The 144,179-nt window shown below is 48.1% G+C and overlaps 2 protein-coding genes across 2 annotated transcripts in view; both read left to right on the top strand.

Moving 5' to 3' along the window:
• The window catches only part of LOC119462856 (uncharacterized), a 170,436-nt gene extending 168,683 nt beyond the window's left edge, over positions 1-1,753 (top strand). Inside the window, exon 6 of the mRNA XM_037724068.2 lies at positions 1,690-1,753. Within this exon, the coding sequence (XP_037579996.2) occupies positions 1,690-1,700 (11 nt within the window). The 3' untranslated portion in view covers positions 1,701-1,753. The remainder of the gene's footprint in view (positions 1-1,689) is intronic.
• A 55,323-nt stretch (positions 1,754-57,076) lies between these two features.
• LOC125947394 (glutathione S-transferase Mu 2-like) lies at positions 57,077-125,297 on the top strand. The gene is made up of 5 exons (XM_049672042.1): positions 57,077-57,623; positions 97,660-97,873; positions 103,169-103,352; positions 106,248-106,255; positions 124,974-125,297. The coding sequence occupies exons 1-5, from the start codon at positions 57,526-57,528 to the stop codon at positions 125,163-125,165; spliced, it is 696 nt and encodes a 231-aa protein (XP_049527999.1). The 5' UTR covers positions 57,077-57,525; the 3' UTR covers positions 125,166-125,297.
• Positions 125,298-144,179: the final 18,882 nt, after the last annotated feature.

Below are 144,179 nucleotides of genomic sequence, written 5' to 3'. Positions count from 1 at the left end.
TTGCAGACCAAACAGAAACGCTAATTGATGCATCAATTGATGCACCAAATTAAAAATAAATATTGTAGTACTACTTACGTACAACGTAGTCTATGGACTGCAGTTATTACACGCATTATCCTACATAATAATTTATGTTGCATGCGCATCTTGCGTTTGCCATATTTCACTGAACAATTCATTGACGTATACTATTCATCGCTAAATGTACCAGCAGTAAAGCCGCCTGATCTAGATCGCCACTTAGTGCTGTCTATTCTCAATTGCGGCTGCAGTATGCAGTAATGGAAATTATGCAATAAAATAAAGCAATATTAAAAAGGACACTTCTTCCTGTTTGGACATTCTTTTTCACGTATATATTTGTACACAATATATTAAAGCACCGCTGCTTTAGTGTAGACTGTATTGCACTGCTGAGAAGCGAGGTCGCGAGTTCGCTCCCGCAGCGACAGCCAAATTCCCATAGAGAAGGAAAGAAAGAACGCTCGTCTGTAGCGCATTCGTTATTAAATAAATGCTGCGGCTTTACGTGCCAAGACCACAATTTGATTCCGTATTGGGGTTGTCTGGACCAGTTTTGACCACCCTGGTTCTTAAAACGTACGCCTAAATATAAGTAAACGAGCGCAAGTGCATCGCCCCTCGTACGTCCCCATAAAAATGCGACCCCTGTGGCCGGTGTCGGAAGGGCGACCTCGAGCTGAGAAGCATAATGCCATATAGCCACAGGTGTCGCGGCTGGTATTATCAATTGGATGCACTACAGAGAACGCCAAATGGCCAAAATTACTTCATCAGATAACCAGCCACAGTGTTTTGCGACGTTAAATGCCTCAAGTTTATTTTTAACGCGAAAGCCTTAGGTTTCTATGCTGGCGGTGCCCTTGGGGGTGACCTTGGCGAAACTGCGCCGCGACGAAAAATGGCCGATGTCACAAAAAAGGCTCGGATTGGCATGACATTTCTCAGGGAGGTTCCTCTAAACAATGTAAGTTAGTGGTTTTGAAACGAAAATGTGGTACATTTCGGTCTCGTTAGGAATCGAACCCGAACCTGAGGCGTGCGATACGAGAACGGCTCCCTGAAGCCACAGCTGCTCCACGGTTCTGGCTTACTAAAGGTGTGCCTAGTGCGTGCGTAATTGCCCACGTCACGTCGGAGCCATCTCGCTGACTAAAGGTGTGGGCTAGTGCGTTCACTAACGCGCTGCACCTTCGGTACTACGTTAAGGGCTTATATATGGGCGCTCAGGAGGTCGCCTCAGTGTCACACGTGTACTTCCCATTGCAGCTTGTTATGTCTTGCAAGAAGTCTAGCCCCGATTGTATAATCGGGGCTAGACTGTTAATGTCAATATGTCAATATGATTGTATAACCTAATGTCAATATGTCTTACAAGGAAGTCTAACCCCGATTGTGTAACTTCATGTATTACCAAAGATGCAGCAGGATATCGCCTCGTTGGATTACAGGAGTGTAACACCTGCCGAACTTTATTATGTCGCCGCTAGTTTTCGGTGCCAAGTAAACTTGGTGCCATCAGTGCATTCACTCATCGCTGAATTTTCTGTTTGCATGCAGAGTGCATCTTGTGGGTGGACGAAGCAATAAAGGACAACTACCCGAAGAAATGCGCTCAAGGGTACAAGGCAGCATGCCCTGAAGGAGTTTTGCTGTCACAAGAAGGTTGCGTGTGACGCACTCAACGCATCTTGAGGAGAAAGAGAATAATAAAAGGATTCAATGCGTACGCGTCTGTTTCGACAAGAAGTGTGCGGTAGTTGCTCAGTAGCCATCCATAGTAGCAATTAGTTCAAGCATGTGGGCGCTATTGTGTCTACGTGTATGCATGCAGTCATAGAAGATTTAAAGCTCTCACATGAAAAGAAAGAAATTTTTGCTTCTTCATGCTTTTCTTTATGCTGTTACACCCGGTTTATGCACTTTTATTTAACGGGTGTTCTTGTCTTCAGAATAACAGATAAGACGCCGGAAATCAATCAGCTAAGTTGGTAAAAGAAATGCGGCGAACCCAGCTCACTACAGAGCAAATTCTTCACATATTTGCGAGACCAATGCCGCTTCCTATGGCGCTGAACTGTGTGTGTCAGAAATATTTTAGTATTTAAAAGCAATTTGCCGGTATGAAATTCTTCCCTATGTGGTATAAAACCAAAGCCAGAAAATGAACGATATAGCTTATCATCCTGAGTTAACTGTTCACGTCCTATATGACCAGCACTTGCTTCCGACGTATTATATGTACACTCGTGTACTCGTGTACACAGAAAGCTTTATTTTTTAAAAAGAGACAACTGATTCTATATTGAACACCAATATGAGGCCTTGATGTTTTTTTGAAGTACAGTGCCGTTGACGTAACATGCTCATTAGGGTCAAGGGTACTTGAAAGTACGCTGCTACACGTTACCTTGTAGATGGCCTATGGAGAATCTGTTTTGCCGGAAGGATAGAAACTTTTGTATCTAAATTTGGGGTAACATTTAATGGTTGGCTGGGATGCCAAGCGCAGTGAATGTGAGTTCATTGCTGCTGTGTTGCTCTTCGTGCCACTAGGACTACCGGTTATGTGAAACTGTGCTTGTCCTACTGTTTATGTGCCGCTGGGTATGTGCTGCACGGGATGTGCCGTTTTTCAATGAACCTCTTTGATGAGAAATTCACTCAATGGGCGTACAACATCATGTGCTGTGCTTTTAATCAGTTCGGAACACGGCACAAACGCATTAGCCGTTCGATGCAGAAGATGTGTATGTTTCATAAGTAGTAGTAGTAGAAAACTTTATTTGATGTTTTAAAAAAAAGTCCCAGAGGGTGGAGCCCTCAGTCCAGGGCCCGATTTGCTGCTATCCGGCTGGCCCGGTCGATCAGGCATCGCTGGTCGTCGAAGGCTGTGCTGGAAAGAGCGGCTTCCCACTGGGATGGGGAGGGGTTGGGTATTCTAGGTAAGCCGGGTGGTTTGGAGCATTCCCACGTAGAATGGTAGAGGTTTGGGTGACCACCACAGAAAGGACATTTGTCGGGGTACTGGCTAGGGTAAAAAGTGTGGCGGAGAGCAAGGCTGGGGAACGTATTAGTTTGGAGCTGGCGCCAAGCGACTGCATCTGTACGGTTTAGCTTCACGTGTGGTGGAGGGAATGTTCTACGGGATAGTCTGTGGTGTTGTAGTATATGCGTGTATGTAAGCGGTATCGTTTCCACCTTGTCTGGGTTGGACTGGTCTTCCACCGGTGCCTGGAGGGTTAGGCCTCGGGCTGCCGCATGAACGCGCTCATCGCCAGGGAGAGAGGCATGCCCAGGTGTCCAGACTAGGTGAACTAGTGGAATGTTTTGCTTCTTGTGTAGAATTTTATGAGCGATCGGTGAAATCCGTCCTTGTGCGTAGTTTCGACATGCTTGCTGGGAATCTGTAAGAATATGTATGATCTTATCTGGGGGTTGAGTGCTGATGGCGAGGGCTATGGCACACTCTTCGGCTTCCGTGCAGTTGTCAGTGCATATTGTGGCTGATAATAGTGCTTCGCCCCTCCAGTCGGCCACCGCTACCACTTTGGCTGTAATGTCGGGGTAGCACGCGGCGTCAGTATAGAAGGTGTCGAGGTCGTGGCCGTATGCTCGGTGTAGTGCCATTGCACGTGCAGTGCGCCTGCCTTTATGTTGTTCGGGGTGCATATTCCGAAGTATGGGGGCCACTGTAATGTTTTCATGGATGTTTGGGGCGATTTACAGGGGCTCTCGTGGGGCAAACTCTGATGTTGGGTAACGTAATTATCTGAGTACGTGCCTTCCTGTCGATGTACGTATGTGTGTTTCATAAAAACCATTCTTTACCACATGGTGAATGCGGAGTCTGCGGAGTACAATCAACCTCTCTATATGGCTTTCATAGATTATGAAAAGGTATTCGATTCAGTAGAGATATCAGCAGTCATAGAGGCATTGCGTAATCAAGGAGTGGAGGAGGCATACGTGAATATCTTGGCAAATATCTACAAGGATTCCACAGCTACCTTGGTTCTCCACAAGAAAAGTAGAAAGATACCTATCAAGAAAGGGGTCAGGCAAGGAGACACAATCTCTCCAATGCTATTCACTGCATGCTTAGAAGAAGTATTCAAGCTCTTAGAATGGGAAGGATTAGGAGTGAGGATCGATGGCGAATATCTCAGCAACCTCCGGTTTGCAGATGACATTGTCCTATTGAGCAACAAGGGAGAGGAATTACAACAAATGATTGAGGACCTTCATCGAGAAAGTGCAAGAATTGGGTTGAAGATGAATATGCAGAAGACAAAGATAGTGTTCAATAGCCTGGCAAGGGAACAAGAATTCAGGATCGCCAGTCAGCCTCTAGAATCTGTAAAGGAATATGTTTATCTAGGTCAATTACTCACAGGGGACCCTGATCATGAGAAAGAGATTTACAGAAGAATAAAATTAGGTTGGAGTGCATACGGCAGGCATTGCGAAATCCTGACTGGGAGCTTACCACTGTCGTTGAAAAGAAAAGTCTACAATCATTGCATTCTACCGGTGCTAACATATAGGGCAGAAACTTGGAGGTTAACAAAGAAGCTCGAGAACAAGTTAAGGACCGCACAAAGAGCAATGGAACGAAAAATCTTAGGAGTAACGTTAAGAGACAGGAAGAGAGCGGTGTGGATCAGAGAACAAACGGGGGTAGAGGATATTCTAGCTGACATTAAGCGGAAGAAATGGAGCTGGGCAGGCCATGTAATGCGTAGGATGGATAATCGGTGGACCATTAGGGTTACAGAATGGATACCAAGAGAAGGGAAGTGCAGTCGAGGACGGCAGAAAGTCAGGTGGGATGATGAGGTTAGGAAATTCGCAGGCGCAAGTTGGAATACGCTAGCGCAAGACAGGTTTCGCATCGTGCAGATGTCTACTCGGGTTGAATCTGCTGCATGTTTTTCATTCGCCTCATTCGCCGCTTCTGCAGATGATGTAACGGGACGCATCATGCACTCGCAATTGAGCTATTGTTCGCTTGGCACAGGCCACGGGGGGAGGGGGGTGCGGGCTGCTGTCTCTTTTATAAAACCCAGAAGGCTGTAGTTTGGCCACCGCTGTGTTCTACTTACTTTTGTCTCATTTTGTACATTGGGACAACTGTATGCAGTAACGTGGTTTAGCAGGCAGAAAGATCGCAAATATCTCGGCCGCTCTCGGTGCCTCCATATTGCATCCTCCCGGTAGGGGCGTCTGCGTCACGCTGCAGACGCTAACGTCGTATTGATGCTACCACATAACGTCGTATTTGATGCTACCAAGCCAATGAAGGCAGAGAGTCCACGGTCGACTGCCGTTACAAGCTGTCAACTTGACGAGACCTTTAATTTGCAGACTTTTCGTTCTTGGATCGTCGGTTCCAACGAGACATCCTATATCAGAGGCATCTTCGACGGAGGCAGTCAACGCACGTTCATTAAGGAAGACCTGGTGGCGCGATTGGGACTAAAAATCATTAGAGAAACATGCATAGCGGTGAACACGTTTGCGTCAGACGCTCCTTCTCGTGTGAGAAAATGCAATGTCGTCGAAGTTCGTCTACGTAGTCAATTTGATGATAGCGAGTACATCATTGAAGCGATAACCATGCCAGTAATTTGCCACGACATCTCTGCCACGGCTATGGAGTGTTCATTCGCAGCCAAATTACGCGAGCAAAGTTACCGCCTGGCGGACGATCAAACTGTGCCTCGAGGATGTGGCGAGAAAGGCATTAGCGTACTCATAGGATCTGATCAGCTTTGGAACATCTTGAGCGGCGACATCATACGCAGCACGGAAGTGCAAGGATTGGTCGCGGTCAAGACTAATCTCGGCTGGACACTACAAGGTCCTACCATGAAAACGAGCTTCATAAACGGAACATCCGAAGTGATGATCTGCGTCCTCCGAGTGCAAGCTGGAGAAGTTAAAGGATCAGACCGAAGCACACTGGAGTCCTTTTGGTCGTTGGATGCTATGGGAATTGCGCCAAACGAAGCAACTCATGGGCACGCAGACACGTTGTCTGTTTTCCAACGTAAACTTGTAAAGATTGGAAAGCGGTACCAAGTAGCCGTGCCGTGTAAAGAACCGGATATTGAGCTACTACAAGACAATTACAGCGTCGCACTCAACCGTTTACGAAATCTGGTTAAGCGCATCTCGAAGCCCGAAGGATTGCTTGAGAGATACGATACGGCGATTCGTCAGTACATTGTTTCCAGCCATGCTGAAGTTGTACTTGACAAGGAATCGATAGATGGCCCTGCGTACTACATGCCACACGGGGAAGGTATTCGTGAGGACTCGCTCACAACCAAGCTCCGCGTGGTTTTTGATGCGTCCTCTCACGCCAAAGGGGAGAGATCTTTCAACAGTTGCCTCGAAACTGGCCCGAACCTAAACCCGGACTTACTGCAGGTTCTCCTTCGCTTCAGATGGTACCTAGTGCCTATGACAGAAGACATCGAGAAGGCGTTCCTGCAAGTGGAGATACGAAAAGAGGACCGTGACCTGTTCAGATTCCTGTGGTTTGACAAAAGTCCTGCTGTTCCTTTCACGGAAGAAGCGGTAGAGGTTTGGCGTAGGACCAGAGTACCCTTTGGATCTACAGCAAGTTCATTCATGCTTATGGCTGCGATACAGCATCACTTGAAGACACAAGTTCATCCCGAGAAAAGAGCCGTAGCGCAGCTACTTCTGAAATCCTTCTACGTTGATGACCTCTTATTTGGAGCGAATGACTTAGAAGCAGCGGTGACTCTTTACAAGTGCACCAAAGAACTGATGGATGATGCTGGCATGCCTTTAAGGAAATGGAGCTCAAGCTGTAGGCAACTAGAACGACTGTTCGACTCCAATGATACTCTTACCCCTCTAGCCTATGCGAAAGTTGGACATCAAGAGAGAGTGCTAGGGATGGGTTGGTCCAAAGCAACAGACGCCTTCGTCTACAACCCGGAGAACATCTTTACTTTCTTGGAGAAGGCAAAGGACACTAAGCGTTTTGTCCTCCAGACAGTGTCGAGGATCTACGACCCATTAGGATTTCTCGCACCCTACGTAGTGCGAGGACAAATGCTGTTTCAGCAGTTATGGGTTTCGAAGGTTGACTGGGACGAAGATCTTCCTGATCACATTGCGGAAAAATGGCACGGCTGGAAAAACGAATTGATTCATTTGTCAAAAGTCAATGTTCGCCGTCACCTCATGAGTGGAGTTACAGAACCGCGAGACCTTCAACTACACGTTTTCGTCGACGCAAGCACAAAAGCGTACGGAGCTTGTGCATACCTTCGTGTAGAAGATGTGAATGGGAGCGTGGCTAGCACTCTGATTGCGGCCAACTCAAGGATCGCCCCACTGAAAGCTCTATCCTTGCCGCGACTAGAGCTAATGGGTGCGTTAACAGCAAGCAGGCTGTTAAAATATATAGTGGAAAGCTGCGGAGATCTCATACCAAGAGCGCAATGTTTTCTTTGGACTGACGCAACCATACTGCTTGGCTGGTTACAGCGAGCGCCTTCGACTTTAGATGTCTTTGTTAAGAACCCAATCACAGAAATTCTGTCTATTACTTCGGAATGTAGCTGGCCGCATTGTCCAGGAGAAACCAATCCTGCTGATAGACTGACCCGAGGTGTTTCCTTAAACGCCCGTAGACTGGTGGCAAGGACCAGCTTGCCTGAGTAAGGACTCAGAAAAATGGCCAGCTGTGAAGCATTCAGAGCCCCAAATCAACGACATCCTAGGGATAACAGCGACAAATCCAACGACGCTTCACTCTACAGGAAACACATTGCAGTTAACCCCACTTCTAGATGCCACGAAGTTTAGTTCACTGCACAAGCTTCTCCGTGTCACAGCATGGGTGCAGCGCTTTGTCTCGAACGTTAAGTGCAAGATTAAAAAAGCTGGAGTCATCTCTGCTGAAGAAATATTGGCTGCTGAGAGATATTGGATCCGGCAAGTTCAAGCTGAATCGTTTCCTGAAGAGAGGAGTTGGTTGCTGGAAAGGCAAGATCCGCCCAGTAAATCATGGGTAGCACAACTACACCCATTTCTCGACGAGAACGGGCTTCTGCGCGTCGGAGGAAGACTACAGAACCTCGCAGACAGCCGAGACGTGAAGCATCCATTGCTACTTCCAAGTCGACATGGTTTCACCGAGCTGGTATTTGCGGATGCCCATCGTCGAGTCATGCATGGAGGAGTAACGGCGATAATACACAACGTACGCGAACGATTCTGGGTCCCAAGAGCACGACAAGCGGCAAAGAAAGCAATCAACCGATGCTTTCTATGCGTCCGCTTTCGCACGAAACCCACTGCGACGCCGTACCCGCCGCTTCCAGTCTGCCGGGTCGAAAAGACTAAACCTTTCAACACTACAGGACTTGATTTTGCCGGACCATTGTATGCGAAGTCATCCGAGAGCTCCGACAGGAAAATGTACATCGTACTTTTCACATGTGCAGTAACAAGAGCATTGCATTTGGAACTGGTCTCGGATATGTCTTCACCGGCGTTCCTGTTGGCATTCCGGCGTTTCATTGCAAGAAGGGGACTCCCAAGTACCATTTACTCCGACAATGTCTTAACCTTTAAGAGAACGTCGCGGGAGCTACAAAAATATGGAAAGTACTACGACAAGACGACTTCCAGGCTTACATTGCAAACCAAATAATTCAGTGGAAGTTGCTCGTAGAAGCGGCCCCATGGTGGGGAGGCTGGTGGGAACGGTTGGTCGGAACCGTAAAAATGGCACTCCGCATAGTTTTAGGTCGAAGTTGTCTGTGCGCAGAAGAACTTTCAACTATTATTACTGAGGTTGAAGCGGTGCTCAATTCACGACCTCTAACATATTCTGATAATCAGGCAGGCGAGCCTGTAGCCCTCACGCCAGCGCGTTTCTTAGTTGGCCAGCAACTTACGACTTTACCAGAAGAAAAGACATTGTCAGACCAAGTAACCCGCTACGATGGCAACGACTATCGGCGACGCTTTCAACATCGACAAAAAAAATCATGAATGACTTCTGGAAGCGATGGAAACATGAATATTTGCTGCGACTACCATCGGCTCATCGCTCACCCACGCATCACTCAAGAAATTTAAAGGTCGGCGACATCGTAACAGTCGACATTCCCAACACGCCCAAGTTATTCTGGCCGCTAGCCCGGGTTCAAGAGGTGTACCTAGGTACCGACGGATTTGTGCGCGCCTGTTTAATTGTTTAATTCGATTACAGGGAGGCAAAGTCTTCAAGAGGCCAGTGCAGAAGCTACATCGTCTAGAACTAGATGTTACTACATTTGACGCCCCGGAGGATGTCGGAGATTAGCAGCAGACAACGAAGAAAGAGAATGGAACGTGGGCTGCTGCCTCCGCGCCTGGCGCCAAGAATGGCGCGCACCGCTATCATCATCATAAAACCTTTTGTGTTCGTATCTCGCCATTAAAGGCTTCGTTGAGTGTATCGCGGCTCTGTCTTTTCTGGCGACGTGAACGAGTTGCCGGCGTTCCATGGGCGATGCTCCGCATCAGCCCATGGTTCCCCTCGGGAAGATGGTGTAATTTTTTTTTCAGCCCTGCATCACCTGTATCATTTCGCAGCTATCTCCCATCTCCTTGCAGAATAGAACGTAGCGGGATACTCTCATATTGGTAAACTGTCTTTAAATACTAAAATATTTCTTTCTGACAAGCGCACAGTTCTATACAAAAAGAAGCCACATCGGTGTCACAAATATATTAACGATTTTATTGCGATAGCAATTATATGGACACTCCAAAGCGGATTTCTGCCGTAGCCGTCACCGTGGATTATGGCACTGTAGTATATCACTCTATGACGTCAACGGCGATGAAATCGTCGCCGCGCGCCGTATGCTGTATGGGCGAGTGAAAGGGCGTGAGGGACGCGGGCTTTCACGGGGAGTGAACGCACGGCGGAGAGCAAACGCGCGTTCTGTGCTGTGCTCCATGAAGGGCTGCAGAATTAGGAGTCTCTGTCCTTCTTTGAAATCGCCATATATATAGAGCAAAGGCGCCTTCTGCCGTCGCGCCAAAGGCCGTGGGGGGACGGGAAGGAGGGAGGGGAGGCGACGCTTAGCTGCGGCACCAAATGCCTGTTTTTTAACGCGATAGCGTTTTGGGGTCCCTTGTCACAGAAGATCCCGCGTCGGTAACCGGCGTGTGATCACGGGTGGTGGAGAAAATAATCCAACCACATCGACCACGCAGACCAAAAGTCCAATTTAATTTCTCACAGTGAAATCTGTCAGGATAATGGTACAATACGACTTTACGCTTCGGCGTCGGATTCTCCGTCGCATTGTTTACCAATCGGCGTCGAATTGTAATTTGAATGTACCAGAAAACCTAATTCTGCTACGAGGAAACTCAAACACTTCTACCCGAGCTGCGCGCGTCGGGGCAATAGCAAACAATTAATAAAATAATGAAAAAAGGTGCTAGGGCCTTCGCATTTTATTATAAGACCTCTTATATTGCCCCTGAAAAAAGTATTTCAAGCAATGCATTTCAGTTTAAAAGTCAAGTCGACTTTAAGGCGATCGGTGTAAGCTTGGTCTTTGTAAGCTGGCTTTCCCACGTTCAGTGTGCAAGACGACGCTGACGTTTGGCCTGAACATCACGCTCCCGCAACTTGGGGTCGGCGCCTCTTCGCTGACGCTTGTCTTCAACATCGCGTTCCCTCAACTCGGGGTCCGCGGCTCTTCGCTGACGTTTCGCCTGGGCTTCGGAAGCCCTCACGCTAAAATCGGTACGTCGACGACGAGCCCTTTCCCGAGCGAGTTCGCGGCGCCGTTGTTCAAACACAGCCTCCTCTTCGGCGGAACGCACCACGCGCGGCCTTCCCATCCGTCCGCCAAGACTGATCTGAGGCGATGGAAGCCCGGCCGAGCGCACGCCAACCCCATTTTCATCCCTCTCCCTCCCCGAGACATTCAAAACGACCCTGATTGTCCGCGCACGTTACCTGATCCGGCGCCGGCGCAGCTGGAACAGCTGCTCCATTCTGGGAGCAGCCGGCTTTCTTGCGGGACCACGACAACGTGCCAAAACATGTGAGCCAATAGAAGCCTCGATTGAAAAATAACCAGAAAGCTCGCAGTTGCGCATAGCGTTCGCCGTAAGCCATTCCCTGTTAACATTGCGGTTCCATAAGCTGCAGTTGCTGGGAAGCGGCAATCGTGTGGCAGGTCTATATATAGCGCCACGGCGTCGCGGCTCTGCCAGTCTGTGCGGTGATCGGTGCGAGGCCTCCATATATTTGGAAATGAAAACACGTACAGATAGTGACGTAATCGTCCGTGATTTTATATTGCGATAGCAATTATATGGACACTTCAACCGGATTTCTGCCGTCGGCGTCGCCGTCGCCGTGAGGTTCCGTATAGATAAAATCTTCGCCGCGCGCCGTATGCCCCAGCGGAAGCGTGCGGGGACGCGCGCTATCACGGAGAGCGAACGCACTCAATCTCCCACGCGCAAGCAAGGAAGCGGAAAGCCAGCGCGGGAGGGAGCAGGGGGGGGGGGGGGGGCACTTCTCTGCCAACAACCGCGCTCGTCGCTCGTCCGCACAGTCTCTTATCTCTCCCACGCGCAAGCAAGGAAGCGGTAAGCCAGCGCCGGAGGGAGCGAGGGGGGGGGGGGGCGCACTTCTACGCTGCCAACAACCGCGATCGTCGCTCGCTCGCACCGTCTCTTATCTCCACACGGCTCTGACCTTTATGCGCTCAGTTTCCGTTGAAGCGATAGACCGCCCGTACGTTCGCCGCTGCGGCGTATCCGCTTGCTGCCAGAGTTTTGACGGTCGTTGTCTGCAGTCATTCAGTGTGAGCTATTCATGTTTGTTTGTGCGCGCTCACACCACGCTTGTTCATTCAGTTAGTATAATAGTCGGGCCACATTTTCCAACGCACGCTACACATGCAATGCTGCCCGGATCGGCAGTGCAGCGCTACAGATATTTCCGCTGATCGCTTTTCACCAGCTAACAAAATAATTTTAAAAGTTTTCTTCTTTCTTCTTTCTGGGATTTTACGTGCCGAAACCAGTTCTGATTATGAGGCACGCCGTAGTGGAGGGCTCCGGATTAATTTTGACCCCCTGGGGTTCTAACGTGCACTACAACGCAAGCACACGGGCGTTTTTGCATTTCGCCTCCATCGAAATGCAGCCGCCGCGGCCGGGATTCTATCCCGCGACCTCGTGCTCAGCAGCGCAACGCCTTAGCTGACTGAGCCACCGCGGCGGGTATTTTTAGTCAATTTTAAAAGTTATCGCTCGGCGCAGGACGAACCTGCATGTATTAAAGTCCCTATATAAGAAAAGTACCGCCATCCTTTGATAAACGCCGCTTCTCTCTCTTCTGTATCTCCGATTGGACGATGATAGCGCGCACTTTTCACTTCTTTATATTTTCTTTTTTTCCGCCTCAGAGCCATGTTGAAAGTCCTCTGCGCAGCCGCAGTCGCCGGCGGCGGCGGCGGCGCGCGCCCTGCCTGAGAGCTTCAACGTGGACTTTCTAGGTGCGCCCCCGTCGACTTGGCTTTCGCAAGCAAAAAGTAAAGAAAAAAGCAAGCGCTTAATTTTAGGTGAGGAGGCAGCGGAGGAAAGAGTAGATGGCGGTACTCTTCTTATATAGGGACTTTAGCATGTATAGGATTTTATCGAAGGTTATCGATGGTTCTATCCGTTGTCTGTTGTTGCCGAACCTTGTGTAATCTGATTGCATGAGCGAAGCGGATTGTGTAGAACTTTCTTAAAAGCACACGGCCACCAGCGATTACGCTGGAAACTTCGGCGAGTCACGTATAAAAATTGACGAGCTTGACTCGCTGTTCTACGATAGCCGACTGCGGTCGCCGCTGTCGTCTTTCGAGTGTCACTTCCTTTTCTGGGCACCGATTTGCCCATTCAGAAGTTAGTTTCATTATTTACAGTCTGGCTGCTGTGTACTTCACCGCCGCTACAATGCGACAATATCAAGCGTAAGATCGGTGCCGTACGTGTACGTCAAAAACAATGCGGTATGGATCAGCGGCGCCTTTACAGGTACGGCAGAAAACCCTCAAAGAGTTATTTGTTCAATTATTTCTCCAATGCGAGGTACAATATGGAGATGGGTGACTAAGAAAGCATTGCTTTTTTTGTGTCAGTGCCCGCCACTATACACTTCGCTTAGTACACCTTGTTTTCTTCCGCCCTCTGGTTCTAATATTGGAAGACTTCGGTAAACATATTACAACCACTTCCTATATGTTTGTATCATTTCAGATATGATCACTTCGGATCTCATTGATACAAAGAAGGGCCAAAATGCAATAATGCATTCTCAGGTACATTGAGGAAATGCGGTCTCAAAGTTATTTTAGGAAATTCTTTATCGATTCGCAATAAGCCTGAGACATGCAGCAATGCTCATACTTACCGTCGGAAACCCTGCAATGTTTGAATGATGTGGCAAATGAGCATGCCACACGCCTAAGTTTTTCTGCTTTCTCACATGACCCCTAACAGTCAACGAGTATTCCAGCTAAGATGTCGGAACATAAACGTGACGCACTTGGCTTAGATATCGTGACTCAGAAATCTTGATTTCACGCGTCCTAGTCCCAAACAAAGCTCATGAAGTTTCACGCATGTACCATATGTCAAAATATACCAAATATATTGTCATCATCAGCCTATTATATGCCCAAGGCAGGCCACAGGCTCAACCCAGCGGTCATGAATCACGCGTGTCAGTTAACGAGCAACTCCTTGCTAACCCTATAACGTCCCATTTCACTACACCACCTAGTCACATGCCATTGTCTAATAGATTGGTTTCGTAATAGTTGAGGTCGAGAGGGTGGAGCCCATTGCAAGTAATTTATTGTCAACTTGTATGTCTGCTTGTAACACTGATCGTTTGAACATTATTTGAATTATTGGACATACAAGCACAATAATATTGAATTATTAGAAAACGTGTAAGTTTTCCTTTTTAGTTAATTTGTTTAACAAAAAGTCGCAGTTTTGCCCGAAAGGCGAAGGATCAATTGCGATAGCAAATCGGTAAATAGCTATACAGAGTAAGGATAGTTGTTTTTTCGGCTGCATAAACTTGGACACATTCGCTTACTAACTGAATTACCAAGCGTGGTGTCAGTGCGCACGAGCAACCATGAATAGATCACACTCGATGACCGCAGACAACCACTGCCAAAACGTTGGCGTGAGCAATCGCGGCAACCGCAGGCAGCTAGGTTCGTGGGGTCTATCACTTCAACAAAAACTGAGCGGCGAAAACACAACGCATACAAAGGCAAGATCCGTGGGGAGATCGTTTTTTTTTTTCAAGATATGGTGCGCGCCACAGCCCGGAGCCGCGCGAAGTACAAGTACGCTGTTGCTAGCGGAGTAGAAGCCGCACCCGATGCGTCATGCGCTAACACCTGCAAAGTCTATACGGATGCTGCTATTCTCCCGGACGGCGGGAGGACATCATTACTTAGTACTACGCATACTTTAATCAGTGGCCACCAGCGCCATTTATCTACGGAATCCAGCGCTCCAGTAATGGAACTTCAAGCCATCCACGACGCTGTGCAAGATGCGACATCTAAGCTGCCTACCATCAAACAACTAGATATCTTCACTGATTCTTTAGCGGCTATTCAGGAACTGAAGAAGGTTGACAAGGCGATGGAAATCGGCGAGATAATACACACTATGAATAGAAAAACACCTACTTGCGTCAAGGTACACTGGATTCAAGGCCATGCAGCGAACCCTCACAAGATTGCTGCTGACCAGCAGGCACATTGCCCACCTAATCCAGACCTTCCGTCTATTCCCCTCCCACCTCAACCCCTTAACTCGCTCCGAGCCCGTAAAAATTTTCTCCCGCAAGACACACGCGCTCTTATCCCCCCGTGTGTCTGCTCCCTCCCCCTTCACCTTAATAGGGCGGAGGAAGTTGTGCTTAGGAGGCTTCGGGCCGGGTTGGCCATTACACCGGCTGTGATCTCAAGATGAAACTGGTCGCATTTACCACGGGGTGCTAAGTGTACATACTGCTCCGTCCCTGTGATGGACGCAGATGCATATCATCTAATACGGACATGTACTGGTTTACAATCGGAACGCTCGCGTCTCCTACTACAAGCCGGCCTCCGCTACAGTGTGACAACCAGCTATGACCGCTGGATACATGATAACAGATTCCACAAAACACTGCTTCAATTAATACACAACACACGCCTCACAGCACACATACAATAAACACACACACACACACACATATATATATATATATATATATATATATATATATATATATATATATCAAGAATTATGCCTCGACGGCAAGTCTCTATCGCAATTAAAAAAAGAAGCCGCACCCGCTCCCTCCCGCGCTGCCTTCCCGCTTTCCTTTTTTCGCGTGAGACATTGAGTCGCTAGTCCCCCTTGCGCCCGCTCGCAGGACACGCATTTGGTGCCGCGGCTAAACGTCGCCTCACCTCCCTCCTTCCCATTCCCCCACGAACCGCTGCTCAAGAAGCGAATCATAGAGCTACGCGCGCGGCTGCAACCAGGCAGCATGGGGCTCAGCTGACCACTGTGCAGAGATCATCACAAGTAGCCACACAAGCCGCAGCTCGTCGTCGACGCCGGGCGGACAGTTCAGATTGTTCTCATGAAAACGACACGAACAGACTTCGCCGTAATGACCCTGTAGTGCATGGTGCCGAAAATGGAGTTCCTGTGCAGCCGCTCCTCCAGCTTACACTCGAGAGCCTTTCAGCAGAGCTGCATGTCATGAAGTGTATTCCGTGCGAAAGCTTGCAGGTATTCAAGCGTGATATTAGCGAACATGCTTAGCCTGTTCAGACGCAAACGTGGCATGCAATACTTTATGGCCGCCTTTGTACAAACTAAGCCTGCCCACTTGCCTTTCAAGTAGACAAAGCAATTTAACCGCATATCAAACATAGGGATACGCCATCACAGAGCAGAATGATACGGCTCAAGATCACGTGTACCAGAATTTGTGTGTTCCAGCAGAGCTGGCAGTGCTTAAAAAAGGGGAATAATGTAAATCGAGAACTTAGGCGAGCTAAGGTAGGTAACTATGACAGGATATTGTCCCTTAGTAAAAAACAAAAAAATACGGTGAGCAGGGCCAGGCTATCGGCTCAGGCCCACAGCATCCTGGACTAGGGACGCCGCCCACCTCGGATGATTTCACCATCTGCTCATTTCTGTAATTAAAGTTTATTCCTCCTCCGGCAGAACCCATTTCACGATGCATGAGATTGTCATTTCGATTTCGAAATTGTTTTCGATCTGAGTGTTTATAAATGAACTTTTCTTTGCGGATCCTCCCATACTTGCCTCACCGTTGTTGTTGGGTGCTGCTGAGTGCTGCTGCTGTCTTGCTGAAGAGCTCATTCACAGAAGCAAAAAAATTGAAATACCTGCCCGATGGTTGCATTGAGCCTCTGTCCCCATCCCACCTGCCCGGTGCTCTAAACAATATCCTAAAATCGTATGTATGCACATATTGAGCCACAGATCGCCGCGTGTGTCACATTGCGGAGCTTTGTTCGCGTGAGCACATGCACGTAGTTCCCGTCAAACACGCAGGACTGAATTAACAAAATAATAGGGTTTGTTTACCCACTTCACGAAATCTTCGCTTTACGTAGACTCCAAGTGTTGCGCTGGGTCTGTATAATTGTTTTCCCCAAACATCGGAGAATCTGGGAATACATAGTACGCTACATGCTGGGTAATCCCGTCCATGGCGGTAATGACGCAAGATATATATTTTATTTTGGCGAACCCAACCATAGCAGGACATCAATGTACCACACTAGACAAATGACCACACAGAGTGATTTGTCAAAAGCCTTAGCGTGCATGGGGACGTTGAAGACGAAGTCATGGGACGCTGGCATCTTTATTTCACGGCCGCCTTGAAGACGGCACTACAAAAACATTACAGACAAAATTATATCAATATTTCACGCTGTGCTGTTGGGCAAAGAAAACACATTACATGGTTTGTTATTCTCATTTCATCGGACACTTTCACAGCTTCTTCTGTGATAAAATATTGTTAGCGACGCATATTTCGATGAACTAAAGTTACAGGTATGTCAATGATAGCGACATGCGTATTTGCTCGTAAATCACACTTAGTGCATCAGTTACAATTTTAGCTTGTGTGGTCGCAGTAACAACGTTTTGGAGAGCAATCAATCTGATATTAGTGAACATATCTTGATATACCGGAATGAAAAACACGACAAGTCAGTCGTTGTTTGCGCAGTTTTATGACTTGATTATTCTGTTTACAAGCTGTATGGAGCATGCTCAAAATAGGGCACATGTCATGAGCCTGTCGCTACATCATGTTAAAGCTGTTGGTCAAAATAACGTGTTGCTGGAGGCATTCCGCCATATGTAACCAATGTGCCAGGAAAAGAAACGTGAAAAAAATTTGCACTGCCCTTGCGAGAACGTTGTTAGGCTTTCAGAAATGTACGTCAGTTGTCAAAAGATAAAATCTCATTTACCTTGACTGGGCCAGCTGTTGGGATGTTTTTTGACGGTACAGTACCTTGCCTGAAAAAAAGAAAAAAAGGATCAGGAAGATTGAGGAAAAAAGTTCTCTCTCTGCGCAATTGGCAAACAGAGGAAATGCAAAGGCGCGACCGCAGTTATCCATGGTCGTACGCTCTGTCGCCCCTATTATTTTAACAAAGGCTACCTCTTGTAGTGACAGGTTCTGCGCTATCTCTGTTGGTGTGTTCTGATGACCTGTGTACGTACCACCGGTGCAACAGCTGTTCAAAGCTATTTTTTACTGAACGAATACTGGGTGGCTCTTTAGATCACTACACAAATTTCCGCATTGCCCGACTTTCCTAATTAAAAACCCCTCATTCCGTAACATGATTTGACATATGAGAAAATTTCATTTTTAAATGATCCTATATGTTTATTATCGAATTGTTGGACATGGGATCTATGCGGCTTGCGAGTGCTTTCAATAGGGTCTTCCAACTTGCAAATGAAAGTACTGGTCTGGAAAAAAATCGCATGACACGAGGGATGTGCGCTGGAAGTAGATTTTCTTGATAGTGACATGCATACTTGTTTATCCGGTGACCGCATTTCACGGGCTAACAAACGTTAAACTTTAACGTTCAGCGCAAGACGCGCCATTCTGCAACGCAAGTTTCTCGAATATTATCGATGGTTCTATGTGTTGGCTATGTAGTCGCAGAGCCTCGTGTAATTAAGTTCAGTGCGTGACGGGAATACTGGTGTGCATTCTAAACTTAAGCGAGCACCAGCAATTGTGCTGGATGGTCTATTGAGCAGTGTTGCCAGGTTTGGCTATTTATAGCCAAATTGGGCTACAGGAGAAAATTTTTCGCGTCGACTTGGACGAGTTGGCTATGTGGCTATATTTGGGCCACTGGAAATCCGCGACTTGGCTTTGATTGGGCTGTAAGTGGCGCCCTAATCCACGCTTCACATATGGCTCTGATCGGGTAGAAGCAAATCTCGAAGGCTATGTTTTAGCTGGCTGAGCCGGCCACGTGGCTGTGCGTGTGTGCGTGCGTGAAATGACCCCCCTCCCCCTTCCCTTCCCTCTCTGCGCCGTTGTCTGAGCCGGTGGCTTTGATCTTTGATGCGCTTAAACTTACACCCCGCTTGAAGTCCAAACAACATGAGAGCGATTTTGTGCGTGTCGGCGACGAGCGACGGCTTCAAGCGACGAAAGGGTCGTCGCGCGAACAGATCGCTCGTTCTCGTCGCTCGATCGCTCGGTTCAGGAAATCTAGAATTCGTCGCTCGTCGCGCGGAAGTGCCATGAGCGACTAGCCAATAGCGCGAAGCCGGAACAGCGTGAACGTCAGTCGAGTACTACCGATTGTGGCACAGAATGAGCACATGACTTAATTTTGATACGTGCAAGGATAAGAACCTAGTGCAAGACATTCAGAAATATTTATGCTGCTCGTTACAGTAAAACACATAAATTTGAATTAACAAAGCCCGCGTCATGCCAGTTTCGGTGCGTATTTGCTGCCCTCATACCGGCAACACCGGGGAGACGTCTCTTAAGGTCGTCGCTCGCATGCGGTACGACTTGTAGGCGACGAGCGAACGCTACAGCCATCTCCATCGCGTCGTTCGTCGCTGTCGCGCGCAATATCGCGTGCATGCCGTTTATACTTGACCGTTTTGCAGCCGATCCCCGGGCATCGGGATGAAGCTGGGAGTAGTGGGTTTTTCACAGTACCTGTACTAACATCGCTATGCTCAGGAAGGGAGAGCAATAACATAGGGTCGGGGCGATCGTGGCGCCGACATGAAAGAAGGGAAGCACGGGTGGATGACGCACCCTATAGTGTGTTCATGGCCATGTCTTAATTTTGGGTGAAGTATCACGCCGGGCACAGCTTTCGACCTACTCCACGTATCTCGCATGGAGCTTTACTGCCTTCTGCTGCTAGATGAATTTTTGTTCGTGCTTAGATTCGAGATTCATTTCGATAGGTTGGACGTAAGATCAGATCCTCCTCAGAGAAGAGAATCCAAGCATGGGGAAGTGGGCCAAGTATGTGAGAACGTATAAAAAAGAATGGGAGCAAGACCCCGAGCCAAAGGTGGGTTCTGGTGCTTTTACGTCTAGATGGTTTGCCCGTAACGTCACGTATGCAGATACTCATTCTGCTAATATCGAAACATGTTTGCCACCATGACATCAGTACACCACGTGACATGAACTTCACCCAACGTGTTAGCTTGTGAGGTGTCGCCCTGCTGGTTCGAGGACGCGGGTTTGATTCCCGGCACCGACGGTCGCATTTCGATCAATGTGGAATGCAGGAACACACGTGTACTTAGATTTAGGTGTACGTTAAAGAACCCGAGGTGGCCAAAATTAATTCGGAGTCCCCCACTACGCCATGCCTCCCAATCATATCGTGGTTTTGGCACGTAAAACCCCAAGAGAGTTTTAGAATAGGGGCCTCAAACGTTTTGGGGCGCCAAAGAAATAGCGTCGAAGCCACTGCGCATGGGCAAGACGCGCACTATGTTTAGATTTCATCGATTTAGCGGGAGCCCCAAAAGCTGCTCCAAATTCTTTTGTCAACAAACATAGCGGCGCCGATCGAAGCGATGGCTCTAACCTAGCAACCAAACTGGGCTCGATTCGTGGTAACGCGTGAAGTTCGTAAGCTAGGAGAAGTGATTGCAGTTATCGCTTTCGCTCAGCTAACTTGTGTAATGAAGATTGATTCATTAGACGCCGCTGATTCCGAGTTCATGGCTCGTAGGCCTAACACGGATTGACTTGGCCGGGTGAAGGTACGTAAAGCTGGTTACTCAAAACTAAACGCAACAAGTTGTCTGCTGCTAGGAGAATAAATTCTAAATTGTAATTAGCACAAAAATATAAATTACTCTTCTGATCATAAAATTGTATATTGTATTTTAATATTTATGTCCCAACGCTAACGCCCGCAAAGCTCTTCGGGGGCCCCTATTGTAAAACTTTATTAGCACATCAACATGGTTTGCTTTTGGACAGTACCCGGTTTTCACAGCATAACCACTGTTATCAATTTGTTGTTTACCTTTGCTCTTTGTGCGCCGTTGCGGCTTTTACCATTTTGAACGAGTTACGTTCGGGACGTGCTCGTCGCCGAAAACGATTGCGCGCTTCTTACACTGGTGTGCCGTTTTGCGTAGTAATATGTTAAAGCTTCGCTTACACCGATTCAGACAGCGAGTGGCATCTGCTGTTTGACACTTTATTTTAACACATGTTCTTGCCGTGCTAGAGACCTTAGATGCTGGCCAGGTTGATGTAAATGGACAGTATATAGAGCATGTACCAGCTAATTCGTGCCAAGCTAATTGAAAAAAAAACGAGAAAACAAGATAGGACGATGAAACAAATAACACGAGATCTCATAGCGCAAAAGGCTTGTTTTAGCTGATAAAAAAAGAAGCCGTGAGCACGTCGCAGATCGCTGGACAGCTGAACTTCCAGCCATAGGCAGAGATGACGTGACAGATCGATGATGCTAAACATTATTTTGCGTTCACGACAGCTAAAAAGCAGTTTGTCGTTATATTACTGTAAACAACTAAAATGACATCTTAGTGCTATGTGTCATAAAATAAAAGCACTGATTTCGCCCTCTTCAGTGATTCGCTGGAACTTAAGAGCTTCCGGGCCCAACCAAAAAGTGTTTTGTGCAAGCATGACGTCACTGTCATGGCGGCACGGACATTTTGTTACGACGGGTTGTGCAAAAAATTATTGCCGTAGTCAAATGTGCAAATGTATACACAAAAAACTGCAAATAAAAATGGCTATATTTGGCAACGAATTTTTTATTTCAGTTTTTTTTTCTGTTTGGCTACATTTGGGCTACAACTTCTCTAGCTTTTGGCTACGCCACCTCGTCGGACCTGGCAACACTGCCATTGAGCCATGTGTAAATATCCGACTCGGCTGATCCGCAGGTCAGATTTTCGACAATCGCCGACTTTGTTCGCCGCTATCGTTGTGCTCGAGTGTTACATGTTTTGACAGGCCCAAGTTAGCCTGATAAAGAGTAACTTGTAAATTAAAAACTTGTAACTTGTAAAAGAGTAACTTGTAACTTGTAAAAGAGTAAATTTGTAACTCTCAGTTTTGACACTGCGTCGTTCTTCGCCATTGCTACAATGTGACAATATTTGTCTATGAAGAGCAAGAAAGATCTCGCTGCAAAAAAGAGTAGTCGTCATCAGGGAGTACTTTGCTTATACTTCGAATACGACGGTGACAATGTTAGCAATCTGGGCAAAATGGTACTAGTTCAGCTTTGAAAGTGAGTCTAACACGAGGGACGACACTACTATTTCAGAGCGCGTAAAGGCGCGTTTATAGTCCGACGTTCTCGACGCGCAGACGAGCGTCGCGTGCGGCCGTTCACCTCACGCCGCTTGGGCTGGGCCAGCCGAAATGCCGTCACCTCTATTTGCCCCGAGAGCTTTGAGCGGCGCCCTCTCGCGTGCGACTCCGCTACCGCGCCGCGCGCGTGCTCGCTACGTTAACGTAAACAGAAGCTGTCGGCCGTCCTGCTCTGCGCGAGTTTTTGAAAAGCGAGTCTGCAGATTATGCGACCAGTATGCGCGGAATATCTCAGCACACTATTCCCTGAGAATTCGAGCCGAGTAATCGTCACCACGCTTAGTGTGGACTGCTCATGGTGTCGTCGGCTAGTCATCAGTGTGTATACTACGTGCGTGTACGGCGTTGGCTTCTCGCCATTGCTGTTCCGTTTTCATGGCGTACTCACAATAATTTTTGGGCCCTTTTTGAAAATGAACTGCGGCATTTGATCTTCAGCTAGGGTGTCTGCGCTGTAACAGTCTGCTTGTCTGTTCAGCGCGTGCTGCGTGTTCGGTCACCCACTCCGTTTGCCACTGACATTACGATTTTGTAGCTTCCCAACACGTTAAGCGTATCACGAAAGAAGTTTGATGCCATTCTGAAGAAACTAGGTGGCCACTGCGGTACGTTAATGCAAGCACTGCTTTAGCGGCATTGCAGCAAAATGCGGTCTGGAACCTCTGATAAAGGGCGAACAATATTTGTGGGTAAAGCAATTGAAGTTACGTAGTCTTGTGCTGCAGTACTGACTTTGCTACCCTCGCAGGGGCGTCTGCGCAAGTAGGCGTTTGGTGAGTTGCGCCACCACGTACCCGAGCACACGAGGGTTGGACCCTCCCGCGTGTAGCCGTGCGCGGCTTAGCCGTGTCCGGGGAAAAGAGGATCCTGGGGGTTGAGCCAATGCCGGGTGTTTGGACCTTTATGGCTTCCCGGCTGAGGCAACACACCTCTTTGGCCTCGGCTTCACGTAGACGGCACCCCCGGACTGACCCACCCGGGGGAAATCGGTAGTTGCCTTTTCCTGTCTCCCTCTCCAATCTTCGTCTTTCTCTCTCGCCTTTTCATCTTTCCTGTCGTCTACTCTCTTCTATATTACTTCCGACGTTCTTGGCAGCGAGGCTTAACCTTGTGCATTATATCCTGCCTTGGGTATATGTATTTGGTTATAGTGGGGATGTACCGTTGGCGTGCATAGAACTGAATAGTTTCCGTCCTGTGTCGTCCCCTGGTTGGGCTCCATGGTGGGCGGCGGCCATCCCTGCCGAATATTGCAATATTATTTATGGCATCTGATTTCCCTTCACTCCCTGATCGCTCCCTCAAGAGGGGGCGCACCGATGAAACCTTTAATTTCTTAATGCAGCCGAAAGAAACCTTCCCGAAGTACCATGTAATACACAGTCAGCACGAAACCAAGACAGTTCGCACAATATCTCCTTTTGTTGTGTCAAAATCTCTGACAGAATCACTCGGCCCAGGCTATAAAGTAACTAAAATGGGAAGCGGCGACCTTCTTCTTGAAGTTCGTGACAAGACCCAGTATACCAAATTAACAAAACTCATTGCTTTTGGAGATATTCCTGTATCAGTGGGCCCACACAGATCATTGAACACCGTCCGCGGTGTCATCTCTGAAGATGACCTAATCGAGCTCAGTGAGAGCGAGCTACTCGAGGGGTGGCAAGATCAGAATGTAGTCAAAGTACATATAGAATAACTATCAGGCGCGATGACAAGCAAATCCCGACGAAACACATAATCATTACCTTTGGAACAAGTAACCTACCAGACTCAATAGAAACTGGATACTGCAAACTCCGTGTCCGGCCATACATCCCGAACCCGCGCCGATGCTTCAAGTGCCAGCGGTTCGGGCACGGTTCGCAAAGTTGCCGAGGGCGCACCACTTGTGCAAAATGCGCATCCAATGAGCACTCATCTGACACCTGCACTTTCACCACCCACTGTGCTAACTGTGATGGAGATCACCCAGCGTACTCCCGTTCGTGTCCATCGTGGAAAAAAAATGTGGTTGATCCCTCTTATATAGGAATCGGTATAGAACACGAAAGTGAAACGTGTCTTCACAGAAGTAGTGTAATGTTTATTGCACATTGATATATAATGTCTATTAGTGTTTTGTGGCTAAAGCGCCCTTAGGCGTTGATGCACCCACGCTGACGCCTGGTGGCACGTCTCCTCCATCACGACTACCAACGTCGATGACCATGAGCAACCGTCGTGCATATGGAAGCTGCACTACGCTGCACACGCTAGAACAACGCGAATGACGAAGCACGTAACTGACACACTAATACAACGCGCAAGACAAAGCACGTAACTGAATCGTCACCGAGTCAAATCAGCGCGTACAGCGCGTCGTAATTGCAGCCTCCGCGATCAACTTCAGAAACATTTTCAGAGCTAATTGCGGAGGCCACGCTCCGCTGTGCTGAGTACGGTGAACGCCACCTAGGTGGCGTTGGTAGTGCTTCTTGATGCCAGCGTCCCTTCGAATGCTGGCATCGAGGCGTCGTAGTGCTGAGACCACCGAAGCGTTCACTGTCGGTGCGCGTTAGTGTCATAATGCAGTACTTCTCTTTTCTGCTCGTAGGCGGCGGCACCGCCCCGAGCAAGAGCGCGGGTACAAGGAGGAGTGTTAGATATATAAGGCGCGTCTGTGTAGCTCTCTGCAAATGCGTTTGTGGCGCAATGGGTTAAACGCTCGGCGATCTATCGTCGCGTACCGAGAGGTCGTGGGTTCGATTTCCAAATTTTGCATGTTTGTGGAACTTTTTCTTCTGGTTTCTTTCTTTGTATTATGTTCGTGTATGTTCGTGTGACGTATTTCCGTGACGGAAATACGTCAGTGAAGTCTTGGTGGACCCCGGCATAAAACACTTTCGTGTTAAAAAAAAAAGCAAATCATCGAACTCAAAATCAAATTTAACCTATCATTCCAAGAGGCACGCAAGCGTTTCTCACTCCACAGTCAGTCCAGTCCTACATACACCGAAGTGGCGCGTCGGGGGGCAGTGCCACATCATTCGGCGGCTGCCCAAGTCACACGGAGTGTGACGGCGGTCACGCCATCAGCCCCCCCCCCCCCCCCCCGGCTGGAGCAGCAAGCGCTGTTCCGCCCCCTGCAAAGGAGGGCCAGCAGACCCGCGGGACTGCCGGACCCAGGGCCACTGCCCGTGCAGATAGGCCCGAAACCCGCGCAAACGTGCCCGCTGAGCGGGCACTATCCGCCGCCTCAGAAGAGGTGATGGATACAACAATCAAAACACCGGCGTCTCAGACGCCCAAAGAACGGCGCAGCTCTCTCGAGCGCGCCGGGAAGAAAGGGAAAACCCCCATCACGGGGCCTGGAAAGGCCTCGTGAGCTAGCTTAATCTATCTCTCTTAGACACACAGCACAAAACACCCATAAAATGGATACACAGATACTACAGTGGAATGTTAGGGGCTTACTCCACAATCTAGACGACATTAAGGAACTCCTAAATAAGTACAATCCAAGGGTGCTGTGTGTCCAAGAAACACATCTTAATTCTTCTCATATGAACTTTCTCCGGCAGTATGCCATTTACCGGAAAGACCGCAACGACGCCCATGCCTCGTCGGGCGGTGTGGCCATAGCAGTAAATAAAGGTGTTGCTTGCCGGCAAATACAACTTAAAACGCCTCTAGAGGCAGTTGCTGTCCGTGCAGTACTCTTTAATAAGATGGTAACAATTGCTTCACTATACATCCCCCCGAACTACAACCAATCAAAAACAGAATTTCACAGCTTCATCTATGAACGGCCCGAACCTTATATTGTCGTTGGAGATTTCAATGCACACAACACCCTTTGGGGAGATGGTCGCCGTGATGCTAGAGGGCGCTTAGTAGAAAACTTCCTCCTCTCTACAGATGCATGCTTACTAAATAAGAAAGAGCCTACATTTTACAGCGTGGCAAACAAAACATATTCATCTATTGACTTAAGCATTGTGTCTAGTACACTCGTGCCATACCTAGAGTGGAACGTTATTAAAAATCCTTATGGTAGTGACCATTTTCCTATTGTCCTAAAATTAACAACAGCTGATGAGTGCTCTCCATGCGTCCCCCATTGGAAAGTCGAGTCAGCCGACTGGAAGCGGTACGAAGAACTCACGTGCATAAACTGGGAAGACATCTCTACGCTTCCTATAGATGATGCAGTGGCATATCTGACGGCGTTTGTTGTTGATACGGCGTCAATATGTATCCCCGAAACAAATGGCGCGCCTTCCAAACGACGTGTTCCCTGGTGGAACGATGAATGTAGGGAAGCGCGAAAGAAGCAAAATAAGGCTTGGAATCGCCTCCGCGACTCTCCGACTACAGAGAATCTTATCAGCTTCAAGAAAATAAAGTCTGAAGGAAGAAGAACAGGCCGCCGTGCCAAAAGGGAAAGCTGGCAGAGATACATCTCTAGCATAAATTCTTATACAGATGAAAGAAAAGCTTGGACAAGGGTAAACAAGATAAAAGGCCGTGAAACTCACCCTCTACCATTAGTGAATGCACAAGGAGACACTCTTGAGGCCCAAGCTAATTCTCTAGGAGAACATTTTGAGTACATTTCCAGTTCATCCCATTATTCAGATACATTCCTGAGACACAAGCGACAAGCAGAGCGACTGCCTCTGGATCGGAAAGGAGAAAGAAATGAACCTTACAACCGTCCGTTTAACATGGCAGAATTTCAGGCTGCACTAAATTGTTCTAATAAATCGGCCCCCGGAAACGATCGAATAGTTTACGAGATGATAAAACACTTACACCCCGAAGCACACAAAACACTCCTATCGCTTTTCAACGCCATTTTCTCTGCCAGCTATATTCCGTCCGCCTGGAAGGAAGCAATCATAATACCTATTCTTAAAGAAGGCAAGGACCCGTGTTCGGCCAGCAGCTATAGGCCTATAGCCCTGACAAGCTGCTTATGCAAACTCTTTGAGAAAATGGTAAATCGACGCCTGATCCATTATCTTGAAATCAACAAAATAATAGACCCCTTGCAGTGCGGTTTTAGGGAGGGTAGATCCACAACTGATCACCTTGTCCTCATCGAGGCGAATATCCGAGATGCCTTCGTGCACAAACAGTTTTTATTATCGGTATTTTTAGATATGGAGAAGGCATATGACACAACTTGGCGTTTTGGAATTCTCCTTGATCTGGCTGGAATGGGAGTCCGAGGCAACCTGTTGAACGTGATTCAAAGCTATCTATCTAACCGCACGTTCCGTGTTAGCGTTGGCAATATCATATCTCGTCCATTTACTCAAGAAACAGGTGTACCTCAAGCTGGTGTGCTGAGCTGTACTCCCTTCGTTGTGAAAATGAACTCGCTCCACACTGTCGTACCTCGTACAATGTTTTATTCTGTGTATGTGGATGACGTGCAAATTGGTTTTAGATCATGTAACATTTCTATCTGCGAGCGACATGTACAGCTTGGGTTAAACAAAGTATGTAAATGGGCTGACGAGAATGGATTTAAACTGAACCCTCAAAAAAGCACTTGCGTTCTTTTCTCGAACAAGAGAGGTATACTACCTGACCCCTGTATTCATCTTAATGGACAGCGGCTATCTGTGAGCCATCAACATAAATTTTTAGGCCTCATTTTGGATTCTAAATTAACATTTATCCCCCATTTGAAATATCTGAAAGCGAAGTGTTTGAAGACAATGAATCTACTGAAGCTATTGTCCCGGACATCATGGGGAAGCGACAGGAGATGCCTTTTGAGCCTCTACAAAAGTCTCATAAGGTCGCGCCTCGACTACGGAGCTATAGTATATAATTCCGCTGCACCCAGTGCTTTGAAGATGCTAGATTCCGTTCACCACTTAGGCATCCGTCTTGCTACAGGTGCCTTCAGGACTAGTCCTGTAGAAAGCCTGTACGTTGAATCAAACGAGTGGTCACTACATCTCCAAAGGACTTACTTAAGTTTTGCCTACGCCCTGAAGGTTGAATCAGATAGCCAGCATCCATGTCATTCTACCATTCGCGACTTGTCCACGGCCAGGCTGTTCCGTAACCGCCCGGCCACTAGGCCTCCTCTGTCACACCGGTTGGAAGCACTTTCAGAAGAAACAGGTGTCCCTCTTCTAAAGAATGTCCTAATGGCTCCTACTAGGCTTCCACCACCTTGGGAGTGGCAGACCATCCAGCATGATATCTCTTTCGTAGAAATATCAAAATGGGCACCTGAAGCACACATACATTCGCATTTTCTTGAACTTCGGGAGAAGTATTCTTGCAGTGAATTTTATACGGACGCCTCCAAATCGTTTACTGGTGTTGCTTACGCAGCTTTGGGACCGTCTCTTTCAGTGTCCGGGGCACTAAATCCACATACAAGTATTTTTACAGCGGAAGCATACGCAATCCTTTCAGCAGTCAAACACATAAAACAAATGAATATTACAAAAGCAATTGTGTTCACAGACTCATTGAGCGTCGTTAGAGCTCTAATGAGTCTACGAAAACACAAGAATTCAGTTTATAACGAACTGTACCGCCTTATATGCTCAGCTTACAAGGACAACCAAGTAATCATAATATGCTGGGTACCTGGCCATAGAGGCATTAAAGGCAACGTAGCTGCCGACGAAAGTGCCACTTCAGTAGTTTTTGAACATACGAACAGAAACATAGCCATCCCTTCCACTGACCTAAAGCCTTTCTTGCGCCATGAATTACGAAAATATTGGCAAAGGCAGTGGGATAATCAAGTGCAAAATAAGCTACATGTAATCAAGCCAAGTATTGGGAAATGGATATCTCAGAAAACATCAAGACACAAGGAAGTGCTTCTTTGCAGGTTAAGGATAGGACACACCTATGGAACACACTCGTATCTCCTTACAGGAAGTGATCCTCCGACATGTGATAGGTGTGGCGACATACTTACAGTTCTCCATGTTCTTATCCAGTGCCCAGAAATAGAAGCTCAGCGTAAAAAGTACTTTTATCCCGTGTATCGTGAGCATATCCCTCTTCCCCCAGCATTCTTTCTTAGCCATGAGCCGCTTTTTGATTTTAATGCCGTCTTAAAGTTTTTAGCAGATGTAAACACGTTACAAGTCATCTGGCCAGGGTATCTGTAGCGCAGCCTTGACTTGCAGGCTGCAGCTGCAGTGCAAAAACATTTTACAGCACGTGCCTCTCAGTCCTTGATTTCAAGGACCTCTTGAGGCAATAGTGCTATTGCATATACTTTATTATGTCACCGCTTTGTAACGAAACCTTTACGCTCATAGCTCACATCATTAGTCTTTGTCATTATTTTCACACTCATATATTTTAGGCAATTTATAGCGATTTGTTTTAGGCCTCTTTACAGCCACCTTTTATGTACCATTTGCATCCTACTGTCCACTCCATCCATAATACATTCAGAACCCATCACCATGTGTCATGGCGCTCTTTGGCATAGCTGGCCCTTGCGCCATTAAACACTACACATCATCACTGACTTTGCCACAGTTTCTAATTAAAATTGAGTACTTTCACCGTTGCACAGCTTGCCCCTGCATGTTAGTCGGCTCAGCGTAAACCTTTGCTTCCTTGCTCCTACCGTGGGTAGCGTGCACATTCCCCGAGCTAGATTCATGCAGCGATGATAATTAGAGCTATCGCGTAACAAAAACATGTGACAACCTTTTCTTAGATTACCGTTTCCAATATATTTTACTCTGTAAGCGGTTCATACCTATGCGAAACACGCCAAGGTATGAACTCGCCATTCATACCTCGCCTCTGCCTCGCCGCTCTCCGTCTCCTTCTTACTCTCGCCGCTCCCCGGAAAAGTAATGGGCGCAGCTCCGAGCCTGCCTGGACGACCCGACCCGAAATTCCTCTGCTTACACTACCTGGCCATCATAACCTCACCAACGTGGACGTGGACGGTATACCTGTAACAGCACTTATTGACAGAGAAGCACACATACTGGCTATGAACTCGACCCTCCGTACGCGCCTAAAGAAAGTTCTAACTCCTGCCCCGCTCGCGTTGTTCCCGTAGCCGACGGTGGAACTCCAGCTGTTACTGGGATGTGTGCCACCCGTGTCACTGTAGCCGGACACCATACGTCTATTTTGTTTTATGTCTTGGAGCAGTGCCCACACGACATCATCTAGGCCTTGATTTTCTGTCGGCACATTCGGCCATTATTGACTGCTCTGCGGGTGTTGTCCAACTCGCCCTACCGTATGCCGTTGACCCTCTTGCTCCTACAACAGTCGACTATGTTCCACGATTACGTTGGCCCACCTCGCCGAGCGGTGACATATATTGCTATTTCACACGATCCACCTGTCGCCGACGGGGATTACGTCATGTCGCCCAAAGCCACCATCCTCCTGTCGCAGAACGTCGCACTTCCCCACACGAGTGTCCGCATAAAAGGCAATGCCACCTCTCTTCCTGTAAGGAATTTCGGCCTCTGTCCTTAAGTGTTATCTCAGGGCATATCTCTTACAATCTTGGCCCTGGCTTCAGACTACCATATTTCTGCCTTATGTGGTGATACTGCGCCGTCTACCTTTGCTGGTTCGGGCCCTGCAACCCGGGTTTTAGAACCTTTCGCGACAATGACCGCTCCTAACCTTCCGGCCCACCATGCGGATGCACTTCAATGCCTTCTCGCCTCGTACCGGGACATTTTCGATCTCTATGACCGGCCACTGGCTCAAACGTCCGTTGTGAAACATCGGAAACACACCGGCGACGCTAGCCCGATACATCGACGGCCCTACCGCGGCTCCCCTACTGACCGCTAAGTCATACAGAAGGAAGTCGACAAGATGCTTGACCGATATCATTGAGCCTTCTAGCAGCCCTTGGGCTTCTCCGGTCGTGCTCGCTGCGAAAGAAAGATGACAGGTGGCGCTTCCGCGTGCATTATGGCCATCTCAACAAGGTAACTAAAAACGCGTGTATGCCCTGCCGCGGATAGATGACGCCCTCGATTTTTTACATGGTGATAAATATTTTTCTTCGATAGACCTTCGCTCCGGGTACTGGCAGATTGCAGTTGACGACATGGACCTGAAAAGACCGCTTTTATTACACCTGATGGCCTCTATCACTTTAAAGTGATGCCGTTCGGTTTATGTAATGCCCCGGATACATTTGAACGTATGATGGACGCTCTCCTTCACGGTTTTAAGTGGTCAATATGCCTGTGCTACCTGAATGACGTTATTGTATTTTCACCAACTTTTGCGATGCACCTCGAGCGTCTTTCGCCAATTCTTTCTGTTTTCCGCCAGGCTGCGCTTCAGCTTAATTCATCAAAATGCCACTTCGACCACCGGCATATAACTGTGCTCGGCCACCTCGTCGATTCTTCCGGCGTCCGCCCCGATCCAGAGAAAGTTCGCGCCGTCAAGAATTTCCCCGTGCCGACTTGCGCCAATGACGTTCGCAGCTTTGTGGGCCTCAGCTCATACTTCGAACGGTTCGTGCGCAATTTTGCTAACGTTGCGTGCCCTCTCACAGAACTTCTCAAGAAAGATTAGGTTTTTGTCTGGGGCCCGGAACAAGCTACTGCGCTCGCTGAGCTTACAGTGCGGCTCACTTCACCGCCAGTTCTAGCCCATTTTGACCTGACTGCTCCAATGGAAGATCGAAGCGATGCCAGGAGTCACGGAATCGGCGCTGTTTTGGCTCAGCGGCAGCGAGATTGCGACCGTGTTATTTAATTATTTTGTGACAAGAGTATTCGGCAGGTAGACTTGACTGGAGCTTGACGGTTAAAACAAGCTTGCTCGTTGGAAAGCATATCTCCAAGGGTACGGTTGAAACGCTCCGTCATGCCATTGGTTTGAGGATGGTATGCAGAGGTGGTGCGGTGAACAATGCGGCATTCTTGGAGCAGTGCATCGATAGCGCTTGAGAGGAAGACGCGGCCACGATCGCTTAATATTTCACGGGGCGCACCATGTGGCAAAGCGAGGTGGTGAAGAAGGAAGCGAGCGACGTCTATCGCGGTGGCAGCTGGCAGCGCAGATGTGTCAGCGTACCGTGTGAGATGATCGACGGCGACAACGATCCACCGGTTGCCTGCAGGAGTGTTTGGGAGGGGACCGTAAAGATCAATGCCAACACGGTCAAAAGGTCGTACAGGGCACGGTAAAGGTTGAAGAGGTCCCGTGGTGCTATGAGGGGGAGTCTTGCGGCGTTGGCACGAAAGGCATGATCGCACGTACTGGCGAATGTATCGATACATGCCGCGCCAGTAATACCTCAGGCGTAGGCGGGAGTAGGTCTTGAATACGCCAGCGTGGCCGCATTGAGGATCGTCGTGGAAGGCGGTGCATATGTCCGAGCGCAGATGACGCGGGATAACAAGCAGCCACCTGCGACCATCGGTTTGGTAATTGCGGCGGTACAACACGCCTTCACGAACGACAAAGTGTTGCGCTTGGCGACGAATGGTGCGTGAAACAGATTCAAGCGAACGGTGGGAGAGAACGTCAAGCAGAGAAGCGATCCAGAGATCCTTGCGTTGCTCGGCCGGCACGTCGGTGATGCGGAGGGACGACGAATCGCAGGCGGAAGATTGTAAGCAAAGTAGGTCAGGAGGCAGCGGAGAACGGGATAGGGCATCGGCGTCTGAATGTTTGCGTCCCGAGCGATAAATGACACGTATGTCATATTCTTGAAGGCGTATAGCCCAACGAGCGAGGCGGCCAGTGGGGTCTTTCATAGATGACAACCAGCATAATGCATGGTGGTCAGTCACAACGTCAAACTGGCTGCCCGTATAAAGGTAAGTACGGAATTTGCCGATCGCACAAATAATTGCCAAACATTCTTTTTCCGTTACAGAATAGTCTGACTCTGCCTTTGTTAGGGAACGGCTGGCATAGGCAACGACATACTCGTCATAGCCGTCTTTGCCTTGGGCGAGAATGGCACCAAGACCGACACCGCTAGCGTCCGTGTGGATTTCAGTAGGCGCATTGGGATCGAAGTGGCGCAGCACTGGAGGGGACGTAAGGAGCCGGCGGAGCGTCGTAAATGACTCGTCACAATCGGGAGTCCACGTCGAGGAGTCAGCGCTGCTGGAAAGTAGCTGAGTCAAGGGGGCGATAATAGAGGCGAAATTACGAATGAAACGCCGAAAATAAGAGCACAAGCCGATGAAGCTACGGAGCTCTTTAAGAGTGGTTGGCTTGGGAAAATCGGCAACGGCACGCAGTTTGGCAGGGTCTGGCAGGATTCCCTCTTGTGAAACGACGTGGATTAGAATCGTAAGCTGTCTGGCACCAAAATGGCATTTTTTTCAAGTTTAATTGCATACCGGCGGCCGTGAGACACTCAAGAACTTGCTCGAGGCGATCAAGATGAGATTCAAAATTGGGAGAGAAGACAACTATGTCGTCTAAGTAGCACAGACAGGTACGCCACTTAAGTCCCCGGACGATAGTGTCCATCATCCACTCGAAAGTCGCAGGCGCGTTGCACAGACCGAAGGGCATCACATTGAAATCGTATAACCCGTCAGTGGTCACAAAAACCGTTTTCGAAGCGGTCCTCTTCAGCCATCGAAACTTGCCAGTATCCAGATCAAAGATCCAGGGAAGAGAAAAATTCAGCACCTTGGAGACATTCGAGGGCATCGTATATTCGTGGTAGAGGATAAACATCCTTACGTGTGATCTCGTTTAATCGGCGGTGATCCACGCAAAATCTGATTGAGCCATCCTTTTTCCGCGCCAGTACGACCGGAGAAGCCCAAGGACTGTGTGGTTGCTGGATCACGCCACGTTGCAGCATGTCATCGACTTGTTCGCTCATGACGCGGCGTTCGGCTTGGGACATTCGGTAGGGACGCTTACGCAGTGGAGCATGGCGACCGATGTCAATACGGTGAACAACCGCTGACGTGTGCCCCAAACAAGGTTGGCCGAGGTCGAAAGAGGCCCGAAAACGGTCAAGCAGTTGAACGAGCTGATTGCGCTGAGTTTGCGGGAGCGTGTTATCGATGCTGCGCAACAAGACGTCGTGGTCGGGTGTGGCGGGAGCGGCGGCAGTAGTGACGGCACCGATAGGCAGTGGGGTCGTATCGCAAGGCGCATAAAAAGGAAAGATGGCATCAAAAGTGTCGAGACGCCCAACAGATTCGCCATGTAATAGAGTTGAAGGGCAGGGAAACAGATTGCACGCGTAAACGGCACCGGAATCATCAAGTGTGACGACTGCAAACGGTAGGACAAGGTTCCGGCGACGCGCACATTCCTCAGACGGTGCAAAAAGTGCAGTGGAATTGGGGACAACGTCACAGGTGACAGACACTAAGGCGACAGAGAAAGCAGGGATGACGACGTCAGCAGCGACAACCACTTTAGCAGACGGGCGGGGATCATCGACGGTTGTGGTACAGAATGGAGACAAGGCGAGTTGTGCACGAGAGCAGTCGACAGCTGCATGATGCGCGGAAAGGAAGTCCCAGCCCAGGATAACGTCATGCGACGCATGAGAAAGAAAGACAAATTCGACAACGTAGAGCACATCTTGAACTAAAACACGTAGCGGTGCAGGTGGCCGAAGGCTGGACGGGCTGCGAGCTCACTGTGCGTAGCGAAATGTGAAAAGCGGAGTCGTCACTTTGTTCAATTTGCGGCATAGAAACTCACTAATGACACCAACAGCTGCTCCTGTGTCAACAAGAGCGTTTCTCGCGACACCGTCTAGAAACACTACAATCTCGTTAGGCGGCGAAAGAAGAGGCCTTGCAAATTTCGACGACGGCGCAGTTCTTGCCTCAGGAACTGCGGCTGTTAGTTTTCCTCCTGGGCATGGTTGGAACGGCGAATCATGGGGGAAAGGGAGCGGTGGCGGGGAGAAGGAGATCGGCGTGAATTGATGGCGGGGCGACGCGAATACGAGTCCGTTGCGTCAGATGCAAGACGGTGTGTAGCTTGTTGAGGGACCTGGCCAAGGTTGGGAGCGCCATCGCAAAAATAGAGTCCGCGGCGGCGACAGAGGCGCGCAACATGTCCCGGAAACCGGCCGTACAGGACTTCGCGGCGTGTAGAAGTTGGTGGCTGGGCTGGATGGGACTGGCGTCGGTTGGGCATGAGACCTTGTAAGGGCCTCAGCATAAGTGAGCGGCGCCGTAACCTGTAGCGGGGCCGTAGGCGTAACTTGTAGCGGTGCCGTAACTTGCGGCGGACGAAGCGGGGGACGGCAGGGCCTCAGCAACTTGCGTCTGGATAACCCGACGAAGCGAATGGTCGAGTGTGGGGAGAGGCTCGGTGACCGATGCCCCAAGAGAGATCTGACGTGCAACTTCCTCGAGTAGGTATTGCTGAATTTGAGGCAGCAAGGAGGTGTAGTCAATACAAGCGCTGCTGGGAGCCAAAGCTGAAAGGTCAGCTGGTTGCATTCCAGGGCGACGTGTGTTGATGCGCTGTTTACGCAGCTCGTGAAAACTTTGCTAAAGTTCAATAACCTGACTAACGCTCTGTGGGTTTTTGGCAACGAGCATATGAAAGGCGTCATCGCCTTTGCCTTGCATTATGTGCTTGATTCTGTCAGGTTCCGACATGGACGCATTCACCGGCCTACAGAGGCCGATGATATCCTCAGTGTAGCTCGTGGAGGTCTCACCAATTTGTTGAGATCATCCGCGGAGACTGTGTTCAGCGCGAAGCTTGCGCACCGCTGGCCGCCCGAAAAACGAAACGTGGGTCTCTTTGAACGCTGACCAGGTGGTAAAATCAGCTTCGTAGTTCTTGAACCGCAGGTTGGCCACGCCGGCAAGGTAAAATATGGCGTCAGTCAGCTTGTCGCGGTCATCCCACTTGTTGTGAGCACTAACACGCTCATACTCGGCCAGCCAGTCTTCCACGTCGTGTCCGTCAGTGCCACTGAAGACTGGAGGATCACGCTGACGAAGCCCCCCAGAGCACACGACAGGTGTGGGAGCAGGGGCAGCTCGCGAGGGGCCGGTGTCCTCGGTCATAGCGAATGCAGATGGTAGCGTACGGCTGCGGAGTTCCAGGACGCTGAAAGGGACTACCCAGCACCTCCACCAAATGTGACAAGAGTATTCGGCAGGTAGACTTGACGGAGCTTGACGGTTAAAACAAGCTGGCTCGTTGGAAACCGACCTAGCGCGAACCACACGATCGTCAACGTCTTCTTCCACAGTGGCTGGCACAGAGCTGGTGCCGATGTGCTTCGGTACAATTTATTTATTGCGTACGTTAGCAGTCTTCTGTCCCAAGCGGAGCGTAATTATTCCATTACTGAACGCGAGTGACTTGCTCTCGTTTGGACAGTTGACAAACTTCGCCCCTACTTCAACGGCCGGCCGTTCACAGTTATCACAGACAATGATGCCTTAAGCTGGCTTTCATCCCTAAAGGACCCTACTGGCTGTCCCGGTCGGTGGGCTCTACGACTCCAAGAGTACTCATACACAGTTGTGCATAAGAGTGGCCGATTGCATGAAGATGCTGATTGCTTGTCGCGCCATCCAGTAGACCCACCGGAGCTTCCCGACAGTTGCGAGTATACCTGCGTGCTGTCGCTTACGGCGTTTCAGAACATCGGAGATGAGCAACGCCGTGACACCTACTTGCGAGATGTCATTATCCTGCTGACTTCTGAGACACCTTCCCCTTTCCGGCGTACGTTTGTGCAGCAGGATGGCGTCTTGTACCATTACACCATGCAGCCTGACGGTCCTGAAGTGCTCTTGGCTATTCCTGAACACATGCGTCAAACTGTCCTCCCACAGCTTTTATTACACCTAATGGCCTCTATCAGTTTAAATGACACTCCTACCGCGGGTCCCCTAGGAGTCTCTAGGACGTATGACCGTGTTCGTCTTCTCTTTTGGCCCTGCCTTTACCGTTCCGTCTGCCGTTACGTCGCTTCCTGTGAAAAATGCCAGCGCCACAAGAAACCAACAGTACTCCCAGCTGGCTGCCTTCAACCCCTTGATGTACCATTGGAGCCATTTTAGGGTTGGTCTTGACTACGGTGTGTGAACGTTTAGGTGGTGACACTGCGCGCACGCGAGCGTCCAGATTATGTTCGGCAGCGCGCGGGCGCACCGAGTAGCTGTGCTGCGAGCAGATAGATGGCGCCGCTGTCAGCGGTCCCAGCTTAGCAGCGCCGGCGGCTACATTGCTTTGCCTCCCCCTAAATTTTCGTTCACAGTGGAGTGAGTAAAACTCAAAGCACGCAGGAAATTCATTGTTTCAGATTACAGTGATAAGTGTACCAAGCTTAATGCTTCGCTAACATAAAGGCATCTTACGCAGGGCGTGAATGACGTGAACACGGATCGATCGGGCAGCACTCAAAGCCCACTCAAGTTCCGCTCGCGCACACAATTTGTTTCGTCCGGTCTAGCCGTTCATCCTAGCTTTAAAAAAGCATTGGCCTGCGTGCTACGCCTTGATCAGATAAAAATAGTGACTTCACCGGAAACTGTTGTTTTTCATGTTTATTGCTGTTTCAATTCACACTCTGAAAACCGTTCAAGCATCGTTGCGCGAATTCAGTGTGGCCGCGGTATAAATTAAGAAATGAAACGACGCAAGCTAGCGTTATGCAACGCACTAGAGCAAAGTGGCTGTTCATGGCTGGAACTTAAGATGACAATGCACATCAGCTATGTAAAAACTCTTTTAAATGGGAATGTATTAGGCGGGACGGAGGTAGGCATCTTATCTTGGATCACAGCATCACTAATACAGTTTACTGATGAAAACCTGAGCAAATGCCTTTTTTATTCCGATTGGACTTAACATAGACCATGTATACGATTAATTAAAGAACCCCAGGTGGTCAAAATTCAACCGGAGCCCTCCACTACGGCATGCCTCATAATCAGAACTGGTTTTGGCACGTAAAACCCCAGAAAGAAGAAGAAGAAGATTAATTTGGCTTTCGTCCATTGAGGACGCAGTGGCTCTTGCAAGATCTAAAAAAAGAGGTGAATTTCTTTTTTTATTACATTGCATATGAGAATGTGCCAATGTAAGCGTGTTTGACAATGCATGCTACAGCCTGTCCGCAAATACACTTACACCCACCACACAATTCTCCCAAAGGCCTTTTTTTATTTATTTATTTTTTTGCAAAGACACAATACGGAAAACATTCTGCATGAAGCAGCTCGATAATTTTAATAGGGAATAACCGCCCCAGACGCTTACGCTCTCATGCACTCCCGCAATGAAAAAAATGTTGAATAACAACATTCAAGCTTATTTTTTACATTCCGCCTAATTGCATAATTAGTCTTAATTAATAATTCACTTCTCAAATATTATAATTAGATGAAAAGGGTCAATGAGAAAATTGTAGAGCCACATGAAAAATTCCCGATACAGCTTTCTATTGCTCAATATGCGCTACGTAGAAGTGTTTTTCCGAGCGTGGAAGAAGCCCACGAATACGCGCAAAGTGCCTCGAGCGGCCAGTCGGGTGGCAATTTTGCGTTTGTTGGAGACGAAGACGACGAAGTGGTTGTTCTGCACATCACTGTTTTGGTCTCTCTGGAATATTATACATTCTCACCCGTTTCTGCTGGGAGACGCCGCTCCCTTTTTCGGCGATGGAAACGGAATCGGTCGAGCACCGTCCAGACCTGCCAGCGTCTGCGGGAGCTACTCCAAGGAAGAGGAACTGCCTTCGGAGCGAAGCTGACAGCGATGACACCGAGCTGTACTCTCCATCGAGCGACACCACTTCGGACGATGAAGGCTTCGAGGTCTACACACGCCGGAAAGCGAAAAGACGAAATGTCAGCGGATGCTCCGCATCAAGTAAGTCGACTGTGATTCCTGCGCCGAGAGCTCCGGAGCATACAATTATCTTCGTTCCCGAGGCGGCTACGGACAATCTCAACCGACTCAATAGACAAGCCATCTCTATTTATCTGGAGTCTCTCGTGCCAGGCGAGATAAAAGACGTCAGAATCAATAATCGCAAGAATGTCCTCGCTATCGATGTTAATAACCGAAGCGCCTTGGATCCGTTGATGAAGATTACGCAGCTAGATAACATCAAAGTGCGCTGCCACCCTCCTCAGACCTTGGAAACCACTGCAGGAGTGGTTTACAACATCGACGTCTCAATCTGTGACAGTGATTTGCCTATTTTGATCAAGACAACGACAGAGAGCATTCCCATAATACAAGCTCATCGTATTGGCAAATCAACTTGCGTGAAGCTCATCTTCAAAGGGGATAGCCTACCAACGTATGTAAAGGTCGGCCATTTTCGTCATATTGTACGACCTTTCGTGCCCAAGCCCCTACAGTGTCGCAATTGTCAGAGAATTGGACACGTGAGTGCTGTCTGTAAGAACCCAGGCATATGCTCACGTTGTTCCGAGTCACATAGCTCCGACACTTGTCGCACGACGGACTTCAAGTGCTCCAACTGCAAGGGTGCGCACGATGCGACTTCGAAAGATTGCCCGTTCCAGAAAAATGAACAGAAGATCTTGAGACAGATGGTTAGAGACCATTCGACGCATAAAGAAGCCGCAACTAAAGTGCGACGCCGACGTCGACGTTCCCGGCACCGCAAGTTAAGAAAGCACTGTGATAGTTCTAAGGAAGTGCACAATCCGGAGAAGGCTGCTCGTCAACCGCTGACCTCGTGCGTTACCAACGCAGATGAGAGAAGAACGCCCGCCATCGATAACTCAAAGGAAGCATGGCCACCTTTACCGAAGCCATGCCAACTCGCAGAACCACGAGACACGAGTCGTCCAACAACTACGAATGTCCCGACAGCAGGCCCTGCAGCAGTCCGCGCAGAAGGCCAGGATTTCCAAGTGATCGCCATGCTGAAGTCACTCATGAATGTCATGCGTACGTTACTGACGAACCTAAACACCCCGAATGCTCGCAGCGCACTGCAAGTACTGGACGCTATGAATCCAGTACTTGCAAGTCTTGAATAGCATTATGGCTCATTCACCGCTGTCGTTCCGTAAAGATGTCAAGGAAGCATCCCTTTTTCAGTGGAATGCTAGAGGCCTCAGATCAAGAATTTCGGATTTTCGACCTTTCATTTTTGCGAACAAGTTTCCCATCATCGTCGTCTACGAACCAAACCTTCAAACTACAATCCGGCTATCGGGCTATGAAGCTTTCTCATCCGCGTCGTGTAATGTCCTCAGCAAGGTCGTCGTTTATGTTCGGTGTGAACTCACTTACGTGCTACATTCAGTTGTGCCTCACGACGACGACCAATACGTGTGTTTAACTGTAAAAACAAAGAAACTTACATTTACTCTCGTCGCTGCATATATTTCTCCAACCAGTCGTTTTGACACGCAACGACTGGGTGCTTTGTTATCCGCGACACCTGGCCCTTGGATCCTTAGTGGAGATTTTAACGCACACCATCCGCTCTAGGGGGAGTGTGAAGATGGACTCCAAGGGAAGAAAACTAGTCGCATTTGCCTCGGACCAAGAGCTTTGCTGTCTCAATGACGGCAGCCCGACATATTTACGGGGACTAACCTACAGCAGCTGTCTGGACTTGACTTTCGTCTCTCAGTGTCTTCGAAGCAGTATAAAGTGGTTCTCAGACATAGAAACCCATGGAAGTGATCACGTTCCTACCTATTTGAAGATCAAGGGAGTGGCCAAGTCTCTATCTACTGCCCTCTGTAGAACAGACTGGACGAAGTTCAGATTGCTTATGGAAGACGAATGTCAAGAAGGCCACCCATCATCTCTGGAGAATCAGATTAGAAATGCACTGCAAGAGGCTATGTTCACTTTTAGGCCTTCTCCAAAGTATAATGAATATGAAGGTGAATTGGAAAGGCTTCGAGCGATTCGCCGACGCGCGGAAAGAAGATACAGGCGCACGAAATGTATTCATGATCTGAGGGAGGCGAGGCGGATCCAAAAGAAAATCCAACGCCGCATCGATACGCTACCATCTCAGAAGTGGAAATCCTTTTGCGAGTCCTTGGATCCTCGAAAGCCTCTGTCCCACATATGGAGAACTCTGCGTGGCCTACAATCGTCTCCACATCAGCGCCACCCTTTTAAGTCGCTTGCCCTGCATCAAGGACGACGTGAGATCGACGTTGCTGAGGATTTCTGCGCAAGAATCGCTGGCTTGCCATCATGACCTGTACCATTAGCACGTGACGTTGCGGCATCCAAGGACTCTCGCATGGATCTCTTGTTCTCTATGGAGGAGCTCGAAGCTGCGCTGGCGACTTGTAGGAAGTCATCATCGCCTGGGCCCGACGGTGTCACATACAAGGCACTTGGAAACCTTGGCCACAAAGCCCGCAGTGTAGTCTTGGAGAGATACAACGAATCCTGGCGCGAAGGATTGATTCCTTGTGAGTGGAAAGTCAGCCGCCTAATACCTTTACTTAAGAGCTCTAAATCTCCATTAGACTTGGCATCGTACCGTCCCATCGCTCTTGCCAGTTGCGTTGGGAAACTAATGGAAAGGATGGTGTTGATGCGCCTTGAATGGTATTTGGAACACAATGAGGTATATCCCAATGCAATGGCGGGCTTCCGGCGCGGTCGGTCATCGGTCGATAACGTGCTTGATTTGGTAACATCTATTCAACACCAAAAGAGCATGAAACGTTTAACGGTGGCGATGTTTCTTGATGTGAAAGGCGCATATGATAATGTAGCGCACCAAGCAATCCTCGATGCTTTGATCGATGTGGGCATTGGTGGCCGTGCACTGCGCTGGATTCACAGCTATTTGGAGGATAGATCCTTCTTCGTACTTACAGAAGATGGAATGACATCCCACCATGTCACCAGCGGAGGCGTGCCACAAGGCGGAGTGTTAAGCCCCACGCTCTTCAACATAGCACTGCTAGGCCTTGTTGGGTCATTGCCAAGGATGGTTCATATATCCATCTATGCAGATGATATCTGCATCTGGGCAGCCGGCGTAACTCGTCCGCAGATACGAGCGAGACTGCAGAAGGCGGTCACACAAACGTCGTCCTATCTGCGTATGAAAGGCCTAGAATTATCCTCCGAAAAGTGCCGATTAGTCGCATTTACGCGCAAAACAATGACTCCATATGTTATGCGCATAAATGGACAAGTAATTGCTTACGAAACAAAACACCGTTTCCTTGGAGTCATCATCGATCGTGATTTGTCTTGGACGCCACATATTTCATATATGAAAAAGAGGTTGACTGCAATAGCACATGTATTCAAATTTGTCGGCGGAAAGTCTTGGGGTGCGTCTGTGCAATCGATGCTACAGCTGTACCATTCATTATTTATGGGCTTCCTAAGATACAGCCTGCCCGTACTGGGAAGCACCAGTAAAACGAACCTTAGAACACTCCAGAGTACGCAAGCCCAAGTTCTACGGACGTGCCTCGGCCTCCCTAAGTGTGCATCCACAGCGGCCACAATCGCCATAGCACGTGACCACCCTGTATCAACATACTTGGCAGTCGACGCTCTAAGAGTGCACACTCGACATGTTGCAAGGACGCCCTTTCACCATCTTGCTTGCCTGCCAACGACTAGGCCGCATACGAGTTTTAGCCGTCTCCTGACTATACACGGAGCATCACTACCATCGAATTACGTCCCTGCAGCATGGCCATCGTTACCACTGTGGTCCCTGCATTCACCTCGAATATGCCTCACCATTCCAGGCGTGAATAAGAAGGCACAAATGCCGTCAGCAGCATTGAAGCAGGCAGCATTATTGCTACTACATGAGGTCCACAGTGACCGCTTACATGTTTACACAGATGGGTCGGTCATGCACTCCAGTTCAGCAGCTGCAGTATTTGTCCCAGCAAAATCTACAGTAATAAAATTCCGGACATCGCACTTGACATCGACGACGGCTGTCGAACTTACAGCTCTGTGTGCAGCAATGAAATTTATCGAACAGGAACCGCCCCAGAAATGGTCTATCTTCTGCGATTCCAAGGCCGCCCTCCAGAGTCTGCTCTCTGCACTACGCCGTGGACCCCACGAACGACTTGTTGCGGACACACGCGAAATTTACCATCAGGCAGTTGACAAAGGACATGACATTTTCTTTCAATGGCTGCCAAGTCACTGTGGTATCTTTGGAAACGAGCAAGCGGACGCAGCCGCTCGATCCTCACATACCAGTACGGATTGCGTCGCTATCCCTATGTCCAGAACAGACGCAGCAAGAAAGCTCCGTACGCTTGCTCGCGAGCTTACGTTAGCCCACTGGAATTCAACGGACTTTAAAAACCAGCGCCTCTGTTCCCTGGATCCTAATCTGAAGTTCCGCCTTCCACATGGCTTACCACGACGGGAGGTAACTCTCATTTGTCGCCTAAGACTTGGAGTAGCATTCACCAACGCGTACTCCTACCTGATGGGAATGGCCACAAGTCCAGATTGTGAAACTTGCGGGTGCAAAGAGACGATAGCACATCTTCTGTGTGATTGTCGTCGTTTTAGTGCACAAAGGAAAGTCCTCAGAACCACGCTCGACAAGATAGACAGCCGTCCCCTTACGGAAGCCAGAATTCTTGGTCCCTGGTCCCAGCCGACGTCGGAACGAACTGCTTTAAAAGCGCTAGTACGCTTTTTGAAAGAAACAGGACTTCATGAAAAACTATAGAATTGTGCGGACAGATGTGTTTTTTTTGTTCTTTTTTGTTTTTGTTTTCTTTTTAATCTTCTCTTGTTTTCTAATCTTTTCTGCCCTTACCCCATCCCCCCGTGCAGAGTAGCCAACCGGACACTTCACCTGGTTAACCTCTCTGCCTTTCGCCTCTTATTTTCCTTCCTTCCTTCCTTGCGTTTGTTCGCGGGTTTATTTCACGCTCGGAAAACACTTTTACGTATCATGTATTGCAACAGAAAGCTGTATCCGGAGTTTTCCATGTTGCTGTACCCGTCTCTCGTTGACACTTTTTATCCCATTATAGCATTAGAAACCTTGATTAATCAATTATGAAAATTATTACCTAATGAGGCGGAATGCAAAAAATATAATCTGAGTATCTCCAAGCGACTGTAGACAATACCTTGGTTCTGTCCAGCTACGTGACATTTGCATATTTTTAAATCTTGGTGCATGATGGTTAAGCCACCTAGTATATATTTTGTACATGCAGCAAAATTTGCACAAACTGCTGTGGCGCACAGGAGGTTATCTCTTCCGCAGCGGCTTTCGAGGTTTATTTGACCGTGTGAGGTTCTTTGGACAGTTCGGAAATAAGGTGGGAACCCTTTTATTGAGCTCTGCGTAATATGCCGTCGATATCGTATCCTCTGAAAAATGGTTGGCACAGACATGGTCGGTAGGCATTATTAGAGTTCGGTCTGCCCTCAGATTTTGACGGCGCCACTGCTCTACACGACCGCTATCGGACGGCGGTTTGAATAAAGGCACACGCTCCACACAAGTTTGGCATCCAGAATTGCAGTTCGGAACGAAACACTTTCAAACACCCCTGAGAAGGGCGCTGCCACTTTTCTCGAGGGCCCGTGGCGACAATGGGCACCCTGCACTGTTCAGAGGGCGCTACGACGTTTTCATGTTTCTCCCCAACGTCGCCGACATCAGCCACTAGGGAGGTGATGAAAATGATACGCTATACCAAACGATAGCGGTCACTTTTCGTCGCTCGTCTGAGTGTTATGTACTGAGCATGCGCACTTTCGATGTTTTCACAAATCGGACAGTCTTGTCCCGTGATAAGCGATCGAAAGTGTCACGGTGAATGTATACGTGTCTCCAGTTTTGCTTCCACCGCTCGTTAGGCTGTGTGTTCTGGCACTGCTGTCTATTCTGCGGCGCTATAATGTAAAATGATTCCAAACTGTTTTGATTCCAAACTGCTGACGTCAAATTTACGTAACCACCGACGCAAGCATCGGGCGGTGACCCAGAGCGTTGTCTGAACAACCCAATCAAACACTCTCCTCGTTTATAGGAGGTCACCTTTTTTCGCTTTGAAAACCAATAACATTGTCTACACTCAGCGGTTTTTCTTATCTGATTGGCTGACAAGAGGCGAGGAGCATGCTCTAGTCGAGAGGGTTTGGATGGGGCCGAGCCAGCACAGTGAAAATAGATAACCGCATGAAGAGGGTGGTGCCGGCTTCTCCGATTGGTCCGCTTCGCCTTACCTAGCTTGCGGTGGCTGCTAGAAAATCGCGGCAGCGTGCAACGGAAGGATAAGAATGCCGCTAAAACGGATCCTCAGCAAGGAAGAGTTGGTAGAGCGATGTCGTATGCATGCTCAAAGTGTTCGATAACGTTTTACTGCTAAGCAAAAAGGTTTATCATGCGCAAATAAATACATGCTCACCGGCAGGTGCGAGTAGCGAGGGCGTGAGCGATCGGCGGGCAGCCATCTTCTATTCCTTTAGGAATGGGGCAGTCTGTGGCTATTCAAAAAATTGTCAGTTTTGTTCGGCATATTAATGCATTTTTTTCGCGTACACGTCAGTTTGACGTGGTGAGTTTTCGCGGTTTTTGAGGTCGCGTGACAGACAGGCAAAGTAGGCGTAGCCAGAAAACATTGGACCAATAGCTGAGGGCTAATGGTGAAAAGGCGTCGAATCAGGAATGATTATTTTTCTTTTGTGGGGGTTTAATCATGCATAATCAGTGTGTACACGTTGTATCAGATGGGGAGCTATCGCGGTTTTCGTGACGTCTCCTGACAGACAGGCGAAGTTGGGAGTCGCCCGAAAATGTTTTGACCTATCGTGGAGGCTGAGTGCAGAAATTGGAATCAAAATAGTTTGGAATCATTTTACGTTATAGCGCCCCTGCAAAGCTTCTTCTTTCCTGGGGTCTTACGTGCCAAAACCAGTTCTGATTATGAGGCACCCCATAGTGGAGGGCGCCGGATTAATTTTGACCACCTGGGGTTCTTTAACGTGCACTATAACACAAGCACACGGGCGTTTTTGCGTTTTTCCTTCATCGATATGCGGCCGCGACAGCCGGGATTCGATCCCGCGACCTTGTGCTGAGAAGCGCAACGCCTTAGCTGACTGAGCCACCGTGGTGGGTATGCGAAGCTTCAGCGCAGGGTGCCTATCTATACCCAAGCACAAGCTCATGAAACGCACGCGAACAAAAAGCGTGCCTTCAAAACAACGCGGCCGCACAAGGAAGCAGGAAGACGAAGCAGCGGCAGCACGCGCCTTGCCGCCGAGGCTGGGACCACATTCCGCAGCACCCCCTACGACGGCGCCGACCGAGCTGTAACCGAGCCGAACATAATCTGGACGCGAGCGGGCGGCGGTTTCGCGCGCGTTGTGGGAAGAGTGTCAGAACCTCTCTTACTTATTCTTACACCGTGGTCTTGGCCTTCTTGGCGCTTTCCTGCTTTCTGTCTGCGGAAATAAGTTGATAGCAGTCGCTACCAACTACACGACTCGGTACGCGATCACTCGGGTGCTTCCAGCCAGCTGTGCAACCGACGTTGCCGACTTCCTGCTCGAAGACGTTATACTTCACCACGGCGCTCCTCGGCAGCTCCTCACCGACCGGGGCCGCTATTTCATATCGAAGGCTGTCGAGGACAACTTGCACTGCTGCGCTACAAAACACAAGCTCACAACGGCGTACCACCCCCAGACCAACGGCCTCTCAGAGCGTCCTAATAGCACTATCAAAGACATGCTTGTTATGTATGTTTCTGACGACCATCATGACTGAGACGCCACTCGGCCCTTCGTATATTTGCCTATTATTCCTTCCGACATGACTGCCTGTTTTTCTCCGTTTTATCTCTTGTACGGAAGAAATCCCACGCTGCTATTTGACACACTGCTTCCCGCCGTTCTTGACTCGTCGTTAGAATACGCCATGACGCGATCTTCCGAGCTGTCGAGGCCCACCAGTTTGCACGCCTGCACCTTACCGCTTCGCAAGAAAAGCAACGATGATTTTATGATGACCGCCAGCGCGATGCCCATTTCAACCCTGGTGATATGGTCCTTCTCTGGACACCGTCACGGCGAGTTGGCCTTTGCGAAACGTTGATTTCGCCTTACTCTGGTGCGCACCGGGTATTGCCTCAAGTGACCGACGTCGTATATGAAATCACGCCCCTCGATTCCACCGTGTCTCGACCTTCCACCGACGTCGTCCACGTCACATGCCTTAAGCAATACCACTCGGACGATCTAGCAAGCACCGGGACAGCGCCTTTGCCGCCGGGAGTCATGTTACCAAGCAATGCTCCAGACAACGCTGAGGACAATAAAGAAGACGACGACGCTCTCTGGTTTTGCATCGTATGTGTCTTGTATGTCAGTGGGCGCTTTGTAAATATTCTGTAAATATAATTTGAACCTCTCTTTCACCGTACCAATATCTTCGACTCACGAATTATAAAATAGGCATGGTGGTAGCCGCAGTTACGAATAGAATCTTTCAGAATTTAATGTTTCGCCTATATGTTGCTGATGTGAATCCATTTTGCCACGCCAGGGCTGGCCGTAGGCGCCGTATCATTCCCAGATTGATGCTTGTCATCAGTGGCGTAGCGTTCTCATTTTCCGGAGGCGCCACCCAGACGGCGTCACCCGGGATAGGGGCTGGGAGGGGTCTTGCGTATAAGCCGAACTAACTGTGCATTGAGGAAGGCACACAAAATAAATCTGTCATTGTTGTGATCAAAAGGTGTTAATGTAATTTACAGGATTCCTAAATTTGCAAAACAAATTTCTTGGTAACCTTTATTAGCAACACATAACTTCCCACAAAAAGAGAGTTGAACGATGCAGTAGATGTTTGCCTCGCTGTTAGTTATGCACTGGAGCTTGTTACCTGCTTTCTAAAGCACTTCACAAACACGAATAACAAAAGAAAAAGTAGGATCCGTTACAAACATCCATGACAGATAATGTAAAAAGGCTCAGAAGGTTTTGAACATGTTCTTGCAAAACTCACAAAGTCTTCGTGAATCTAAGACTTACTGATGGCTGTACGCAGGCTAATTAGTAATGACATACCTTGGACGCCGGTCAATCCTACTATGTGATAAGTTTACAGCAGCGTACATGTCCAGAACAAAATGCATCCGGTGATTGGGGACGCCTACAGTCTGCGGCTCAGGGGAGCGTCAGGTTCGGAGGGTGGTGGGTGAGAGCATCCTTGTGCCCCTAGTAATTGACGCATATGCTTGTCGAAGTATTTATTGCGATAGCAATTATATGGACACTCTAAAGCAGATTTCTGCCGTCGGCGTCGCAGTCGCCGTGAGGTTCCGTATGACGTCAACGGCGATGAAATCGTCGCCGCGCTTCGGACGCTGTATGTGCGAGTGTAAGGAAGCGAGGGACGCGCGCTTTCACGGGGAGCGAACGCACGTCGGAGAGCAAACGCGCGTTCTGCAGTGTGCTCCCTGAAGGGCTGCAGAATTAGCGTCTCTTTCCTCCTTTCCATATATAGAGAGCAAACACAACTTTTTCCGTCGCGCGAAAGGCTGTGGGGGGACAGGGGGGGATGGAGGGGAGGCGAAGTTTAGCAGCGGTGCCAAATACGTATTTATATAAAAACGCCGCGCGCGTTCGGTGCGGACGCGGGCAAAACGCCGACGGCGTCGACAACAGTTCTGCGCGTTGCTGGTGCTGCTGCATGTCCAAGTTTATACAGCTGATAAAACTACTATTTTTACTCCGTATAGCTCTCTACTAATTTGCTATCGCAATTGGTGCTTCGCCTTTCGGGTGAAACTGCGATAATTTTTATATCAGCCTTTCACATTCACATTAGCGGCAAAGGGTGATAAGTCCACTTGATGTATAGCATACAACCTCAAAAATCATATGTAGCTTATGTGCGTTGCGAGAATGTTATATTTCCTTATCTGTCAAAGCCCACCCAGTACCCAGTTGCCAATTGCTCAATTATCGCATCGGTCAAAATCAAGGTAAGGAGCGCTGTAGAGTTACGCCCTACTGTAATGACTTCTCGAAGCTGTAAAATAAGCGAAAGGCACAATATGTCAAGGGGAGAACTCATGTTAGGGTTCCTTTTGCAAGACTCGGGGCAGATAAGCGTGTTAGTGCGACACGGCAAAGAAGCGATGTAAGATTTGGAGACATACTACTTTTGAAAACGCTATAGAGACTGATTTTACATAATTGAACACAAAGTCGTGACGCCTATTTTACGGGAAGATTGAAGGACAACTGGGACTATTGTACTTGTCCATCAGGGTTCATAGAAGTAACTGGGTCAAAAGATGGGAGACGATAGCCCATTTGTCAGACGATAGCCCAACCTAACGCATGTCTCACAAGCGCCCACCTAGCACACAACCCTATTTCAGAATATATTAGCTTTATACTTCACCGAAAGTGTCTGAATGATGAGTATATAAATATATATATATATATATATATATATATATATATATATATATATATATATATATATATATATATATATTGTAATGACGAAGTTAGCACAAGCGTCGCTGTGGTCGCATGGCTGCTGAAGAGAGGAAGAGAAGGACGAACGGATCGGTGTCGCTGGTTTTGCCTCGCGCTGGCGTTTGGCTGGAACTGCTCGGGTGCTCTTTGAGCTGGACCTAACGCCAATAAACCCCATATCATTTGGTGGAAGTGCGGGGTATACTACCTATCCTACCAACTCGCCCTGGAACTCCGCAGCCGCACTCTGCCCTCCGCTACCCCCACGACCATGCCAGACGACGCCGGTGAGCGACCCACTTCGTCAACTGTGCAAGTCACCTGTGGTGCCGTTCGTGAACGAGACCCGGCTGTGTTCAGTGGCACCGCTGATACCGACGTCGAGGACTGGCTTTCGTCGTACGAACGGGTGAGCAACAACAACAAATGGGACGATCGGACAAAGCTCACCAAGGTTATTTTTTATCTTGCGGGTGTCGCCCACCTCTGGTTCCGCAACCATGAAGCAACCATTGCGACATGGAATGACTTTAAGACTGCATTCGCGGAAGTATTTGGCCGTCCTGCGGTGCGAAAGCTTCGCGCTGAACAGCGCCTTCGCCACCGAGCGCAACAGCCGGGCGAGACTTTCACTAGTTACATCGAGGACGTCATAGATCTCTGCAACCGCGTGAGCCGAACGATGACTGAGGAAGATAAGATTAAAGAACTCCTCAAGGGCATTGAAGACGATGCTTTTCAGATGCTCATGGCCAAGAATCCTACCACCGTTGCAGCCGTAGTCACATATTGCCAAAGCTTCGATGAATTACGCCGGCAACGAGCGCTCGCCCGCCAAACTGTTCCTCAAGTGGCCTCCCTTTCCAGTTTGGTGACTGCTCACGGACAGGCTGATGACGGGTCTCTCCTGCCTCAGATCAAAGCCTTCATTCGTGAAGAGGTGGCCCGCCAGCTCTCGCTGCTCCCTCTCACCCAGGAGCCTGTCCAACCTTTGTCCTCGGCCGTGCAGCAGGCCATCCGCGAGCAGGTTGCAGAGGCCCTTCCACCAGTCCAACAGATTGCTGCACCAGCTCAGATTGCGGCACCTTTGACGTACGCTGAAGTTGTGTCGCGTCCTCGACCAACGACACTCCCCTACTCGGCGCCGCCACCGCGCCCAGCGCTTCTCCCTGTCCCTCAAATGCCCCCTCAGTACTTCCGGCCACAAGATCCCTGGCGCACGCGGGACAATCGGCCGATATGCTTCTCGTGCGGTATCGCGGGACATGTGGCGCGCTTTTGTCGCCGTCGCCTGCCGCGTCAGGACGTCGTCGTTGAGCCACAGGTACCTGCATCCCACCAGCATGCTGATTCGAACCCATCGCCGAACTTCTGGACCGGTCGTCAGAACTTCAGCCCCCGTCGTTCACCATCACCGCGTCGCCGTTCGATATCGCCGATGCGTCGTCGCCCGCCTTCCAACGAGGGAAACTAAATGCTGCAGCTTCGGAGGCAAGAGCTGCACGCTTGTCGAAATGCCCAAGACCTCCGCTATCGCCGCAAAACATTATAGAAATACAGGTTGAAGGAGCCGCTACATTCGCACTCATCGACACGGGCGCTGCGGTTTCCGTCATACGTGAGACTCTTTGCCGTAATATTAGGAAGGTCACCACATCACTTTCTGGCCTTGTACTTCGTACTGCCACCACGGAGCCCGTCGAACCTTCAGCCGCATGCACCGCTAGGATCGTTATTCAGGACGTAGTTTACACAATTGAGTTCCTTGTTCTGCCTTCCTGCTCCCATGATGTCATCCTGGGATGGGACTTTCTGTCGCGCCACCGTGCCGTCATTGACTGTGCCCGTGCCGAAGTTGCTCTGTCTGTCGTTAACACCACTCTGCCTGCCGCCTCTCCCGCCCCCTTAAAGATTATTGTCGCCGCCGATACTGATCTGCCACCAAGCACTTCAACACCAGTCGCTTTGTTGTGTCCATCGGCGCCCGACGCCTCGGTACTGTTCACGCCTTCATCTGTTTTTCTTCACCGCAAATCTCTACCACTTCCATTCGCCGTTCTTGACGTAGCCGCTGGTACAACAATTATGCTAGTGGACAACCCGTTCCAATACCCGCTGACTCTGCTTCGCGACGAGTGCCTCGGCTGTGTCGAACCTATTGACATGTCGGAGTGTTTGGACGTGCCTGGCTCCTCTTCTGGCCTTTCGCTCGACGCCATGACACCATTTCCGAAAAGGTCCCGATTGGCTACCGAAGTCTTTGATTCATGCGTTGACACCAACCTTTCCCTCGAGCACCGCGAGCAACTCCTGTCTCTCCTAGATACTTTCCGTTCTTCGTTCGACTGTACGGTACACGCCTTGGGTCGTACGAACAGTGTTTCCCACCACATCGACACCGGGTCCCACTCTCCCCTCAGACAACGCCCCTATCGCGTTTCAGCGGCGGAGCGTCGTATAATCAGCGACCAAGTGAATGACATGCTCGAGCGTGGCGTCGTTCAACCATCCCAGAGTCCGTGGTCTTCTCCAGTTGTGCTAGTGCGAAAAAAAGATGGTTCTATTCGTTTCTGTGTCGATTACCGCCGCCTCAACAAAGTCACACGGAAGGACGTCTACCCTTTACCCCGCATTGATGATGCACTCGATTGTTTACAAGGCGCTGAGTACTTCTCGTCATTGGACCTACGATCTGGCTACTGGCAGGTTCCCATGGCCGAATGCGATCGACCGAAGACAGCGTTTGTCACCCCTGATGGGCTATATGAATTTACCGTCATGCCATTCGGGCTCTGTAATGCGCCCGCAACTTTCGAGCGCATGATGGACAACATACTTCGTGGTCTCAAATGGAACATTTGCCTATGCTACCTGGATGACATCGTCGTGTTTTCTTCAGACTTCTCGACGCACCTCTCACGTCTCCACCAAGTTTTGACATGTCTTAAGAACGCTGGTCTTCAGCTGAATATCAAAAAGTGTCGCTTTGCAGCTCGCACCTTGACTATCTTGGGCCACGTTGTGTCCAAAGACGGCGCCCTCCCTGATCCTGCGAAACTTCGAGCTGTCGCCGACTTCCCTAAGCCGACGTCACTGAAGACCCTCCGGAGCTTCATCGGCCTTTGTTCTTATTTTCGTCGCTTTGTGCGCAATTTCGCGACCGTTGTCGCACCTTTGACGCGACTTCTCACCGTTGGCACCGACATGTCTCACTGGTCTCGTGAATGTGATGACGCATTTCAGACGCTACGCCAGCTGCTCACAGCTCCTCCGATTCTCCGGCACTACGATCCCCGGGCGCCTACGGAGGTGCACACTGATGCAAGCGGCGTGGGCCTTGGTGCGGTGCTCGCGCAACGGAAGCCTGGCTATCACGAGTATGTTGTCGCCTACGCGAGCCGAACCCTCACAAAGGCCGAGGCCAACTATTCAACCACTGAGAAAGAGTGCCTGGCTATAGTCTGGGCTCTTGCCAAGTTCCGACCCTACCTTTATGGCCACCCGTTTTATGTCGTCATGGACCACCACGCTCTTTGCTGGTTGTCGACTTTGAAAGATCCCTCGGGCCGCCTCGGTCGGTGGGCCCTGCGGCTTCAAGAGTATGATATCCAAGTGGTCTACAGGTCTGGCCGCAAGCATTCTGACGCGGACGCCCTTTCTCGCTCTCCTCTACCCCCCGATACAGCGTCTCTCTCGGCACAGTACACCGCTATCTCAGCGCTCAACGTCGAGTCCATGCATTCGGAGCAACGGAAGGATCCGTGTATTGTTGCCCTTCTCGACCTTCTGTCGGATTCCACCGCCAATCAGCCCTCCCGCGCGCTCCGCCGTCAAGCCTCTCATTTTACCGTGCGAGACAACCTGCTCTACCGCCGCAACTATATACCGGGTGGTCGCAAGTGGCTTCTCGTAATACCTCGTCACATGCGCTCTGACATCTGCGCTGCTTTTCATGCCGACCCACAGAGTGCTCACGCAGGCGTGCTGAAAACTTACGCAAGGTTGCGCCAACGCTTCTACTGGCGCGGTATGTACAGCTTTGTCCTAAAGTATATCCGTGCTTGCGAAGCATGCCAACAACGCAAGATTCCTCCGCAACGCTCGACCGGCGCTCTTCAGCCTTTACCTTGCCCTGCGCGGCCTTTCGATAGGGTCGGCATCGACCTTTACGGCCCACTCCCATGCTCTACGTCTGGAAGCCGGTGGATAATCGTTGGTGTTGACCATCTCACCCGGTATGCTGAGACTGCCGCCCTTCCTGCCGCTACAGCACGTGAGGTTGCTTTCTTCATCCTGCGCAATTTCGTGCTTCGACATGGCGCTCCTCGAGAACTTCTCAGTGACAGAGGGCGTGTCTTTCTTTCCCAAGTGGTCGAAGCTCTGCTTGCCGAGTGCCACGTCGTCCACCGTACATCAACCGCGTACCATCCGCAAACCAATGGATTAACTGAGCGCTTCAATCGCACTCTTGGCGACATGCTCACTGCATACGTCGCGTCGGACCACTACAATTGGGACATGATTCTCCCTTTTGTCACCTACGCTTACAACACCGCGACTCAAGCAACCACAGGCTTTTCACCATTCTTTTTATTGTATGGACGAGAACCCTCGTGCACGCTCGATACAGTATTGCCATACCACCCTGACGCCTCTGAATATCGACCCATATCAGAAGTAGCCAGGTACGCTGAAGAATGCCGCCAACTTGCCCGTACCTTCACGACGGAAGGTCAAGCCCACCAGCGGAATCGACATGACACCGACCTGAGCTCTACCACTTTCCGTGTCGGCTCCCTCGTCTGGTTGTGGATTCCGCCTCACGTTCCCGGTATTTCGTCTAAGCTGCTGGCTCAATACCACGGACCCTACCGGATCGTCGCCTGTACATCTCCTGTAAACTATGTGGTCGAACCTCTCACGCTGTCTGACGATCTGCGGCGTCGTGGTCGCGAGACTGTGCACGTCAGCCGGCTTAAACCGTATTACGATCCCTCTATCGTGTCGTCACCGTGAGTCGCCAGGATGGCTAGTCTTCTCTCGTGGGGCCATTGTAATGACGAAGTTAGCACAAGCGTCGCTGTGGTCGCATGGCTGCTGAAGAGAGGAAGAGAAGGACGAACGGATCGGTGTCGCTGGTTTTGCCTCGCGCTGGCGTTTGGCTGGAACTGCTCGGGTGCTCTTTGAGCTGGACCTAACGCCAATAAACCCCATATCAATATATATATACATAGGAATCAGGTATTATAGACCGATAACGTACAACACAACCCCCACTTTGTAGAGATTGTGCTTAAATAACAGGTACCACTTTTCATCACCGAGAGACTGGCAACAGGACTGGCCTTCCAGAGATTGGTGGACTCGCGTACGCACACGAGCACTGACGGTCACAGACTGAGGGCTGCGAATTCATCTGGCTTCTACATTTCACATTATCGCACCAACCTGAATACTTGCTTGCGAATTTATGTAACTCAATAGGCATTTCGCAGACATTTTTGCTAGATGTTTGCTGCAGGGTCAATAGTGGCGCTTCCTTAATAAGCGTCATGTTAAATCCTTCCATACTGATGCTGATTGTGCAACGCGCATAAATTCGCGCATGATTGGCTTCCCTACTGGATTGTGCAAAAGCAAGAAATTATATTGCTGTTAATACTAACGGCTAACAAACAATTTTTGACCTACGTTCATGGAAGGAAGAGAAGCAGGCTATGGCTGCCGAAGATACCTCGTGAGAGGTTAGGCCCACATGCATGCAATAAAGCCTGTACGGATTCTTAGGTGGTGCCAAGTCTTCTCTGCTAGCAGCGTTGCCTATGTGTGTACTTACGCGTACACTTGTCATTATGCCTTCATATCAGTCACAAGGGTGTCTGAGATATTTACACTAGGGTCAGTACGCAGCCGTAACAATGTCTGGCCCTGCAGTGCATATTTCACCTTCGCATCACCAAAAAGAACACTGCAGTGGTGTCTTAAAGACAATGCATAAGCAGCATAACTAACGCTTCGCCTTTGTATAGCACTCTAGAAAACTCGACAGTACATTCGAAATTCCAATCATTATTACAAGCGAAATCTGCGTCTTTTGAAGACTTCGCCTTTTTTCATTCTGTAACGCGCGAGATTTTATCCGTCAGCCCTTCCCTTGTTGTCAGGCGGCCGCTCTCGTGATGCAAGGAGAAGGCAAGATGACCATACCTTTCCTAACAAGAGCAACCATCGAATGATTTTCACCGCCAGTAGTGACAGCGTTCCAAGCTAAAAATGAACACGCACATACACACGAATGCACGCACGCATACGTACATTCGCACAGACAGACACACGCGCATGGACACTTGAAGCCTCGAACCTTCACTAAACATAATGTCACGAGCCATGGCAAAGACAAAGACGTTGTAGTGGGGCTGGGTCAGAGGAAACGATTACCTCATCCAGATAACAAAGACAGGTTGACCATTTCAGACCACGTAGAAGAGTGTCCATCATGCGTTCAAAAGTTGCAGGAGCATTACACAACCCAAAAGGCATAACCTTAAATTGGTAGAGGCCGTCGGGTGTGATGAATGCGGTCTTCTCGCACTCGCGCTCATCGACGGCAATTTGCCAGTATCCCGAGCGGAGGTCTAGCGACGAGAAATATTTGGCACCATGGAGGCAGTCGAGCGCATCATCAATTCGTGGAAGAGGATACACATCAATACACATCCTTCTTCGTTACCCGATTGAGATGGCGATAATCGACGCAAAACCGCCAGCTGTTGTCCTTCTTTTTCACAAGCACTACAGGGCGGCTAGAAGGGGCTAGAAGAAGGCTCTATCACATGTTTATCAAGCATTTATCAACCTCCTTTTGGATGACTTGGCGCTCAGAGTGAGACACTCGGTAAGGGTGCTTGTGAAGGGGGCTGGCGTCTCCAGTGTCGGGGCTGGCGTCTCCGGTAATTAAATACCCCGCACCTCCACCAAAAAGATGTTACGGGGAGTATTTAACTAGCGGTAAACGGCTAGCGCTTGTCTAGTCAAGACTGCACAGAGCGCACAGGTTCCAGCAGGTTTCAGCCTGACAGAAGAGTCTCTGACCCAGCCCAACTACAACGTCTTTGTCTTTGCCATGGCTCGTGACAGTATTATTCATCCCTCTAATTAAGAATTATCTTCATAACCATTGCTATAAAAGCGTATAAGTTACAGTGTAGGGACTGTAATATCGGCAGCAGCCAGGGAAAACATTATTTGAAATTTCAACAGCCGCGTAAAGAGGTTTATCTTTACTACAATACACAGCCTGGCAAGCCAATAGGCGCGAAATGGTTGTATTAACTGGCGTCGGGGACAACATGCACCTCGCGGATGCCATTTAAAAGAAAGACAGGAAGCCGAAGTGTTGAAAAGCCGAACTTAGAGGAAGAGCACAAAAAATATCTCGCCTAGTCGCCTAGAGAGAGTACTACTTTACCTACACTTAACACCACCCGTCTTGTCTCCCGTAAAAAAAAAATCCTCTAGCTTTCTTTTTCCTGACAGGAACCGTGCTGTAGGAAATTCCGTGACATAAATTCCGAATATTACATTCTAAATTACTTGTACAATTTACTTAGCCTATACAATTTCCACACAAGAACAGAAAATTCAGGCCACGTATGCTCACTGCATCCATTCAACAGCGCATTACCTAGGAGCTTCCGTCGAAGCTGCAAGAGTAACCGCACTTGATGTCCTTCCGTTTAGCTGATAGCTCAATGTTCGAGCCTGAGGGGGGCACTGACTGCCATTTGTCTACACTGCAATAAATCGACACAGAAAACCAGCGCTTTTTGCTAACAGCTGGGAAGAGCTCTCGTCGAGCGAAGCAGGTGGCGCGTCGGTATGGGGTCGCTTCGTTCTGCCTCGCTCAGACCGACGGGGTGTCGCTAAGCTGCAAAGTGGGCGAGGAAGAGAACCAGTTGTGACACGTAATTCTGCTGCGGGTAACAATTGCCGAAGGCTGACTTGATTGTTTTGCTCTTTGAGGCGAGGAGCTAGAGAATATGGCACATGTTATTCTCGGTTATTGGGACATCCGAGGCCTCGCTCAGTCTATCCGCTACCTGCTGGCCTATGCCGAAGTCCCCTACGAGGACAAAAGGTAAGACCCCTTTCTGTTTGCTTATCTTCACAGTTGCACTAAAAAAGTAAGGAGAGAGGATGAAAAAAAAATCACGTGAGACAGGTGGTACCTATGCGATTTCCTTTCTGTGTGCATGCATTTCTTTGAAAAACAAAAAGGACTGCTTTTCTGCTTCATGCAAAAATTTTATCCATTGTCTCGCGCCTGTGATGCACAAGGCTATTTAGTCCGTGATTTGCCGCTGCATTGAAACATTCATGCATTGCTTATGAATCAGTTATACTGTTTACTCAGTGCTGTATGCCATTTTCAGTGTAATAAAATGAAATGAAATAGGTGGTCGGCATACAGCTTGTTCATTGTGAACTTTTGCTACGTAAAGGACAGCTCGATACAATGCATCTGGACAGGGGAAATTTTTCCTAGAAAAAAGCATGTGACTGACCATGTGCAAAGCACAATCCGTGCAAATCCGGTCCTATGTTCACAATGGAAAGCTGGCTGCACAGATAAGTAGCCTAAAGAAAGGACGCAACCTTTGGGAGTAGTTGTGATTAAGGGCGCTAGATGGCCCTGTTGGTTCCGTTTCACGTGGTTTGAATTCATGAAAATTCCAGATGCAGCATCGTTATCAGATTGTTCTGAGTGGCTACTGTAGGCGTGCTGGCGCCGTTCGTCTCGTCACCCATCTTTGGGCATACTCTGCGAGAAAAGTTTCCAGTGCTTTATATTTGGGGGTACCCTCCTTGTGCTCCTTGACGCACCTGCTGAAATTTATGCTCAACAGTAAACACCGATTCACAATCAAATGACTGAATCCTGTAGGCCACGCGAGGAAAACTTGCCCGAAGGAGTGGGTCGTTCACAGTCATCAGGTGACGTTTGAGCGTCCTTGCTGTCACGTGCCCTTTCTGTACCCAGGCTTCGCACTTTTCATATTTCGCAGTTAGAAAGATGAACCGACAACACTGACACATACCGCTGGCACTAACCTGAAGGTATCATTTGAAAACAACACAATTATTAGGACCAAACCCGCAAGAACGATACCGACTTCAGCGCACGCCGAACACTGTGGGAAGTTGAAAATAAAGAAAATCTCCATATTATTCGCTTCCGACCATTAACTCTGCTTTTCGAATGACTGAACTACAATTTTTACAAAACCCAGCGCACCGTAGCGGTTTTGAGCTAACTTCTGTGGCATTGTTTCTCACCACATGTTTTGAATGGTTGACAATATTGAAACCCATGCCAGGGACCATGCATGTGCTCACGTGTGCCGAGATTAGGGACCAAATTCACACATCTTTTTGGTCGCTAGTATTGTTTGACACTCGCAGGTCACTTTCGCTCATATAATGTACCATTGCTTGGTCTTACTCTTAGACATAATTCTTGCGTAGAAAACGTTTTTAAAAGTGTGGTCGCACAAGACTAACATCTTTCAAGTCAATTAGCACGATCGAACGCGATCACTGGCTCAAATGTTCATCGGTGAGCGACAATATATACCAAGGTAAGTAACCGCATAGCTTATAAAACAAAATACCAAGCCCAGTACACAACATCACACTTGAACTCACGTGCACTTTCAAATTTACAGAATCCTCCATGGAGTCATAACAACCTAGAGAAACCTACCATCATGCTGAACGAAGGCATACCAACGTACGAAGTCAATTTACGACTTAAGTACTCTTAGAGTCACAATAAAGAAGATCTAGAGTCATTTACGTTTACAGTATTGACAGCGATGGACTGCCTCCTGCGAGGCGCTATTGACCGTCAAGTACCCTTAGGCACTTTATCCAGGATGGTACGTGTCCTCCAAATGGTTGAGTTTATCCAGTACAATACCATTTAGATTGGGCCACGGCGTAGTGAAAGATACTAAAGCGTTTTTTTTTCTCCGGAGCACAATAAATTATTTGTAATGTGTTCGCCATCGCCATAATGCTATCGTCGTCGTCGTCCTCGCTTCGCTGCTTTTGTCATACAGGTTCGCGGTGCGCACATGATGCCCCGCCTTAGGCAAACACGTTGCACACCCTTCAGGTAAAGCTCTCCAGAAACTGAAACGACGCTTGACTGTGAGCTACCTGCAAAATCTCTCACATAACAATTCCCGCTATGCGTGATTTCCGCAAGTATTTAAAATCACGGTGTTATCTTTTGTCAGCTTGCCTACTTCATTAGTAATGTTAAATCATTATTTACCCCATTACGCGAAAATTCGGCCGCGGCGTTGGCGGCGTGACCGAGTGATGGTACCAGAAATGGCCGACGGCGCAAAGTGTAAAAACACGTAAGAAATGCTCGGATTGGCGGTGAATTATTCAGGAGAACCCTGTAAACAAAGTAACTTAATGGCTTTGAAATAAAAATTTCGTGCGTTTCGGTCTGGACGCCACGGCAGCTCCACGGTTCTGGCTTTCCAAAGGTCTGCCTAGGGCGTGCGTGATTGCACATGTCACGTCGCAGCCATCTTGCTGACTAAAGTTTCACCAAAGGTACTACAATGCTTCCGCATTCCCACGCGTAATAAGTCTTAAGTGTCTTTGCCGAATTTTTGTTCCCTCAAAACTGTTTAAATATTTGGTGATTTGAACCTAATACTTACTGGCAATACATTTTATTTCCCGCCACAATTTCAGCTCATTCTTTTAAACCGCAATCTTTCACTATGAAAATAAGGTGTTACCTTCAGAATTTGACGAACGTATGCATTCGTGCGGAATAATTTCCAACGTTTCTTATTAAAATGAGCTGATGTGGAGAATCAAATCAGCGCTTATGTGGGAGTTAAAGTTGAATATTTAAGTTCCTGCTCGGCACTCAAGTTCTACTCTAATCAACCGTTATAAACTATTAAATGGGCTGAGCGTGTCGCCGGTGAGCAGAGCTCATTCGACGGATTGCGTAGAGCGGTGCGCAGAAGGATGTAAATTTTTTTTTGAAGCGAAAGCTTCAGTACGCTACCTCGGGCAGCCATCGGGGACTCAACAGTTTTCACCTTGTGAGCTAGAGGTCAAACCACAAGAGAGCATTTAGGCGCATTTACAGTCCGACGTTATCGGTGTGTGTGTGTGTGTGTGTGTGTGCGTGCGTGCGTGCGTCTATGCGACTGAGTGTGTGTGTGTGTGCGCGCGTGCGTGCGTGCGTGCGTGCGTGCGTGCGGGCGCGCGTCATCAGACGTCGGGCTCGTCGGAGCGCGTTGGCCGCGCGTCCGGTTACGTTGGCGGCGCCAGTACGTCGAACCATCGGTCGAACTGTAGCCGCTGTTGTTCTCGCCAACGTGGCATAAAGTGTGCGCGCGTTCACGCTACGTCGGCTTTACTGATCAGCGGAGTGTCTTCATAGGCATAAAAATGACAAATAAACACTGTATTCATTGCAAACATGTCTGTATATCATTGCGAAACCACAGCTCGGCGGCCACAGCTCGACAATGAGCCTAGCCAGGGCCGTGAAGCTTTCGCTATCAGCCAGGGTTAACCAAAGCTAAACCACACCTATTTTTTGCGGTGGGGGCAACACAAGGCAAAGATATTTATAAAAATATTCAACGGAAATTCCACTTTTGGGGCTCTATCATTAATGGTGCTAAAACCCTCCAAAATCACAAGCGGTATGTGTGCAACGTTCGCAGTGCACACTACGCACACCAGTAAATGAAAACCTAATAGGCAAGCTTGCCCATCGCTTGAACAGAGTGCATCACCATGGACAGGCAAACATGATCTTGCGTCGCAGTTCCGGCTCTTCCAAACTAGCTAGCAAAATCAGCGCAACTAGAAAGTGATGACCCGCCAACATCACGCCACTGCTTACTTTTAATTTGATAAATATGACAGCTATCAAAAAAGAAAGGAAACGGGCGCCCAGCGCTAAAGAGCTGATGTATTCGGATTTCAATATGTTTCATGAAAAACAACCGACGCGCGTGACCTATATTATCTGTCACATGTAACACCCTGCCGTATGTGCGAGGTGTACACAGGTAATTTCAGTGGGTAGCAGAATACAGTTCAGGACGCAACTGTATGCTTATTGGCGGGATTAAAGAGTATTAGCTTTCTTTTTTACATGTTACAGTGATACGTGTTGTGAGATGCTCTGCATATGCACGTTTTATAGCGCAAATATAATGAGCTTTAGAATAGCATTCGCAACCAAATGTGAACGCATTAGGTACGAAAATAGTGTTGTCTTCTCAGCGCATGCTTCGTATTAATGCGTTTCTTCAGTTTACGTACGCTCTATCACCCTATATTACTTGGCGGGTTTAACGTGCGCAACGCCTACGTACACGAAGGAATAGCGCAGTGAAACATGGCGGCTTGCATGGCTCGTGCTTCAACCTGAATTCTCGTGACGGCTATACTCTCAATATTGTTTAGAGACACCAACTCATAAAATGAATTTTCGGTACCTCTAAACTCACGTGAAACGATAGTTATGAGCACATAGTGCCGTCGATGTCTGCGATTGTTCGCTGATTTCGTAGGCCTAGCGAGGTGAGAAGTCATAGAAACGAAAGGATTAGGGTGGCCAGAATGCGGAGGTGTCAAGAGCGCACCGTGTTTCCAGTGGCAAAGGTGGCTCCTCGTTGCACGCACGCCGCTAGGTCTGAACGCGGCGCTGCCGCTCCCGGCGTGCTCGCCGTTCTCTGCCATGCGTGGCGGCGTAGTTCATTTGAATTTGTTTGCTTTTATTCAAGAGCGGAGAATATAAAGTTCTGCCAGTCATTACACCTAACACGCAAGCCATTTCTACCAAATGTGAACTCGCTGTCATATATAGCTGTTTTAGCACTCTGGGAAACATTTCTGTAATGGTCATATATGACTTTCTGGTTGTATTTCTATGTAGTAATTTACTACAGAGTGATTAGCTGACAACTTCGACACCTAGTGTACGCATCCCGCATAAGACGTTCCAGATTCTTTCAATATTTTACACTTTGTGATACGTTCAGTTCCTTCAACATCTTAGACTGCCTGCCTGGTTCGTAGTAAACGCTTGTACAGTTTTGGAACGCTTGTATAAGTCATTTGATGCAAATTTAGTGTTAACATTTTACATATTAAGCTTTCGGTACACGTAACCAACAGTACGCCCCCCATTGCTACCCTCTTTCGATCTTTCGGGAAGTGGGTCGAAAATCGACCCCCGCACTTGGAAGTGTGCCTGCCCGCGTCGTCCCTCCTTAAAAGCTCGATAAATGACGTCGTTCTTTTTGTACACCGTGATAATTTTATACAACGTTTTCTAGCATTTTTCGCAGCACTAGCAGCTTCGGTGTACTGCTTTGAGGGACACGTCTGGCGCGCCGCTGAAGACATCAGCGCCCCGCGGCAGGCACGCGTCTTGGAGCAAGCCGACGGCGCTCATTGGTGGTGTGACAGCGCTGGATTGGTGTCACATATAGACTGTAAAATAATTTACACCCCTAAGGATTTTTAGAGTGTCTATAACTAGCCCCCTAGCACGCTTGAAAAAGCTGGTTTTATAGGGAATTAACCCTTATGATGGTTGTTCTAATTTGTAATAACACCATATGCCTCGAGGGAGTCCTGAAGAACATATTACCTTTTGACCTATGGTGTGTAATGGTGTGATCAGGAATATATTACCCTTTCACCTATGGGATGTAAGGCTGTGATGATAATTATATTAGCCCGTGCTATGAGGGTGTTGAATCATGGCGTGCTGTAGCAGGTACATGTGCACTTCATTGCATGTTTTGGACGTCTACTGTCAGGCTAACACACAGGAATGTTAGGCAGGGTGTGCATATTATCCGTGTATTGGCCATCGTCATCGTCATTGGCCTCCTTTTATTTATGGCGCACTCAGGTGCATGCGCATCTGCCTCGTTCCTCGTGCTGCTTGCTGCGAGGTTAGCAAAACAGAAAAGTAAAATATAGCTCCTTCTGCTCCTGCTATCGTCCTGAACGGTTCCTTGTTCTTTCGCTCGCCGACTCACGCATAGTTATTGTGAACCTAATCTCGGTCGCTATAACGTGGTGACCCGGACGTGATCGCAAGGCGAGCACCACATCATGGAAGGGACCATGAACGACAGATCGGCGATCGGCGCAGAGGGCACCGCCACGGGGCAGATTCACCTGCTATCATTTGTGGTCACAGAATCTCGCAGCCTGGTTACACACGTGGATGCCAGCTTCACTCGTCGGCGCATTACTTCGTAACAAGCGAAGTTCTACCACGCTGTCTCCGCACTCTCAACGGAGGTGGTTGCGGAGTTCTACGACGTTGTGGACGCGCCCCACGAAACCACCCCTATGACCACTTTAAAACAACGGTGCTACACCGCACATCTCTGCCTGTGCACAGGCGTCCTCAGCAGCTTCTCAACGAAGGGGAGCTTGGTGACCGGTGCCCGTCGGAACTTCTACGTCGCATGCGGCGCCTTCTCAGTGACAGTAGGCTGGAAGCAAACAGCCCGCTGCTGCGAGAACTGTTCCTTCAGCCCCTGCCGCAGATTGTGGTTATAGCCCTTGGCTACCACACCAGACGACCTGTCCCTCGACAAGCTGGCGAAGCTGGTCAATCGCGTCATTGACTATTCAGCAAGAGGTACTGTGGTGACGGCATCTACCATTCCACTGTCGCAACTGGAAGACCGGCAGTCTTGCCTTAAGAAACGGATCGATGACCTTGCCGAGACTGTTAGTGCATCGTCATCTGTTAGTGCACCGTCCCACCCTCGTCGACGAGACTGCAATTCTCATTCCAGATTGTCTCCTAGGTCTAACTCTCGTTGAAGTCCTCGTGGCCACGTATACTGCTAGTACCACAGTAACTTCGGTGCCAGCGCACGTCAGTGCCGTTCCCCTTGCGGCTGGTAGGGAAACATACACAGAGCCACTGATGGCGGCCAGTTACTCTTGCCGTACGACAAGCCGCCTGTTCTACGTCGCTCACAGAATTGCCGGACATGTATTTCTCTTGGACACAGGTGCAGAGGTCAGTGTCGTTCCTGCGGTGTGACTAGGCTGGCAGCGCATTCACAAAACTGCGCCCCTTTAAGCAGCCAAGAGCTCTGCTATCAACACATATGGCCAGCGCTCTCTTACCATCGACTTGGGTATCCGACGCACCTTCCCTAGGGTATTCGGCGTTGCAGACCTACGCATGGCCATATTGGGTGCTGATTTTCTGACCCACTTGACCAGTATGCCCATACAAAGCATCCTCACACCTACGACATTAACCACTGGCACGGCGCCTCAGATACCATCAGCTATGTACGCCTCAATTCTGTCAGACTTACTAGCTATCATGAAACCTTCCTACCTTGAGCTGCCAGTACGTCACAACGAAACGCATCCCGTTGTCACAACTGGCCCTTCAGTGTTTTGCCGACCAAGACGCCTCGCTGGGGACCGCCTTGCCATCGCCAAAAGAGAATTCAACCACATGCAGCCACTGTGCATCATCCGTCCTTCGTCGAGCAGTTGGTCGTCTGCTCTCCACATGGTCCCCAAGCGTGACCCTGGGGAATGGCGCCCGTGCGGCGACTACCATGCCCTCAACGCGCGCACCGTCCCGGATCGCTATCCCCTCCCCCACATTCACGACTTCTCTACCAACCTAGCGGGAGTGGTGATATTCAGCAAGATAGATTTGGTAAAGGCCTACCAACAGATTCCGGTTGAGCCAGCGGACATCTCCAAGACTGCAATTGTAACAGCATTCGGGCTTTTCGAGTACGTTCGCATGTCGTTCGCGTTGAGAAATGCTGCTCAGACGTTCCAGAGGTTCATCAACGAGGTAACCCGGGGTCTCCCTTTCGTATTTGTATATCTCGATGACCTCCTGGTGGCTAGTGTTTTCCCCGAACAGCATTGCGACCATTTGCGCCTGCTATTTTCTAGGCTCCAGGAAGACGGCCTTCTCATCAACCCCGCAAAGTGCGTCTCGACAACATTGAGTTTTCTCTTACCGACGTAACGGCACTTACCATGTCCATACTACCACGTGCCACCCATCGGTCAATGAAATGTTCGAATGCCTTCATTGTCAACTGAAAGCCGCCTTGATGGCTCGCCAGTCTCGTGCTTCTTGGGCTGAAGACCTTCCTCTCGCCCGGGTTGGCGTGCGCTCGTCTTTCAAGGAGGACCTCGGCTGCACAACTGCAGAGTTGGTCAATGGCAAAACGTTGCGTATGCCTGGATAATTTTTCGCGCCAGCTACTTTCGCCACGCCCGATTCGGACAGTTTCGTTCAACAGCTCCGTTTTCTCTTTACACGCCTGCGTCTTTGCCCTAGCCGGGATGCATCGTCGACTGGCTTTTTTGTCAGCAAGGGCATGAGTACAGCGAGCCACGTTTTCGTCCGGCGTAAAGGCATCCCACCATCCCTTACGCCTTCCTACGGCGACCGTTTCAAGGTGCTCAGCCGCACAGAAAAAAAACTGTCACCATCGAGCTCAACGGACGTGAAGAAGTCGTCGCTATCGACAGGCTCAAACCCGCATACCTGGCGACCTCGCCAGCATTATGCGCTTTCGACCACTTTACCACAGCGGAAACAAATGTTTTAGCCGACCGCCCGAAACCAAACGCCGTTTCTTGGGCGCCCATGCATCTATGCGCTTCTCTTAAAAGGGGGGGGGGGGGGGAGCCCTCTAGCAGCCATCGTCATCTTCATCGGCCGCCTTTTATTTATGGCGCGCTCAGGTGATTGTGCTTGCACATGTCCCTCGTTCCTTGTGCTGCGTGCTGCGAGGTTAGCAAAATAGAAGAGGAGGAGGAGGAATAAACGTTTAATTTCGAAACAGTATGCCGGTTGGGATACTCTAGGTGGGAGGTCTCCTCATTCCAGGAACCCTCTGGCCTTCACTGCCTCCTTGGCCCTGGCGACGAGGCGTCGTTATTGTTCCAGGTCCTCGGAGACGAGGTTGGCCTCCCACGTTTCGATGAGGTCTTCGGTTTCTTGTCTGGTGTTACACTCGTTTGGTGATGGCGATGCGTCTGTTTGCAGGTGCCATGAGCACTCAAGGATCGGGTGCGCCAAGGTGTCCGGTACGCCGCAAATGGAACAAAGATATCCTTGTAGTGTCGGGTAGATTCTCTGCATGAGTATGCCGTGGGTGTAAGTGTTACTTTGCAGCCTTCTGAGTGTGGTGATTTCTTCTTTGTTTAATTTTGAGTGAGTTGGTGGGTAAACCCTGCGTTCCAGCCGGTGATGTTGAAAGATCACTGAGTATTTGATAGGTACGGTCTCTGCCCCTGTTGACGCTGGCCGGGCGTCTCGAGAGAAGGAAGGGTTGGCGCGGCACGCATGATCGCGGGCCGCGGCGTGTGCCGCTCAGGGCGTAAACGTTTCTTTGCGGGTATTTGGCTGCAGTCGGTGCACCTGGCGTCCGGATCTTGTCTGTGTCTTCGCCGTATGGTATCCACTCGGGCTTGTCTTCTTTCCTTGTGGTACGTGGGGTGCATGTTTCGTGGAATTGGTGCTATGCACAGGGATTCACGGATGTTCGGCGGAATTCTTTCTTTTAGGTCTGTTGCGGCTATGAAGGTTTCGCTGTAGCTTAGCCGTTGGATCACTGATCTTCCGGTGGACGTGAGCTTTTGTCGTTGTAATTGACGGGCTTTGTGAGCTTCAGCTAAATCTTTCCAGGTGTTGTGTACGCTCATCTCGAGAAGTCTCGTAGTCGAAGCCGTGGATGGGAGCCTCAGGGCGATTTTAATGGCTTTGCGTATTATAATGTTAAGTTTTTCAACCTCTGCATTCCTCAGCGCGAGGTAGGGCGTGCCGTAGGTTATTCGACTGCTGAGGAGTGCTTGCATCACGCGTAGCGTGTCTCGTTCTTTAAGAGCACTTCTATGGCTTGCAACTCTCCTGACTAGATGCGTGAGTTGTGACATTGTTCGCTGTAGTCGCGGGAGGGTGGCCGCTCCGGAACCGTCTTTGTGGATGTGTAGCCCTACAACTCATAGGGTTTCCACTTTAGGGATTGGCGTTTCATTAAGGGTGACACTGGGATCAAGTTAGTGGTCTGCCTCTCGTTCTTGACTTGTGGACGAGGTGTTCCGACTTTTCGGGAGCACAGCGGAGGCCGCATTTTTGCAAGTAGCTCTCGATAGTATTTACTGTTTCCTGTAGGCGTGTTTCTTGCGTTCCGGTGTTCGAGGCCCTTGTCCATAACGTGATATCATCTGCATAAAAAGCGTGTCGTAGGTCTGGTATGGCGTCGAGGAGGCTGGGTAGTTTAATAACGGTGACGTTGAAAAGCAACGGTGATATGAGCGACCCTTGCGGCGTGCCTTTGCTCGGTAGTTGGAAGCTGTTGCTGCAGAGGTTGTTTATTCCCACTGTTGCCGTGCGGTCCATGAGGAAATTCCTGCCATAGTGGTATGTCCGCGACCCGCAGCCCAGGTCTTCAAGGTTGCAGAGGATAGCTTCGTGATTCAAGTTGTCAAAAGCTCCCTTTACGTCGATGGCTAAGATCGGGGATTTGCTTCGGGTGCTCAGGTGGTTCATTAGGTATTTCTTGAGTAGAAGGAAGACGTCTTGCGTTGGCAGGTTCTGCCTGAATCCGAACACAGTGCTCGGAAAATATCCGTTCTCTTCGAGGTATGGGGTTAGCCGGTTGTTTATCATATGCTATAAAAGTTTCCCTACACACGAGGTAAGCGAAATTTGGTCTAAGTTCTCGATGCTGAGGTCTTTGTTTGGTTTGGGGAGCATGGTGATCTCGGAATGCTTTCAGGCAGCCGGTGGCTCTCGTTTCTCCCAACATGCATTGAAGTACTGGAGTAAGGCTGCGGTGGCCTGCTGCGGAAGGTTCCGGAGATGCTTGTTTGATGATACGAACTTTGCCCGGGCTGGTGTTTCTTGTGAGCGTCGCTAGTGCTGCAGAGAGTTCATCCTGCGTAAAGGGTTGGTCAAGTTCGTGGGTTCGTTTCCCATCGTAAACTTTGCCTTGTGCCGTCGTATTACCGGGTGGATAGCCGTACAGCTTCTTAATTTCTCGAAGTAGGTTCTCTTCCGATTCGGCGTGGTTGTGCTCGAGCCTACAGAGGTGCTGTCGCTGGTGCGTCTTTGTAGGGTCATTGTTGAGAAGGGCGCGCAGGAGGTGCCACTTCGTCTTTGTGTTCAATGTTCCCTGGAATTTGTCGCAGAATTCGAGCCAGTTAGGTGTTCTTAATTTCTCCGCGTATGCCTGCGCTTGCTCGTTGAGGAGGGCGATTCGCTTCTTCAATTTCTTGTTTAGCTTCTGTCTTTTGCATCTCTTGAGGAGAGCTCTTCTGGCTTCCCAGAGGTGAAGGAGGTGCGTATCAACAGCTGGCGCGACTTCATTCAGCTGTATTCCCTTGTGGCGATCCGCCGTATTGAGGAGTTTCTTGAGCCAGTCGTCTATGTTCTCGATGGTGGTCTCAACACTTAGCCCGTCTTTGAATAACTTCCACTACGTTACCCGGGCCATTCCAATCCTGGCGAGCTTGCGAGTGTGGGCCACTATCAGTTGCAGGATGTGGTGGTCGCTACCCAGCGTTTCAGGGAGTCGGCTCCATTCTGCCCAGGGCACGTTTAGCGTGGTTGTGAGGTCTGGGTATGTGTCTCCGGAGGCACTATTGCCAATCCTCGTGGTTTGGAGTGGGTCATTCCACATGGTGAGTCTGTGATGTTGTGCAGTGTCGTGTACTCGGACTCCTTTCTTCGTGGTGGTCTGGTATCCCCATGCCGTGTGTGGGGCGTTGAAGTCCCCAACCACAACGAGTTGATGACCGTCGGTGCGTTTATTAATTTCTCGGAAATAGAAGAAAAATAAAATAAAATGAGGCAACAGATAGCCAGTGGTCCTCTCCGGGGCTCCAATGGCTGGCTCCTCAGGACCTTAATAAAGTTATATGTCTGTCTGTTTGTCTGCTCCTGCAATCGGCCTGAACGGTTCCGTGTTCTTTCGCTCGCCGACTCACGCATTGTTATAGTGGACCTAACCTCGGTCCCTATAATAGGTAAAGTGTTTCCAAATGCAGGGCATAACAACTTAGGGCAAAAACATGTAATCACATGTAAGTGCTGTGCCTGAAATGGTCACATTTACAACAGATACATAAAGATTGACGGCACGGAGGGTCATTTATTCTAGCCTCCTCCTGTGCAATTTTAGCCCTCTAACTAAGCCTTGTATGTGGTGACGAATCTTCTGCCCGTGCAACGTCGAAGAATAGTCACATCTAAAACCATATTTTAGGGCACAGGTGAGGCTGGTGATGTCTTTGTGTAGCTTGATTCCAATGTGCAAGTAGGAGCCGTCATAGATGAAGCCATTTGATGTCAGGAAAAGTACATGCAACATAACAAGTAGGGCTTCTCTGCATCACTCACTTTAATATTTCAAGGTCCCACGAAGACAAGTATAAAGAGAACACATGCCCAGATAGTGCTTACTTCCAAAAATTGTTATAAGGACCCCATATAGCATTTATTAATACCACATTATAAATATAGGAGAGGCAGGCTACATGATTATATTACAGCAATAGCACTGGACAGTGTTACAGTGTTTTTGTTTACTACATATGAACAAAAAGTACAATTTAACATGTAGGCAAATAAACATGCTCGTTTTCAGCACAATCAATCGCTTACAAATATATCAATTCTTTCTTGCGCAATAAGGTCACAAGGAGAAGCCACGTCAGCTCATTGCAACTTTTTCCAACAAGCAAGACTTATTTAGCACCACTGCAAAAAAAGTGTTCGTGAAAAGCAGTTTTGTAGGAAACTAACATAACGAAAACACTTAGACACTACTGTCCACACAGTGTAAGAAACTACGCATATGAAAAGACAGGGCTCAGACTGTCATCGCTGCTTTGTTGCTTTCTGTCGTAGTGATGTTAGGTTTTTAAATTAACTTCACAGATGTGCTCTCGATCATTTGGTTGTCACGGTGGTTGCTCTGCAAATGCTTATCAAGTATGATTCCCTTAAAAATCTGTTATACAGAAATGTTAGTTGAACGCATTAATTTGAATATGACTTGAAGCAGCGTGAAGAAGACGAGGACAAGAATCGAAAACAAACACAAGACGAGTGCTGTACTACGAACTGGAAATCTTATTGAAGGAACAACCAGCTTTTAAGATGTAAAAAAATACAAAAAAAAGTTGAAAGGCATGCGTACTGCCTCCAAGTAGAGGTGCGTACATAGAAAATTTGTTAGTCTGAGTGACTCTGCGCTTACACATTAATGTCCGGCTTTGGTGATGTAAGCTTCTACTAATTATCTTTACTATTTCCTCTTTGCATGCTTCAAAAATCTAGTGTTACCGAACAATTGGGTACATGTGCATTTATTGCAATGCGCTGCTAAATGGCTACCATACCTGTTTTTTACAATGTTTTTATGCTGCCTAGCTGTATCACTAAAGCATTGCTCGGTCTGGGCTGTGTACACTCGTCCGCATTTTAATGGTCTCTTGTAAACGACGACAGGGTTGCACTTGGTGAATTTTTTATCGTGATTTGTGGTGCATTGCTGCCGTTTCCAATTTTTCAAAGCATTGCATAACTTCGAGAGTTTGCAGGGAGTGGAAAACACTAGGTTTATCTGGTGCCTGTCGGCCACTTTCCTAAGATTATGAGACAACTTGCGAACATATGGTGTTACGTGAAAAGGTATCTTCTTTTTTCTGCTTTTTGATTTTTCTTTCTGAGCGCTTCATTTTTTGCAGGAGTGTTTCACACACAGCTGTCATGACAACAGATGGGTAGCTGGCTGTTTTATGGCGTTCTATCTGCCTTAAGAGGCTGTTTTTCATTTGGCGCTCACAGGACTTGTTCGTTGCGGCTTGAATACATGAGATGGCTATACCCCTTTCCACGAGTTTGGAATGGGCGTATTATGGGAAAGCAAGCCTTTCTTTAACGTGGGTTCATACGCCCAGCAAACGCGTTGATATGATACAATGAAATATTAATATCCAAGAATTCAAAGCTATTATTATTTGGCATTTGAAAGGTGAAGTGCAGTCCCCCACCGTGCATACTAAAAATTTTTAGAATGTTTTTCACTTCCTCGTCAAAGCAATAGTCTGGTCGGTGCTTAAGAACCAAGTAGTCGTCCACGTAGCGGTAAATGTGCGTAACTGGGGGTCAACTAAAGTGGCGCAAATGGCGTTTTTCAATGCTAGATAAAAATATATTGCTAAGTATGGGCGCAAGTATGGGTACTCTACAACTCAGTGCCGGCTCCGAGTACCACAATGGAGTATTCTTTAAAACTTGGACGATAGCTTTACAATGCCCGGCTCTGAAAGAACCGGCTTGGCGTCCGTGGGTGACGGCGTTCCTAGCGCGTCGCGGGGGATTAGACGCGTCGGCGTCCACGGGGGACGGCGTTCCTAGCGCGTTCCTCAAGCTTTTATACGACGTTCCCAGACAAGAGGCCTTGACCAAAGCTCTCTATATACAACCAACGCTAACGCGAGCTCCTCTCACACCCCACTCCCCCGTTCACCTCCTTTCTTCGTACACCGCTATTGGTTGGCGCGTCTCACTCTCTTCCCCTCCAACGCGAGTATTGGGCGGCACGACTTTCATCAACCCCTCTCCCCGTTCGTTCTCTTTTTCAGCTTCCCCCTCTCACCACATTCTCAAAGACTTGAGCTCTTCTTTGCCTCTGGCGCTGAGCCGTGCTCCCTCAAGGGCTGCAGAAGATAGCGCCAACCTTTCCCTTTCCCTCAAGAACCACTTATCTTTGCCTCTCCTCTCCTGCTAGGTCGCGTGGCATTTCTATACACGGACCCAATGTACTGGAATATCGCCCTTAACAGCTTCTCTGTAAAAACGGATCAGCACTGACGTCACTATATATAAATCGTGCTAACTGCACAGGAATGAGTTGGCCAATAAATTTACTAACCTCTTCATAACCACCGGTGCAACGATTACACAAGTAGCCCTAGCGTGGACACGGTAACGTATTTAACTCCTGCAATTGCAGCTCAATTTTCTATCGACTTGTGGCGAGAGGTAACTAATCAACTTGGCCTCTTCCCTTCAGAATGATTTTGCCCCAATGACATTGCTCCAGTTAAGGTCATCAAGCAAGTTGCTCACGTCATCGCTTGCCCTATCGCCCATATGCAAACAATGTGCTCAGCACTGCACATTTGCCTGATGACATGGAAGTAGCACGGGCATGTGTCATGTTGAAGGTTAGAGATAATAATGACCTGAACGATTAGAGGCCTATTACGGTCTTTCATAATTTGCGAAAATTGCGTAGAACATATAAATATAGTTAACTATCGCATAATCAGAGTCCTCGACAACGGCAAAATTATCTCCTATCACCAGTTTCGGTTTCGGGAGAAACACAATAGTGAATTTGCACTACTACGAAATACTTTCGACTCGGTTAGTGGCAGTTATTTCAAGAAACATGGAGCCTTATGGAAAAAGCGCAGCAACATTCAATTCATTCAGTAGTTACCTTGATATTAGGTTTAGGAACAGTGTTAAATTGTTTTTTCTCCTTGGTGGCGTGCCATTGCTGGTGTCCATCAGGGATGCATCTTATGTCCTGTGGCCTGGCGCACTTCTGGTGCTGTCGTCGCCGTGACGTTCCTTGTGAAGTCCAAGGGCAATAACATTGTCTCCGCGTGCCGTATGCATTGTGTGTGAGAGTGAAAGCATGCGGCGGTGAGCAGACCATGTCCGGGTACCCGTCGGTTGCTGCCACGGTGTAAGAAGATAGGTGCTCCGACGTCGCGCCCGCGCTGGGGCGAGAGAGCGGCCACTTAGTGTGACCGGAAGTGAGCGCCGCCGCTAGGGGCAGCACGTGTTCAGGAGGCCTTGGAGAAGCGGCACAACAGTGGATAATTTACGACCTCCGTCAGCATTTAAACACCCATACCGAAAGATATGCAATTTTTCGATATTTATACGCCAAATCCTGAGCAGGTAGAAGGTTTCATGCCACTTACAGTCAACATACCGTCATTTCGAACACGAGAGAGACGCGTCGTCTGCTCGATCAGACGGCGCGCTGCGCTTACGGCTGCTCGCCGCGTCGGAGTCAATCGGAATGTCGGCAGAAATATAAAGGGACGTTCCTCCAACCAAGTAGAGTCGTTTTAAGCAGGCGAACGACATATATTCATCAAAATAAAGCACTTCTGCCGCGCGTACCCATAAAAGCGCCAGCAAAGCGAGCGAAAAAGTGGCCCCCAGAACAGGTGCTGCCCCTTGCGGCAGCGGCGTGCGTAGAGTCACACTAAGTGGCCGCGCCTCGCGCCGCCGTTGGATCACCTTCCTTTTTACACCATCGTTGCTGCGTATGGCGCGGCCACGTGGGCCTTATCTTGAAAGCGATCTGCGATGGGGATAGAGTGCAAGTGGTGATAGCTTCGTTCACGCTGTGTTTTCGCCGCTTAGTTCGCGTTGAAGCGAGAGGCAGCACGAAGGTCAATAGGTGACCCGTAAAAGAGCGAGGGATTCTGGGATGCGCCGTCTGCTCACTGTTTCCGGTTCGAGGAAGCGCAGCCGCCGCCACCGCTTCGCCAGTGAAGCCTATTGATGCGCTTGCAGCCCGGCTTTGTAACGCACGAAGATTACCCGGTTGCAGGCGCCTACCAAAACCATGATCGGCTGTTCAGCCGTTCGCTGCTCAAATTAAAGCGTTAAAGGTAAACTCATGTAACTACGGCCTTGCAGCGTCCGTTGCTGAGTCAGCTGTGCGCAAGCATCAGAGGCAAGACTGCCACTTCCAAAACTGAACCATCAGTGAACAAAAAGAAAATGAACGTACAGTGGCACTTATCAGGCGGCGATGAGCTGTGTAAGGGCCGACACAGAATGATTCCCCAATATGTTTATTTCTCAAACATTGACTCAAGGAATAATAACTATTTCAGTACACGCATGCACATATAGAGGTATTATGAAACATGGTTCCACGGCGCAAATTCATACGGGACACAGCGAGATACATACATAATACTCGTAACTAACTAGCCCACCTTAGTTCCTTGAATACAGACAGAGAAAATGCGCAGCCGTAATATGTCGGCGATTCGGCCATTCGAAATCTTGTTGATAAAAAAGCGAGAACTTCTAACCACGTACCACTTCAAATGAACTTCGAGTTTTGACCAAGAAATGCCGCTCACAGCGCGCAGTTTTCAAACATTTTCAGCACTTCATTTTCTAATTACGCTAGCTGCGCCGTTAATGACGATACCGGTTGCAGCGACGATCACAGGGCAGTATTTACCAGGTTGCTTTAGCCATCGCCTAAGCACCAGATTATCTAAGGAATGCTTCTATACGCTTGATAAAATGACTGACCCTCAGGCAGAGCACTCAGTGACGGTGCGTCCAAGCAGCGGCAAATGTCGTAGAGCTAAACCTGGCAGAAACAAAAAAAAACAAGAAAAACAAGAGTTTGTTTATGAATAAAAGCATATCCTTGCATTTATTGACTCGTCATCGTCGCGCCCAGAGTGAACTGAAACCTAGAAATCAGCTTCATCAATGGTATGGCATTGCATGTCGACAAGCGGTCAGAAAGCTTCGCACGACTGACAGTTGAAACCATGTAGAAAAACACGTGCGCCGGGCACGCCGCGAATGCCGCCGCGTCGTCCGTCGAACCGGAAGCTGCTAGCAGACGGCGCGCACCACAATTCTCAGCGATTTCTCATTTTACGGGTCACCTATTCGCTCGCTGCTGCTGCGGCGCTTCCACCCTCTGGTGTTTTGACAGCGAGTTTCCACGGTCATCGAGTGAGATGTGTTTATGTTTGCTTGTGCGCGCGTGACATCATGCTTGATAATTTACTTAGTAAGCGAATGTTTACAAGTTTCACGGCCTACAAAACTAATATCCTTTCTTCGTATAGCTGTCCCCTAATTTGCTATCGCAATCTATGTTTCGCCTTCTGGCCGAAACTGCGGATTTTTTCATAGACGCTGGCAGATTGCGCACGCAGTGGTGCCATCTATGAGCCATTCGCATGCTGGCTTGGACGAATGCTCCGGGTTGTTTGGCAGGTCTACGCGGGGAGGCAGTTGCTGGTGGTTGTTTTCTGGGTCGCGCCGTCTCTTTAGCATGACGTGGCGTATTATACGTTAGTAACGATTCAGTGAGACGTAACGAAGTGATTTTACGTAACATGACTGGAGTTCCTGCCTACGGTGAAGCGGACGCAGCACCCAGCGCGACGTGTGCGGGCATATTTGAGACTACAAACAGCCTCGGAGATCAGTTGTGCCTTTCTGAAAATGTATTTCACGATGGTGCCTTTATTGCAACATTGGTAATTTGTTTCTAAGCTGTGCTTTAGCAACAAGGACTCATAAAGAAACATGCGTGACGATCGCAAGGGCGTGGCTACCGGTCTACTACGGCGAAAGGTTATTTGACAAGTGTTCAAATTATAATACGTAAATACATTGCGTGACCACCTAGTTTGTAGAACGCGGTTGCCAGCAATGAATTAAGCTTCTTTATATAGTAATAACAAGAGACCATACAGTTTGAATCACACTTGTCGAGTTGTCGAGTGCGCGAGCGTCCGAAGCAGTGATATCTGCCGGGTTATACAGGGTGTCCCAGCTATCACGCAGCACGAAAAAAAAAAGAGGAACGGTGTTACGCCAAGCCAACCTAGTGCGTATTGTTTCCAGTGCAGTGGAGTAGCCACCAGTAATTTTTTCGTCGCTGATATTTAATTAGCTAATTGTAATTAATTATCTAACTCGAGAAGTACTGCCCTAATTATCAAAGTGTCAATGAGAAAATTGTAGAGCGACATGAAAAACTACCGATGCAGCTTTCTGTTGCTGCGTACGTGCTACATAAAAGTGTTTTTCCGAGCGTGAAAGAAGGCCGCGAATACACGCAAAGTGCCTCGAGCGGCCAGTCGCGTGGCAATTCTGCGTGTATTCGCGGACTCCTTTCACGCTCGGAAAAACACATTCATGTAGCACGTATGGACCAACAGAAATATGTATCGGGAGTTTTTCATGTTGCTCTACAATTTTCTCATTGACACTTTGATAATTAGGGCAGTACTTCTTGAGTTACAAAATAAATACAATTAGCTAATTAAATCTCAGCAACGAAAAAATTACTGGCGGCTACTCCACTGCACTGGAAACAATACGCACTATGTTTGCTTCGCGTAAGGTCGTTCCTCTTTGTTTAAATCGTGCTGCGTGATAGCTGGGACACCATCTATATATGCTGCAAATGCCTGGGCCGGGCTTGCGGCAAATTGCAAAAGATTGCGATCAAATCGGCTTATTAACCACCCGAGACAAGCCTGATTTAAATATTTAAAACAATCTTTCTTACTCGGTCTTGTTCCACCCGAGCTCTGCGACGCCCTCAGCCGTTTTACGGAAATGATGTCCTCACAAATAGCCATATCATTCTTTTGATGTCATCCTCTTTGGATATTACGGCTTTACAATGCAAAGGGGCAATGACAAAGCACAAAGCTTATATGTGTCATGTTGGTTTACCAACAGCAGTGATTACTGTATATAGCCACACCATCAACCGCATACAGCAGGCTCTGCAGCAGACCGCTATAGTGAATGTAGCAGACATGTTCCTCATCATCTTGCGAACATTCGCTCCGCTAGGTATTTCTGCGCTCACAGCCAGCTCTTGCCTCAAATACGAAGGCCTTGCCCTGGGTGGTATGCACAGATATTCCCCTCCTGATTTTTTTCGGGCGGTATCTACAAAACTCCTTGGTCTTTTTTGTTTCCAACTTTTGCATTCAATTTACCGTCTCTGTTTCTCTGACTTTCTTGTTGATGACTACTGGTTGTCGACTTATAATTTACATCACTCTGTACTTGGTTGCCACCTTCGTTGGCTTCTTCCGCTATTCCGTGTCCATGTTTTGATGTACATATATTTGTTCATTTTAGCCGCACATTTATTTTCATCGATGTTCCTGAGCCTTTCTTCAAATCTTAGTTTACTCTGTGCTTTCCGACTTCGAAAAGATAGATGCACGGCCCATGTCACCCTGCACTGCCTCGCTTGTCATTTTCGGTGGGCCGCCCAATGCCAATTGCCCGACTGATCTTGGCTTAACTTCGAACTCTGTCTAGATCTCTGTATTTTAGCACAGATTTGCCTTCAAACGATAGCACTGGCAAAATTACTGTTTTCCAACTTTATTGCACCCCCTCATATTTACGGTAGCCCCAAAGTACTCTATGTTTCATTATTCAACTTCGCCGTCATTGTCAGATTATCTTGCCTGTTGTTGGAGCAGGTCTTCGTTTTGTTTGGGGGAACACGTACACAGGTCTTCATAAAGCTTCAGTTTAGGATGATGCACTTTTAATTGATACCACGTCATTAATGGTCTATTCATTCACCTTCATAACTCCAAATTTCTCTGTGGCACACTTAAGACCTAGCTATGTTACTCCATTGCAAGTGAACCCCAACCGAATGTCAGCCGAAATAGTTTCCGCTGTTAAAGAAAAAGTGTAGCATTTCAGGACGATCAGAGATGGAAGTTTCAGTGTCAGCGTTGCTTTCTTAGCATCCGCAAAACGCCTTCTGATGCCCTCAAGTCTAGGTGGCCTAGAAGTCAAGCGCCTCATCCCAGAGTCGTGCACGCGAAACCTTGGGAAAGTAAGACATGAGCCTCTACAGTATACAGACGAGCAACTCCTAGACTTCTTGAAAGATGCTGCGGTTATATCGGCACGCAAACAGATAAAGTGTTACTGCCAGGAAGGTGGAGCAGTGACGTCCCATCCACTTCACACAGTAATTCTGTCTTTCGGAGACGATCGCCCTGTTCCAGGAAGAATTGACTTAAATTTCACCAGTCAGCCTGTTGAGGAATATCTAGGACCAGCATTTCGCTGCTATAATTGCCAGCGATTTGGGCACATGGCGAAAAGCTGCCGCAGCACACGTCGTTGCAAAATCTGCTCAGAAGATCATGACCAGAAGGAGTGCAAGTCAGTCCTTCCGCTTAAATATCGGAACTGTTTGGGGGATCATCCTGCCTCCTACTCAGGCTGCCCACAAATCAAGGCTGCGGCACAAATGCGTCGACATGAACTTATCTATGGATGACAACCGCACCCCAATGAACCCTCCCCAAACCATGGGATTGTTCATATAGTGCAAGATCAGGGACCTCAGCGGGCATCAGGACCACCACACCCAAGAGAACCAACAAGATATTCACCAAGAGAACCACCAAGAGTACAATCAAGAGACCAATCAAGAGTATCACAGTCAAGCGCCCCGTCTTATGCGTCAATACTGCGGAAACCCACACGGCAACAGACAGAAAGTAGTACACCAGAAAGCACCAATGTTCCCACACGTCATTCTCTGTGAATATATTCAAAATAGCTCATTCTAATGTATTTATATGTGGAGACTTCAATGCAACGCGCATAATCTGGGGCAGTCATCGCTGCGATCCACGTGGCAATGCTGTTGAGTGCGCCATCATCAAATGCAACTTGACTGTTTTAAACGATGGATCACCAACATTTCTTCGTGGATACAATTATTCAAGCTGCATAGGTGTTACCCTGTGTTCCCAAGATGTGAATGGTGGAAACGCGCGGAAGTGATCATTTTCCCCTCCTTGTAAATCGCCCTAGCATGCACAATGATACCAGGCGTTACAGCTGACTAACCAAATGGAACGCTCTGCGGTGCCGCCTAACGAATCAAATTTGTCAACATACAACTGTTGAAAGATTTACAGAGTTTTTGCAGGATAATGTGAACATTGCACAAAGGTCTCAATTCTAAAAGATTGGGCTGCAGTTGTCGGAGACTGTGAACAAACATCTAAGAGCCACGAGACGCCGATCCGAAAGAGCGTACCGACGGAGCGGAAGATTAGTTGTGTACAAAGACACTCAGAAATTTCACAATGTGATGCGCACACGCATGAAAAAATTAGGGAAACGGCGCTGGCGCAATTTCTTCGGCATGCTGTCTCCTCACACGTATGTCCGAAGAATGTTTCTAGTAATAAGTTCTTTAAGCGGCCATGTAACACAGGGCTTCCCATTTCGTGGTCTTGCTGTAGCCCGGGACACCTGTGAGATAACAGTAGCAGTGGAATTTTGCGAGCTTACTTCAAGACCTGATTTTTCATCATAATGTGCAGAATTTGATAATTTGGTAGGGTTAGCTAAGCAGAAAATTAATGCTTCCTATGGGGCACAACATTCTCAATTAGATCCTGCATTCACATTAAGCGAGCTTCAACGTGCTATTGCATCATGTCACCAAAAGTTTGCTGCTGGGCCAGACGGTTTACGTACAATATGCTAAGAAACCTCAGGCCGACAGGTAAAAATACTCTCTCAGAAATCTATATTAATCTATGGATAGCAGAAACTGTACCTGATCCTTGGAAAGTGACTCGAATCATCCCAATTTTAAAACCGGGTATGACGCCCTTGTGCATTGAATCCTTCCACACAGTTAGTTGAGCAAGATATTTATGCAAAGTAATGGAGAAAATGATATACGCGTGACTTCAATGGTGGTGTAATGAAATGGATGTGTTGTGCAACTATTTAGCAAGTTTCAGAAAACAGAGATGCACAATGGATGCAATTTTGGTTACAGCAACCTGTGTGTGCCCTTTATACGCAATGCCTCACAACTTCAAGGTGGAAGAACGCCAACATTATACTAATCCACAAGAAGGAGACGTTAAAGAATAGAAGAATTATAGACCCATTAGCTTGCTTTCAGTATTGTATAAAATATTCACCAGGATAACTTCCAATAGAATCAGGGCAACACTTGACTTCAGCCAACCAAGAGAACAGGCTGGCTTCAGGAAGGGATATTCTACGATGTATCATATCCATGTCATCAATCAGGTAATCGAGAAATCTGCGGAGTACAATCAACCTCGCTATATGGCTTTCATAGATTATGAAAAAGCATTTGATTCAGTAGAGATACCAGCAGTCATAGAGGCATTGCGTAATCAAGAAGTACAGCAGGCATACGTGAATATCTCAGCAAACATCTACAAGGATTCCACAGCTACCTTGGTTCTTCACAACAAAAGTAGAAAGTTACCTATCAAGAAAGGGGTCAGGCAAGGAGACACAATCTCTCCAATGCTATTCACTGCATGTCTAGAAAAAGTATTCAAGCTCTTAGACTGGGAAAGCTTGGGAGTGAGGATCAACGCTTAATATCTCTGCAACCTCCGATTTGCTGATGACATTGTCCTATTCAGCAACAATGGAGACAAATTACAGCAAATGATTGAGGACCTTAACCAAGAAAGTGTAAGATTGGGGTTGAAGATTGATATGCAGAAGACAAAGATAATGTTCAACAGCCTGGCAAGGGAACAAGAATTCAGGATCACAAGTCAGCGTCTAGACTCTGTAAAGGAGTACGTTTATCTAAGTCAATTACTCACAGGGGACCCTGATCACGAGAAAGAAATTTACAGAAGAATAAAATTGGGTTGGAGTGCATACGGCAGGCATTACCAAATCCTGACGGGGAGCTTACCACTGTCGTTGAAAAGAAAAGTGTACAATCATTGCATTCTACCGGTGCTAACATATGGGGCGGAAACTTGGAGGTTAACAAAGAAGCTCGAGAACAAGTTAAGAACCGCACAAAGAGCGATGGAACGAAAAATCTTAGGACTAACGTTAAGAGACAGGAAGAGAGCAGTGTGGATCAGAGAACAAACGGGGATAGCCGATATTCTAGTTGGCATTAAGCGGAAGAAATGGAGCTGGGACGGCCATGTAATGCGCAGGATGGATAACCGGTGGGTCATTAGGGTTACAGAATGGATACCAAGAGAAGGGAAGTGCAGTCGAGGTCGGCAGAAAACCAGATGGGATGATGAAGTTAGGAAATTTGCAGGCGCAAATTGGAATATGCTAGCGCAAGACAGGGGTAATTGGAGATCGCAGGGAGAGGCCGTCGTCCTGCAGTGGACATAAAATAGGCTGATGATGATGATGATGATGATGATGAACCTGTGTGGAACACGAACGTGCGTGTGGCAACTTGACGATAGCAGCATTCTTAGTCATCAAGAGGGCATTTGGCACTGTTACCGACGTTCAAGTTCTGCTAAGTATGTTAGAACTCGGAATGTCCGGCAGGTCCTTGCGATGGATTTCTGAATTTTTATCAATTCGCAAAATATTTGTTCAGACGAGTGAAAGAAAGAGTGCTGAACATGCATGATGCTGCATGATGTCATACAGGGAGTACCACAAGGAAGCATTCTCAGCCCTTTTCTTGGCTGATATAGCAAGAACACTGCCATCAAAGATAAGATTCTCACTGTATGCAGATGAGGTGTCACATCTGGGACTAAAGATCAATTACTTCAGATAGCATTGCAAGACGGTGTAAATACCATTAACCATTTTTTGAGAGAGAGAAAGAGAGAGACGAATGGTTCTATCACACGCGAAGACAGCTGTATTGCCCTTCACTTGGATGCAACAAAAAAATGTCGCTCTTAATCATGAAGGACAACCTCTGATTGTTACACAGCATCGATTTCTTCAAATAATACTTGATCGGTAGATATCCTGGTCACCCCACATAAAGAAACTCGAAAACGAGGTCAATGCGATAGTCACTGTACATCGCAGACTTGCTGGCACATCATGAGGCGGATCCGAATCGTCCATCCGACTGTTTACAATGCAATAATACGACAAAAGATTGCGCTTTACGCGCTTATCTTACACGGACTTTCCGACACATCAGCAGAGCGACTTCAAAGACTTTGGCTAGAGGACTACGCATAAGTCTAGAAGTTCCACGAGCGACTTCTAGCTGTCTAGTAATAGCTGAGGCTCGCCAATCACTGTTTCCAGTTATGAGAACTACAGAATCATGCCCGCATTATTTTAATCTTCAAACACAGCATAAAATCCACCCATTGGCTCTAGACATAATGCAACGAGATTGAAGTTATGTTCATAAAGAAATTCAAGAAAATCTCTATATATTGCCAAGAAATGAATTTTGGAACTCAGATATCGAATATCCTCCACGGCTGCTTACACTTCCAAAAATCGCATTGTCAGTAGATGGGATATTCAGAAAACGAGAGACGTTCATTGAAGCTGCTCAACAACTAGCACTTTACCAGATATATATGCGGTATTCAGGATTGTATGCCTATAAAGATGGCTCCAGTGCAGCAACCTCTTCACCTTCGGCATTCATTATACTTCATCTCAATAAACAAGAATCATTTAAGTTATCTCGTGCGACTTCGTCCACAATGGCTGCACTATTCGCAATCCCATGCAATAAAATAAATGACTTCATAAGAGATGCGCACAAATAGGTAAGTTTCAGCTATTCACAGGCGGCATTAACAGCGCTCTGCGGCACAAAATGAAAAACATCCATGCTAGTATAATATACGAAACACCTAAAGTCCTCACAAAGGCAAGCCAAGCGAAGTGTAAAATAACATTCCAGTGGATACCAGGACATTGCAGCATTCCTGGCAACACAGCAGCCGATGAAGCAGCATGACAAGCCCACCTCAAAGAGGATGTGGTCTCGCTCCCAATATCGACAAAATGGATTGTGCTGCATTATAACGGCACTGTCTTTCAAAATATGTAGAAATACTAGGTTTGACCAGAATACTGAGAGCTCTGGTTTGTACCATATAGATCTGCTTATTGAATTTGAATTTCGATTGTCATTAGGCAGAAATATGGAAACACTTATTTATCGATTAAGGCAAGGCACTGCCTACACAACTTTACCCGCCGTGGTTGCTTAGTAGCTATGGTGTTGGGCTGCTAAGCACGAGGTCGCGGGGTCAAATCCCGGCCACAGAGGCCGCATTTCGATGCGTGCAAAATGCGATAACACCCGTTTACTTAGATTTAGGTGTACGTTAAAGAACCACGGGTGGTCCAAATTGTTCCCGACTATGGCGTGCCTCAGAATGATATCGTGGTTTTTGCACGTAAAACCCCTAAAGTAATTGTTTTTTACTGCCTACACAAAACATTTCTTACATTGAATTGGCCGTACGGAATCCCCGATAGTGATTGTGGATTTCAAGATGAAGATATACATGACCTCTTTCTAGATTACCCCCATCACGACACACCAAGACGCCGACTTAAATCCACTCTGATGACATTAGACCTCAGACCCTTCAGTTTAAAGAAACTTTTGGGCCCTTGGCTAAGAACGGCCTTGCAGAAGAGCGCTTTAAAAAAATTTAAATCTATTCTCAAAGACAGCGGCGTTGTTGGCCGTTATTAGCGCTTATAATGTTTCTTTTATTTCAACGTCGCTGTATATATGTATGTGTTTGTGGATTATGTTATGTTGAGTGTTCAGTTCGGACTACATGTGCTAATGTGTTTACACGATGTATGTACCACCCGCTGACTAGAGACTGCATTGTTAGGTGAGAGTATTATTTGTATTTTTCAGTCTTTCGTCTGCAGTGCCGTGGAGCTGTTTATGTTGTATATTATATGTAGCACGTATTTTTTACGTTGTATTGTTACTGTGAAAACATTGCTTGACAATCATTTTTATGCTCTGATGCTTCTATGATAAAGTTGTTTGACATCTAATCTTGAAGACTATGTTGGCTGTTAGACCCATTCAAGAGCTAAGGAGTAGCTGGCGTCTTATTTGTGCCTCAACATCTCCTTATATCATGTCAATAAAAAAACGTCGAGGGTTTCGAGTGGTCTTAAAGCATTTAGGAATAAAATGCCATTTCGGACTCTTCCTGCAAGACGCACTGTAGCACAGGATTGTAGCAGGCATAAGACGCGAAGAAACGCAACTCGCCTTATTTACTCAAGACGGCTTAACCTTCGAAAAAGCGTGCAAGATAGCCCTGGACCAGGAGCAGGCTGTGCGACAAACAGCGCTACTGCATACAGAATACAAGGAAGCGGCGTTGATTGTCATAACGGTAAGAGGAAAGGGAACTTAAAAGGAATGGAAGCTTCGGAAGTCTAAAGACGCCAACCAAGACCGCGAAAGATATGGCAAGGCGCATACCACTAATGTCTGCTGACACAAGGATGTCCAATGTCACAGCTGTTCCCAAACCAGCCATTTCCAGAAGATGTTTCCCAGTAAGCGCAGAGAATTAAACGCTGCGAACGTGGTGGACTGCTATGATAGTGAGTCTGAATTAAATGTATACCGCATTATTAATACAGTATGGTCTGGATACGAAGTGCAAGTAAAAGTAGAAGGTCAAAACATCTCAAAACATCTGCATGCAGATTAATACGGGAGTTTCTGTAACCCTAATTCCTGAGAATGGTAGGCTGAACGCATTCCCTCATGTCAAGGGCAAGCCGTCTTGAGTCACCCTAAAAACATACACTGGGGAACCCGTTCCTGTGAAAGGGCAATGCGACGTTTCCGTAACGAACGGAAAGCAGCTTTTGCGACTTCCAGTTATCACTGTCACCTATCAGGGCAAACAGCTGCCACTGCTGATTGGGCGAAAGTGACTCGAGAGGCTAAGGCTTGACTTGAAAAGTGTGTTGTGTGTGAATGCAAGCGATGCTAGCAACGTCGAAGCGGTGAAACAAAAGTTCCCAGGGGTGTTTGCTGACTCCGGAGCAACCCGGAGTGGTAGACAACTACCAAGCAAGGATAGTTCTAAATCGGAATTGTAAGCCAGTCTTTGACAAGACCAGAAACGTTCCATGTGCGCTACAAGATAAGGTAGAAAATGAGCTGGAGAAATTCGTATACGCTGCGTGAATAAAAGCGACTGGGCAACGCCAGTAGTTGTGATTGAGAAGAAAGATGGCTCGCTAAGAGTGTAGAGATAATGCAAAGTGACAAATAATCCCGTGCTAAACACCAACCACTGCCCATCGCCTCGACCTGAAGATTTTTACTGTACTGCAGCGGGAAGAAAAGTGTTGTGTGTGTTGAATCTTTCAGTCACGTATCAGCAGAATACGCTTACTTCCGAGTCCTGACCATACGCACATGGGGCTTTTCGAGTTCCAATGCGCACCGCTTGTTGCAGCCAGCGCGCCAGTCATCTTTCAATCCAGTCCTTCAAGGATGAGGTTCTCAAGGGTATACCGCATGTGGGATGCTTCATAGATAACGTCCTTGTACTGGAAAAAAAAACGTCAACGGGACTGCCAAAACACGCTGAACTACTGCTGCGGCAGCTAAATGATTACACAGTGATTCTAAAAGAGGAAAAGAGTGGTTTTGTAACACAAAAATGTTTTATGCCGAGATCCACGATCAACTTCCTGTGTCGTATCTGATGTGTAAAAAAGGGATGGAGCCGCCATCTGAGAGCGGTGAAGTACTGCATCGTGGCACTACGACCGCCGACAAAGAGCGCTTCAGTAGTTCCAGAGCAGTGAAGCCTCCGTAGGCCTTCTGCTGAGGTGACGACGCAGTTTCCAGACATGGTTTGCATTTCGCATCCGATTAGCCTGTGACGGCTGGTCACCTACGGAGTGAAGCTTCAACATGCATCAGCAGTGCTTACACGCCGCCTACTACTTCGCTTGTGATGGCACCAACTAAGAAATCAGCTGCGCCAAGAGGCGCAGAAAGGCAACGACGTCCATGGGCGAATCTCGCTTTGGTCCGGCGAGAGACATGCCAACGTGACACTGAACGCCTTTGCGCCTTCGCGGTGCGTGCTACGAACACGGCCACTCGCATTCATCAAGCTAAGCGCGTCACTACTCAACTGGCTTCCCAAGACACTAAGGTGCTGGACCGAAATGCTCGTACTTTCGGCGAAGCGATTCGGCAGCACGATGCCTCTCGCCAACAGGACGCCGTGCGCCAAACAAACCTGGAACACGGTCGCCGACTCGCAAGTCGTGCGCCTTTCGCTACAGCGGGCGGTGAGTTCACGAAGCGATTTACTAACAACCCGTTCGGTATCGCTTCTACGGTTTGGGAACGCCTCTGGTTTATGGCGGATTTGTGCAATGCAGTGTCTCCGGGGGATGTTTCGCGGTCGCGGGTCATGCCACAACTTTCGCTTGTGCAGCAATTCTCGAGGATCCCTGTGCAGTGGTAGGGTGTCGCTCATGGCTACTTGAAACTTAATTCTTCATGTACAATAAACATGCAACAGCTTCTGTGGAGCCACGTTTCCCTTTCGTTTTCTTCGACTCCTATGAAAGAGGGATAAACCGTTTTTCGCAGAGCACCGCAACTTATCTCGGTCACGTTGTGTGCCCTGATGATATCTATCCCATGGAAGAAAAGATAAAGGCGGTCACCGAAGTGCCTGAGCCCACTTTCCAAACGAACATATTCCTCTGTCGTGGGATGCTTGGTCGCATGGGTTGGGTGCTGTCATTTCTCATTATGCTGCAGCGGGACAATGATGCGACTGCTGTGGCATTCGCACCTAAAACACTCACATCGGCAGAGAACTATGCTCAGTGCGTGCGGAATGCATTAGCACTGATGTGTGGGCTAAAAAAACATTTCACCGCGACTTGTATAGGGAAAAACGTTCACTCTTTACGCAGGTCATCAGCTACTGTTCGGAATATTAAGCCAAGACAAACCTGGCGCCTGCACTTGCTGCAGCTATGAAACGAATATGGGGAATTGCATTGGCAGCGTACAAGTATAAACTAAGATATCTAAAAGGAAGAAACATTGAAATGGCTAATGCTCTGTCGAGGCTACCACGGCCTATTGTAGCTGCTGACGAGTCTTCGGAGTCCATCTTACTTTTCGATAGCATGTGACTAGGATCGGATGACATGGCTGAAGGTGCCAGACGTGATCCCACCGTATGTTGCGTAGCAAACTTCATTATAAATGGCTGGCCTTCCCAGCCGGTCTCAGCGACTGGTGGGCCAGTCGCCATGCCACCTCTCCCGGTTCTATGCGAGTTTGAGAACAGAAATGGAGGTGACAGCAAGTGAAGCAGGCATCTCGATCGTATTGGGCAAGTTCTTGCAAGCGACGTCATACAGCCGACGACGCTTAACGGAGTGTGCGGATGCTGCTAGCTATCAACTTATGTCGGGTAAGCCCCACGCTCGCACTTCATACGGCGTCGTTTGCTGCATCACATCGCTCGCCGGCACCTCCCCGGTGCGATCGACACCATTTTTTGTAGCGCAGAACACTGCAAGCAATAGTTATCCGAGCAGCTGTCAGTACCTCGGAATGAAAATGCGTTTTCACTGCCTTTTACCATGAAATAAATATACTATTGCACGGCAAGGAGCAGGCATGTTAATTTGCGTTTGATCGGACGGGGTCGGGTTTTACATCTCACATGTTGGGCCTTGTCCGGGTGTCACGTCCTCATGTCATCATCGGGCCGGGCTGGCTCACCAACTGCTAGTGTCGGGCCGCCCCAGGCCGGGCAGTGAAACGAGGTCGAACCTCGTTTCTAGTTTAACCTAAATTGAAGCTTGATGGGTGGAGGTGATGACGCAGCGGTAGCGGAGACCATACCATCCACATATAACGCCATCCTCCAACGCTACCGCCTGGGACGCAGGGTGTACCCGCCGCCTCACCCAAAACTGACCTATGAAGAAAGCACCTCATTCCGAAGACTGCAGAGCAATACGTACACGCGTGGCATCCTTATGCATCGCATCCTCCCGACACTACACACCTACAACTGCCCGATCTGCATCGTGCCAGACACTCTGGTTCATTTGCTACTAGAGTGCCCAAGGCGCCTCGAAGACGCCATTACCAAGCCTACAACGACATGGGAGGCCACGATCTCCACCCTTGCCCTGTACAACCAACGACGTCTTGTCGCCAGAGCCCGGTATGCGATCGCGGCCAGAGGATTCCTGGAATGAGGGACCCTCCCACCTAGAGTGATCCAAAGCTCAAACGCTCGGGAACACAGTCTCGAAAATTAAAGTTTATTTTATCATCATCAAGCTCGTTTTTGTTTCTGTAATAGAAACCTGAGGATGCGCCGAGTTTCTCGTTCGCCCGAGTTTTACCCGAGTTTGCTCGATGGCAGTCAGTGAACGGAGATAGCAAGGAACGTGCAATAACAGGAGGCAAAAAGAAATGTCGAGATAAAGCTGCGTATGACAACATGAGCGCACCCTGCGTTGCACAGTGCTTCCGCGCTTCAAGCACAGAGGACTGCGCAACAAAACGCGCCAGCGCCGCGTATTGTTATCAACGTATTATCGCAATTTAGCAATACCGTCACTGTCCCGCTGTCTATCTGTACACTTGCCGTGAGCCGTATGCCGCGCCTTTCTCGGGCGCGTCAAGCGCGTGCCTCCTCTTTCGAGCATTATCTTTCTATCCTCCGTCGAATGCGAACAGGGCACATGTGGTGCATTCTTGCACCTACACTTGCCCTCAATCGAATACATTGAACTACAGCAAGTAAAATAACAAACATTTTATTTCTTAAAGTATCGGTTTTTAGTTTTGAATGCTATAAATTTGTGATGACAAATGGACATCGAGTGAATTATTAAATTTTGCACTTTTTTGCCGCGAGTGGCGACAGTGAGGCGAAAGATTACAAGCGGATACATTCTAGAGAGTCGCACGCACGAGGGAGCTCATACGGGGAGCAGTCGCCAGGGGCTCTGCAGTGCTATTCTCGATAAAATTGATGCGATAATGACGCATAAAGTCAGTTATGACAATGATCTGTCCAATCCCTGTCTATTAGGGAATGGCAACGCAGCGCTGCGGCATGGCTGTTCACCCCAGGTGCTTTCACTGAGGCGGCTATTAAGGCCACCGCTTTACCAACTGAAACGACACTCTAGCCATAGAGACGGGGGCAACGGCTGCCGCTGAAAAATTGCTGTGCGGTATTGTAGGGTCCGTAGTGACGAAGCACAGTGAAAATGCACCAGTTTATCTGCGTGCGCGAAGTCTCCGCGATGTATTGCGAAGCGATGCATCGCTTGTCACCGCTTGCCCAGTGAAGGTGCCTGCGGGCGCATGTACGCAGAATTTGAGTGTGTTGTTCACTCCAATGTGCTTGCCGATTGCCTCTGCTGCTGAGCTAACAGTGATCGCAGATGGATACCGTAACGACAGCGCAGTTATCGCATTTTGGCGGGCGAGGGCTCTTGTGTGCAGTTATAAAATTAGACTTCGAACGCAGGAAGGTGTTGCAATTTTTTAGTGTGTCGTGCTTGTGATGAAAAAATGCCATCGCACTGGGTGCCTTTGCGCTGACCGCTGACCGTGTTTGTGACACTGCGGGTCCGATACATCACTGATGACAGAGCAGCCATCTCAAATGACAGTTGCGATACGTTACCGTTGGAGAACACTATGCACTGCTCAGGATCGCCGTCCACCGTGGCGCATCGACGCCTTACAAGCAGCTACAGTGACCTGCCGATAAATATTTGCTGTGCGCTACATCACCACAATGCAGGCAATGAACCGTGTTGTGGGGCTATCACAGCCCAAGAAGATATATGCATAAGCCCGCAAAAGTCGACGTTTTTTTTTTTTTTTTTTTTTTGATAGCGGTGCTCAGTACATCACCGACCACAGTGCGTTATGCGTGTATTATTTCGCCGGTCAAGATTGTTAACGCCTCTCAGTTCCGCACGACGTTGCTGTTGTTGAAAAATAAGTTGGGCGTGGCCCAACCGTGGTGGGCGCGCACAAGAGTTACATGCCTCGCGCGGGGCGTCACCTATGGTTTTGATTGACAGGCGAACTCGTGCCAAACTCGTGCATCGCGAAACCCCCCTCGAGTTGAACTCGTGAACATGGCGGCGGCAGCAGCAGCCTGTGTCATCGCATCCAGCGGTAGTAAGCGTTAATACGACCGTCTGGACCCGTTCACCTACATCACCGACGTAGAGTTTCGCGTCATTTTTGCCTTTCCGAAACGTCAGTGCGCTGGCTGTGTGACGTGTTAGGCGAAGGCCGTCGTCTGCGGAGACAACGTGGCGGGCAAATTGTGCTTTCCGAGCGCAGAGTGGTACGACTAGGCTGCGGAGGAAAAGTTCGTGCGATCGCTTCAGCTCTCTGCTGTTTCAAGCACTGCTCTTCCACCGTGCCAGCCCCAGGCTAAGGCCGGCGCCGTCATCGGAGTACTGGGGCACCTGCGAGCACCTGGGATTCAACCCGGACCAACCAACCTGCGCAGGCGAAGCAGTCACATTATATTGGAAGGCTCAGAACGGACGCCGGGCTGCCTTCCGGTGCCACAGCTGCCGAAATCAGTTTTCGCAGTTACACGGTGCCGCTGCACTGCACGGGCAGAGAGGCGAAGGAAGTTACTTCGCAAACACGGACCGCCTCGGCAGTCCGAACGACCACCTCTCGAGGCGGCAAATGATTTGGCTGACGTACTGCCTGAGCTAAAGCGTAGACATATGGCTGTTGAAGGAGATGACCAGCGACTTATTTCCTCTATCGGAACCCACCATCGCCGACTACAGGAACTACCCCCGTAAGTTCGCGAGGGCCAAGCTGCTGGCACAATCTCCACTCGGTGGCCCCGGGTAGATAGCGCAAATTGATGAGTGCCTCCTTCGCGGCGAGCAAAAGTACAATCGAGGCCGCCTAATGTCGGGCGACAACTTTCCGCTGAGCCGCCAAAATTACGGCAGTGTTAAAGATGGTGCCCGATGGGTCTTTGGCATGTTCTGCGCGACGAGATGGGTGCTGCGACTTTCAAGGTCGACCGAGGAAAGGCGGCGATGCTAGGCGCCATTATTCCAGCCAATGTTCAACCGGGGACCATTAATCATAGTGACGAATTGGCCGCATATAAATATATCACAAATTTAGTGGATGCTAACGGGGCTATGCCTCAATCTGCATTGGGAAATAGTCAACGACAGCGTGAACTTTGCGGACCCCATCACGGGCGTTCACGCGCAAAAAAAAAAAAATAGAAAGTTCTTGTCAAAACGTGAAGCACCACCTCGTCAGCGATGGGTGCAGGGTAACTGCGCCGATGCTGGAGTGCCACTTGGAATGGATGGGGTGGCACTCAACGGCCACATGCGCTGCGAAGACCCTCTCGCGTTTTTTAGAAGCCACGGACCGCTCGGGCTACCCAGTATAATTGCCCGTATTCACCAACGCAACTTACCCTTAACTTACGACTTAAGTAGCCGGTCGATGCTTAACGCGTTTCATAGAGAAATCTTGTACTTAAGGTGAACTTTAATTGACACTTGAGGGCTGGAAAGTAAAGTAAAGCCATTGGGCAACCTTAAGTGCGACTTTCGCTACTCTCGCCCAGCAAGCAAGATGGCCGACTGCTACGGTAGCCTCACCGACTTTGCCGATTTCGCCGGACGTGTGCATGACATTACGGATGATGGGGTATACCAATACGCGCAGCCATACGGCCACGGCGTAGGGATCGACAGAATCCCATGTAAGTATACAATGACGCGGAATTCTCGTAGCGGCACCGCTTTTGCAAGCAAGTGGTGCTACGGCTGTTGGAAATGCTGTCACTGGCCCCAAAAGACAACAAACGCGATCACCCCTTGCCGCCGCTGCTCCAGCTTCTGATCGCGCTGCGATTCTACGGCGCCGGAACATTTCAGGTTGTCACCGGAAACGCCGTAAATGTTTATATAAATAATTAAATAAATAATTATTTATATATAATAATAAATATTTCGCCTTGGCGCTCGTTGGCCACATCTGGCCCTTGCGCCAATAAACCACATTAATCAATATATCAATCAATGTTTTATTAATTTCATTTTTTAAGTACTGCGTAAAACGAGCTCCAGAGGCACGGCGCGTTCTTTTTCGGAAAAGGTTATTTTCTTTTTTTTTTCATCGTACGCCCGGGCTGAAAACAAACAGCACACACTCTCTACGCACAAACACCGCACGTTTTCAGCAAAAAGAAAAGTCGGGATGGCGACACACACAACCAGAGTGGCTGCGAGAACCAATGTGAACTTGTGGCCGGACGAGTTTGAGTAAAGCGCTAAAACCAAATAGTTCTTTGTATTTTACTGAAAAGAATGCGCCTACAAGCACTGCAACAGTTATATCCGCAGTAATCTGCTCCAAAAATTATTTTTGTTTATGATTGAACTGATCGTATACGTCCATTCTTTAACGTGCCCTCAACACCAGACGACATACTTGACCATAAAGTGTTACTTTCTAAAGTGATTCTTAAGTGTCGTTTTTTTAGTTCTCTCCAAAAACTTTCCTAACCCTTGTACTTATCCCGCACTTATTGACGCCCTTCTTAAGATCCGCCTGTGAATACGGGCCAAAGAAGGCCCGTATTCACAAACGGAACTTAACCTTAAATTACGCCTTAAGTCGCCGGCCGATGCTTAACGCGTTTCATAGACAGATCTTGTACTTAAGGTAAACTTTAACAGACACTTGAGTGCCGGAAAGTAGAGTACAGCCATTGGCAACCTTAAGTGCGACTGTTGCTACTCTCGCCTAGCAAGCACAACAGCCGACTGCTACGGCAGCCTCGCCGACTTTGCTGATTTTGACAGACTTGTGCACCAGAGTATGACGCATACCAATATAGGTTTCTCCTTTTTTTCGTTTCTTTTTTTTTTGTCCGTCGTCCGCGACGGTTGAAAACACACAACTCACACATACACACACTCTCTACGCACAAACACCGCACTTTTTCAGCAACAAAACCAAAAAAAAGTCGGGACGGCGACACACACAACCGCAGTGGCTGCGAGAACACTGTCAACTTGTGACCAGATGACTTTCAGCGAAGCGCTAAAACCAAATATTTGTTTGTATTTGACTCAGCCGAATACGCGTGCAAGCATTGCAACATTTATGTCCGCATTACTCTGCTGCAACAATTTTTTTTTACGATTGAACCGATCGTACACGTAAATTATTTACGTATCCTCGACACCAGACGGCATACTTGACCCTGAAAGTGTTACTTTCTAAAGTTATTCTTAAGTGTCGTTTTTTTTTAGTTCTCTCCAAAAACTTTCCTAACCCTTGTACTTATCCCGCACTTATTGACGCCCTTCTTAAGATCCGCCTGTGAATACGGGCCAAAGAAGGCCCGTATTCACAAACGGAACTTACCCTTAAATTACGCCTTAAGTCGCCGGCCGATGCTTAACGCGTTTCATAGACAGATCTTGTACTTAAGGTAAACTTTAACAGACACTTGAGTGCCGGAAAGTAGAGTACAGCCATTGGCAACCTTAAGTGCGACTGTTGCTACTCTCGCCTAAAAGCACAACAGCCGACTGCTACGGCAGCCTCGCCGACTTTGCTGATTTTGACAGACTTGTGCACCAGAGTATGACGCATACCAATATAGTCTTCTCCTTTTTTTCGTTTCTTTTTTTTTTGTCCGTCGTCCGCGAGAGTTGAAAACACACAACGCACACATACACACACTCACTACGCACAAACACCGCACTTTTTCAGCAACAAAACCAAAAAAAAGTCGGGACGGCGACACACACAACCGCAGTGGCTGCGAGAACACTGTCAACTTGTGACCAGATGATTTTCAGCGAAGCGCTAAAACGAAATATTTGTTTGTATTTGACTCAGCCGAATGCGCGTGCAAGCATTGCAACATTTATGTCCGCATTACTCTGCTGCAACAATTTTTTTTACGATTGAACCGATCGTACACGTAAATTATTTACGTATCCTCGACACCAGACGACATACTTGACCCGAAAAGTGCTACTTTCGAAAGTGATACTTAAGTGTCGTTTTTGAAGTACTCTCCTAAAACTTTCCTCACACTTATTGACGCCCTACTTAAGTTGCGTTTGCTAATTTGGGCCTTCGTCTCGCAGCCTTACTTTAGCGCGAGCAACGAGCGATCTGGTAAAAGCCCAGTGTCAAAACCAGGCGCACACCAATTTGTGCTCGGAAATGGGAGCGCAAGCATGTAGCAAGCCGCACCAATCCAATCCAGAGGAACGAGTAGAGCAACGAACCATCTGTTGAAACCTCAGTGAGAAAACCAAGTGCACACCAATCGGTGCTCGGAAATGCTAGCGCAAGTACGTAGCGAGCCGAACCAATCCAATCCAAAGAAAAATAGAGCAGGATGAGCGTCCCCTCGTGGTATAACGCGAAACGTATTATACTACAAATTAGTCTAATACACATTCAGTGTACATCTTGTAAACTTTAAAATGCTTATAACCCACGTTAATATGACTAACATTATTGTACTAAATGCATTTATTTTATAACGTGCTTGTGCCTGTAATGCACTCGGTGGAACAGACAAACAAGTGAAAGAAGGCACAACCATGCACCGACCGTATGATAACGTGATCCCCAGTTTGTCGACCGCCCATATGGCAACGCCCAAGGGTTGATAGCCACCCAGAGTGAATCTAGATAAACCAATGAAACTGGAGGCGTGCTGACGGACAAACTTTGTCTTGTTACCATTTGTTCTTTCATCTCGGGGCGTCGACAGAGCTCGTGAAGATCCCGAGTTTCGCCAAACTCGGCGCATCCTGCATAGCACCCCTGGGTGTTTAACTCATATATCCTTGTCTCCAATTTTTACTGTTCATCCTGCCCAACTATCAAGTCTTAGAATAAACTACACTATCCAAGTACTCTCTTTTGTCTATTTATTAGGGGCGTATTATGCCTAATTACTGTATCTCGAGTTATACGCCAGTCTATTCCGCTTCAAACGATCCCTGCGCAGCCCTTAGTTTCTGCTCGAATTTGTTATTTTACGAGTGTTGGCTCCACAAATTTATACTGGAAGCAGGCATTGCGTCCATTCCAAAATATTTGTATATAGTTAGTAAGTCCGGTAATGACTTAGAGCTTCAGTGCACAAAAATTCGACAGAACCCATCGCACGACGACTATCGACGGTAAGACATTTAGCATTGAATCAATAGAGCGACACAACCTAAGCCACACAACTCGTGCCGTCGAATCGAATTATACGTATGTGAGCCTTGCACTACAGCGGGATTCCTCTTTAGCCCCTTCCCTATAAGAACAGTCAACGGCAGATAGCGCCTGGCGTCCGAAATGCATGGCGCGCCGGTGCGTGCAAACACTGTAAAATGCGCCAGGCGGCAACCGTGCTCCTCTTTCGCGCTTCTTTCCGGACACGCTGCGCCGTCTAGGAGCGCTGCAGAGAAGTACACGCATGGCCTCCGAGAGAGAGAAAAGCTTGGCGCGCCGGTGCACGCGAACGCTGACAATTGTTCCCTCGCTAGCGGCACATCTAGTGGCACATACTGAATGACAGAAGAAGACGAGAAGTTCACTGGAAAGTGGCACATACCCAGTGCATTTACGGAGCAGTTCGCTAAAACGTTGGCACGAAAGACGTTCATTGAAAAGCGGAACATATACATGCATTTGTGGTGCAGCCTGCTAAACCCTGAGGTTACTCTCCGTGAGGAAAGCTCGTGATCCGGGTTTCATTCCGGTCAGCATCGGAGGAAATTAAAGGGACTTTTTCGTCATTGTAGTGTGGTAGATTCTCAGTTGCATATACCTAGCTCCCGAAGCTAACGTACATACATACTTTCATTGAAAAGCAGCACACACCAACTGGCACATACCCAGTGACACTAGTTGGCATCAAAGAGGTTCAGTGAAGACCAGCATAGACCGAGCGGCACATAAAAGGTGTTACAAGTCGGGGGCCAAACAGTTTCTTCGAACAGATACATGTATATACACAGTCCCACATCTACAGTAACACATGTCGGGGCGCAATAGGTTTGTTGAAGAGCAGAACATATGTACACATTGCCACATACTGAGTGACGCAAGTGGGCGCGACTGTTGGGGCGCTATAACGTAAAATTATTCCAAACTGTTTTGATTCCAATTTCTGCAATCAGCCTCCACGATTGGTCAAAACATTTTCGGTCCACTCCCAACTTCGCCTGTCTGTCACGCGACATCACGAAAACCGCGATAGCTCCCCATCTGACATAACGTGTACGCACTGATTATGCATGATTAAACCGCACAAAAGAAAAATAGTCATTCCTGATTCGACGCCTTTTCACCATTAGCCCTCTGCTATTGGTCCAATGTTTTCTGGCTGCACCCACTTCGTCTGTCTGTCACGCGACCTCACAAAACCGCGAAAGCTCACCACGTCAAAGTGACGTGTACTCAAAAAAATGCATTAATATGCCGAACAAAACTGAAATTTTTTTGAATAGCCACAGACTGCCCCGATCCAAAAGGAATAGAAGATGGCTGCCCGCCGATCGCCCAGGCCCTCGCTACTCGCACCTGCCGGTGAGCATGTATTTATTTGCGCATGATAAGCCTTTTTGCGTGGCAGTAAAACGTTATCTATCCCTTTCGCAATGCATACGACATCGCTCTGCCAACACTTCCTTGCTGAGGATCCGTTTTAGCGGCATTCTTGTCCTTCCGTTGCACACCGCCGCGATTTTCGACCAGCCACCGCAAGCTAAGTAAGGCGAAGCGGACCAATCGGAGAAGCCGGCACCACCCTCTTCTAGCGGATATCTATTTTCGCTATGCTGGCTCGGCCCCATCGAAACCCTCTCCAGTAGAGCGTGCTCCTCGGCTCTTGTCAGCCAATTAGATAAGACAAACCGCTGAGTGTAGACAATGTTATTGGTTTTGAAAGCGAACAAAGGTGACCTCCTATAAACGATGAGAGTATTTGATTGGGTTGTTCACAAAACGCTGCGGGTCACCGCCCGATGCTTGCGTCGGTGGTTACGTAAATTTGACATCAGGAGTTTGGAATCGAAACAGTTTGGAATCATTTTACGTTATAGCGCCCTTGGTTTCGAACCCTGTCCCCTCAGCACAGCAGCCTACTATCGATTTGACACCGGAGTACCCAGTTACCCAGGCAGGCGGAAGATCAGTTAGATACAAGCATAGATAGATAAACAGTACGCCCCAGGAGAAGTGCGCGAAATACCCTAAGACTGCTAGTGCATTAAAACTTCAACTACCTGCGTATAACCGCTCTCAAAGACAATCACCCACAAGATTGTCAGTAGGAATATGTAGAACTCACTCTTGACCACTGCTGCCTCTGCGCAGGTACTCATACGGCAGTGATTCGGAGCCGAACCGAGATGAGTGGCTGGCAGTGAAGTACCAACTCGACTTTGACTTCCCGAACCTGCCGTACCTTATCGACGGCGACGTACGTATGACGCAAAGCCAGGCTATCCTGCGCTACTTGGGGCGGAAACACGGCCTGGTACCAAAGGACGAGGAAACGATGCGGCGCGTCGAGGTGCTCCAGCACCAGGTGATGGCTGTACCGCATAGACAAGCGAACAAATGTGTGTGTGTTTTCCTTAAGCTTCTAGAATAACGCATTATTCAAGGCTTGTTAAGAACCTACAATATTTTCTCTCCACTGTTGTTCTGAGTAGGTCAAGTGAGATATAAGTGACAGGGGCGGAGCCAGGGGGGGGGGTCAACCCCCCCCCCCCGAATTTTTTTCCGCCACCCCCCCCCCCCCCCCACACACACACTTACCCACCCTTTGTTCTCGTCGCTTCGCGCTGACACAATTCATGAAACCGGTGCTACTATCAGAATTTCATTCCTGGGCGCTTCCGTTTGGGTTGGTAATTTACAGCGAATCATGTCTGCATATGGAAAAAACTGTCACGCTGTTTGTCAAGGCTTTGACACTCTGTGAACTTTTGGGCGAGAATGTGGCGGCCCCATTCTGAAGCAAGAAATGCACAACAAATGACGCAACAAATGCGGCAGCCGCATTTTAGATGATGGCGAAAACGCTCGAGGCCTGTTTACTTAAATTTAGGTGCACGTTAAAGACCCCAGGTGGTCGAAATCTCCAGTATACATTTCCGCCGCTGCCCTTCAGGTGCCGGTTAGGCCGCGCTCGCGCAGGGTCTTAGGCTACGTTCATACTTTGTCTCGAAGCGGTTGGAAGCGGCAAAATCTTGCAAAAATCCGCCCGCCTAGGCGGCAAAACAGGCAGAAAAACAGGCTGCGAGCCAAATCGGTCGCGGGACGATTTTTTCGCCATGGCGAAGCGGAAACGCGGCGGAAAGTCGTTCTGCTTCACTGGAAGCTACGCTAGCATGTAACCAACCGGTCGTAAAATTGAACATGGCACCAAAAGTGTAGGCTGTAATGCTGATCGACGCAATCAAGAACCAGCCCTTGCTCTACGACAAGAGTGGCACTAAAACGTACTGTCAGCAATACTCGCGATAGTATTCAACGTCGCGCGACCGGAGGTGCGGCCACGAAGCCTTGGCGTGACACAACTTCTCGCGCTTTTGCAAAGCCAGGCGAACCCACCACCGCCGTTTCCGAGGTGTCCGCGTCTTCCGTTTATTCATTGTCCATTTCTAGAAAACAAGTAGGTAGAAGTACAAAAGCCATTTTTTCTTCCACTTCCCCGGCAGACAATAGTTAGGCAGATTCCTCGTTGGCGCTCCATAATTCTCCTCGCACGTGTACGGTATGTTGCAGAAGTCGCGGGGTGCTTTTCTCGTCGCGACGATAGATTGGGAGCGTAGGTCTCACGTAGGACGCGCAGGCTTCGGCGAGCCTCAACACAAGGGGCCAGCCCGGGTATTAGCTGTGGTGTTCCCGTTGCGCCTTTGGTGTCCTGGAGGCGCCGACAATACGAAATGATGAAATGATATTACAACTTGTAAATAAAAGCTATTCAAGAAATATGATCCCGCCTATGCACCAACCTGTGACTCAGCGCAACGCCCGCCCGTGTGAGGAGAATTACGGAACGCCAACGAGGAATTTACCGAAGGTCGCAGATGACACGCGAAGTTGCGTAAAATGATCACTTTTGATGACGGTACGTGGGTCAAAGAATGAACATACCGCACGAAATAATGCGATAATGAGCGCCACCACGCCGACAAACGTACGCAGACGAGATGGATCTGGACGAAAACGGCAACGGCGGCCGCGGCGGTAGCAAAACAAATGTGAACAACTTGGACAGGCGCGGAAAAAATTTTCCGGCCGCTTTGGCCTTTCCGCCCGCTTGCCGCTTCCCAAGTGTGAACGTAGGCTTAGTCTGCGCGAGAAACGTCTCTTGTTAGCAATTGCGCCCCTACGGAAGGCTGGTAATTACTGTTGTGTTGTTGAATCCCAAACCAGCAATTACGGAAGGCTGGTAGTTGCTGTTTGTTGTGGAATCCCAAACCAGCAATGTACACACGAAGGGGTTGATGACAGCAGTGAAATTCCACCGACTCGCAACAGAATGCACGAAACAGACAGCCGACAAGCATGAATTACTGCTGTGCGCAGTACAGCGTAAGTAAACTCTTGTTGCAGGCGCTGACAGTTCTCGTCGGAGTTCACGCGTCCTCAGAAATTCATTGTGTGCACTATGCACTGAACAAGACCGGAGTTCATTCCTCCATCACTAGTACACCAATCAGTCGAGATTCTGTGAGGTACAAGCCCGCTTCCTGTTTGCACCGGCGTAAGTGAAGCAGAAATGAGTTGCACGCACTACTTAAAATGCGTACACATACCATATCTATGCTGTGCGGTGAAATATTCTGTACAATTCTGAATCTGTTGACGTTAAGGCAAATGACGGCTGCACGCTCGCACACAGCGGAAGACACAGCGGCCCACGTACTTGCCGCAGGAAATTCAACCCTGTCGTATGAGGGAGCAGGGCGACGAAAGCTTCGAAAAAAAAAAAGCCTGACTCGTTTTTGCGCGTATTTAAGTTTTCTAGCGCAAAGACGCAGCGAACAAGCTATTGCTACGAGAGTAGGTATAGCCTGGTCACACGTGCATTTTCACGCGTATAGCCGTCCTTGACTTGTGAAACTCACTTCGCCCCGACGAGGACGACGCCATCTACGCTTAACGGAAATTAACAATTAATGATGTCTTCTCCGATCGCACGGGTCGTCTCAATGATGCGTTTGCGAAGACTGGTCCATTCAGTGGTGCGTTGAGAGACCGTTGCTTGAAACGCCCACTGTACCTGTCGTACTTACTCTATTTACTGAGCTTACTTTACTTTTTACTTAATTTCTTCACAAGCACACGCGCACGCGAGGGGGGGGGGGGGGGTTGGTCCCATGTCTTTGATGTACGTGTATAGAGTCTGCTTAAACTACCGATATTTACTATCGATCACGTGACGTAGAGGAAAGCAGAAGCTTGACCTCCCCCCCCCCCCCCCCCCCGGTCGGGCCGGTGAACCCCCCCCCCCTCTCCCCGAAAAAAATTTCTGGCTACGCCCCTGATAAGTGATAACTTTCAAATCAATGGCTTAAATAAGCACACGTAATGTAAATGTTCGTGCTGTAGTCAACCTCTCTATCGTTTTTCGCATCATCCTAACAACGGATCGAACAGTACGCCTCACCTGTTAAGCAGAGTCCCCATTTAAAAGGTGACATTTTGTCTGCCAAAACCACAATTTACTTATGAGGTATGCCGTATGTTGGGTATCTGCGTATTTTTGGACCACCTTGGGACCGCCTAAATGAAACTACGCGAGCATTTTTTTGCTTTCTGCCGCCACCAAATGCGGCCTCCGCGGTCAGGATCGAATGCTCGACTTCGAGCTCAGCAGCGAAAAGCCATAGCGACCAAATTGCCGTGGCAGTTCGTTTTATTGCGATAGCGTTAAGGGCCCCGTGTCGTCGAAAATCCTGTGTTGGCGTCGGCGTCCACGGCCGAGAAAATCACCCCCAACCACGCAGGCCTTCCGATTATAATTAGGCATATGTATATGCGACGCCTTCTTGTTTGACGTGCGGTATAGGCAGCTTATATTGCCACACCATTCTACCACTAATGTTGTTCGTACCTTGTCTTACATTCTTGACAAAGCTATTCCTCGGAATTTTGAGAATGACAATCCACAAACAAATGTCATGAAACGAAAGAGCCACAGCGCATGTCTTTTATGTTAAATCTTCTCAGACCAAAGTATTAAAAGTGCGAAACAAAAATGGAAACCTGAAAATGATGCAATTTATTGGCGTGGTTGTGCGCTATCTCCGGGATTGGACCACGCAAGATGCCATGTTTCTACCAGAAAGCTCGCCATCGTGCAAAGCGTTCGCCGCCAGCGTTTCCCGGTAACCATTACGGTTACATAAGCTGCCGTTGTCGGGAAGCGTGAGAAGCAGTCTACTTTTAAAAGTGAAGCCTCCAATTATTACTTTGTGGTTGGATGACTTGTCTGAAAGATTAGGGCATATTCAGAAACATGAAATGTGGTAATTTCTTGTATGTTTAAAGCGACACAACCACGTGATTCTAGCACTTCAGTACAAACGTGTTTATTTGCACAGACATGTGCAAATTCGTTACCGACTAGGATCGCCTCCCCATCTCGCCATAAATGCTCTTAAATTCCTGTTTTCAAAATCTTGGAAGGAACCTTTACTACACGTTCAAATCTAAAGTTAGTGGCGCAGTGTCTTGGAATAATTAAAACCTTTATTTTAGGTTAAATGCGTACATACAATAAACACTCATAATGGTCCAGTGCACTTAAGCACTTTGCCTGCGTGCATGGCTGGGCTTTCGAAAATTTATGCACGCTGTCTTACACTGAAAATTTTAATGTGCCACTACTCCTAAAGGGGATGCTGCGACTTATTCGGCAATTTGTCGGTGTTTTGTCAGTTTAATCTTTCCACGGTTCTGAACCTTACCCAACCGTGTATTGAAGCACGTGCTTTGCCAATATACATTTGTATTTTCGTTAACTGAAGTTACTTACGGCACGGGTTTTTCACTGCCTGGCAGTTCGAGGTCCACGTTCATTGGAATATTATTGATACTGTTTTTTTGGATGTTTCTTTATCGCTGCAACAGTCAAATTACACCAGTAAATTTCTGAAAGATCGTACTCTACCCTTACATAGTTTCTGTCGGAATAAGAACACAGTTGTCCCTGCGGCGCTTCCATGCAGTCTCGAAATGGGCCATGCAAATTGAAAAATTTTCTTCGAAGCACCCAATTTGATCGCACGCCTGCGATTTTAGCCATGCATACCCTGTGTCCCGTCACCTCACTTACACACATATTGCCTCCCACTGTTAGCAAGCTGTGAGGTTTTCTTATTTAGATTAGCGCTTCTTTGCACTCACGCTTCTCGGCCTACGGTGTCTTCCTTGCGCATATCTCGCTAACCTTTATGGTAAATGCTTCTAGTCTCCTTGTCTTTCTTTCCCTTTCTTTCTCTCTCTCCTAATCGAAGAAGTTGCTTCGGGTGGCAAAACTAATTAAAAAGAGAAATTGTATAAAATAGGCAGATTCCATTCAAGCCAGTCAAATACATCACTCTAATCGCAACAAAAGTTGGCGCTGCTCAGGTTGCGTCTCCATCAGTAATAACGAAGCCACGGCCATCGCAGTAATGATTCTTGTAGAGCGCGTCGAGGTACGGCCTGATCCCCGACAGCACACGTAACCACCGAAAAGCAAGAAAAAAAATAAAGTGTGCGTAATTTCAGCATTCACAAACGCACCCCTACTATCACCAGTTCATATCTAAACATTCCTAGTTTGCGTTTATTGAGCACCTATGCTTCCCTGTGTTCGCAGGCCTTCGACATCTTGTGGGATACAGCGCGCCTGTCTTATGACCCAGAATACACGGAGGACAAGCGGCGGCAATTCTTGGCTGAAGTGGCCGACAGGCTCCGTCAACTTGAAGTTTACTTGGCCAAGCACGGACCCTACGGAGCTGGGAAGAACGTCACTTACGTGGACTTCATGCTCTATGAGAGTCTTCAAGGTACGCACTCCTGCGCTACAAAGCTTGATAGGCCTTAATATAAGCATGAACGCATGATGCAATTGATGACGTGTACGCTGTCGATTCACAAAAATTCATCAAGAACATGTGAATGCAGCAATATAAATTAATAGAAAGCTACAATATGCGTAGTAATTAACAATGGTACACTATGGAATCTTGAGGAAACGAACGTTCTGACAGGGGTACTCGGGTTCGTCAGTTCTACGAGTGCTTTCGCCTTTGCTATCCTGACAAATACATAGGACTTCCCCATGTCGAAATGCTGGCTCTAGTGACATTCCTTGTTCAACTACGGCTTATCACTTCGAGCCTCCATCTTTCTGTGAACTTCTTTCTTGTTTTACGAGACACATAACGTACCGTTGTCAAGTATTGGACCTAATTAGGCAACGGCGTTGTGGACTGGGCTGTTTTTCGTAGCAGTGAAAGTTTCGTAGTAGGATGTCAACATACCTCCTTTTTATATGCAACCTATACTGCACCATGTTCTCTTCCCACAAATACGGACTGAGATAACAAGCGGTACCGATGGCTACCTGGCTACCACATACGCTAGCAGAAATAAAAAGAAGTGTAACGTGAGTGATACCGATTGCCTTTACCAAGTAATAGATGCAGCTACATTTTCACATTTGAGTGCGCAATAGAGCAAATGTGCATCTATGAGGAAGTAAAAAAAGCCACTTGTTAAAATTCCGGCAGAGCCTATCTCACCATAAATTTCGGCGCTATTGTGATTAGCATTGAAGCGATGTTGCGATACATGGCCTTGCCACCGGCGAAACACATCATGTATAAGCCGTTTATGCAGCTGGATTAACACCGTGAAGTCCGTGCGTGGCGCGTGTGTGAATATACAGGGTGCCCCAGCTAACTTTAGCGAAGCTCTTTAAAAAAAATTGAAAACACGTTCAAGATACAGTTATAATAGCTACGGTGTTCAATTGTCAGCCATCCGACGACCAAACACCACTGAATCTGAAATCGTGTCGTGCATGGTGGTTTTTCAATATTTTTCCTCGTCAAAGAGCTTGGCTAAAGTTAGCCGGGACAACCCGCATATTGAGACAACATTGTCTGAACGCATACGACGTGGGTTCGATACTGAAAGTAAGCGGATACTTTTAAAATATCTCCGTTGGAAAAGAGATACTGCTCGTCGAGTTGCAGAATTTGGCTACTTTATTCTCCTCACCGGCCTACCCTTCCTAGGCCAATGAGCCATCCCTCTTTTAACCTTAAGCCAGTTCCACGTTTGGGAAATCTTATGAAACAGAGGAGGTTTACAAGCGTGAGTGCATTCTTGATTAGTATGGAAAGCATCCAGCCAGGTAACTTTATCAAGGATTTAAGAGACGCGAAAAGTCAACTGGAGGGAATCGATGCCGAGAAGAACAAAGCTGAGATTATACGTGCAATATCCGAAAAGCCATGGGTCGGGGAAATGCCAACAAAACGTGCGCTATCGGACGAAAATAAATACGCGCGCCAGAAGAAAATCCGTCAGATAGCTTACATGAATGAAATCACGTCCGAAAGCAAGCTTATTTAGAGCGTGACAATCGAGTATTTCAGTAACTTGCTAGGCCACCAAAGTGATCTTAAAGATGGCTTCCAGAAAGAATTGCTTCCATTTATGTCGAAGCTGGATGACGAAGTTAAAGCAATTCTCGAACAGCAGATTACTGGGCGGGAAATAGAGGACTCAATTGATGATTTGGCTTCAAGTAAAGCGCCTGGGCCTGATGGCCTATGTGCCGCCTATTATAAAACGTTTAAGAGCATGGCTGCTCCGATGCTACTTGGAGTTTTCGTTTAAGCGTATTACCAGAAACGAGTACCTTTATCCTTCACAACCTCGTACATTGTGCTGATACCGAAAATTATGATCCACAAAAACGTCTGTTGGCGGGATCTTATCGACCGATTAGCCTCGCCAACGTCGACTACAAAATATATATGGAAGTATTAGCGAAAATACGGATGTTGGCATCAACCATGTTGGCAGGGCCACACAAGACTTGCGGTATCAAAGGCCGCTCTATCGCTACAAACGAGCATATTGTGCTAAGTTTGCTTGAATTCTGCGATGTGCTTGCTGAACACGGGGGCGATCATGCCGCTTGACCTGGCAAAAGCTTTCAACCGCGTCTCGCACCAGATCCTCTTTTGCATCTTAGAACATTCAAACGTGGGCCACGTAATACTAGAGGGCATTAAGATGGCGTGCACGAATTGCAAAACGCGTATTTTGTATAGGGAACTTACTGATAGCCTGTGCGTTCGTTCTTCGGTGAGGCAGGGATTCGCACTTTCACCCTTGTTATTTGCAGCTTACCTCGAGCCACTCTGTTTGGCCATCGCTTACAATAAAAATATAACAGGTTTTAGACTGCAGCCGGTACATGTAAAAATATTGGCTTACGCAAATGATATTGTAACAATGAAAGCGAGAGGTAAAATATGTATTTACATGAACCTATATTTATACGCGCACAAGAAGCAATATGGCGAAATCAACACACGAGTCGGTGAGCATTCATCGTCTTCCTTTCGCTGCGTCCTCGTGCACGTTCTTGGGTAACGGTCCAGTGACAATATTGCCTACTTTTGCTCAGACAGGGAGAGCATTAAACAAGCCACGAATGTTGTCTAAATTTTTGCGAGTGTACCGGCGCCCAGATCAACTGGGATAAGAGTTACGGCTTTTGGCATGGCAACTGGGAATTCTTGCCAGAACACTTCTCTCGTTTACGTTGGTCAGCTGCTCCAACGCAATACCTAGGTGGGCCACTTGATTGTTACCGGGATCCTGAAGCGCACTGGACTGATCAAGTGCTGAGAGCAAGAGAAAAGGCTGAGGCGTCCAGGTAATCGTCCATGTTTTCACGAGCCACTGTCTGCGACCTATTTCTTGTTTCCAAGGTCTGGTATGTGATGAATGTGTTATGGGCATCGCGAGTAAGCATACTAAAGATTCACCGTGCTTTCGCCGGTTGTATTTGGGCGTTGACCTCGGAGCCACCCCAGACCAGTCGACCGATTTTGTTCCGTCCAGTCAAGAAAGGTGGGCTAGGACTTGTTCACTTGTTTCTGCGGCAGATTGTATCGCGGTTCAATTTTTTACGTCGCCAAAATGACCAGTTTCTTCACACCGTCAAACAGGTGAGGCTACGTCGACTTCCAGGATTCATTGTGACGTGATGTGAAAACATTTGCAATGCAGTGTCTTCGTGAAGTACTGTTATCGTAGAGCTTGCTAAACGTGCGGGTTTCACAAGCGGGTCTGTCCTGTGTTAGCAAGAAGAAACTATATAAGTATGTTGTTGAAAACATGCGTCCATTGCCTGCCTACCGTTTACCACATCGTGGGGGCCCAGCACAAGATGTACTAAAAAGAGAGAGAGCAACTTTAATGAATAAAATGAAATGTAAGGTCCCGTGGTTGGGGCCCCTAGTCCAGGGCTCCACTAGCAGGAGCGGTTCGCCGGGCTTGGTCTAAGAGAGCCAGTTGGCTGTCCTGGTCCTCGTCAGCAATCCGCGCCACCCACTGCCTGTTAAAATCTTGTGTTTTTAGTAGTGTGGAGTTTATATGTTTCGGTCTGTTTGGGCATATCCACGTGATTTGCGGTAACGTTGGCGTGTCCTCGCACCACGGGCATTCGTCAGTGTATCGTGCTTGGTGAATACGGCTAAGTGTATGTCGGTTTGGGTATGTGTGTGTTTGAAGTCGGCGCCAATTCCTCGCCTGTTGACTGTTTAAAAGAGTAAAAAAAATCCCATATCACCTTCAGTTAAAACCTTCCTCTTTCAATTGCACACCTACACACTTCACGTTAAGACCTGGCTTACGATAAAGGCATCTTCGTACCCTGGACAACCAACTACCAGTCTAGGAATCGAACACATATTCCTAGAATGTTGGGACTTGATTTCTCACTTGGATGTACTCCAGCGCACGTTAAAGAAGCAATTGCCCCTTAACCCATAAGGCATACGATTTTTGCAGGTAAATGTAGGGTAGCCAACCGGGCACGTCCTTGGTTAACCTCCCTAACTTTCCTTCTTCATTTCTCTCTCTCTCTTGCCGGCAAATACATCAGACGCTATACCATGTGATCTAATTATGGTCCTGGGCCTCCACGCTTTGTGGAAAACGAGAAAGGAATTCGTGCATGGAGATCCAGTTGTTCACCCTGTTCGCGAACACTTCATTGAAAGTGTGGTGTGTCTGAGAGAGGTCTATCGTGCGCTCCCTGATCTACCAGAGTAGATATCTGTAGTTGATGATTTGCTCTCATTGAAAAAATGTTAACCGCACATTTGCCAAACTATGGACACCACGTTTTATGCCCTGTATCCCGTGACTTTAAATGTCGACATCAGCAATAAAAAAATTGCGTAGTGGGTACGACATTAGTCTTCGCACCGTGAGTGCCCGGGTTCAAATCCTGCCTCGCCAGGATAGTTTTCAATTTTGTTCTCTTTATTTCTATCTGTGTATCTCTCTTTTTCTCTCGCTCTCATTTTCGCTTTCTCTCATTCATAGCAAGTTTGTGTTAAAGTTGTCGGTACAATGCAACCACATGGTTCCCATAAATGCATGTTCTCAGCCTTCGGACCATGGGTTCCCAGCTCGGCGATACTGTAGCACGACAACGAGACCAACCTAGCGAGGCTTTAACACCTCCGCTGTGAAAACCTATATCATCATAATCATTATCCCTACCACACACTGCTTGCTCCACTCGGGCTGTGTTGCCTCCCTTCACCGTCGTCGACACTTCGGCGCCCCGCCAGAAAGACGGAGTCTCGTTTTCAAGCCCAGAGTACATTTTTCTTTCGTTGTAGGTGGCTCGGGACAATCTTAATTAGTGGAGGGTGGAGATGGCAGCTTGTAGGTTAGAGGGGGAAGATGTGTGTTACGCAAATATGGTCCGGGGTCAGTAGAAATCGCCGTAATTCGCGCACCGGTAGTATCTACATAAATTCTGAAGGGCGGCGCTGAGGACTGCTTATCGCGCGGTGGCTTCACGTCTTCAAATGTTCGAAATAACTTTGTCGAGGGGGCATGGTGAAGGCAGAACGGATGTCGTACGCAGAAAAGCAGGAGCTTCGAGGAGCTCCAACGTCGCTGGAACGACGGGTGAGCATGTCGGCAGCGGGAAAGAAGCACTGCAGGGGGTCGACACACGTTGGTTGAACTCCTGGAGCGCGCCGGCGGTGATGTTGTGAAGGCATAAACAGCAAGGTGGCCGTAGAGGACAGGGCTACGTGTGCACCACGCGGGAAGCCGTCAGTGGCTACGGCGCGTTCTTTCCGCGTCGGTAGATTTATTTTTAAAAACGAAGCTTTTCCTCGAAAATCTCCCTGGGTTTTTGTGACTGTGGCCGAATTACCCAACCTTGCCGTGCCGAATTACCCATCCAATCACAGCGCAGGATGCGCACGACGTGACTGCCACTGGTTTCCTTGCACCACCACCCCATGGTACTCGTCTCTGTCCATATGTATAATATTATTATGCAGAAGACAGACATAATTAATGTTCAATAGCCTGGCAAGGAACAAAAACACAGCCCAAGTACTCCGTACAGATGGTTAACCAGCGAAGCGTGCGGCCGCGGTGTTTAGCAGTGGGGTAATCCCGACGCTGTATTGAAGCGTTTGTGAATTATTGGTTACATGTTTGTGTTTCTAGTGGAACGCAAGCGCCAATGGCGGGTGGATGCTGCTAACCATGACGCCGAGCTAACTCGAGATATCGAACGCATGCGACAGCGGCGAGCCGAGGATGCGGCGTTGCGGGCAGAGCAGCGTGAACGTGGCAATGGCGGGAACGCGTTCGTCGGGGCCAACGTCCGCTTTCGGCGGGAGTTTCTTGAGTGGCACATTGGCTTCGGCTGCGACGAAACGTCCACGTTGAAATCGCGAAGTGGAACGCAAGCGCCAATGGCGAGCGGACGCTGATAACCACGACGCCGAGCTAACTCGAGATATCGAACGCATACGACAACGGCGAGCTGAGGAGCCGGCGTTGCGGGCAGAGCAGGTAGGACACAGAGAACGACGTCACTAACGGCGCTGCCAATGTTGCGTGCGCTTGGGTGCAACGCAGAGAACGACGTAACTGACGAGGCAGCCAATGGAGACGTTTAGAGAAACGGAACGAACGGTTTTAGGGCGAAGCTCCTTATAGCGGCACCCGTTCGTCCCCGTCGTCGTAGTAGTAGTGTGTAACCAGTAGTGTGTAACCAGTCTGAGAAAAATGAGAAAAAAAATTCCGAAGTTGTGTCCGTAGCGCGGAATCGAACCAGGGACCCCTCGCTTCCGAGCGCGCGGCGTTAGCCCACTACGCCACGAAGCGGACATGGACACACGCACCACGATGGCAATAAATACCCAACATTAACGAAAGGCCGCGTTTCTAGCGCGTTTGTGCTAGCGCGTTACGGCCCGTGTAAGAAGCTGGTGTAAGACGCTGTGGCCTCTCTGCCTTACCTTCAACGCGTTTCGAACGCGCTGCCCAAAGCGGTGGCAAGTCAAGTTCAAGCCGAGGAGCGTTTATGAATACGGGGGGTATACTCTCTCAGCAGTCATGTGATGGCGTCGGCAAACGCGGTGCATGTTCCGGCATGTGTAAATGGCTGCGTAAGACGCTGTGGCCGCTCCCCCTTACTAGAGAGTACTGCACGTTTCTAACGCGTTTGTGCTAGCGTCCCCTTAAGCGGGAGATCCGATGATTCCCTCCGGAGCTTCGCCCACTCATCATCATTCACCCCGTGGATATGGTATGGTAAAACTTTATTATTGTCCGTCGGAACGCGCGTCATTTCGTTTCGCCTAGCCATATACAGCTTTGGCTGTAAAATTCCGAATCGTCAGTCCGCCTCTAGAGTCAATAAAGGAATACGTTTATCTAGGTCAATTACTCGGGAAATTTACGGAAGAATAGAATTGCGTTGGAGTGCATACCGCAGGCATTGCGAAATCCTGACTGGGAGCTTACCACTGTCGTTGACAAAGAAAGTGCATAATGATTGCATTTTACCGGGGCTAACATATGAGGAACCGGTGCTAACATATGTTCGGCATGAAGATTTCGCACCGCAGGGCAACCGAAAAGTTCTGTGAAGCAAGTCTTGAAGTCGGATCAGGTGCCAAGGTCATGTTGGTTGCTAGCGCAGGCGAAGAGCAATGAGACCGTGAGCGATGAGTTCCAAACGAAGACTAAACTTTTTTCTATTCTCTCACGAGACACGGGGAGGCGCGTGCGCCAACAGACTTGCCTTTCAGGTGCTTGACGTGGTCTTCAAGAGTGGCGCTATAAGCTAGCCATTTAAACGCGGGCCATTTATAGCGGCGCGCGGATGGCGTTCACTACATCACTGCCTCCCCAGTGAGCTGCCGAACGTTACAGGTCCAGTACAACGGAAGGAGTGGTTCGCGTCCCACTACGTGTGCGCTGCACTGTTGTTCGGGAGGAAGTCGCAGTTGGTGCTTTCGTTGCTCTAACAAGAGTCGCGACAGCCGCGGGACCTTCAGAGTTCTCCATGTGAGCCCGTTTCGCGCGGTCAGTAGAGACTAATTCACGTCGTCAGCGCGCCGCCTAAAATGGCCCGCGGATGGCGTTCACTACAGTCAGATTCGTAGTTCCGGTACCACACGTTCGCGACGCCCGTTAGGTAGAAGAACGCGCTGTTCAACTTATGAGCATCGTCCCATTTGTTGTGAGCACTCACGCGTTCGTGGGATGAGAGGCAATCTTCGATGTTGTTTTCATCGGAGCCGATGAAGATTGTTGGATCGCTTTGACGCAGCGAGCCGGCACATAGAAGGGTGGGCGAAGCCGGCGGTTGTGTTCCGCTTGCATCTGGGGCATGATGGGCGCCAAGTTCCGACTGCGGAGTTTCATGGTTGGGAACAACCTAGCAACCTCCATGAAATATGTAACGCGGTTTAATTAACAAGCCAGAACGACACAAAGGCAGGTCTTTTTGATGGAGCATTAGGCACCGAGCGCGAGCTCTGTCCTCGAGCGAGGCATTCTTTCGAGGACAGAGCGAAGACAGAACGTCTGTCTTCTTCGCTTTAGTATATATACATATATGCATTCCGGAAAGTACGTAAGGCATTGTAAGAATGTTAATAACAATAATGGAAGGGTAGGGTATGTTGAGGCCAGTTATAACGCGCGCGCAGACGATCCCTTAGATTTTCGTGCATCGTATTCGTGGAATACATTTAAATCTAGTGGTCCAGATAGAAATTCAGTCTTTTCTATTAAAGAGAAGCTTTTCTTGCCCTTTCTACGCGCTTTGAGGTTTATGACTGCGGTCTTGCAAGATTTGTAATGAAGGGTCAGGGCTCCAATCATCTTCATTGGACATGTGGTATATAGTGGTATACATATGGGCTTCGTCCAGTACACAGGCTTATAGGCTCATTCACACCGGCGACTGGCAGTGGTCGCGCTACCAAGTTGGTCGCAAAGCGACCAGTCGCAAATGGTTGCAAATGGTAGCTTTTCTCGAAAAGCGACCATTTTGGGCAAGTCGCTCGCTTCTCGATTTTTCAGTCGCGCGACCGTGGTCGCAAAGCTGCTCAACCAATCAGCGCCGTGCCGAAAGTGATGTTATGAGTTTTCATCCGGCGTCCTCACGTCAAATGCAATGTCGACGCCACCATATGCAGACTACAGGCCGGTAATTGGTGTCTTGTCTTGTGATGCTGGGACGCAGCAGTTGCAGCAACGTGTCGAAGGTACGCGGGTGCATTCGCTGGAAGCTAAGCAGCAGGAAATGAAAGCAGAAAACAAACGCTTTTTCCAGCTGCCGTTCGTTGGATGAGCACGCCACCCAAAGGTGAACAGCGGGTGAATAGCTTCGCTTTAATATTATGCACCGAATCTCACGCAATGCGAACTAGAAATTACAAGTTGTTCTCGATAATACTCGTTCTCATGCGCACAAAGTTCGGGCAGGAGGCGGCTTGCGTGGCCGGCCACTTAACGCGAGCGGAGGCACGAGCGCACTCGCCAGCGTCGCGTTTTCTTCGGAGGCTTCCGCGCTGCCACAGCTGACACCACGGCAGAGCACATCAGCACAGGGACGACGTCTTCCTGTTCGCTCGAATCAAAATCCATGGCTGTTGCCGGAACGCGAAACTAATTTACACAGTAATGCCAGCGAAGTGCGCGCGAACTGCGTAGATTCCTAGAGTTCTCGCTGAGAACGATAATCTGCGGGATTGCGACTTGCCGGTCGCGCTCAGCCGGGCTTGCCGCCGTGAACATCACTCGCCTTCGGTCGCTTTTTGGTCGCGAGTCTCAAATGGTCGCGCGACCTCCTCAAGTCGCCGGTGTGAATGAGCCTTATAAGTTGACACCAGCCACATCTGAAGGAGTGGCGATGACGTTGCGCTGCTTACTTCGAAGTCCTGGATTCGATCACAGTCACTGCGGCCTCATTTCGATTAAGGCGTAGTCTAAAAAATGTGGCAGAACCCATCCCACGATGATTGTCGACGGTGATGCGTTTAGCATTGAATCAATACAACGCCACATTGCCACCGACATATTGCCGCCGTCGAAACGAGTTATGCCTAAAGCGTGTACTGCAGCAGGACGCCTGTTTTGCGCTTCTCTAAGAACAATCGGTGCCATCTAGCGGAACCGCTACGAAGCCTGCCCATGGCGTCCTAATGCGTGGCGCACCGGTGCGCGAGAAAGCTGAGAATTATTCGCCCACTTGACGCATATCCAGTGGAACATAAACAGTGGCCTAAGTTGGCGGGAGGTTCATTGAAGAGCGGCACATTCCCAGTGTATTTGTGCGCAAGTCTGCTAAAGCATTGGGTTGCTGTCCTTGAGGAAACCCTTGTGACAGGGTTTCCATTGCGCTACACATCGGAGTAATTTAAGCTATCATTTTCGTCATTATGGAGTGGCACACCCACTGGTACAAACCCAGTAACCGAAGTTGGTGTCAGAGAGGTTCATTGAAGGCTATCACAGACCGAGTGGCATGTACGCAGTTCTCGAAATCGGCGTCAGACTGTTCCGTGGGGCTAAGGTGCATACCCAGTTCAGCATCTACAGTGATCCTTTCGTTGTTAAAGGAGCTCGTTGAAGAGTGGCTTATATGTACACATTGCCGCCTACACAGCCAGTCAAGTTAGTCGAAAGGTTGGTTTCAAACCATGTTCCCTCCGCACAGCAGTCCGATGCGCTACTCATTCGACCATGGCCTAAACAGTGACCTAGGTAGGCGGGATATCGGTTAAATTCCAAATAACATGCATAGAAACATGTGCAAACAGCCTCCGGCACGGGGGCTGTCTATAACATTACGCGGCCGAAGAAGTATGAAATCTTCCGCTATGCTGTGCCTCGAAACACATCGCAGAGTTGGCTAATGAGCCCTTGAAATTAGTTTAAAATTAGCAAGGAACGGCTTAGAAGGCGGTGAACCTTTGCTCCTAAACGAACAGCCGTGACGCTTCAATGTGCTGTGATTAGACATTAGCAGAACAAGCCCTTGTAGTTTGCAGGTTCAAACAAGTACTTCGAAAAAATGATAAAGGAAAGTGATTTCGTTTTAGTTTGTAGAGAGTATGATAGACCCTGGTTCCTTTCGGACACGTCTGTGGTGCTGTAGCTTTGAAGTTTACGTTGAGGGGGTGTTTTGCAGTAAAAGTGTTTCGTACGTAGTTTTATCTCTTGTTTTATCTCTTTATTTGGAAATGCATGATTACTACCCAAGCACAGCTTTCCTCGCAGACAACGGAAGCTTCTCTCAAGATAATTTCTACAGCGTGTGGAATCTACTTACGCTTCGTTACTTATACCCACTTTCACACTTGGCGGGAAACGCTCCTGGAGCTTCACGCTATGGAACTTCGCACCTTTAAGGGTGTCTTTCTTGTGTCTGTGCCCCACTCTTTTACACCAATACAAAAGGGTGTTTGAGCGCACTTATGCACCTTTATGAAAGGGTGTTCTTGGAATTGCAGCCTGTGCACGAATGCGCTGTTTAGCCGAAGTGTGTGCTATATTTTCTCTTCACAGCGATATATTTTATTATATCAATTCCCTAGTGTCTTGGTTGTCCGCCGAAGTAAATTCAAAATGGTGTCAAAATTTCATTAAGAAATTAGGAGAACAAAATTCGAGCTGTGGTGCCATAAATCGCCAGTCGTAAGTGTTACCTCTCCGCCACAGCGCTGACACTACTACAGAGAATACAGCGCTTAAGGAGTGCGGTAAGGCCTATAACTGCTATGATAGGCAGACGCCACAGTTTTAAGTTTACCTATAAAGCAGAACCAAGGCGAAACAATTAAAACTAAGCTAGCAATAACATCTGAAAAGTGGTAAGAAGAGAGTAGGACAAAATAGTTGTCTCCCCATTGGAGATGATGATTTAATGGCATCTTCTTTGAAACGGGGCGGTGACAAACAGGCACATAGCCTGCTTGATTTATTCAGGTATACTATACATGTTCTTGATCTAGTATTATTGTATACCTCTCATTATTGTTTTTTTCCAATATCTACCTTGCACCGCTACCCATGATTTTAGGAGATCAGGTCGTATCAATATCGTCCCTGCTTTTTTCCACCAATACACTAATTGCCAGGTCTTTTTAGTGCTAAGGTGACCATGTGGTCCTTGGCAAACGTGAGTCCACTGCTGCGCCGCCAATTTGATAGCGTATTGTTCAATGTGAGAGTCTAATTTAGCGATTCTGATTCGGAGTCTGTGATTGTAAAGGGCTGTTAGCCTTTTTCCTCAGTAAGGCTTGCTTCACTTCCCACATGTGTAGGAGTTTCGAATGAATTGTTGCCAAGGGTGTATCTAACGGGAGAGTGATGGTATGGGCCTCTACATCTGCTTGTAAAGCGTTCGCCCATTGCTCTGTGTTAGTAATGTCTTCTTCGTTTGTGTTGGAGCGAGATTTTCTGAATTCCGCCCAATTGGTAAGCCTTAGTAGTTTCGTGCCCAGCGGTCTGTGCTTGAAATTTCCGTGGAGTTCCAGGATGTAATGGTCGCTTACTAAGTTGTTTTGTAGGTTTTGCCACGTCGCCTGAGTGACACGGTGACTTAGGGGATGTATCCCTACTGACGCTATTTCCTAGCCGGGTAGCAAGAGTAAATATTGGAAAGACTTGAACTGCGCTAGAAACAGGGCCAAAGGAGGACGAAAAAAGACAACACGTCCCTGTTTCCTGTGTTGTCTCCGTTATAGCGCAGTTAAAATCTTTCCAATATGAACTTCAACCAACTAGCCCAACTTGGTGCTCTACTGCAGAAAGAGTAAAGTCGTTGTAGATTGAGAAACCTTGATTCTGTATATGCTGCCACAGAGTTCTTCACTTAGGGGTAGATGCAGAGTGGCCCCACATTTCAAGGAGGCATTGAAGTCGCCCATTACGACTAGCGGCTGTTTGTTGGCGTTAGCTTTGGCTTCAGCAATCATGTGCTCAAACCGGTATTGTCGAGCATTGGGAGGGCTGTAAACATTCAACATGTATAGGGTGGGTTGTTTCAGGTTTTGAAGTAGAATTTCGATGAAATAGTGGGGGATAGCGATGATAGTGATGAATGTTTACTATTTAATAGAAAGGTGCCGTCTTACGAGTATGGCAGTGTTGGGCTTGATTATGCGAGGGTCTTGAAACGTGTTGTATCCTGGTAGAGTTACTTTCCAGTGTGTTTCCTGCATGGCTATGATGTCAAGGAGCTCGTTGACATTCTGCCGAAATATTGTTAGACTGACACGCTTGTTGCGGAACCCCTGCAGTTCCACTGCCAGATCACCAGACTATGTGTTGGCTTCATTATTATTGTCGGTGTTGTGAAGGATGGGAGCTTATGACATCATGGAGCGTCTTCCCCAGCGGCCGATTAGCTCTTGAAATCTGCAGAACTGCGCAGATGCCTCACAAATAAAGGCATCAAGCTTGCTTTGTAGCCAATTTTCAAGGGCAACAAGTTTGTTTTCCAGGGTGGTCATGCGATCACTGAGGACAAATATGGCGTTTTCAACGATGTTGTCGGTGTCTGTTATTTCGGCACTCTTTCTTTTTGCCGGTAGGGGCTGCATGTGTGGTGAAGGTGGCTTTGGAGTGGCAGTGGGTGCAGCAGTGTCCATTTGTTCTGTCGGAGGGCTTGTGAGTGTGGGTGCAACAATATCCATGTGTTCTCCAGGAGGGCGTGTGGGTGTGGGAGCATTATTTTGTGGCCACTGGTTGGAAGTAGTGGCAGAAGTTTCATTGATTTCGATGGGGGGGGGGGGTGGAGCATTGCCTTGAGCTGTTTGATTTAGGCTTAGAGCATTTCGTTCTCATTAAGCAAGTATTTGATGAGAGAGCTATCAGTATCTAGTGAGGAGCTGCTATTGTGGGAGACTACGCCTGCCCAGCTCACCTTTGTATGGTTGATGGGTGGTCTCTCCTCGTTGCGTGGAGTCAGCGGAGGCCAAGCTTGATTCGATGATAGGACCTGGGTCGCTGTTTCAGAGTTCTTGCGGCCAGAGCTGCTCTGCGGCTTCTCTTGTCCTGGGTGGTGGCTGGAGGCCTGTATATTGTTCCTGGCCAGAAGTGTCATTTTCGTTTCGGGTGATGCGGGTGGTGGTGTTAGTGGTATGTAACGAAGTCTGCACTCTGATGAACCAGTCTCATATGTTCCGTTGCAAATGATGCAAGTAGGGGTGCAGGTGTGGTCCTCAGGAGGATCTGGCGTGCCGCATTTTCTTTCTTATTCTCGTAAATCTCCAAGGTCCTTGTTGTTTCCATTGTATGCATCCAATTGTCTCTATTTCTCTCACTTTCTTTCTGACGACTCCTGGTTGTCTATTTACAGTTTAGATTATCCTGTACTTGGTTGCCAACTTGCTTGACCTGTTCCTCCATTCTGTGTCCATGCTTTTCAGGTACAGACACTTATGCACTTTAGCCGCCCATTTTTTTTTCATCCATGTTGCTGAGTCTTTCTTGGAAACAAAATTTGCTCTGTGCTTCTCTGACTTTAAAAGAGGCCCAACCCATGTCACCCTGCACTGCATCATTTGTGGTTTTACCATGGACTCCCAAAACTCACTGGCCAAGTGATCTTTGGTTAACTTTCAACCCCGACAAGGTATCCCGTTTTAAGCATAAAATGGGATTTGCGAACATTAGCGCTGGCACCATTACTCCTTTCCAAATTCCACGCACTACCTCATACTTATTGTGGCCCCACAGTGCTCTGTTTCATTATTGCTGAATTCCGCTTGCCCTTTATTTCGAGTTTATCTTGGTGGTTGCTTGATTAAGTCTTTCCTTCATTTATAGTAAGTCTTTCCTTCATAAGTCTTTCCGAGGTATGACTTGCTATTGAATTGACACCCCGTAATTACTTGTCTCTTCATTAAAGATCACAGTTTCTGATTTCTCTGTGCTAAACTTAAGGCCTAGATTTGTCGCTGCGTTGCCACAGATATTTGCAAGCATCTGTAAGTCTTTTTCATTGTCCGCTCGTAGCACTATGTCGTCTGCGTGCATCAGTCCAGGTAACTTCTGTTGCCCCATTTGTCCATTACTCATGTAGGATAAATCAAACCCTAATTCGCTGTTTTCCAGTCGTCTTTCTATAGAAAGACGACTGGACATAAAGCGTGAACAACATTGGAGACAGAGGACCTACTTGCTTCAATCCCTGGTGAATTCCCACCATTTCATTAACTTTTCGATCTTCTCATACAACTTGCACTCGGTTGTCTTTATATATCTCCCTCGGAAGCTCAAAAAAATCATTTATGCCTTCGTGCTCAAGAATGTCCCATAACAATTCCCTGTCTACGTTGTAATAGGCTTCTTTAATATCTAGAAATGCTATCTATAAAGGTCTATTCGGAGCTGCTGAAATCTATATGCACTGCGTTAGTACAAACATATTATCCTCTAAGCGTCTGTCTGGCCTGAACCCATTCTGTAGTTCCGCCAATACATGGTTTTTCTCCACCCACTTCTACAGTTCTAATTTTATGGCTTGCATTGCCATTCTGTATATCACCGACGTTACTGTAACTGGTCTTACGAGCTCGTCTTATCCTTATCCCATTTGCATTTGTAGATTAGGTTCATCTTGCTTTCGCACCTTCCAACCGGAATTAGATGAACGACTAATGCGTAGTCGATACATGAAGGCCTGTTTGCGCATTGCCACGTTATCTGTCCATGACACTTACTCTCCCTGTTAACTACTATGAGGTTCTGTTCATCACACAGATCCAGCACTACAGAATTTTTGTAATCAGTATATCCGCCTAAATCGTCCATGTGCGCGTTCATATCTCCCATTAATATCACCGTGCCCGATTTCTTGAACTCATTCTGTCGCTTCTAATGCAATCAACCAATTCCTTATTTTTTCTCCGCTATCACTACCTGTCCATAGGTAAGCTAGTCCCAGCCATGTCCTTTTGCCTTGCCATGTGCAGCTGATCCATAAATGCTCCTCACATGTCTCTTTCACCCTTTGCCACTTCTGACTTCGCCTAATTAGTATGCCTATGCCTCCGCCGTTTCTTGACCCGGTAATTATGTTGACCTTTCCCGTACAAAATTGGCAATAACAGGCGGCTCCTCCAAATCTCGTAGATGCGTTTCGGTCAAGGCGTACACGATAATCGCTTCGTCATTCAGTTTTCTTTGAATTTCCAAGCATTTTGCCTGCTCGCGACCACCCTGCATGTTTATGTAACAAACTTTACCATTTATAATCTTATCCTTTGTGCGTCTTTTCTAAACTCCTTGTGGTTTAATTTGGCCCTTTACTGTGTTTCGCTACGTTCAATACTTAATCTTGCTTCCTGAATGCCTGGGGCCCGCCTAAAAAAGCTACAGCTCGCGCCGCGAATCGACGTCCAACCGGTGTTGCTACAGGTTCGCTAAAATGTATCCCATCAAGCACAAAAGCGCCTTCACTGCCTGCTCCGTGCCCGTTTCGGTTGGTGCCAATGACCGTAAAATTTATTGCTATAGCTGGAGTTCAAGTTTCCCTCTTTACTGCAAGAACTGTCCTTTCAATTGTATAACCCTACCTTTCAACCTCTGGCACCGTGCACACTGTGATTTGTACTTCCTTTGAAACATTACGCAGGTCGGTGACTGCTTTGGCTGTTTGCTTTATGATCCCTGGCCCTCGTCCGTGCAGTACGTCAATCACTCCGCCCATTATCACCACTAGGTGTCTGTCCTTCATTATGACCCACAGAAGCGCTTGGGTTTAAAGTGTAAGGAAACATCAACAGATCAGCCGTAGAGATAAGCAACAGACTATTAGAGTACTGGTGGAAAAAAAGCAGGGAAAAGATGGATACCATCTGATCACCTAAAATCATAGTTAGCGGTACAAGGTAAATTTTTGAAAATAAAAAGGATAAAGAGAGGTCTACAAAATGCTAGATAAAGCACATGTATAGTATACCTGACTAAATAAAGCAGGCTAGGTGACTATTTGTCGCCGCCCCGTTTCAAAGGGGATGCCAATAAATCATCATCATCATCATCATCACCACATGCGTTCCTTGGCTTTCGCTATCACCTCTCTTATCGAGTTTCCCGGAAGCGCGCTAATCAGGGCTCGTTCGTCTGCACCCTCTCTGTTATCGCCGGTTCTACTTTACGCATGTTGGAAACCCTAACAAAGACAACTTGACGCCTTACTTCCTCCTCACCGCCGAAAGCTGACCCAGAGGTCACAATGCCCACTCCGCCCCTCTTATCCTTGCCCTTTGCTTTGTTGTTTTCTCCCGCGGCCGCGTCAGTGGTAGAACCTTAGTGACCATCACTGACGTTTCCGCCACTGCTTTCCGGCGTGGCGATTTCGGCTGTCTTAGCTGGACTCGCATCAGAGCCAGCTCCGTTCGCGGTGCTCGCCTCGATGCGTTCACCTTTGATTTGCGGAATGGTGGCCCTCAGCTGCATTTCTACGTTAGCTAGCTTTTCTTCTGCCTCACTCCTGTGTTTCTGCTCGCTTTTAAGTTCCTTTTCTAGCTTTCCAACCCGCTTAGCCTAGCTCACCCGTTTCCTTCTCTAGACGGCCTAGCCGCGACCCTAGCACGCACATCCTGCAGATAACATCTCCAACATTCACTTCGCGTGCTGACTCAAACAGCGGTTCTTCCAAACCATAAGAACGTTCGCACTAAGAACAACGCACGCGTGGGTTCCCACCAACCATCATCTTATACTAACAAGGCGTATATATGTGTCACAAATGCAATTATTCGTTACCTACTTATACCTAAGCGAAAATACCAAGAAACTGAAAAGCACGAAAAATAATTTATAAAGAATGCTCGGTTAACCTACTACAGCTAAGAAACAAAGGGCGAAATATAAAATAAAAAACATCCCTTTGGCATGCTGCTCCTGCTGCGCTGAGAAGGCATCACCACATGACACGTCCGTTCCCTTCGGCTTCACTAAGGAAGAAAGCACTTAGTAACGGACAGAGCCACCTGCTCAATAAATTCAGTATTTTTATCGGTAGTAGATTGTAGTAGATTCTTACCGATCCTGCATGAAAAAGCGCAAGACCTACTGCGCATAATATTGAGCCGGTGCCGATCCTAAGCTAGAAAAAACTACACCCGAATAACTGTGATTGCCTGACTGCACTATTATTGGCTGACGCTTGGCACTCGATCTATTAAACAACTCTGAGCTCAAACATTTTAAATGCATCGAGTGGTTAAAATACGTAGGATAGAAAATAAATTAAAAAATCTGTCTCTCGACTGCTCCCCCGAGGACGCCATATACTCGTACATAAGTAGCAGGATGACATCCATAGCCTACTACGACCGTATGATGTGCTCGATCAATTACTTGGTGCAAATCGCTTGAAAATAGAGCCAAATTACTTCCATGAAATATTGATGTGCCCGTATATCCTTAAATTTTGTAAGGTGCATTTTTCGCGCCGTACACCATTCTAGCACCTTCAAAAAAAGTAAAGTTCACCAAGGGAGTTCTGCTAACGATTACACCCATGCGCGGCATTTTCAGAAAAAGTAACGCTCGTAAAAGACTATTTCGTTCTTAAAAGACCCTGCAGACTGTGATTTTCCATAATGTGTACGCAAAAGTGTGGTCATAGAAGTCTCACTCTGCGCCCTTCGCATTGCAGTTGTGATGCATTGGCAATGCTTTCTACGGAACAGCTACTTCATATATTAAATTTACAACTTGTGGACTCAAGGTTACGTCAAATTGGGTATTTGTGCACATGTGTTCTTCAAGTAGGCAGGTTTTCAATGTTTCGATCACGAGCGCGAGTGGTGCGCAGTGCCCGTTCCTTGCAGAATAGTATTACTCCACTCGTTCTATCCTAGATAGGTGCAAATCTCTTTACCCGCCGGGGTGGCTCAGTCAGCTAAGGCGTTGCGCTCCTGAGCACGAGGTCGCGGGATCGAATCCCGGCCCCGGCGGCCGCATTTCGATGGAGGCGAAATGCAAAAACGACCGTGTGCTTGCGTTGTAGTGCACGTTAAAGAACCCCAGGCGGTCAAAATTAATCCGGAGCCCTCCGCTACAGCGTGCCTCATAATCAGAACTGGTTTTGGCACGTAAAACCCCAGAAAGAAGGTACACATGGGATCAATACTCGCGCCGATGGACTGAATTGAAGCACTGTCGCCATTGAACGACTGCAAACTTTTGCTGCGCGTTAACTGAGCTTAGGACGGCGTCGGCCGTGCTCGCAGGAGCCACGAAGGAAGAAGGTCACTCTTAGGGATCCGCTTCAAGACTGGTTTATTTGCAGTAGTAAATGACTATAGTGGGGAAAGGAAATGTGGAAAGAGAGAAGTAAAGAACACAGTAAAAGGCTGTGAGTCAGGCACGTGCAGTGGCGCGGGGAGGGTGCAGTAGCCACGATCGGGTCGGTGACGCGTGGCACCGTGGTAATCACAATTCTTTGCTCGGGCGGTGTCTTTAATGGCCTCCCCCTTGGCTCTCGCTTGCTTCTCGTTAGCGTCTTCGCGGTTGTCATTGAGGGTCTTGTTAGGCACCCCCGCCTACGCTTTCGCGCGCTTCTCAGTAGCGTATTCACGGTTGTCATCGCAGGTCTTAACAACACATCTCCGACTGGTTCAATGTAATAAATTGGTCATACTTAGCGATAAAATATGTGAGACTTAATTTGGCATCAAAAACATGACGTGTACATAGATCTTGCGTCAATGTGCGAAGCACTATTTTTTGGTATCGAATAAGACCAGTAAGATGAGGCACTCTTGCTTTCGTTGAGTTTCGTGCTATGTACAAAAGGAAGTATAGACTCACCTCAGATGAGCTACAGTATGTCCACACACAAAGGCTAATTTTCTACGCTTAGGTGTGCCAATGTCGTTTTACTTCTTGTTCGCTTCTTTCTCCGTGGCATCTTTTGTCATGACCCAATCGACGTAGACAAGCGCTGCTTTTCAGGTCAAGGACCGCATTCTCGATGGTTAATTTTGGGAATATCTCTTAGTGCACGTTCATTGGCTTTGCCATTTAAACAATGTCTATGACTCGAACGAGGTGCCGCACCTCGTTCAGAAAGTCAGAAAGAAGTGAAATTATACATGAAAAATCTTCATCAATAATGAATACCCAATCCGGCTACTTAACCGGGGATCGGTTGATGGATGAGACCTGAATACTGCAAAAAATCATATTGCTGTCCGGTTAAGGTTAGTGAGCACTTGTGCATAGACTATGCATTGCAGCACTATGCTATATTTCTGGAATGTCTCTTTAACTGTGAAATGTGCCAAAAAATAGAAACGTCCAGCGATATATCTCCAGTTACTGGTACTTCAAGGAAAAATAACGACGCATGCAGTGATTTCTGGCATGCAGTGATAAATTAGTAGAGTTCCTCTGGATGGGCAGTGGTCGATTCCTAAATCAAAGCATAGTTCTTGCTGAACTGCTCTGAAAATAAATATTTTTTATTGCGATAGCAATTATATGGACACTCAAAAGCAGATTTCTGCCGTCGGCGTCGCCGTCGGCGTCGCCATCGCCGTCGCCGTCGCCGTGAGGTTCCGTATGACGTCAATGGAGATGAAATCGTCGCCGCGCGCCGAACGCTGTATGTGCGAGTGAAAGGGCCCGAGGGGCGCGCGCTTTCACGGGGAGGGAACGCACGGCTGAGAACAAACGCGCGTTCTGCGCCGTGCTCCCTTAAGGGCTGCAGAAGTAGGCGTCTCTTTCCTCCTTTACAATCACCATATATGTAGAGCAAACGCGCCTTCTTCCGACGCGCGAGAGGCCGTGGGGGAGGGGGGGAGGGGAGGGAAGGGAGGCGACGTTTAGCTGTGGCACCAAGTGCCTATTTATATCAGAGGCTCCGGCAACTATCACCAACGCCGCACGCATTTTGAGCGAAAGCGGGCAAAACGCCGACACCGTCGACAACAGTTCTGCGCGTTGCCGGTGCTGCTGCATGTCCAAGTTTATACAGCTGATAAAGCTAATATCATTACTCCGTATAGCCCTCTACAAATTTGCTATCGCAATTGATGATTTGCCTTTCAGGTGAAACTGCGACAACTTTTTATTGTTAATTTCGCTCGAGCACTACGACAACGCGATTCGGAAGATAGTTTCTGAACTTTGTATGGAATAGAAGAAAGCAAAATGCATGCTGCACTGGTCCTTTGACCACGCCTGTAATTTCGAAAATCTCATGTTGCGAGAGTAGTGAGTGCCAAAGTAGTCGCCCGTGTTGACGACGAGGAGAGGTAAGCGCAGCTTTCAAGTATGTCAGAACTCAGAGAACAGGGGTAAATTGCTAGGTTCTTAGGAAAGGAGGCAACCCAGCTTGTAATTAAAAGAGCAACGCTCTTCATTTTGCGAATGCCCAGGGAGTGAATAAATAAGGAAGGGCTAAAGCGCTGGCTGCAAGCAGCTCCGTATTTTGTCCATAACGTCGCGATGCTCATTCTCCTTTGAGTAGTGTATACCCGCCAGTGCATTTCTCCGCAGTTCTATGGTTAAATTTCCAGTTGTTGCTTGGCGAGTCTATATTTGGTGCGACTGCAGTTTCGTCCGTTGTAATGCTAAGTTTATTGCAAGCTCACTTCCAGCGCAAATGTGAAAGTGTAAGGGGACTACGAAACACAAACAATGCAGACTAGAAATAATCGCGATACAGCTTAACTCAAATGTCCTGCCTCGCCAGGAAGAAATAGAAAAACAGGAATAGAAGGACGTGTGAACTCGGTAAGCGATATTTCGATGAAAGAACAGTTTGACGATTGATACCAGAGTCTAGAAATAATAGAGGTAGCTGCGAAAACCTACGAAGTTTAGAGAAACTGGCTTCGCTGAACGGCAAGCCACAGGTCATGGGAGAGGCGTATCTTCTGATAAGTAGGATAGACACAAAAGGGCAAAACGAAAAACTTAGTGATTTTACATATTCTACTATAACGTCCTCCCTTGCCTCGAAATTATACGTTCAATTCTGAAGTTGAGTAACACGAATGGAGACAATGGATTTTTGACTAGTGGTTTTATGCGGGCTGTGTTCTTGCATTGCTCAGGTGGTCAAGATACTTGGACCTACCACATTCAGCAAGGGTTACCCGGCTCTCGAGGAGTACTGCGACAGCATCGCTGCCCTGCCAGGCCTTAAGGAGTACCTGGCGTCGGACCGGTTCAGATCCTGGCCGATTTGGAGTCCATTCGCGAAGGCACTTTCCGCACGCAGCGGTCCGCCCGCCGACAACTGTTGAGAGATAGCATTCTGTGTTAGGCACGTGAATTCCTTCTGCTAAAAATGGCACTGGAAGCCATAGATCCCATGAATTTTCAGTGTAACATAGTGCATTCGAAGCTGTTGATGTTTGTATAAAGCGTACATACCGTTTCATCCCAATGGTTCATTTTATGAATTGCTTCAGTCATACTGTGAAGGGTGCTTCTTTCACATGGTAAAGTGCTTTAAAAAGGAAAACGCCTCACGAAGTCGGCGAGAACCTAGGGAAACGCGCGCCTCACACGCGCACCAATACACAAGCGGACTTTCGCGCGCACACTGTCCGTTTTCTTACAAGCTCACCCGCTCACATGCCCAAGCACGAACATATGGCACTTAGTTGAACTGTATATCAAAGAAGTACGTCTATTAGCTTACCGAGTCTGCTGTTACCTCATCCAGGTTGTTTGCCTCTATCTCTGTTCAATGTCATCATGTCTCGCCCATGCTTAGGTGATTTTACCATGCACTTCTTAATTGATCTTACCGGGTACACGCTGCATTGAACTTACACGCTGAACATTGTGGGGGGTGCTGCCTTGTGGTCTCTCGCTAATCCTCGAAAGTGGTTTGGTATATGGACCACAGAACACGCAAACTCCCTCGTTTTCAAGGGTTTCTTTCCCGCTTTCGCAAGTGCTTTATTCTGAAAAACGAAAGGACCATTTGCAAGTCACAATCATTGTCGTTTACCTTGTGCCCGGATTTTCAGCCTTCTTCTGCGTTGCCATGAAGGATGATGCAATTCTTCACTCCATATCGTCCCGGTGTAAGTCCTAGGTATCAGGTTGTGCTTCTTCGTCTGTCTTAGGGTGTGTAGTCTTCTTCACCGGTGTTTCAAGTGCTTTATGCGTGGTCGTCATGCTCTCGTACGAACTGCAGCTGCCGCCTTGGTTGACGTCGTCAACTGGCGTGGCAGCGCTGGCCGCGCCGTCGACGCCAACAGCGAAGCAGGTGTCGGCGCCTCGCTGCTGCCGGCGTTTCTCACACAAGTGTAGCTGGCATGCCGTCGCCTGCAAACGATTTGAAAAAGGTTGCTCACCGGAAAAAATTGGTTGTTCATGGGTAGCCGTGATGTTCTCTCACCTCGTTGTGCCATGAGAGTCCAGGTAATCACAATGTGATCCTATAGTATGACCTGAACTCGCAGAGCATATGTCAGCGTCATAATGAATTATTGACATCCCCTTTGAAACGAGGCGGTGCCAAATAGACACCTAGGCTACTTGAATTATTCAAGTGTGCTATACACGCTTTTCGTTCTAGCATTTTTGTATACATCACTTCCGTCTTTTTTTTCTCTTCCTCAAAAGTTCTATATCTACCTTGTACCGCTCCCTATGCCAGTAATGGATCCGGTCGTATCAATCTATTCCCTTATTTTTTCCTCCAGTACTCTAAACGTCTCTTGCTTATCTCTAATGCTGACCGGTTGATGGTTTCATACACTTTAAAATTCTAAGCGCTTCTGGAAGGTGTACGTTACCTAGGGACCTCACTGGATGAATCCTTTCCCATTTCATTAGGATGTGCTGAGTGGTCTCCGGACTTTTGCTGGAGCATACACATCGCTGACCTTATTTCGAATATGTGCTCCGGTATGGTTTTGTCCATAGGCAACCAGTTCGAGCCTCTAATAGCGTGGTTGGATGGGTGGATGCAATGATCGTCCCTTTTGAAATGGGGTGGCGGTTTGCGCTACAAAGATCTTGTTATGATTTTGCCTAATGCCCTACCTATGTTAAAAAAATATACACGCAGCCTCAAGAATTCGCAGCATGAAACTTTCTGAACCCCTATTGGGAACTTTGGCTTTGTACGCCTCCGTTGTTTGTGGTCACCCTACTTTTCTGCCACCAAACTTCCTATCGCCTCTTACTAATCTCTACGGGGATATGTTTGCTATCCCACTGCCATCGCTGAAACCAAGAGCTTCAAGGGGGCCACAGGAGCCTAAACCTACAGCTGGGCAATCTTCAAATTTAAAACTTTTTGTCGCATCGTTTCGCTAGCTTTAATGCAGCAAGCACGTGCTTCTTCTTCCGTGGTGTACTTCGCTGTACGCGTTCCCTTTTAGTTATCATAACTTCTTTCTTTCCTGATTCCGTTTTTTCTTCTTCGGTAGTCGCTCATAGCAGGTTTATTTTCGATTGCAGTCACCTGTGAGATTGTCTCAGTCTCTCTGGCTTTGAATTTGACGTTCCTTATGGCCCTGTTGCTTGCTATACCGATCGCATACTTGCTGGTAAGCTTCCCAGTTATTTTTCTCCACTGTGGTTCAATGTTCTTACTGTGCAAATATCTGCGCACTCTCAAACCAGTTTACTTTCCTTCATTTCACCATATATATATATATATATATATATATATATATATATATATATATCGCGGGATCGAATCTTGGCCACGGAGTCCGCATTTCGATGGGGGCGAAATGCGAAAACACCCGTGTACTTAGATTTAGGTGCACGTTAAAGAACCCCAGGTGGTCCAAATTTCTGGAGTCCCCCCCTACGGCGTGCCTCATAATCAGAGCGTGGTTTTAGCACGTCAAACCCCATAGTTATATGGGGTTTGACGTGTATATATATATATATATATATATATATATATATATATATATATCCCAAGATATTCACGAATGCCTACTTAATTCCTTGATTGCACAATGCCTCCTTGACAGCTGGTATTTCTACTGAATTTCCATGTTTCATCAAAGTTAGAGTCAAGTTCACGAACGCTAATCTGTGTCACAACCTATTGATAAAAGGTGGATGTACCGTAGTTACTGCTTATTGGCCGCTGATGATAATGATGATGGTTATCATGATGATGTATTAACATACTATTTGAAACGGGGATGTGAGAAATAATCACCGAGCCTGCTTGAGTTAATCAGGTATGCTATACATGCTTTTTATTCTAGTATTTTATGTGCATGTCCTTTATCTTCTTTCTCTTCCCCAAAACTTCTGTCTAAATTGTCTACCTGGGCATCTAAGAGATGCGGTCGATACCGTTAGAGGTATAGATCCGTTAGAGACTTCCCTCCTTTTTTTTCCAAAAATGTTCTAAACGTCTCTTCCTTTTCTCGACTGCTGATCGGTTGATGCTTCCATCGAATTCAAATCCAAGTCCTTATGAAAGGTGTAAGCAAACTACGGGTCTCACTGGGTGAACGCCTTCACATTTCATTGGGATAATCTAAGTGGTCTCCCATCGTTTGTTGCCGCACACATATGCCTCATGGCATGGTAAATATTTTATACAGTTTGATTTTGCCTTTAGTCAACCAGGCCGAGTCTCAAATACCAAGGCACAGAGCTTACCCTCTATTTTATTTATGTTCACTCTTGTAAATCTTCATGGTGTTTTAAATGCGAAGCATTTCTTGGCGAACATTTGCTACTTTGACCGGATCTATCTATCTAGCCGCCTACGACTTTGTGCTCTCATGGTCGTTTCGTTAACTTAGTATATACCAAAATTGACATACTATGACAAGAGTATATGACGAACATAAATGGTATGTCATGACATGAATATCATGACATGCGTGTCATGTAGGTCATGACAATGATCCTGCGAAAAAGTTTAACACTCAAAAACCACTCAAATGGGTTCGGACGTGGGTACTAAGTGAAGGAAACACTACAGGATATTGGTAGAAGTAATAGTCATGAGCATGAGTCAGAAAAAATGACAATGACTCTGCGAAAAAAAGATTAACACTGAAAAACCACTGGAACGGGTTCGGACGTGGGTACTAAGTGAAGGGAACACTATAGGACGATGGTAGATTGATGACTAAGCGATTTAGGAGGATGAGTAAACGAGTTTTTCTTTCTGGGGTTTTACGTGCCAAAACCAGTTCTGATTATGATGCACGCCGTAGTGGAGGGCTTAGAATTACTTTTGACCACCTGGGTTTCTTTAACGTGTGCTACAACGCAAGCACACGGGCGTTTTTGCATTTCACCTCCAGCGAAATGCGGCCACCGAGGCCGGAATTCGCTCCCGCGATATCGTGCTCAGCAACGCGACGCCGCTGTGGCTTAGTTAAGTGAGCCACAGCGGCGACTAAAGAAATTATGCGAGGTGCTGGTAAGATTCGAACTCACGATCTCCTGTTTACTAGAGAGGCGCTTTAACCAACTAAGCCACGGCGCTGTGGGACTAAGCGAATTAAGAGGATAACTACGCCAAGTAGACTAAGCGAATTAAGGGGGTTGTGTACGTCATGTGCCTTTCTTTAATACATCGGTACTTGGTCTTTCACGTTCAAGTCGTCTTAGGAATAACGTAAAAGACCCTGTGGATTATTTTTTAGCGCTGTCACAAGATCAGTGACAGCACTGGCCGAGAGCATGTCTTCCTAACGTCTTACATTAGCCACAATCATTTCAATTTTGGTGGAACGTTAAAGCATACCTGGAAAAACCTTTCACGTCGTTTTAACCAAAAAATGTGGTCTCAGCGAGTTCAGAGAGCTTCGCTTTAGAGACTTATTGTCGAAACGTGTTGGTGATTCCGCAATCGTTGTGAAACCATGAGAGCTGCAGGAGCGTGAAGAGTATACACACATTATGTGTATATACTCTTCATCTGCACTTAATTGCATGACTGTTGATTAGTGATTACTTAAAAATGTTTACCTGTGCCCATTGTCTCCTTTTATTGCGACAGCAATCTTGAAAGCCATCTGCGACAAGGCACTGAGTCTGTCCTCCCCGTGTTTTATTGGCTAAGATCGCGTGGATGCGAGCGCCGGCGCGAAGCTCAATTCGCTCGCTGCTGCTGCCGCGCTGACTCACTCCAGTGTTTTGACAGCGAGTTGCCGCGGTCATCGAGTGGGATGCGTTCATGTTTTCTTGTGCTCGCGTGACACCATGCTTGTCAATTCAGCTAGCGTGCCTATGTTTACAAGTTTATACGGCTGATAAAACTACTATCCTTACTTTTCATAGTTGTCCACCAATTTGCTATCGCCTTTAGTGCAAAACTGCGACTTTTTTTTTATTGTGTGGCTCTAACCCCACTATGAAGAAATCACTTTCCCTCGAGAGTAATTTGTGTCCTTTCAGCGTATTGATTCGCTTTTGCAAAATGTAAGCAAGATTAGACCAAGTAATTAAGATCATGTGCGACATGATCTTCCTATAATAGTCTATTTATTAGTCATTCAATAGTATGGCCGTCGCCTGACGCAGAACGTCATAACATTAATTTGCAGGCATCTAATATATACGCTCTTTAGGGTAACGTTCCTTTCTTGGCAGTAAATAGCTGATATTACCTGCTTAAATAAAAGAAGCAAAGTATTTTTACCTTTAGGATAAGTTGAGCTTTTTCTCATCACAGTGGGGCACGCAGCAACACACCAAGACAGCTTTGCGCATAATTGTGATATTTTTGCCATAACTGGGCTAAAAAAATAATGACGCATGGAACTTGCTAATGATCACGCTAAGGCACTCTCTCTCTCACTGTGACGTAGCTTTACTGAGCTTATCTTTAAAAAATGTTTATTTCAGAGATGAAACCAGTGTCGATGTCGCGGTAAATGCGATATAAGTGCAGTAGGAATACGTCGCACCACTTTGAGGTCCCGGATGCAGTACTTAAACCACGTTCACCAAATTCAAAATTGTTCTGGAGCTCACGTGATACACGGCCTGCCTCTTCGAGGAGTGAGGTGAAACTAATGGTAGTTCGGGCCAGACCACCGTCGGCAGCACTATCTCTCGCTCTCTTTATATATATATATATATATATATATATATATATATATATATATATATATATATATGGGTGTGGGATATATGGGTGCGTCGCAGCACGCGAGGTGTTCGCTACTGCGCCACAGAAGCAGCTACTGGACGTCTCATAACGTTGACTAGAAGAGAACTACCATCAGCTGCGCTGCAGGCGTCACACCTGGATGATGCAAGAGTTGAGACTCAAAGATTTACATCAAAGTTGTATATGAATAGGATCCCGGGATTCGGTCGTCTCCGCACCGAAAAACTCGACCACTCACAGCACGTGGCACGCGCAGCGTGCGCCGCGAGGTTCTTTGCAGCACCAGCAGACGGCGCTCGCCTCCGCGCATCTGTAATGCCCCTCAATATTTAAACGTAGCGCCATCCATTAAAATTTACCGCAGCCACGCGGGATCTCGGCCTTTCTCCCTTACTCGCGCCCTCCGCCGCGCGTCTCCTCTTTCCGAATGCACTATCACCGTATGTGACAGCACGCGATTTTACATTTTGTTGTCCTTTCATCCGAGCCAAACGCGCTCTGCTCCGGAAGCCTCTCCGGTGCCAGTTTCGTTGCAAATGAATGACTACGCGTCGTAGTGTACGTGATAAGTGGCTTAGATGGTGAGTGGAGCTTCCGTCGTGAGGGCGTCATTAAGAACGTGTGTCTCCTTGCCGAACCCCTTTCTTTATATTTTTATTGTGTAGAACCAAGGTTGCTGTGCAATCCTTGTAGATATTTGCCAAGATATTCATCGTACGCCTCCTGTACTTGATTACGGAATGCCTCTATGACTGCTGGTATCTTTACTGCATCAAATGCTTTTTCATAATCTATGACAGCCATATAGAGACGTTGATTGTACTCCGCAGATTTCTCTATTACCTGATTGATGACGTGGATATGATCCATCGTACAATATCCCGTCCTGAAGCCAGCCTGTTCTCTTGGTTGGCTGAAGTCAAGTGTGATAGTCAAGTGTGAAGTCAAAACGGAGTGATACCTAAGACTAATATTTGCATTCTTTAAACATCTGTGCTTAGCCGTGGAAAAATGTACACCGTCAATTAAACTGTTACAATACTCAAGAAACAAATCAGTCTTGCACGCGGTTATACTTTAGCAAAAACAAATGGTGTTCCAGCTGTGAAAATTTTGTTGCGAATGCTGCTCATTTGATCAAAATTTACGATGTCCTTACTTAGTTTATTTCGTTAATGTTTGTCCGCGTCGATTATTCTTCGGGGCGTATGATGTGTAATTTACGTAGGACGCTTTTTTTGCGTTTGTTGAATATTCACGATCATTTTTCGGGTGACCAATTTGAGCCTTTTATTGCATCGCGAGAGTTCTTTGCGGACTGCATTACTGTGGAAATGGAGTGTTCTTGGTTTAACTACGTCGTGTAGACAATTTCAGCATCAGCAAACTCAGCGCTAAGGTCTTCAAGGTCCATATTTCTCTGGTGATATCTCTGGTCATACTTTCATTCTAAGGAAATAATCGGACGGTACAAGTAAGTGTACAAAGTAGTTCAGACAATCTAGTGTAAATAACGCTCCAACCCTTACACATGAGCCCCGTCGTGATATGGCTACCAAAAGTAGGAAGCCTCTTTTATTCTGAGGGCAAACAAGATAAGTAAGCAAGCAAATAAATAAATAACGTGGCGCCTCAGTGCAAGCATGCGCGAACACCGCCCAATGCTCTAAGGTTAAGTAACGGCACTGACTATGCGCCAGAGCGCATAGTCAGTGCCAACGTAATACATTTTAATATTTATTCTAAGACTCTAGGCGAAGCCATCATGCCCGAATAGCTGATGTGGCTTTAGTCACCGCTTCCGTTCGCCTTAATGGCGTAGCTGTGCTGAGCATTTACAGTCGCTGGTACTGAAAATCGATTTGTAGCTTCTGTGTCTGATGAATACTTTGGGGCAGCGGTGCTTCGCAGCAACTTGGGACGATTCGCAGACCACCCTCAGCGAAATCCCGTTCAAAGAGATGCGAAGGTGTGTGCTCAGGCTATTTCCCTCGGGACTCCAAAGCATACAGTTTTTACTACCCCCCCCCCCCCTCTAACATTTCCTTCGCACCTCTTTTTCTTCTTCCCAGGGTTGAATTGAATTAAGGCTCTCTGATGTAATTTAAGTGCGACGGGAAACAAATAGGAGCCCAAACATAATCGCCAAACTAAAAAAAAAAAATAGCGTAGCTTGCACTAGTGGCGCAAATCTAAATAAACAGTGGAGCTGATCGGCACCTAGCACTACCATGGCATCCCCATCATTTTCTGGAATTTATAGATTATTGATTGATTATCGATTACCTCATTGACTCTCGCCGCCGACGAACAGATTCTCACTTGGCCGCGATACGCGCTTCAAGATGAGCCGCTTCTTCGGGTTTCCGGATTTTCTTTGGTCGTCCTATGTCAAGGCTACATGTACTCGCCACAGAGTCAACGAGAGTTCTGCCGCCGTGGCGGCGGCTCCGAACTTTAACTTCCCGGTGACGTCCCGGCCAAGCTGCGCCTCCACACTTGCCGGGGTGTGGCTGGTCAAAACTTGCGAGCCGTCGCCAGAGGCGTGTGCGGCATTCACCGACACCGCGCGCGTTCGGCGCGAACGCGGGAAACGGGAAACGCGGACGGCGTCGGTAGCAGCTCTACGCGTTGCCTCGTTGGTGCTCTAGAATTTATTTCTCTCTCTATCTCTCGCTCTCATTTTCTCATTCTCTCTTCCAAGCATAGCGCGCACGACGTGCATGCTCTCCTTACCTCTCCTTAACGTCCCATGTCAAGGCAACATGTGCTAGAGCACGGCGCGGGCCGATTTTTTCAGCCCGGGCCCAGCCCGGGCCCGTTTTTACATTGGCCTGCCCGCCCGAGCCCGACCAAAAATTTTATGGCGAGACCAGGGCCCGGCCCGAGCCCGGAAATAATCTACGTTACCCGCCCGGCCCGGCCCACCACCCCTTTACCATAGGCCCGAGCCCGGACCGGCCCGAGACCGAAAAAGACTACCGAGCGGCATTAAAAATAGAATAACGAAGAGAATGAAAGGAATTTATTAAGGCAAAAGTACATGTAATTATTGTCGTATATAATTATGAACACTATTTGAACGGCCTGAACGCAAATGCCAGCGCGAAAGTAGTACGAATGACCCTGCCGAGCAGTATCGCCAGCAGCCCCGACCTTGATGCGGCCCAATCCCCACTTCTATCGCAGCGCCGACACAGTATTTTTCGCCTTGATTTTTCCACGTCGGGCGCCTCACTGCAAAGCATGCGCCGCCAAAGCCACTAGTCCCACTCAACCGTATATATATATTTCTAGTGCACTCCATAGCCGAAGCACAGCCACGACCGGTCGTGAGCGCAGCGCATGGTAGGAGTCAATAGAGAAAGAAAGCTTCTCCTTCGTCAATGGTGCAGCGTAATGCGCCGCTGCTACGCGGCCGGTTGAGAAAATGCGTGCAATGATGGATTGACGCAGTACCATATTTCAGCCGCGTGACGAATTATCTTATCTTACCAGTGATCGTTTTACCAATTCGCCTTTGAAGAAACAGCAAGTCGCGTACGCACTTACACCGCGCTGAAAGCATTAATTACATTGATTCAGGTAAGGAATACAATGACATCCTTTGGGTTGAGGCGACTTCGGTCTTTCTGGACTTTTACATTTTGTTCAAACAGCCTAAAATACGGCGGAAGGAGAAAAGGGAAGTACACAGGAGTAGCAGAGCTAGCTTCCAGCTGCGCCGGGGCAACAGGTTTTTCAGAGTCGAGACACGCGAGGATAACTCGCTGCACGTTACATGCACACCACCAGAAAGTCCAAGCCCGGCCCGGGCCTGCGTCAAAACACCCGAGCCCGGCCCGGGCCCGGGTCAAAGAGCACATGCCGTGTCCGAGCCCGGCCCGAGCCCGTGAAAAAACTGCCCCACCCGGCCCGACCCGGCCCGCGGGCCGGGCCGGGCCCTAGCCCGTGCAGTGCTCTAACATGTGCACGGCACGGAGAGGAGGCAAAGCACACGCCGCTCCGCGAGGTAGTTGCTAGGCAACGCGCAGTGACGTGTGCGCAATTCAGCATAGTGCGCAGTTCAGCACAATCAAGTTTGAACCACTGGAGCTCTCTCAGAGTCAAACTAATGAGCGCTTTGAGTTTGAGTGACTATACTCACGATTTAGATAAGCGACCTGTATTCACAGTTTGTTTAGTAATACCGGACTATGCCTAGCAAAAATTGGTGCGCATTTTTTTTCTGTAATGACGCCGTCTATTTTCTAATTTGAAGGAAACCGTGTCTTGTGCTAATTTTGTGAAAATTACAATTTTACAGGAAGGCTGAGGCTCAAGCTGCGGCAGCTACTGCGAACCACGAGTTTCTGGAAAAAAAGATGGAGACTTGAGAGTGCCTTTAAGGCGAAAGAATATGAGGTAGAAATGGAGTGGCTGGTCATAGAGATGATGAGAATCGGGCTTAAGCAAGAATGTTAGGGAAAAAAAAACATGAACTGATGCAAAAAAAAAAAAGAAACGCTGAATGCGGATGGCAACTACGCGAGCGGCAATTTCAAATGCAATAGATGAAGCAAGCCAAAGGGCGCAGCTTTCCATATTTTACTAGGCTACTCAGCAAGCAATTACTCACCATTGTAGAAACACTAACTAATAAACTACGCAAGTATACCGGATCTACAAAATACTTTTCCAGAGTCAGCAGCTAAAGGGACACTACAGTGAAAAAATAACTGTATTAACAAATTCTCTTCTTTGCTCTCACACTTATTGTTAGACTATGCTTGGTAAGCCAGAAAAGACTCAATAAATGTTACTGATCCCTCTTTCATAGGAATCGACAGCACACGAAATTGAAACTTGCCTTCACAGAACCTGTTGCATGTTTATTGTACGTGAATAATTAGGTAGCAAGTAGCCACAAGCGCCACCCTACCACTGCACAGGGATCCTCGACAATTGCCACACAAGCGAAAGTTGGCGCACTACTCGCGACCGAGAAACATCCCCCGTAGCCACTGCATCGCACGCGCCGGAGCATTGCGCAAATCCGTCAAACACCACAGGCGTTCGCAAACCGTAGAAGCGGTGCCGAACGGTTTGTTAGTAAATCGCTCCGTGAATTCATGGTCCGCTGCAGCGAAATGCGCAGGATTATTGGGTCGGCTACCGTGTTGCAGGTTTGCTTGGCACGTGGCGTCCTGTTGGTGACCGGCGTCCTGCTGCCGAGTCACTTCGGCGTAGGTACGAGCATTTCGGTCCGGCTCCGTAGTGTCTTGGGCAGCCAGCTGAGTAGTGACGCGCTAAGCTTCAGGAATGCGAGTGTCAGAGTTCGCAGCGTGCAACCACAAACGCGCGAAGGCATTCTGCTTCATGCTGGCAGGTCTCTCGCAGGACCAAAGCGAGATTCGCCTGTCAACGTCGTTGCATTTCTGCAGCGCTTAGCGGAGCACTTGTCTTAGTTGGCGGCGTGTAAGCATTGCTGAGGCATGTTGAAGCTGCACTTCGTAGCCGACGAGGCGTCACAGGCTAATCGGACGCGAAAGACAAGCGATGTGCGGGAATTGCGTCATCACCTCAAGGCTACACCGCGTTGCAACTACCGAAGCGTTCGCTGTCAGCAGTCATTAGTGTTACAACGCTGTACTTCGCTTCACCGTACATAGATGGCGGCACCATCCCTGTAGAGACAGAGCTTTTTTTACGGGTCACATTCGTTACAGGAAGTTGATCGTGGACCCCGGCATTAAACACTGTCGTGTTAAAAGAACCATAAAGCTCGCCTTCGCGCATATATATTGTTCGCCGCAAGGGTTTCCCGGTAAAGATTACGGCTGCATAAGCAGCAGTTGCCCGGAAGCGGCAACTGTAGCCTACGAAGCAGGAAGTGACATTCCTACAGTTTCACGTGTAAAATAAAAATTAGCGTATATAGCTTTCACTGGTGGCGTAATGCTAAAGAGACAGCGGAGCTGATGGGCACCTAGCTAGTCCTGTCTTTTGGGCTAGGAGTCATCTCTAGGAGATGACTGAATCAAGTCATCCCGAGCATTTTCCAGAATGTATTGATCATTGATCGGTTAGCTATTTATTGGCTGTCTATTGACTATGGCAAGGTAATGACCACGTATTTGGGCTAGGCTAAGCACTACTAAGTCATCTCCATCATTTTCCGGAATTGATTGATTATTGATTGATTATTGCTAGCTATTTATTGGCTATCGGTTGGCTATCGCCAGGTATAGGCCACGTATTTGGGCTAGGCTAAGCACTACCAAGTCATCCCCATCATTTTCCGGAATTTATTGGTTATTGGTCGACCGCTATTGATTGGATATCGATTGCTATTAGACATCGATTGATATCGATTGCTATTGATTGGAGCTATTGATTGGATATCGATTGGCGATCGATAACTGACTAAGCTTAAGTAGTCCCAACCATGCTTAGCTAGACTTAGCCAGGTTCAGCTTCGCTAGTTCAGAGAGCTATGTGCCATTGCACTTGGACCCTTTCTTCACTACCGCCAAGATCGGCCCACATTTTTTTCCGACGCATCACGCAGTTACGACCGGCTTAAAACGCTGTTAAAAAGAACCCGTCTAGCCACTTTCATTTGTTTTGCGATTGCGCTATGGGAAAACCACGCATAGTTATGGCTCCCGAAGAGCAGTGTGAACAGGATGAGCGTTGACGAGAACAGCAACGTTAATATGCACAACGGCTACGTGCTCAGGCTAGGAAGGACGCAGCGGTTCCTGCCCAAAGCAAGCCACGCACAGTTAGGACGCCTGAAAAGCAGCGCGAATACGATGAGCAACAAAAAGAACAGCAACGTCACTATGCACAACGGCGTTGTGCTCAGGCTCGGCAGGACCCAGTTCAAGGCTACGTCACAATGGTCTATCGAATCAGGTGATACCACAGATTATCTGGCCAACCACCTTCACAGCGTGGATTGGAGCGCAGTTATTTGTCTTGAAGTTTACTGTCTGTTTACTGATACAACTGTACGCACACCGCTGTACAGCAGGAGTGGTAGTGCGTGCAAAGCTCATTCCTGTAGTGAAACGCAGAACGCTGTCCTGGCTCCTGCAGAGCCGATTGAGCGGTGGGGCGCGTCGGCTTCCACGGGCAACGGCGTTCCAAGTGCGTTTCTGGCGCTTTTTCTATGCCGATCCCAGACGAAAGTCATCGAGTGGTGGCGCCGCGGGGGATCACGCTGTTTCCTATGTATGCGTACAGTGCCTAGTAGTATGCGGAAGGCCGCAACTTTTCTTTCAGCCAGCGGCCCTGGCCCCCGTGTGGACGAGGCGTCCCACAATGCTGATGCGATGAGGAACGCCGACAGCGGCGTTGCAGGCGTCGCCCATCGATGACGCACGACGAAAGCACCAGACGAAAAGATTCGATAGATTTAGCTTTACGCTTATTCTCAATTACGCTCAGACGACAGCATGCACGCAGCTGACCACTGGTTTGTGGGCTTACGACGCTTATGTAAGAACAAATTCCCTTTATTGAGAGGTCAACGTCTGGACGCCACATTGACGCTCGGCATGGCTAAAGCAAACAATTGTGTTAGAAGCTTCCCGAACACTAGTTTATTGGAAACCATTCAACTTCAAGAAAGCCCAAACAAATCCGCGTGCATTAGCTAGATGTAGACAAAGAAACGGTAGAAAAGAAGTTCAACATTTCAGAAATTAGACATCGCAGCTCTTCGTCTCTTTTTAGGGCGCCGGAGCGGCAGTAGAGATGTCTTTTAAAGCGCGCAGCTTTCCCAGATAGAATTCCTTCTGGTGCTGCAGTTCTGCCATACGCAGCAGGTGCCGGCTGTTCTCTTCATCCATCAAGCTGCTGGACTCCAATTCACACTGGACTGATTTGTCAGCGCGCTCTACCACCGGCACAGGCTCACGGATCAGCTCCACGCGCGGTTCTTCCAGGCCGCCGAATAGCGACCCGCTCGGTTCGCCAGCGAAGACAGTCAGTTCCAACGATGCTAGTTTTCTGGCAACGTTTGCCATGTGGCGGACCCGCCCGCGTGCAGGAGTGTCATCACCAGGGCAGCGCTTCCTTTTACCGATGGTCCTATCCATGTCAATGGACTTCAATGTAAGTAATATATTCCTGCAAATTGTCAGACACGAAAGATTGCTGGACAATGAATACGATTGCAAGTCACGGCGAATGCTAGAACAATTAGATTTACAAATTGCACTTGCCAAAGAAACAAGAGGGAGAAGCAAGACGTACAACGCTGTCCGTTGCAGAGCAGATTCACCAAAGCCTGCGGGTGGCGTCTTCTTTTTGAAGCAGGCGTGGCACTGGGCGTCTCTTGCGTCCACGGAGTAGAATTGATAAAACACTGAAGCCGTGCCCACAGTTATAATCTTAACGCGATGGCAATCAAGGCCCCGTGTCGCAGAAAATCTCCTGTTAGCATCAGCGCCGTAGCCAGCTTTGGCGTCCCGTGAGCGAAAGTTACACTACGTATCCTATACGGCACTAAAGTTCTTCTACCACTGATGTTGCTCGTACCTTGTCTTCCATTCTACACAATGTTATTCCTAGGAATTTTGAGAAGGACAGCCTACAAACAAATTTCTTGAAACAAAGCACCAACAGCGCTTGCCTTTTATGTTAAATCTTCTGACTGAAATATTAAAAGTGCGAAACAATAACAGAAGATCCGCCTACGCAAGAGGCCGCGTTTCTAACATAAAGCTCGCCTTCGTGCATAGCGTTCGCCGCCAGCGTTTTTTGGTAAACATTACAGTTATTTAAGCTGCAGTTGCCGGGAAGCCTGAGCATAGCCTCCTATATTTAAAAAAAAATATAGGAAGCTCTGGCCTGAGACGTAGTGAGGGATCTTTCAGTGCTACCGCGTTCCACTCTTAAAGGCGAAGCGTAAGCGTCCTCCATTTTATTGCGATAGCAATTATATGGACACGCCAAAGCAGATTTCTGCAGTCGGCGTCGTCGTCGCCGTGAAGTTCCGTATGACGTCAAAGGCGATGAAATCGTCGCCGCGCTCCGGACGCTGTATGTGCGAGTGAAAGGGCGCGAGGGACGTGCGCTTTCACCAGGAGCGAACGCACGTCGGAGAGCAAACGCGCGTTCTGCGCCGTGCTCCCTGAACGGCTGCAGAATTAAGCGTCTCTTTCCTCCTTTACAATCACCATATATATAGAGATGATAAGTGGTTCTTGAGGGAAAGGGAAAGGTTGGCGCTATCTTCTGCAGCCCTTGAGGGAGCACGGCTCAGCGCCATATATATAGAGAGCAATATAGAGAGCAAACGCCAGACAGACAGAGAGCGACAGTAATAAGAGAGAGAGAATAAACATCTTTATTATGTAAATGCAGCCTTGGAGACGTGTAGAATTGTGTAGGGGCTATGATGTGATTTCTGGTTGGCATAAATCAATAAAATAAACTTTCCTGGGGAGGCGGGATTCGAACCCGGTATCAACGGTACGAAGGCGAGCGTCATAACCACTAGGCAGTATACCCACGCTTGCGGAGCATGAATTTATGGGAACCATACGATTGCGTTGTACCAACGATTGTAACAGAAGTTGCTATGGGCGAGAGAAAGAGAAAATGAGAGAGAGACATTTAAAGAAAGAGAGAGTAACACAGATAGAGGGACAGAAACAAATGAAAAATGAAACGCTGCAAATGAAAACATCAACGCGTTACAAATGGTGTCGAAGAGACGCTACGCGTTAAAAAAAAAGCGTACTGAAGCTACAGTGGCTAGTGTACTGAAGCCGCGGCTCTGTAGCCGGCTTTAAGCCAATAGTAAGAAAAGGTCCCAACAGAAGGCGCGAGAGCAGCGCGAACGCGGGATATTTGAATTTAATTCAGCAAAATCTCAATTGCATCCATCATGGGAGGAGTCAGAGGGGAGGGGAAGAGCGTGAGGGGTGGGAGGGGGGAGAGGAGAGGGTTTTACGTATCAGGGGCGGCAAAAGACTATGGTCTTTCGACGTCATTTGCAGCGAAGCAAGCAGATATGCGGCCAAATTGTTTTACAGAGAAGCTGTATAACGATATGTTCTGGCGGTTAGCATCCGCGGGGAAAACGACGCGTAGAACAAATTTCGGTTGCGCATATATATTGGTTTATGTATAAAGGACCTTAGTACAGGTGCGAAAACGGATGTTAGCTTTAAGAATATGAGGTAATTTTAAAGTGATTCATAACAATATCATCAAAATGAAGATTGCGCAAATTGGTGATAGATATGCAGGCTATACTTAATAATTACCTTAAGCAAGGACTGAGGCTTTTCAACGTAGCTTTTCTTAACGCCTCAGATAAAAACATGGCTCCTTTAGCCAAGTGCACGGGATGCCGCTATGACCGAACGTGCGTCGAAGCTGTATATGGCTATACTCGCGGACAACTTTCTGTGGCAATGAAGGGAAAGCTACATAGGCAAAGCGCGCACAAGCGAGAGCGCTTCTGAAAAGAGTCCCGCGTTTTATTCCACGTTCGTTTAGGCTGGGCAACAGAAAACATAAACAGCTTATTAGTAACAGTTAAATAAAACAGAACACACGTCACTGAGCGTAAAAGTTTAATTATTTTGCAGCTTTTCCCTTCCGCGTCTGGGCAAACGCGAAACAGTCGCACGTGAAAGCTGCGCCGATTCAGCGTCCGTTCCGAGCAACCAAAAGCACTGTCAAACGCTACCGGACTACTCGGCGCGGTAACACATGTGCAGCATCCACGCGCCCGTAGCTTTCCCTTGATTGCCACAGAAAGTTGTCCGCGAGTATAGCTTCTGACCCTGTGAAGAGGGAAGTCCAGCGAAGTTGGCGCTCTGGTGAGCAAGTTGAATTTGCTATGTTGGGGTTTAGCTATATTGGGGATTTTCTATGTAGAATTTGGCTACAAAATGGTAAACCGACCCCTTCGCTACGTACACGGGAAAGAGGCTTCGGTGCCGGATCCGACTAGCACAATGGGGTATTTTATTAACACTTAGGTGATGGCTATACAATGCCCGGCAGTGAAAGAACTGGGTCGGCGTCCACAGGCGATGGCGTTCCCTGGCCTTGCGGACAATGGGACACGTCGGCGTCCACGTGCGACGGCACTCCTAGCGCGTTCCTCACGCTTTTATACGACGTTCCCAGACTATATATAGTCCATAGCCTCCTCTATAACTTTTGTGCCTGCGCGGTCGGTCCCTCACCGCCGTCCCCTGAACGCCTCGGCGTTCCCCTAGGGGCGCTCGCGTCCCATAATAGCTCACTCGGCGTTCGCTGCAACAGCAGGTGCACACCGCTACGCTGCGGTTTTCCCGCCGCGTGCAAAATTAGTTTACCGTGCTTGTTCTAAAACTCTGCTTGCCAGTTGATGTTCTTTCTAGTGTGGTGCGTGTCTCCAAAGTGCTTTGCTAACTGCAGCACTCACTGAGACAGCCGTGCCTGTGTGCGCTTTCTTCCAACTTTTGGTCGACTCGGGTAAGTTCTCTGTTAAATGTGTTACATCGTAAAGAAAATTCGCTTGTTTCAAGGCAACATGCCTAAAACTGGTATTTTTGTTGTGTGCAGCACTACCGATAAAGAGAAAAGGCGGCTGTCCAAGCTCAGAAGTTTGGTTGCGCCCCGAATGCTGCACAATGCCGTAGTGCTGCGTACCGCACTGCAAATCATGGAGCGGCCGGAAAGAAACCGGAGTATCATTCCACGAAATTCCCAGTGACCAAGAACTTCGCGAAAAGTGGCTTAAGGTAATCTCTAGAGACAACTGGACCCCAAATAGCACATCTTGTTATTCCACTGTTTGTAGCCGACACTTAATTCGTCCCGTCCGACTTTAAAGAAGGGTGCACGACGCGAAGACTGAAGAAAGGCGTTGTGTCCAGCGTCTTCCAAGAGTATCCACCATATTTGCAGACTCGAAAGCAAACCGAAAGAAGCGATGCAGCCCTCAGGAAGCGTACCACGACCCTCGAGGAGCATCTCGACAGGGGGAAGACGTTGCTCCCAACAACAGATGTTGCTGCACTAGCAATGGTTGGTGGATATATCGCACGAAAAATCCACGAAACCATTTCCTGTGATGAATGCTTCACTCTAGTAACGAAACCAAACACTTCTACGCCATCGGATGCCTTAATTAGGCACCAGGACAGAGGTGGACTCCTCTATCCGTCTGCTGAGCTTGTAATGGTTCTGCATTCGCTAAAGAAGTACCTGGAAGTTTTCCTCGCAAAAGCGAGAAAGATGAAGCAGCCACTAAAAGCTGCCGTTGACAACGCCGCGAAAGTACTTCAGAAACGTGAACAACTCAAGTGGTCAGCCCCAGGCCATGATGAAAAACTCTTGGACGTTGTGTTTATGAAGTTTCTCCGTCCACTTTTTGTGAACTTCGCGACGAGCGTGACTGACAAACACGACGTTGCGAAAGATTTCCACGCCAAACCGTTGTCTCGAAAAGTGCTCAAGCTATGAGCGCGAAATCAAATATAAAAGTTCGCATTGCATTCCGCATACAGTGTTTGTGTTAAAAATTTTATGTGTGCACCCTATTTAGCGTATACGCATAGTCTAATGCCATGAAGACGTTTCTAGACGATCACCAATGCAAGCGTGCACATAGGCCACGTCGTCTGCTGTTATTGCGGGATCGGGGCGGCTTCTAGCGGCAAGCACCGGAACTATGAGGGACGGACGGCGCCTGTGTATTCCGCGCCAACGCGCGGGCACGAAAAGTATAGAGGAGGCTATGTATAGTCCTTGACGAAAGTTCTGTATATAGAACCAGCGCTAACGCGAAATGCTCTCACACCCCACTCCTCCGTTCACCTACTTTTTAGGAGCGAAGCTCCTTATAGCGGCACCCGTTCCGTCCCCGTCGTAGTAGTAGTAGTGTGTAACCAGTCTGAGAAAACTGAGAAAAAAAATTCCGAAGTTGTGTCCGCAGCGCGGAATCGAACCAGGGACCCCTCGCTTCCGAGCGCGCGGCGTTAGCCTACTACGCCACGAAGCGCACATAGACACACGCACCACGATGGCAATAAATACCCAACATTAACGAAAGGCCGCGTTTCTAGCGCGTTTCTAACGCGTTTGTGCTAGCGCGTTACGGCCCGTGTAAGAAGCTGGTGTAAGACGATGTGGCCTCTCCGCCTTACCTTCAACGCGTTTCGAACGCGCTGCCCAAGGCGGTGGCAAGTCA

This window comes from Dermacentor silvarum, chromosome 8, assembly GCF_013339745.2.
Source record: "Dermacentor silvarum isolate Dsil-2018 chromosome 8, BIME_Dsil_1.4, whole genome shotgun sequence".
Classification (NCBI taxonomy): domain Eukaryota; kingdom Metazoa; phylum Arthropoda; class Arachnida; order Ixodida; family Ixodidae; genus Dermacentor; species Dermacentor silvarum.
This window is presented reverse-complemented; position numbering and strand designations above follow the sequence as displayed.

Coding starts and splice junctions, on each gene's coding strand:
- LOC125947394 (XM_049672042.1), top strand. CDS start 57,526: ATGGCACATGTTATTCTCGGTTATTGGGACATCCGAGGCCTCGCTCAG. Junction 57,624..97,659: donor GTCCCCTACGAGGACAAAAG/GTAAGACCCCTT, acceptor GCCTCTGCGCAG/GTACTCATACGGCAGTGATT. Junction 97,874..103,168: donor TCGAGGTGCTCCAGCACCAG/GTGATGGCTGTA, acceptor CTGTGTTCGCAG/GCCTTCGACATCTTGTGGGA.